Source organism: Equus asinus, chromosome 2 (assembly GCF_041296235.1).
Source record: "Equus asinus isolate D_3611 breed Donkey chromosome 2, EquAss-T2T_v2, whole genome shotgun sequence".
Lineage (NCBI taxonomy): Eukaryota > Metazoa > Chordata > Mammalia > Perissodactyla > Equidae > Equus > Equus asinus.
The window spans coordinates 68,480,861-68,620,344 of record NC_091791.1 but is presented as its reverse complement, the minus strand read 5'-3'; positions in this window follow the sequence as shown (position 1 = coordinate 68,620,344).

The window sequence follows — 139,484 nt, the reverse complement described above, 5'->3', positions numbered from 1 at the left end:
AGAGCCCAATGCAGAGCGAGTTGTTTCTTAGCTTCCCAAAGAGCTGGAAGCAAGATGCTTTGGGGACTATCTCTGTCTTTGGAAACAATTCAGCACTTTGTGCCTTGAAGCTCTAGGGCAATGTAGCACACCCACAGCAGAAGTTCTACTTCAGCCAGATCAGGCCTGCAAAGAAACTGCGTTTCACAGCCCTTTGTAAGGGATGTTCCCGGTAGGCTGTAAGAGCCCAATGCAGAACGAGTTGTTTCTTAGCTTCCCAAAGAGCTGGAAGCAAGATGCTTTGGGGACTATCTCTGTCTTTGGAAACAATTCAGCACTTTGTGCCTTGAAGCTCTAGGGCAATGTAGCACACCCACAGCAGAAGTTCTACTTCAGCCAGATCAGGCCTGCAAAGAAACTGCGTTTCACAGCCCTTTGTAAGGGATGTTCCCGGTAGGCTGTAAGAGCCCAATGCAGAGCGAGTTGTTTCTTAGCTTCCCAAAGAGCTGGAAGCAAGATGCTTTGGGGACTATCTCTGTCTTTGGAAACAATTCAGCACTTTGTGCCTTGAAGCTCTAGGGCAATGTAGCACACCCACAGCAGAAGTTCTACTTCAGCCAGATCAGGCCTGCAAAGAAACTGCGTTTCACAGCCCTTTGTAAGGGATGTTCCCGGTAGGCTGCGAGAGCCCAATGCAGAGCGAGTTGTTTCTTAGCTTCCCAAAGAGCTGGAAGCAAGATGCTTTGGGGACTATCTCTGTCTTTGGAAACAATTCAGCACTTTGTGCCTTGAAGCTCTAGGGCAATGTAGCACACCCACAGCAGAAGTTCTACTTCAGCCAGATCAGGCCTGCAAAGAAACTGCGTTTCACAGCCCTTTGTAAGGGATGTTCCCGGTAGGCTGTAAGAGCCCAATGCAGAGCGAGTTGTTTCTTAGCTTCCCAAAGAGCTGGAAGCAAGATGCTTTGGGGACTATCTCTGTCTTTGGAAACAATTCAGCACTTTGTGCCTTGAAGCTCTAGGGCAATGTAGCACACCCACAGCAGAAGTTCTACTTCAGCCAGATCAGGCCTGCAAAGAAACTGCGTTTCACAGCCCTTTGTAAGGGATGTTCCCGGTAGGCTGTAAGAGCCCAATGCAGAACGAGTTGTTTCTTAGCTTCCCAAAGAGCTGGAAGCAAGATGCTTTGGGGACTATCTCTGTCTTTGGAAACAATTCAGCACTTTGTGCCTTGAAGCTCTAGGGCAATGTAGCACACCCACAGCAGAAGTTCTACTTCAGCCAGATCAGGCCTGCAAAGAAACTGCGTTTCACAGCCCTTTGTAAGGGATGTTCCCGGTAGGCTGTAAGAGCCCAATGCAGAACGAGTTGTTTCTTAGCTTCCCAAAGAGCTGGAAGCAAGATGCTTTGGGGACTATCTCTGTCTTTGGAAACAATTCAGCACTTTGTGCCTTGAAGCTCTAGGGCAATGTAGCACACCCACAGCAGAAGTTCTACTTCAGCCAGATCAGGCCGGCAAAGAAACTGCGTTTCACAGCCCTTTGTAAGGGATGTTCCCGGTAGGCTGTAAGAGCCCAATGCAGAGCGAGTTGTTTCTTAGCTTCGCAAAGAGCTGGAAGCAAGATGCTTTGGGGACTATCTCTGTCTTTGGAAACAATTCAGCCCTTTGTGCCTTGAAGCTCTAGGGCAATGTAGCACACCCACAGCAGAAGTTCTACTTCAGCCAGATCAGGCCTGCAAAGAAACTGCGTTTCACAGCCCTTTGTAAGGGATGTTCCCGGTAGGCTGTAAGAGCCCAATGCAGAACGAGTTGTTTCTTAGCTTCCCAAAGAGCTGGAAGCAAGATGCTTTGGGGACTATCTCTGTCTTTGGAAACAATTCAGCACTTTGTGCCTTGAAGCTCTAGGGCAATGTAGCACACCCAGAGCAGAAGTTCTACTTCAGCCAGATCAGGCCTGCAAAGAAACTGCGTTTCACAGCCCTTTGTAAGGGATGTTCCCGGTAGGCTGTAAGAGCCCAATGCAGAACGAGTTGTTTCTTAGCTTCCCAAAGAGCTGGAAGCAAGATGCTTTGGGGACTATCTCTGTCTTTGGAAACAATTCAGCACTTTGTGCCTTGAAGCTCTAGGGCAATGTAGCACACCCACAGCAGAAGTTCTACTTCAGCCAGATCAGGCCGGCAAAGAAACTGCGTTTCACAGCCCTTTGTAAGGGATGTTCCCGGTAGGCTGTAAGAGCCCAATGCAGAACGAGTTGTTTCTTAGCTTCCCAAAGAGCTGGAAGCAAGATGCTTTGGGGACTATCTCTGTCTTTGGAAACAATTCAGCACTTTGTGCCTTGAAGCTCTAGGGCAATGTAGCACACCCAGAGCAGAAGTTCTACTTCAGCCAGATCAGGCCTGCAAAGAAACTGCGTTTCACAGCCCTTTGTAAGGGATGTTCCCGGTAGGCTGTAAGAGCCCAATGCAGAGCGAGTTGTTTCTTAGCTTCCCAAAGAGCTGGAAGCAAGATGCTTTGGGGACTATCTCTGTCTTTGGAAACAATTCAGCACTTTGTGCCTTGAAGCTCTAGGGCAATGTAGCACACCCACAGCAGAAGTTCTACTTCAGCCAGATCAGGCCTGCAAAGAAACTGCGTTTCACAGCCCTTTGTAAGGGATGTTCCCGGTAGGCTGTGAGAGCCCAATGCAGAGCGAGTTGTTTCTTAGCTTCCCAAAGAGCTGGAAGCAAGATGCTTTGGGGACTATCTCTGTCTTTGGAAACAATTCAGCACTTTGTGCCTTGAAGCTCTAGGGCAATGTAGCACACCCACAGCAGAAGTTCTACTTCAGCCAGATCAGGCCTGCAAAGAAACTGCGTTTCACAGCCCTTTGTAAGGGATGTTCCCGGTAGGCTGTAAGAGCCCAATGCAGAACGAGTTGTTTCTTAGCTTCCCAAAGAGCTGGAAGCAAGATGCTTTGGGGACTATCTCTGTCTTTGGAAACAATTCAGCACTTTGTGCCTTGAAGCTCTAGGGCAATGTAGCACACCCACAGCAGAAGTTCTACTTCAGCCAGATCAGGCCTGCAAAGAAACTGCGTTTCACAGCCCTTTGTAAGGGATGTTCCCGGTAGGCTGTAAGAGCCCAATGCAGAGCGAGTTGTTTCTTAGCTTCCCAAAGAGCTGGAAGCAAGATGCTTTGGGGACTATCTCTGTCTTTGGAAACAATTCAGCACTTTGTGCCTTGAAGCTCTAGGGCAATGTAGCACACCCACAGCAGAAGTTCTACTTCAGCCAGATCAGGCCTGCAAAGAAACTGCGTTTCACAGCCCTTTGTAAGGGATGTTCCCGGTAGGCTGTAAGAGCCCAATGCAGAACGAGTTGTTTCTTAGCTTCCCAAAGAGCTGGAAGCAAGATGCTTTGGGGACTATCTCTGTCTTTGGAAACAATTCAGCACTTTGTGCCTTGAAGCTCTAGGGCAATGTAGCACACCCACAGCAGAAGTTCTACTTCAGCCAGATCAGGCCTGCAAAGAAACTGCGTTTCACAGCCCTTTGTAAGGGATGTTCCCGGTAGGCTGTAAGAGCCCAATGCAGAACGAGTTGTTTCTTAGCTTCCCAAAGAGCTGGAAGCAAGATGCTTTGGGGACTATCTCTGTCTTTGGAAACAATTCAGCACTTTGTGCCTTGAAGCTCTAGGGCAATGTAGCACACCCACAGCAGAAGTTCTACTTCAGCCAGATCAGGCCGGCAAAGAAACTGCGTTTCACAGCCCTTTGTAAGGGATGTTCCCGGTAGGCTGTAAGAGCCCAATGCAGAGCGAGTTGTTTCTTAGCTTCGCAAAGAGCTGGAAGCAAGATGCTTTGGGGACTATCTCTGTCTTTGGAAACAATTCAGCCCTTTGTGCCTTGAAGCTCTAGGGCAATGTAGCACACCCACAGCAGAAGTTCTACTTCAGCCAGATCAGGCCTGCAAAGAAACTGCGTTTCACAGCCCTTTGTAAGGGATGTTCCCGGTAGGCTGTAAGAGCCCAATGCAGAACGAGTTGTTTCTTAGCTTCCCAAAGAGCTGGAAGCAAGATGCTTTGGGGACTATCTCTGTCTTTGGAAACAATTCAGCACTTTGTGCCTTGAAGCTCTAGGGCAATGTAGCACACCCAGAGCAGAAGTTCTACTTCAGCCAGATCAGGCCTGCAAAGAAACTGCGTTTCACAGCCCTTTGTAAGGGATGTTCCCGGTAGGCTGTAAGAGCCCAATGCAGAACGAGTTGTTTCTTAGCTTCCCAAAGAGCTGGAAGCAAGATGCTTTGGGGACTATCTCTGTCTTTGGAAACAATTCAGCACTTTGTGCCTTGAAGCTCTAGGGCAATGTAGCACACCCACAGCAGAAGTTCTACTTCAGCCAGATCAGGCCGGCAAAGAAACTGCGTTTCACAGCCCTTTGTAAGGGATGTTCCCGGTAGGCTGTAAGAGCCCAATGCAGAACGAGTTGTTTCTTAGCTTCCCAAAGAGCTGGAAGCAAGATGCTTTGGGGACTATCTCTGTCTTTGGAAACAATTCAGCACTTTGTGCCTTGAAGCTCTAGGGCAATGTAGCACACCCAGAGCAGAAGTTCTACTTCAGCCAGATCAGGCCTGCAAAGAAACTGCGTTTCACAGCCCTTTGTAAGGGATGTTCCCGGTAGGCTGTAAGAGCCCAATGCAGAACGAGTTGTTTCTTAGCTTCCCAAAGAGCTGGAAGCAAGATGCTTTGGGGACTATCTCTGTCTTTGGAAACAATTCAGCACTTTGTGCCTTGAAGCTCTAGGGCAATGTAGCACACCCACAGCAGAAGTTCTACTTCAGCCAGATCAGGCCGGCAAAGAAACTGCGTTTCACAGCCCTTTGTAAGGGATGTTCCCGGTAGGCTGTAAGAGCCCAATGCAGAACGAGTTGTTTCTTAGCTTCCCAAAGAGCTGGAAGCAAGATGCTTTGGGGACTATCTCTGTCTTTGGAAACAATTCAGCACTTTGTGCCTTGAAGCTCTAGGGCAATGTAGCACACCCACAGCAGAAGTTCTACTTCAGCCAGATCAGGCCTGCAAAGAAACTGCGTTTCACAGCCCTTTGTAAGGGATGTTCCCGGTAGGCTGTAAGAGCCCAATGCAGAGCGAGTTGTTTCTTAGCTTCCCAAAGAGCTGGAAGCAAGATGCTTTGGGGACTATCTCTGTCTTTGGAAACAATTCAGCACTTTGTGCCTTGAAGCTCTAGGGCAATGTAGCACACCCACAGCAGAAGTTCTACTTCAGCCAGATCAGGCCGGCAAAGAAACTGCGTTTCACAGCCCTTTGTAAGGGATGTTCCCGGTAGGCTGTAAGAGCCCAATGCAGAGCGAGTTGTTTCTTAGCTTCCCAAAGAGCTGGAAGCAAGATGCTTTGGGGACTATCTCTGTCTTTGGAAACAATTCAGCACTTTGTGCCTTGAAGCTCTAGGGCAATGTAGCACACCCACAGCAGAAGTTCTACTTCAGCCAGATCAGGCCTGCAAAGAAACTGCGTTTCACAGCCCTTTGTAAGGGATGTTCCCGGTAGGCTGTAAGAGCCCAATGCAGAGCGAGTTGTTTCTTAGCTTCCCAAAGAGCTGGAAGCAAGATGCTTTGGGGACTATCTCTGTCTTTGGAAACAATTCAGCACTTTGTGCCTTGAAGCTCTAGGGCAATGTAGCACACCCACAGCAGAAGTTCTACTTCAGCCAGATCAGGCCTGCAAAGAAACTGCGTTTCACAGCCCTTTGTAAGGGATGTTCCCGGTAGGCTGTAAGAGCCCAATGCAGAACGAGTTGTTTCTTAGCTTCCCAAAGAGCTGGAAGCAAGATGCTTTGGGGACTATCTCTGTCTTTGGAAACAATTCAGCACTTTGTGCCTTGAAGCTCTAGGGCAATGTAGCACACCCACAGCAGAAGTTCTACTTCAGCCAGATCAGGCCTGCAAAGAAACTGCGTTTCACAGCCCTTTGTAAGGGATGTTCCCGGTAGGCTGTAAGAGCCCAATGCAGAGCGAGTTGTTTCTTAGCTTCCCAAAGAGCTGGAAGCAAGATGCTTTGGGGACTATCTCTGTCTTTGGAAACAATTCAGCCCTTTGTGCCTTGAAGCTCTAGGGCAATGTAGCACACCCACAGCAGAAGTTCTACTTCAGCCAGATCAGGCCTGCAAAGAAACTGCGTTTCACAGCCCTTTGTAAGGGATGTTCCCGGTAGGCTGTAAGAGCCCAATGCAGAACGAGTTGTTTCTTAGCTTCCCAAAGAGCTGGAAGCAAGATGCTTTGGGGACTATCTCTGTCTTTGGAAACAATTCAGCACTTTGTGCCTTGAAGCTCTAGGGCAATGTAGCACACCCACAGCAGAAGTTCTACTTCAGCCAGATCAGGCCGGCAAAGAAACTGCGTTTCACAGCCCTTTGTAAGGGATGTTCCCGGTAGGCTGTAAGAGCCCAATGCAGAACGAGTTGTTTCTTAGCTTCCCAAAGAGCTGGAAGCAAGATGCTTTGGGGACTATCTCTGTCTTTGGAAACAATTCAGCACTTTGTGCCTTGAAGCTCTAGGGCAATGTAGCACACCCAGAGCAGAAGTTCTACTTCAGCCAGATCAGGCCTGCAAAGAAACTGCGTTTCACAGCCCTTTGTAAGGGATGTTCCCGGTAGGCTGTAAGAGCCCAATGCAGAACGAGTTGTTTCTTAGCTTCCCAAAGAGCTGGAAGCAAGATGCTTTGGGGACTATCTCTGTCTTTGGAAACAATTCAGCACTTTGTGCCTTGAAGCTCTAGGGCAATGTAGCACACCCACAGCAGAAGTTCTACTTCAGCCAGATCAGGCCGGCAAAGAAACTGCGTTTCACAGCCCTTTGTAAGGGATGTTCCCGGTAGGCTGTAAGAGCCCAATGCAGAACGAGTTGTTTCTTAGCTTCCCAAAGAGCTGGAAGCAAGATGCTTTGGGGACTATCTCTGTCTTTGGAAACAATTCAGCACTTTGTGCCTTGAAGCTCTAGGGCAATGTAGCACACCCACAGCAGAAGTTCTACTTCAGCCAGATCAGGCCTGCAAAGAAACTGCGTTTCACAGCCCTTTGTAAGGGATGTTCCCGGTAGGCTGTAAGAGCCCAATGCAGAGCGAGTTGTTTCTTAGCTTCCCAAAGAGCTGGAAGCAAGATGCTTTGGGGACTATCTCTGTCTTTGGAAACAATTCAGCACTTTGTGCCTTGAAGCTCTAGGGCAATGTAGCACACCCACAGCAGAAGTTCTACTTCAGCCAGATCAGGCCGGCAAAGAAACTGCGTTTCACAGCCCTTTGTAAGGGATGTTCCCGGTAGGCTGTAAGAGCCCAATGCAGAGCGAGTTGTTTCTTAGCTTCGCAAAGAGCTGGAAGCAAGATGCTTTGGGGACTATCTCTGTCTTTGGAAACAATTCAGCCCTTTGTGCCTTGAAGCTCTAGGGCAATGTAGCACACCCACAGCAGAAGTTCTACTTCAGCCAGATCAGGCCTGCAAAGAAACTGCGTTTCACAGCCCTTTGTAAGGGATGTTCCCGGTAGGCTGTAAGAGCCCAATGCAGAACGAGTTGTTTCTTAGCTTCCCAAAGAGCTGGAAGCAAGATGCTTTGGGGACTATCTCTGTCTTTGGAAACAATTCAGCACTTTGTGCCTTGAAGCTCTAGGGCAATGTAGCACACCCAGAGCAGAAGTTCTACTTCAGCCAGATCAGGCCTGCAAAGAAACTGCGTTTCACAGCCCTTTGTAAGGGATGTTCCCGGTAGGCTGTAAGAGCCCAATGCAGAACGAGTTGTTTCTTAGCTTCCCAAAGAGCTGGAAGCAAGATGCTTTGGGGACTATCTCTGTCTTTGGAAACAATTCAGCACTTTGTGCCTTGAAGCTCTAGGGCAATGTAGCACACCCACAGCAGAAGTTCTACTTCAGCCAGATCAGGCCGGCAAAGAAACTGCGTTTCACAGCCCTTTGTAAGGGATGTTCCCGGTAGGCTGTAAGAGCCCAATGCAGAACGAGTTGTTTCTTAGCTTCCCAAAGAGCTGGAAGCAAGATGCTTTGGGGACTATCTCTGTCTTTGGAAACAATTCAGCACTTTGTGCCTTGAAGCTCTAGGGCAATGTAGCACACCCAGAGCAGAAGTTCTACTTCAGCCAGATCAGGCCTGCAAAGAAACTGCGTTTCACAGCCCTTTGTAAGGGATGTTCCCGGTAGGCTGTAAGAGCCCAATGCAGAACGAGTTGTTTCTTAGCTTCCCAAAGAGCTGGAAGCAAGATGCTTTGGGGACTATCTCTGTCTTTGGAAACAATTCAGCACTTTGTGCCTTGAAGCTCTAGGGCAATGTAGCACACCCAGAGCAGAAGTTCTACTTCAGCCAGATCAGGCCGGCAAAGAAACTGCGTTTCACAGCCCTTTGTAAGGGATGTTCCCGGTAGGCTGTAAGAGCCCAATGCAGAACGAGTTGTTTCTTAGCTTCCCAAAGAGCTGGAAGCAAGATGCTTTGGGGACTATCTCTGTCTTTGGAAACAATTCAGCACTTTGTGCCTTGAAGCTCTAGGGCAATGTAGCACACCCAGAGCAGAAGTTCTACTTCAGCCAGATCAGGCCTGCAAAGAAACTGCGTTTCACAGCCCTTTGTAAGGGATGTTCCCGGTAGGCTGTAAGAGCCCAATGCAGAGCGAGTTGTTTCTTAGCTTCCCAAAGAGCTGGAAGCAAGATGCTTTGGGGACTATCTCTGTCTTTGGAAACAATTCAGCACTTTGTGCCTTGAAGCTCTAGGGCAATGTAGCACACCCACAGCAGAAGTTCTACTTCAGCCAGATCAGGCCGGCAAAGAAACTGCGTTTCACAGCCCTTTGTAAGGGATGTTCCCGGTAGGCTGTAAGAGCCCAATGCAGAGCGAGTTGTTTCTTAGCTTCCCAAAGAGCTGGAAGCAAGATGCTTTGGGGACTATCTCTGTCTTTGGAAACAATTCAGCACTTTGTGCCTTGAAGCTCTAGGGCAATGTAGCACACCCACAGCAGAAGTTCTACTTCAGCCAGATCAGGCCTGCAAAGAAACTGCGTTTCACAGCCCTTTGTAAGGGATGTTCCCGGTAGGCTGTAAGAGCCCAATGCAGAGCGAGTTGTTTCTTAGCTTCCCAAAGAGCTGGAAGCAAGATGCTTTGGGGACTATCTCTGTCTTTGGAAACAATTCAGCACTTTGTGCCTTGAAGCTCTAGGGCAATGTAGCACACCCACAGCAGAAGTTCTACTTCAGCCAGATCAGGCCTGCAAAGAAACTGCGTTTCACAGCCCTTTGTAAGGGATGTTCCCGGTAGGCTGTAAGAGCCCAATGCAGAACGAGTTGTTTCTTAGCTTCCCAAAGAGCTGGAAGCAAGATGCTTTGGGGACTATCTCTGTCTTTGGAAACAATTCAGCACTTTGTGCCTTGAAGCTCTAGGGCAATGTAGCACACCCACAGCAGAAGTTCTACTTCAGCCAGATCAGGCCTGCAAAGAAACTGCGTTTCACAGCCCTTTGTAAGGGATGTTCCCGGTAGGCTGTAAGAGCCCAATGCAGAGCGAGTTGTTTCTTAGCTTCCCAAAGAGCTGGAAGCAAGATGCTTTGGGGACTATCTCTGTCTTTGGAAACAATTCAGCCCTTTGTGCCTTGAAGCTCTAGGGCAATGTAGCACACCCACAGCAGAAGTTCTACTTCAGCCAGATCAGGCCTGCAAAGAAACTGCGTTTCACAGCCCTTTGTAAGGGATGTTCCCGGTAGGCTGTAAGAGCCCAATGCAGAACGAGTTGTTTCTTAGCTTCCCAAAGAGCTGGAAGCAAGATGCTTTGGGGACTATCTCTGTCTTTGGAAACAATTCAGCACTTTGTGCCTTGAAGCTCTAGGGCAATGTAGCACACCCACAGCAGAAGTTCTACTTCAGCCAGATCAGGCCGGCAAAGAAACTGCGTTTCACAGCCCTTTGTAAGGGATGTTCCCGGTAGGCTGTAAGAGCCCAATGCAGAACGAGTTGTTTCTTAGCTTCCCAAAGAGCTGGAAGCAAGATGCTTTGGGGACTATCTCTGTCTTTGGAAACAATTCAGCACTTTGTGCCTTGAAGCTCTAGGGCAATGTAGCACACCCAGAGCAGAAGTTCTACTTCAGCCAGATCAGGCCTGCAAAGAAACTGCGTTTCACAGCCCTTTGTAAGGGATGTTCCCGGTAGGCTGTAAGAGCCCAATGCAGAACGAGTTGTTTCTTAGCTTCCCAAAGAGCTGGAAGCAAGATGCTTTGGGGACTATCTCTGTCTTTGGAAACAATTCAGCACTTTGTGCCTTGAAGCTCTAGGGCAATGTAGCACACCCACAGCAGAAGTTCTACTTCAGCCAGATCAGGCCGGCAAAGAAACTGCGTTTCACAGCCCTTTGTAAGGGATGTTCCCGGTAGGCTGTAAGAGCCCAATGCAGAACGAGTTGTTTCTTAGCTTCCCAAAGAGCTGGAAGCAAGATGCTTTGGGGACTATCTCTGTCTTTGGAAACAATTCAGCACTTTGTGCCTTGAAGCTCTAGGGCAATGTAGCACACCCACAGCAGAAGTTCTACTTCAGCCAGATCAGGCCTGCAAAGAAACTGCGTTTCACAGCCCTTTGTAAGGGATGTTCCCGGTAGGCTGTAAGAGCCCAATGCAGAGCGAGTTGTTTCTTAGCTTCCCAAAGAGCTGGAAGCAAGATGCTTTGGGGACTATCTCTGTCTTTGGAAACAATTCAGCACTTTGTGCCTTGAAGCTCTAGGGCAATGTAGCACACCCACAGCAGAAGTTCTACTTCAGCCAGATCAGGCCGGCAAAGAAACTGCGTTTCACAGCCCTTTGTAAGGGATGTTCCCGGTAGGCTGTAAGAGCCCAATGCAGAGCGAGTTGTTTCTTAGCTTCCCAAAGAGCTGGAAGCAAGATGCTTTGGGGACTATCTCTGTCTTTGGAAACAATTCAGCACTTTGTGCCTTGAAGCTCTAGGGCAATGTAGCACACCCACAGCAGAAGTTCTACTTCAGCCAGATCAGGCCTGCAAAGAAACTGCGTTTCACAGCCCTTTGTAAGGGATGTTCCCGGTAGGCTGTAAGAGCCCAATGCAGAGCGAGTTGTTTCTTAGCTTCCCAAAGAGCTGGAAGCAAGATGCTTTGGGGACTATCTCTGTCTTTGGAAACAATTCAGCCCTTTGTGCCTTGAAGCTCTAGGGCAATGTAGCACACCCACAGCAGAAGTTCTACTTCAGCCAGATCAGGCCTGCAAAGAAACTGCGTTTCACAGCCCTTTGTAAGGGATGTTCCCGGTAGGCTGTAAGAGCCCAATGCAGAACGAGTTGTTTCTTAGCTTCCCAAAGAGCTGGAAGCAAGATGCTTTGGGGACTATCTCTGTCTTTGGAAACAATTCAGCACTTTGTGCCTTGAAGCTCTAGGGCAATGTAGCACACCCACAGCAGAAGTTCTACTTCAGCCAGATCAGGCCTGCAAAGAAACTGCGTTTCACAGCCCTTTGTAAGGGATGTTCCCGGTAGGCTGTAAGAGCCCAATGCAGAGCGAGTTGTTTCTTAGCTTCCCAAAGAGCTGGAAGCAAGATGCTTTGGGGACTATCTCTGTCTTTGGAAACAATTCAGCCCTTTGTGCCTTGAAGCTCTAGGGCAATGTAGCACACCCACAGCAGAAGTTCTACTTCAGCCAGATCAGGCCTGCAAAGAAACTGCGTTTCACAGCCCTTTGTAAGGGATGTTCCCGGTAGGCTGTAAGAGCCCAATGCAGAACGAGTTGTTTCTTAGCTTCCCAAAGAGCTGGAAGCAAGATGCTTTGGGGACTATCTCTGTCTTTGGAAACAATTCAGCACTTTGTGCCTTGAAGCTCTAGGGCAATGTAGCACACCCACAGCAGAAGTTCTACTTCAGCCAGATCAGGCCGGCAAAGAAACTGCGTTTCACAGCCCTTTGTAAGGGATGTTCCCGGTAGGCTGTAAGAACCCAATGCAGAACGAGTTGTTTCTTAGCTTCCCAAAGAGATGGAAGCAAGATGCTTTGGGGCCTATCTCTGTCTTTGGAAACAATTCAGCAGTTTGTGCCTTGAAGCTCTAGGGCAATGTAGCCCACCCACAGCAGAAGTTCTACTTCAGCCAGATCAGGCCTGCAAAGAAACTGCGTTTCACAGCCCTTTGTAAGGGATGTTCCCGGTAGGCTGTAAGAGCCCAATGCAGAACGAGTTGTTTCTTAGCTTCCCAAAGAGCTGGAAGCAAGATGCTTTGGGGACTATCTCTGTCTTTGGAAACAATTCAGCACTTTGTGCCTTGAAGCTCTGGGGCAATGTAGCACACCCACAGCAGAAGTTCTACTTCAGCCAGATCAGGCCGGCAAAGAAACTGCGTTTCACAGCCCTTTGTAAGGGATGTTCCCGGTAGGCTGTAAGAGCCCAATGCAGAACGAGTTGTTTCTTAGCTTCCCAAAGAGCTGGAAGCAAGATGCTTTGGGGACTATCTCTGTCTTTGGAAACAATTCAGCACTTTGTGCCTTGAAGCTCTAGGGCAATGTAGCACACCCACAGCAGAAGTTCTACTTCAGCCAGATCAGGCCTGCAAAGAAACTGCGTTTCACAGCCCTTTGTAAGGGATGTTCCCGGTAGGCTGTAAGAGCCCAATGCAGAGCGAGTTGTTTCTTAGCTTCCCAAAGAGCTGGAAGCAAGATGCTTTGGGGACTATCTCTGTCTTTGGAATCAATTCAGCACTTTGTGCCTTGAAGCTCTAGGGCAATGTAGCACACCCACAGCAGAAGTTCTACTTCAGCCAGATGAGGCCTGCAAAGAAACTGCGTTTCACAGCCCTTTGTAAGGGATGTTCCCGATAGGCTGTAAGAGCCCAATGCAGAACGAGTTGTTTCTTAGCTTCCCAAAGAGCTGGAAGCAAGATGCTTTGGGGACTATCTCTGTCTTTGGAAACAATTCAGCACTTTGTGCCTTGAAGCTCTAGGGCAATGTAGCACACCCAGAGCAGAAGTTCTACTTCAGCCAGATCAGGCCTGCAAAGAAACTGCGTTTCACAGCCCTTTGTAAGGGATGTTCCCGGTAGGCTGTAAGAGCCCAATGCAGAGCGAGTTGTTTCTTAGCTTCCCAAAGAGCTGGAAGCAAGATGCTTTGGGGACTATCTCTGTCTTTGGAAACAATTCAGCACTTTGTGCCTTGAAGCTCTAGGGCAATGTAGCACACCCACAGCAGAAGTTCTACTTCAGCCAGATCAGGCCTGCAAAGAAACTGCGTTTCACAGCCCTTTGTAAGGTTTGTTCCCGGTAGGCTGTAAGAGCCCAATGCAGAACGAGTTGTTTCTTAGCTTCCCAAAGAGCTGGAAGCAAGATGCTTTGGGGACTATCTCTGTCTTTGGAAACAATTCAGCACTTTGTGCCTTGAAGCTCTAGGGCAATGTAGCACACCCACAGCAGAAGTTCTACTTCAGCCAGATAAGGCCTGCAAAGAAACTGCGTTTCACAGCCCTTTGTAAGGGATGTTCCCGGTAGGCTGTAAGAGCCCAATGCAGAGCGAGTTGTTTCTTAGCTTCCCAAAGAGCTGGAAGCAAGATGCTTTGGGGACTATCTCTGTCTTTGGAAACAATTCAGCACTTTGTGCCTTGAAGCTCTAGGGCAATGTAGCACACCCACAGCAGAAGTTCTACTTCAGCCAGATCAGGCCGGCAAAGAAACTGCGTTTCACAGCCCTTTGTAAGGGATGTTCCCGGTAGGCTGTAAGAACCCAATGCAGAGCGAGTTGTTTCTTAGCTTCCCAAAGAGCTGGAAGCAAGATGCTTTGGGGACTATCTCTGTCTTTGGAAACAATTCAGCACTTTGTGCCTTGAAGCTCTAGGGCAATGTAGCACACCCACAGCAGAAGTTCTACTTCAGCCAGATCAGGTTGCAAAGAAACTACGTTTCACAGCCCTTTGTAAGGGATGTTCCCGGTAGGCTGTAAGAGCCCAATGCAGAGCGAGTTGTTTCTTAGCTTCCCAAAGAGCTGGAAGCAAGATGCTTTGGGGACTATCTCTGTCTTTGGAAACAATTCAGCACTTTGTGCCTTGAAGCTCTAGGGCAATGTAGCACACCCACAGCAGAAGTTCTACTTCAGCCAGATCAGGCCTGCAAAGAAACTGCGTTTCACAGCCCTTTGTAAGGGATGTTCCCGGTAGGCTGTAAGAGCCCAATGCAGAACGAGTTGTTTCTTAGCTTCCCAAAGAGCTGGAAGCAAGATGCTTTGGGGACTATCTCTGTCTTTGGAAACAATTCAGCACTTTGTGCCTTGAAGCTCTAGGGCAATGTAGCACACCCAGAGCAGAAGTTCTACTTCAGCCAGATCAGGCCTGCAAAGAAACTGCGTTTCACAGCCCTTTGTAAGGGATGTTCCCGGTAGGCTGTAAGAGCCCAATGCAGAGCGAGTTGTTTCTTAGCTTCCCAAAGAGCTGGAAGCAAGATGCTTTGGGGACTATCTCTGTCTTTGGAAACAATTCAGCACTTTGTGCCTTGAAGCTCTAGGGCAATGTAGCACACCCACAGCAGAAGTTCTACTTCAGCCAGATCAGGCCGGCAAAGAAACTGCGTTTCACAGCCCTTTGTAAGGGATGTTCCCGGTAGGCTGTAAGAACCCAATGCAGAACGAGTTGTTTCTTAGCTTCCCAAAGAGATGGAAGCAAGATGCTTTGGGGCCTATCTCTGTCTTTGGAAACAATTCAGCAGTTTGTGCCTTGAAGCTCTAGGGCAATGTAGCCCACCCACAGCAGAAGTTCTACTTCAGCCAGATCAGGCCTGCAAAGAAACTGCGTTTCACAGCCCTTTGTAAGGGATGTTCCCGGTAGGCTGTAAGAGCCCAATGCAGAACGAGTTGTTTCTTAGCTTCCCAAAGAGCTGGAAGCAAGATGCTTTGGGGACTATCTCTGTCTTTGGAAACAATTCAGCACTTTGTGCCTTGAAGCTCTAGGGCAATGTAGCACACCCACAGCAGAAGTTCTACTTCAGCCAGATCAGGCCTGCAAAGAAACTGCGTTTCACAGCCCTTTGTAAGGGATGTTCCCGGTAGGCTGTAAGAGCCCAATGCAGAACGAGTTGTTTCTTAGCTTCCCAAAGAGCTGGAAGCAAGATGCTTTGGGGACTATCTCTGTCTTTGGAAACAATTCAGCACTTTGTGCCTTGAAGCTCTAGGGCAATGTAGCACACCCACAGCAGAAGTTCTACTTCAGCCAGATCAGGCCTGCAAAGAAACTGCGTTTCACAGCCCTTTGTAAGGGATGTTCCCGGTAGGCTGTAAGAGCCCAATGCAGAGCGAGTTGTTTCTTAGCTTCCCAAAGAGCTGGAAGCAAGATGCTTTGGGGACTATCTCTGTCTTTGGAAACAATTCAGCACTTTGTGCCTTGAAGCTCTAGGGCAATGTAGCACACCCACAGCAGAAGTTCTACTTCAGCCAGATCAGGCCTGCAAAGAAACTGCGTTTCACAGCCCTTTGTAAGGGATGTTCCCGGTAGGCTGTAAGAGCCCAATGCAGAACGAGTTGTTTCTTAGCTTCCCAAAGAGCTGGAAGCAAGATGCTTTGGGGACTATCTCTGTCTTTGGAAACAATTCAGCACTTTGTGCCTTGAAGCTCTAGGGCAATGTAGCACACCCACAGCAGAAGTTCTACTTCAGCCAGATCAGGCCTGCAAAGAAACTGCGTTTCACAGCCCTTTGTAAGGGATGTTCCCGGTAGGCTGTAAGAGCCCAATGCAGAACGAGTTGTTTCTTAGCTTCCCAAAGAGCTGGAAGCAAGATGCTTTGGGGACTATCTCTGTCTTTGGAAACAATTCAGCACTTTGTGCCTTGAAGCTCTAGGGCAATGTAGCACACCCACAGCAGTTCTACTTCAGCCAGATCAGGCCTGCAAAGAAACTGCGTTTCACAGCCCTTTGTAAGGGATGTTCCCGGTAGGCTGTAAGAGCCCAATGCAGAGCGAGTTGTTTCTTAGCTTCCCAAAGAGCTGGAAGCAAGATGCTTTGGGGACTATCTCTGTCTTTGGAAACAATTCAGCCCTTTGTGCCTTGAAGCTCTAGGGCAATGTAGCACACCCACAGCAGAAGTTCTACTTCAGCCAGATCAGGCCTGCAAAGAAACTGCGTTTCACAGCCCTTTGTAAGGGATGTTCCCGGTAGGCTGTAAGAGCCCAATGCAGAACGAGTTGTTTCTTAGCTTCCCAAAGAGCTGGAAGCAAGATGCTTTGGGGACTATCTCTGTCTTTGGAAACAATTCAGCACTTTGTGCCTTGAAGCTCTAGGGCAATGTAGCACACCCAGAGCAGAAGTTCTACTTCAGCCAGATCAGGCCTGCAAAGAAACTGCGTTTCACAGCCCTTTGTAAGGGATGTTCCCGGTAGGCTGTAAGAGCCCAATGCAGAGCGAGTTGTTTCTTAGCTTCCCAAAGAGCTGGAAGCAAGATGCTTTGGGGACTATCTCTGTCTTTGGAAACAATTCAGCACTTTGTGCCTTGAAGCTCTAGGGCAATGTAGCACACCCACAGCAGAAGTTCTACTTCAGCCAGATCAGGCCTGCAAAGAAACTGCGTTTCACAGCCCTTTGTAAGGGATGTTCCCGGTAGGCTGTAAGAGCCCAATGCAGAGCGAGTTGTTTCTTAGCTTCCCAAAGAGCTGGAAGCAAGATGCTTTGGGGACTATCTCTGTCTTTGGAAACAATTCAGCACTTTGTGCCTTGAAGCTCTAGGGCAATGTAGCACACCCACAGCAGAAGTTCTGCTTCAGCCAGATCAGGCCTGCAAAGAAACTGCGTTTCACAGCCCTTTGTAAGGGATGTTCCCGGTAGGCTGTAAGAGCCCAATGCAGAACGAGTTGTTTCTTAGCTTCCCAAAGAGCTGGAAGCAAGATGCTTTGGGGACTATCTCTGTCTTTGGAAACAATTCAGCACTTTGTGCCTTGAAGCTCTAGGGCAATGTAGCACACCCAGAGCAGAAGTTCTACTTCAGCCAGATCAGGCCTGCAAAGAAACTGCGTTTCACAGCCCTTTGTAAGGGATGTTCCCGGTAGGCTGTAAGAGCCCAATGCAGAACGAGTTGTTTCTTAGCTTCCCAAAGAGCTGGAAGCAAGATGCTTTGGGGACTATCTCTGTTTTTGGAAACAATTCAGCACTTTGTGCCTTGAAGCTCTAGGGCAATGTAGCACACCCACAGCAGAAGTTCTACTTCAGCCAGATCAGGCCTGCAAAGAAACTGCGTTTCACAGCCCTTTGTAAGGGATGTTCCCGGTAGGCTGTAAGAGCCCAATGCAGAACGAGTTGTTTCTTAGCTTCCCAAAGAGCTGGAAGCAAGATGCTTTGGGGACTATCTCTGTCTTTGGAAACAATTCAGCACTTTGTGCCTTGAAGCTCTAGGGCAATGTAGCACACCCAGAGCAGAAGTTCTACTTCAGCCAGATCAGGCCTGCAAAGAAACTGCGTTTCACAGCCCTTTGTAAGGGATGTTCCCGGTAGGGTGTAAGAGCCCAATGCAGAACGAGTTGTTTCTTAGCTTCCCAAAGAGCTGGAAGCAAGATGCTTTGGGGACTATCTCTGTCTTTGGAAACAATTCAGCACTTTGTGCCTTGAAGCTCTAGGGCAATGTAGCACACCCAGAGCAGAAGTTCTACTTCAGCCAGATCAGGCCTGCAAAGAAACTGCGTTTCACAGCCCTTTGTAAGGGATGTTCCCGGTAGGCTGTAAGAGCCCAATGCAGAGCGAGTTGTTTCTTAGCTTCCCAAAGAGCTGGAAGCAAGATGCTTTGGGGACTATCTCTGTCTTTGGAAACAATTCAGCACTTTGTGCCTTGAAGCTCTAGGGCAATGTAGCACACCCACAGCAGAAGTTCTACTTCAGCCAGATCAGGCCTGCAAAGAAACTGCGTTTCACAGCCCTTTGTAAGGGATGTTCCCGGTAGGCTGTAAGAGCCCAATGCAGAACGAGTTGTTTCTTAGCTTCCCAAAGAGCTGGAAGCAAGATGCTTTGGGGACTATCTCTGTCTTTGGAAACAATTCAGCACTTTGTGCCTTGAAGCTCTAGGGCAATGTAGCACACCCACAGCAGAAGTTCTACTTCAGCCAGATCAGGCCTGCAAAGAAACTGCGTTTCACAGCCCTTTGTAAGGGATGTTCCCGGTAGGCTGTAAGAGCCCAATGCAGAACGAGTTGTTTCTTAGCTTCCCAAAGAGCTGGAAGCAAGATGCTTTGGGGACTATCTCTGTCTTTGGAAACAATTCAGCACTTTGTGCCTTGAAGCTCTAGGGCAATGTAGCACACCCACAGCAGAAGTTCTACTTCAGCCAGATCAGGCCGGCAAAGAAACTGCGTTTCACAGCCCTTTGTAAGGGATGTTCCCGGTAGGCTGTAAGAGCCCAATGCAGAACGAGTTGTTTCTTAGCTTCCCAAAGAGCTGGAAGCAAGATGCTTTGGGGACTATCTCTGTCTTTGGAAACAATTCAGCACTTTGTGCCTTGAAGCTCTAGGGCAATGTAGCACACCCAGAGCAGAAGTTCTACTTCAGCCAGATCAGGCCTGCAAAGAAACTGCGTTTCACAGCCCTTTGTAAGGGATGTTCCCGGTAGGCTGTAAGAGCCCAATGCAGAGCGAGTTGTTTCTTAGCTTCCCAAAGAGCTGGAAGCAAGATGCTTTGGGGACTATCTCTGTCTTTGGAAACAATTCAGCACTTTGTGCCTTGAAGCTCTAGGGCAATGTAGCACACCCACAGCAGAAGTTCTACTTCAGCCAGATCAGGCCTGCAAAGAAACTGCGTTTCACAGCCCTTTGTAAGGGATGTTCCCGGTAGGCTGTAAGAGCCCAATGCAGAACGAGTTGTTTCTTAGCTTCCCAAAGAGCTGGAAGCAAGATGCTTTGGGGACTATCTCTGTCTTTGGAAACAATTCAGCACTTTGTGCCTTGAAGCTCTAGGGCAATGTAGCACACCCACAGCAGAAGTTCTACTTCAGCCAGATCAGGCCTGCAAAGAAACTGCGTTTCACAGCCCTTTGTAAGGGATGTTCCCGGTAGGCTGTAAGAGCCCAATGCAGAACGAGTTGTTTCTTAGCTTCCCAAAGAGCTGGAAGCAAGATGCTTTGGGGACTATCTCTGTCTTTGGAAACAATTCAGCACTTTGTGCCTTGAAGCTCTAGGGCAATGTAGCACACCCACAGCAGAAGTTCTACTTCAGCCAGATCAGGTTGCAAAGAAACTACGTTTCACAGCCCTTTGTAAGGGATGTTCCCGGTAGGCTGTAAGAGCCCAATGCAGAACGAGTTGTTTCTTAGCTTCCCAAAGAGCTGGAAGCAAGATGCTTTGGGGACTATCTCTGTCTTTGGAAACAATTCAGCACTTTGTGCCTTGAAGCTCTAGGGCAATGTAGCACACCCAGAGCAGAAGTTCTACTTCAGCCAGATCAGGCCTGCAAAGAAACTGCGTTTCACAGCCCTTTGTAAGGGATGTTCCCGGTAGGCTGTAAGAGCCCAATGCAGAGCGAGTTGTTTCTTAGCTTCCCAAAGAGCTGGAAGCAAGATGCTTTGGGGACTATCTCTGTCTTTGGAAACAATTCAGCACTTTGTGCCTTGAAGCTCTAGGGCAATGTAGCACACCCACAGCAGAAGTTCTACTTCAGCCAGATCAGGCCGGCAAAGAAACTGCGTTTCACAGCCCTTTGTAAGGGATGTTCCCGGTAGGCTGTAAGAACCCAATGCAGAACGAGTTGTTTCTTAGCTTCCCAAAGAGATGGAAGCAAGATGCTTTGGGGCCTATCTCTGTCTTTGGAAACAATTCAGCAGTTTGTGCCTTGAAGCTCTAGGGCAATGTAGCCCACCCACAGCAGAAGTTCTACTTCAGCCAGATCAGGCCTGCAAAGAAACTGCGTTTCACAGCCCTTTGTAAGGGATGTTCCCGGTAGGCTGTAAGAGCCCAATGCAGAACGAGTTGTTTCTTAGCTTCCCAAAGAGCTGGAAGCAAGATGCTTTGGGGACTATCTCTGTCTTTGGAAACAATTCAGCACTTTGTGCCTTGAAGCTCTGGGGCAATGTAGCACACCCACAGCAGAAGTTCTACTTCAGCCAGATCAGGCCGGCAAAGAAACTGCGTTTCACAGCCCTTTGTAAGGGATGTTCCCGGTAGGCTGTAAGAGCCCAATGCAGAACGAGTTGTTTCTTAGCTTCCCAAAGAGCTGGAAGCAAGATGCTTTGGGGACTATCTCTGTCTTTGGAAACAATTCAGCACTTTGTGCCTTGAAGCTCTAGGGCAATGTAGCACACCCACAGCAGAAGTTCTACTTCAGCCAGATCAGGCCTGCAAAGAAACTGCGTTTCACAGCCCTTTGTAAGGGATGTTCCCGGTAGGCTGTAAGAGCCCAATGCAGAGCGAGTTGTTTCTTAGCTTCCCAAAGAGCTGGAAGCAAGATGCTTTGGGGACTATCTCTGTCTTTGGAATCAATTCAGCACTTTGTGCCTTGAAGCTCTAGGGCAATGTAGCACACCCACAGCAGAAGTTCTACTTCAGCCAGATGAGGCCTGCAAAGAAACTGCGTTTCACAGCCCTTTGTAAGGGATGTTCCCGATAGGCTGTAAGAGCCCAATGCAGAACGAGTTGTTTCTTAGCTTCCCAAAGAGCTGGAAGCAAGATGCTTTGGGGACTATCTCTGTCTTTGGAAACAATTCAGCACTTTGTGCCTTGAAGCTCTAGGGCAATGTAGCACACCCAGAGCAGAAGTTCTACTTCAGCCAGATCAGGCCTGCAAAGAAACTGCGTTTCACAGCCCTTTGTAAGGGATGTTCCCGGTAGGCTGTAAGAGCCCAATGCAGAGCGAGTTGTTTCTTAGCTTCCCAAAGAGCTGGAAGCAAGATGCTTTGGGGACTATCTCTGTCTTTGGAAACAATTCAGCACTTTGTGCCTTGAAGCTCTAGGGCAATGTAGCACACCCACAGCAGAAGTTCTACTTCAGCCAGATCAGGCCTGCAAAGAAACTGCGTTTCACAGCCCTTTGTAAGGTTTGTTCCCGGTAGGCTGTAAGAGCCCAATGCAGAACGAGTTGTTTCTTAGCTTCCCAAAGAGCTGGAAGCAAGATGCTTTGGGGACTATCTCTGTCTTTGGAAACAATTCAGCACTTTGTGCCTTGAAGCTCTAGGGCAATGTAGCACACCCACAGCAGAAGTTCTACTTCAGCCAGATAAGGCCTGCAAAGAAACTGCGTTTCACAGCCCTTTGTAAGGGATGTTCCCGGTAGGCTGTAAGAGCCCAATGCAGAGCGAGTTGTTTCTTAGCTTCCCAAAGAGCTGGAAGCAAGATGCTTTGGGGACTATCTCTGTCTTTGGAAACAATTCAGCACTTTGTGCCTTGAAGCTCTAGGGCAATGTAGCACACCCACAGCAGAAGTTCTACTTCAGCCAGATCAGGCCGGCAAAGAAACTGCGTTTCACAGCCCTTTGTAAGGGATGTTCCCGGTAGGCTGTAAGAACCCAATGCAGAGCGAGTTGTTTCTTAGCTTCCCAAAGAGCTGGAAGCAAGATGCTTTGGGGACTATCTCTGTCTTTGGAAACAATTCAGCACTTTGTGCCTTGAAGCTCTAGGGCAATGTAGCACACCCACAGCAGAAGTTCTACTTCAGCCAGATCAGGTTGCAAAGAAACTACGTTTCACAGCCCTTTGTAAGGGATGTTCCCGGTAGGCTGTAAGAGCCCAATGCAGAGCGAGTTGTTTCTTAGCTTCCCAAAGAGCTGGAAGCAAGATGCTTTGGGGACTATCTCTGTCTTTGGAAACAATTCAGCACTTTGTGCCTTGAAGCTCTAGGGCAATGTAGCACACCCACAGCAGAAGTTCTACTTCAGCCAGATCAGGCCTGCAAAGAAACTGCGTTTCACAGCCCTTTGTAAGGGATGTTCCCGGTAGGCTGTAAGAGCCCAATGCAGAACGAGTTGTTTCTTAGCTTCCCAAAGAGCTGGAAGCAAGATGCTTTGGGGACTATCTCTGTCTTTGGAAACAATTCAGCACTTTGTGCCTTGAAGCTCTAGGGCAATGTAGCACACCCAGAGCAGAAGTTCTACTTCAGCCAGATCAGGCCTGCAAAGAAACTGCGTTTCACAGCCCTTTGTAAGGGATGTTCCCGGTAGGCTGTAAGAGCCCAATGCAGAGCGAGTTGTTTCTTAGCTTCCCAAAGAGCTGGAAGCAAGATGCTTTGGGGACTATCTCTGTCTTTGGAAACAATTCAGCACTTTGTGCCTTGAAGCTCTAGGGCAATGTAGCACACCCACAGCAGAAGTTCTACTTCAGCCAGATCAGGCCGGCAAAGAAACTGCGTTTCACAGCCCTTTGTAAGGGATGTTCCCGGTAGGCTGTAAGAACCCAATGCAGAACGAGTTGTTTCTTAGCTTCCCAAAGAGATGGAAGCAAGATGCTTTGGGGCCTATCTCTGTCTTTGGAAACAATTCAGCAGTTTGTGCCTTGAAGCTCTAGGGCAATGTAGCCCACCCACAGCAGAAGTTCTACTTCAGCCAGATCAGGCCTGCAAAGAAACTGCGTTTCACAGCCCTTTGTAAGGGATGTTCCCGGTAGGCTGTAAGAGCCCAATGCAGAACGAGTTGTTTCTTAGCTTCCCAAAGAGCTGGAAGCAAGATGCTTTGGGGACTATCTCTGTCTTTGGAAACAATTCAGCACTTTGTGCCTTGAAGCTCTAGGGCAATGTAGCACACCCACAGCAGAAGTTCTACTTCAGCCAGATCAGGCCTGCAAAGAAACTGCGTTTCACAGCCCTTTGTAAGGGATGTTCCCGGTAGGCTGTAAGAGCCCAATGCAGAACGAGTTGTTTCTTAGCTTCCCAAAGAGCTGGAAGCAAGATGCTTTGGGGACTATCTCTGTCTTTGGAAACAATTCAGCACTTTGTGCCTTGAAGCTCTAGGGCAATGTAGCACACCCACAGCAGAAGTTCTACTTCAGCCAGATCAGGCCTGCAAAGAAACTGCGTTTCACAGCCCTTTGTAAGGGATGTTCCCGGTAGGCTGTAAGAGCCCAATGCAGAGCGAGTTGTTTCTTAGCTTCCCAAAGAGCTGGAAGCAAGATGCTTTGGGGACTATCTCTGTCTTTGGAATCAATTCAGCACTTTGTGCCTTGAAGCTCTAGGGCAATGTAGCACACCCACAGCAGAAGTTCTACTTCAGCCAGATGAGGCCTGCAAAGAAACTGCGTTTCACAGCCCTTTGTAAGGGATGTTCCCGGTAGGCTGTAAGAGCCCAATGCAGAACGAGTTGTTTCTTAGCTTCCCAAAGAGCTGGAAGCAAGATGCTTTGGGGACTATCTCTGTCTTTGGAAACAATTCAGCACTTTGTGCCTTGAAGCTCGAGGGCAATGTAGCACACCCACAGCAGAAGTTCTACTTCAGCCAGATCAGGCCTGCAAAGAAACTGCGTTTCACAGCCCTTTGTAAGGGATGTTCCCGGTAGGCTGTAAGAGCCCAATGCAGAGCGAGTTGTTTCTTAGCTTCCCAAAGAGCTGGAAGCAAGATGCTTTGGGGACTATCTCTGTCTTTGGAAACAATTCAGCACTTTGTGCCTTGAAGCTCTAGGGCAATGTAGCACACCCAGAGCAGAAGTTCTACTTCAGCCAGATCAGGCCTGCAAAGAAACTGCGTTTCACAGCCCTTTGTAAGGGATGTTCCCGGTAGGCTGTAAGAGCCCAATGCAGAACGAGTTGTTTCTAAGCTTCCCAAAGAGCTGGAAGCAAGATGCTTTGGGGACTATCTCTGTCTTTGGAAACAATTCAGCACTTTGTGCCTTGAAGCTCTAGGGCAATGTAGCACACCCAGAGCAGAAGTTCTACTTCAGCCAGATCAGGCCTGCAAAGAAACTGCGTTTCACAGCCCTTTGTAAGGGATGTTCCCGGTAGGCTGTAAGAGCCCAATGCAGAGCGAGTTGTTTCTTAGCTTCCCAAAGAGCTGGAAGCAAGATGCTTTGGGGACTATCTCTGTCTTTGGAAACAATTCAGCACTTTGTGCCTTGAAGCTCTAGGGCAATGTAGCACACCCACAGCAGAAGTTCTACTTCAGCCAGATCAGGCCGGCAAAGAAACTGCGTTTCACAGCCCTTTGTAAGGGATGTTCCCGGTAGGCTGTAAGAACCCAATGCAGAACGAGTTGTTTCTTAGCTTCCCAAAGAGATGGAAGCAAGATGCTTTGGGGCCTATCTCTGTCTTTGGAAACAATTCAGCAGTTTGTGCCTTGAAGCTCTAGGGCAATGTAGCACACCCACAGCAGAAGTTCTACTTCAGCCAGATCAGGCCTGCAAAGAAACTGCGTTTCACAGCCCTTTGTAAGGGATGTTCCCGGTAGGCTGTAAGAGCCCAATGCAGAACGAGTTGTTTCTTAGCTTCCCAAAGAGCTGGAAGCAAGATGCTTTGTGGACTATCTCTGTCTTTGGAAACAATTCAGCACTTTGTGCCTTGAAGCTCTAGGGCAATGTAGCACACCCACAGCAGAAGTTCTACTTCAGCCAGATCAGGCCTGCAAAGAAACTGCGTTTCACAGCCCTTTGTAAGGTTTGTTCCCGGTAGGCTGTAAGAGCCCAATGCAGAGCGAGTTGTTTCTTAGCTTCCCAAAGAGCTGGAAGCAAGATGCTTTGGGGACTATCTCTGTCTTTGGAAACAATTCAGCACTTTGTGCCTTGAAGCTCTAGGGCAATGTAGCACACCCACAGCAGAAGTTCTACTTCAGCCAGATCAGGCCTGCAAAGAAACTGCGTTTCACAGCCCTTTGTAAGGGATGTTCCCGGTAGGCTGTAAGACCCAATGCAGAGCGAGTTGTTTCTTAGCTTCCCAAAGAGCTGGAAGCAAGATGCTTTGGGGACTATCTCTGTCTTTGGAATCAATTCAGCACTTTGTGCCTTGAAGCTCTAGGGCAATGTAGCACACCCACAGCAGAAGTTCTACTTCAGCCAGATGAGGCCTGCAAAGAAACTGCGTTTCACAGCCCTTTGTAAGGGATGTTCCCGATAGGCTGTAAGAGCCCAATGCAGAACGAGTTGTTTCTTAGCTTCCCAAAGAGCTGGAAGCAAGATGCTTTGGGGACTATCTCTGTCTTTGGAAACAATTCAGCACTTTGTGCCTTGAAGCTCTAGGGCAATGTAGCACACCCAGAGCAGAAGTTCTACTTCAGCCAGATCAGGCCTGCAAAGAAACTGCGTTTCACAGCCCTTTGTAAGGGATGTTCCCGGTAGGCTGTAAGAGCCCAATGCAGAGCGAGTTGTTTCTTAGCTTCCCAAAGAGCTGGAAGCAAGATGCTTTGGGGACTATCTCTGTCTTTGGAAACAATTCAGCACTTTGTGCCTTGAAGCTCTAGGGCAATGTAGCACACCCACAGCAGAAGTTCTACTTCAGCCAGATCAGGCCTGCAAAGAAACTGCGTTTCACAGCCCTTTGTAAGGTTTGTTCCCGGTAGGCTGTAAGAGCCCAATGCAGAACGAGTTGTTTCTTAGCTTCCCAAAGAGCTGGAAGCAAGATGCTTTGGGGACTATCTCTGTCTTTGGAAACAATTCAGCACTTTGTGCCTTGAAGCTCTAGGGCAATGTAGCACACCCACAGCAGAAGTTCTACTTCAGCCAGATAAGGCCTGCAAAGAAACTGCGTTTCACAGCCCTTTGTAAGGGATGTTCCCGGTAGGCTGTAAGAGCCCAATGCAGAGCGAGTTGTTTCTTAGCTTCCCAAAGAGCTGGAAGCAAGATGCTTTGGGGACTATCTCTGTCTTTGGAAACAATTCAGCACTTTGTGCCTTGAAGCTCTAGGGCAATGTAGCACACCCACAGCAGAAGTTCTACTTCAGCCAGATCAGGCCTGCAAAGAAACTGCGTTTCACAGCCCTTTGTAAGGGATGTTCCCGGTAGGCTGTAAGAGCCCAATGCAGAACGAGTTGTTTCTTAGCTTCCCAAAGAGCTGGAAGCAAGATGCTTTGGGGACTATCTCTGTCTTTGGAAACAATTCAGCACTTTGTGCCTTGAAGCTCTAGGGCAATGTAGCACACCCACAGCAGAAGTTCTACTTCAGCCAGATCAGGCCTGCAAAGAAACTGCGTTTCACAGCCCTTTGTAAGGGATGTTCCCGGTAGGCTGTAAGAGCCCAATGCAGAGCGAGTTGTTTCTTAGCTTCCCAAAGAGCTGGAAGCAAGATGCTTTGGGGACTATCTCTGTCTTTGGAAACAATTCAGCACTTTGTGCCTTGAAGCTCTAGGGCAATGTAGCACACCCACAGCAGAAGTTCTACTTCAGCCAGATCAGGCCTGCAAAGAAACTGCGTTTCACAGCCCTTTGTAAGGGATGTTCCCGGTAGGCTGTAAGAGCCCAATGCAGAACGAGTTGTTTCTTAGCTTCCCAAAGAGCTGGAAGCAAGATGCTTTGGGGACTATCTCTGTCTTTGGAAACAATTCAGCACTTTGTGCCTTGAAGCTCTAGGGCAATGTAGCACACCCAGAGCAGAAGTTCTACTTCAGCCAGATCAGGCCTGCAAAGAAACTGCGTTTCACAGCCCTTTGTAAGGGATGTTCCCGGTAGGCTGTAAGAGCCCAATGCAGAGCGAGTTGTTTCTTAGCTTCCCAAAGAGCTGGAAGCAAGATGCTTTGGGGACTATCTCTGTCTTTGGAAACAATTCAGCCCTTTTTGCCTTGAAGCTCTAGGGCAATGTAGCACACCCACAGCAGAAGTTCTACTTCAGCCAGATCAGGCCTGCAAAGAAACTGCGTTTCACAGCCCTTTGTAAGGGATGTTCCCGGTAGGCTGTAAGAGCCCAATGCAGAACGAGTTGTTTCTTAGCTTCCCAAAGAGCTGGAAGCAAGATGCTTTGGGGACTATCTCTGTCTTTGGAAACAATTCAGCACTTTGTGCCTTGAAGCTCTAGGGCAATGTAGCACACCCACAGCAGAAGTTCTACTTCAGCCAGATCAGGCCTGCAAAGAAACTGCGTTTCACAGCCCTTTGTAAGGGATGTTCCCGGTAGGCTGTAAGAGCCCAATGCAGAGCGAGTTGTTTCTTAGCTTCCCAAAGAGCTGGAAGCAAGATGCTTTGGGGACTATCTCTGTCTTTGGAAACAATTCAGCACTTTGTGCCTTGAAGCTCTAGGGCAATGTAGCACACCCACAGCAGAAGTTCTACTTCAGCCAGATCAGGCCTGCAAAGAAACTGCGTTTCACAGCCCTTTGTAAGGGATGTTCCCGGTAGGCTGTAAGAGCCCAATGCAGAACGAGTTGTTTCTTAGCTTCCCAAAGAGCTGGAAGCAAGATGCTTTGGGGACTATCTCTGTCTTTGGAAACAATTCAGCACTTTGTGCCTTGAAGCTCTAGGGCAATGTAGCACACCCACAGCAGAAGTTCTACTTCAGCCAGATCAGGCCTGCAAAGAAACTGCGTTTCACAGCCCTTTGTAAGGGATGTTCCCGGTAGGCTGTAAGAGCCCAATGCAGAGCGAGTTGTTTCTTAGCTTCCCAAAGAGCTGGAAGCAAGATGCTTTGGGGACTATCTCTGTCTTTGGAAACAATTCAGCACTTTGTGCCTTGAAGCTCTAGGGCAATGTAGCACACCCACAGCAGAAGTTCTACTTCAGCCAGATCAGGCCTGCAAAGAAACTGCGTTTCACAGCCCTTTGTAAGGGATGTTCCCGGTAGGCTGTAAGAGCCCAATGCAGAACGAGTTGTTTCTTAGCTTCCCAAAGAGCTGGAAGCAAGATGCTTTGGGGACTATCTCTGTCTTTGGAAACAATTCAGCACTTTGTGCCTTGAAGCTCGAGGGCAATGTAGCACACCCACAGCAGAAGTTCTACTTCAGCCAGATCAGGCCTGCAAAGAAACTGCGTTTCACAGCCCTTTGTAAGGGATGTTCCCGGTAGGCTGTAAGAGCCCAATGCAGAGCGAGTTGTTTCTTAGCTTCCCAAAGAGCTGGAAGCAAGATGCTTTGGGGACTATCTCTGTCTTTGGAAACAATTCAGCACTTTGTGCCTTGAAGCTCTAGGGCAATGTAGCACACCCAGAGCAGAAGTTCTACTTCAGCCAGATCAGGCCTGCAAAGAAACTGCGTTTCACAGCCCTTTGTAAGGGATGTTCCCGGTAGGCTGTAAGAGCCCAATGCAGAACGAGTTGTTTCTAAGCTTCCCAAAGAGCTGGAAGCAAGATGCTTTGGGGACTATCTCTGTCTTTGGAAACAATTCAGCACTTTGTGCCTTGAAGCTCTAGGGCAATGTAGCACACCCACAGCAGAAGTTCTACTTCAGCCAGATCAGGCCTGCAAAGAAACTGCGTTTCACAGCCCTTTGTAAGGGATGTTCCCGGTAGGCTGTAAGAGCCCAATGCAGAGCGAGTTGTTTCTTAGCTTCCCAAAGAGCTGGAAGCAAGATGCTTTGGGGACTATCTCTGTCTTTGGAAACAATTCAGCACTTTGTGCCTTGAAGCTCTAGGGCAATGTAGCACACCCACAGCAGAAGTTCTACTTCAGCCAGATCAGGCCTGCAAAGAAACTGCGTTTCACAGCCCTTTGTAAGGGATGTTCCCGGTAGGCTGTAAGAGCCCAATGCAGAACGAGTTGTTTCTTAGCTTCCCAAAGAGCTGGAAGCAAGATGCTTTGGGGACTATCTCTGTCTTTGGAAACAATTCAGCACTTTGTGCCTTGAAGCTCTAGGGCAATGTAGCACACCCACAGCAGAAGTTCTACTTCAGCCAGATCAGGCCTGCAAAGAAACTGCGTTTCACAGCCCTTTGTAAGGGATGTTCCCGGTAGGCTGTAAGAGCCCAATGCAGAACGAGTTGTTTCTTAGCTTCCCAAAGAGCTGGAAGCAAGATGCTTTGGGGACTATCTCTGTCTTTGGAAACAATTCAGCACTTTGTGCCTTGAAGCTCTAGGGCAATGTAGCACACCCAGAGCAGAAGTTCTACTTCAGCCAGATCAGGCCTGCAAAGAAACTGCGTTTCACAGCCCTTTGTAAGGGATGTTCCCGGTAGGCTGTAAGAGCCCAATGCAGAGCGAGTTGTTTCTTAGCTTCCCAAAGAGCTGGAAGCAAGATGCTTTGGAGACTATCTCTGTCTTTGGAAACAATTCAGCACTTTGTGCCTTGAAGCTCTAGGGCAATGTAGCACACCCAGAGCAGAAGTTCTACTTCAGCCAGATCAGGCCTGCAAAGAAACTGCGTTTCACAGCCCTTTGTAAGGGATGTTCCCGGTAGGCTGTAAGAGCCCAATGCAGAACGAGTTGTTTCTTAGCTTCCCAAAGAGCTGGAAGCAAGATGCTTTGGGGACTATCTCTGTCTTTGGAAACAATTCAGCACTTTGTGCCTTGAAGCTCTAGGGCAATGTAGCACACCCAGAGCAGAAGTTCTACTTCAGCCAGATCAGGCCTGCAAAGAAACTGCGTTTCACAGCCCTTTGTAAGGGATGTTCCCGGTAGGCTGTAAGAGCCCAATGCAGAGCGAGTTGTTTCTTAGCTTCCCAAAGAGCTGGAAGCAAGATGCTTTGGGGACTATCTCTGTCTTTGGAATCAATTCAGCACTTTGTGCCTTGAAGCTCTAGGGCAATGTAGCACACCCACAGCAGAAGTTCTACTTCAGCCAGATGAGGCCTGCAAAGAAACTGCGTTTCACAGCCCTTTGTAAGGGATGTTCCCGGTAGGCTGTAAGAACCCAATGCAGAGCGAGTTGTTTCTTAGCTTCCCAAAGAGCTGGAAGCAAGATGCTTTGGGGACTATCTCTGTCTTTGGAAACAATTCAGCACTTTGTGCCTTGAAGCTCTAGGGCAATGTAGCACACCCACAGCAGAAGTTCTACTTCAGCCAGATCAGGTTGCAAAGAAACTACGTTTCACAGCCCTTTGTAAGGGATGTTCCCGGTAGGCTGTAAGAGCCCAATGCAGAGCGAGTTGTTTCTTAGCTTCCCAAAGAGCTGGAAGCAAGATGCTTTGGGGACTATCTCTGTCTTTGGAAACAATTCAGCACTTTGTGCCTTGAAGCTCTAGGGCAATGTAGCACACCCACAGCAGAAGTTCTACTTCAGCCAGATCAGGCCTGCAAAGAAACTGCGTTTCACAGCCCTTTGTAAGGTTTGTTCCCGGTAGGCTGTAAGAGCCCAATGCAGAACGAGTTGTTTCTTAGCTTCCCAAAGAGCTGGAAGCAAGATGCTTTGGGGACTATCTCTGTCTTTGGAAACAATTCAGCACTTTGTGCCTTGAAGCTCTAGGGCAATGTAGCACACCCAGAGCAGAAGTTCTACTTCAGCCAGATCAGGCCTGCAAAGAAACTGCGTTTCACAGCCCTTTGTAAGGGATGTTCCCGGTAGGCTGTAAGAGCCCAATGCAGAACGAGTTGTTTCTAAGCTTCCCAAAGAGCTGGAAGCAAGATGCTTTGGGGACTATCTCTGTCTTTGGAAACAATTCAGCACTTTGTGCCTTGAAGCTCTAGGGCAATGTAGCACACCCACAGCAGAAGTTCTACTTCAGCCAGATCAGGCCTGCAAAGAAACTGCGTTTCACAGCCCTTTGTAAGGGATGTTCCCGGTAGGCTGTAAGAGCCCAATGCAGAGCGAGTTGTTTCTTAGCTTCCCAAAGAGCTGGAAGCAAGATGCTTTGGGGACTATCTCTGTCTTTGGAAACAATTCAGCACTTTGTGCCTTGAAGCTCTAGGGCAATGTAGCACACCCACAGCAGAAGTTCTACTTCAGCCAGATCAGGCCTGCAAAGAAACTGCGTTTCACAGCCCTTTGTAAGGGATGTTCCCGGTAGGCTGTAAGAGCCCAATGCAGAACGAGTTGTTTCTTAGCTTCCCAAAGAGCTGGAAGCAAGATGCTTTGGGGACTATCTCTGTTTTTGGAAACAATTCAGCACTTTGTGCCTTGAAGCTCTAGGGCAATGTAGCACACCCAGAGCAGAAGTTCTACTTCAGCCAGATCAGGCCTGCAAAGAAACTGCGTTTCACAGCCCTTTGTAAGGGATGTTCCCGGTAGGCTGTAAGAGCCCAATGCAGAACGAGTTGTTTCTTAGCTTCCCAAAGAGCTGGAAGCAAGATGCTTTGGGGACTATCTCTGTTTTTGGAAACAATTCAGCACTTTGTGCCTTGAAGCTCTAGGGCAATGTAGCACACCCACAGCAGAAGTTCTACTTCAGCCAGATCAGGCCTGCAAAGAAACTGCGTTTCACAGCCCTTTGTAAGGGATGTTCCCGGTAGGCTGTAAGAGCCCAATGCAGAACGAGTTGTTTCTTAGCTTCCCAAAGAGCTGGAAGCAAGATGCTTTGGGGACTATCTCTGTCTTTGGAAACAATTCAGCACTTTGTGCCTTGAAGCTCTAGGGCAATGTAGCACACCCAGAGCAGAAGTTCTACTTCAGCCAGATCAGGCCTGCAAAGAAACTGCGTTTCACAGCCCTTTGTAAGGGATGTTCCCGGTAGGGTGTAAGAGCCCAATGCAGAACGAGTTGTTTCTTAGCTTCCCAAAGAGCTGGAAGCAAGATGCTTTGGGGACTATCTCTGTCTTTGGAAACAATTCAGCACTTTGTGCCTTGAAGCTCTAGGGCAATGTAGCACACCCAGAGCAGAAGTTCTACTTCAGCCAGATCAGGCCTGCAAAGAAACTGCGTTTCACAGCCCTTTGTAAGGGATGTTCCCGGTAGGCTGTAAGAGCCCAATGCAGAGCGAGTTGTTTCTTAGCTTCCCAAAGAGCTGGAAGCAAGATGCTTTGGGGACTATCTCTGTCTTTGGAAACAATTCAGCACTTTGTGCCTTGAAGCTCTAGGGCAATGTAGCACACCCACAGCAGAAGTTCTACTTCAGCCAGATCAGGCCTGCAAAGAAACTGCGTTTCACAGCCCTTTGTAAGGGATGTTCCCGGTAGGCTGTAAGAGCCCAATGCAGAACGAGTTGTTTCTTAGCTTCCCAAAGAGCTGGAAGCAAGATGCTTTGGGGACTATCTCTGTCTTTGGAAACAATTCAGCACTTTGTGCCTTGAAGCTCTAGGGCAATGTAGCACACCCACAGCAGAAGTTCTACTTCAGCCAGATCAGGCCTGCAAAGAAACTGCGTTTCACAGCCCTTTGTAAGGGATGTTCCCGGTAGGCTGTAAGAGCCCAATGCAGAACGAGTTGTTTCTTAGCTTCCCAAAGAGCTGGAAGCAAGATGCTTTGGGGACTATCTCTGTCTTTGGAAACAATTCAGCACTTTGTGCCTTGAAGCTCTAGGGCAATGTAGCACACCCAGAGCAGAAGTTCTACTTCAGCCAGATCAGGCCTGCAAAGAAACTGCGTTTCACAGCCCTTTGTAAGGGATGTTCCCGGTAGGCTGTAAGAGCCCAATGCAGAACGAGTTGTTTCTTAGCTTCCCAAAGAGCTGGAAGCAAGATGCTTTGGGGACTATCTCTGTTTTTGGAAACAATTCAGCACTTTGTGCCTTGAAGCTCTAGGGCAATGTAGCACACCCACAGCAGAAGTTCTACTTCAGCCAGATCAGGCCTGCAAAGAAACTGCGTTTCACAGCCCTTTGTAAGGGATGTTCCCGGTAGGCTGTAAGAGCCCAATGCAGAACGAGTTGTTTCTTAGCTTCCCAAAGAGCTGGAAGCAAGATGCTTTGGGGACTATCTCTGTCTTTGGAAACAATTCAGCACTTTGTGCCTTGAAGCTCTAGGGCAATGTAGCACACCCAGAGCAGAAGTTCTACTTCAGCCAGATCAGGCCTGCAAAGAAACTGCGTTTCACAGCCCTTTGTAAGGGATGTTCCCGGTAGGGTGTAAGAGCCCAATGCAGAACGAGTTGTTTCTTAGCTTCCCAAAGAGCTGGAAGCAAGATGCTTTGGGGACTATCTCTGTCTTTGGAAACAATTCAGCACTTTGTGCCTTGAAGCTCTAGGGCAATGTAGCACACCCAGAGCAGAAGTTCTACTTCAGCCAGATCAGGCCTGCAAAGAAACTGCGTTTCACAGCCCTTTGTAAGGGATGTTCCCGGTAGGCTGTAAGAGCCCAATGCAGAGCGAGTTGTTTCTTAGCTTCCCAAAGAGCTGGAAGCAAGATGCTTTGGGGACTATCTCTGTCTTTGGAAACAATTCAGCACTTTGTGCCTTGAAGCTCTAGGGCAATGTAGCACACCCACAGCAGAAGTTCTACTTCAGCCAGATCAGGCCTGCAAAGAAACTGCGTTTCACAGCCCTTTGTAAGGGATGTTCCCGGTAGGCTGTAAGAGCCCAATGCAGAACGAGTTGTTTCTTAGCTTCCCAAAGAGCTGGAAGCAAGATGCTTTGGGGACTATCTCTGTCTTTGGAAACAATTCAGCACTTTGTGCCTTGAAGCTCTAGGGCAATGTAGCACACCCACAGCAGAAGTTCTACTTCAGCCAGATCAGGCCTGCAAAGAAACTGCGTTTCACAGCCCTTTGTAAGGGATGTTCCCGGTAGGCTGTAAGAGCCCAATGCAGAACGAGTTGTTTCTTAGCTTCCCAAAGAGCTGGAAGCAAGATGCTTTGGGGACTATCTCTGTCTTTGGAAACAATTCAGCACTTTGTGCCTTGAAGCTCTAGGGCAATGTAGCACACCCACAGCAGAAGTTCTACTTCAGCCAGATCAGGCCGGCAAAGAAACTGCGTTTCACAGCCCTTTGTAAGGGATGTTCCCGGTAGGCTGTAAGAGCCCAATGCAGAACGAGTTGTTTCTTAGCTTCCCAAAGAGCTGGAAGCAAGATGCTTTGGGGACTATCTCTGTCTTTGGAAACAATTCAGCACTTTGTGCCTTGAAGCTCTAGGGCAATGTAGCACACCCACAGCAGAAGTTCTACTTCAGCCAGATCAGGCCTGCAAAGAAACTGCGTTTCACAGCCCTTTGTAAGGGATGTTCCCGGTAGGCTGTAAGAGCCCAATGCAGAGCGAGTTGTTTCTTAGCTTCCCAAAGAGCTGGAAGCAAGATGCTTTGGGGACTATCTCTGTCTTTGGAAACAATTCAGCACTTTGTGCCTTGAAGCTCTAGGGCAATGTAGCACACCCACAGCAGAAGTTCTACTTCAGCCAGATCAGGCCTGCAAAGAAACTGCGTTTCACAGCCCTTTGTAAGGGATGTTCCCGGTAGGCTGTAAGAGCCCAATGCAGAACGAGTTGTTTCTTAGCTTCCCAAAGAGCTGGAAGCAAGATGCTTTGGGGACTATCTCTGTCTTTGGAAACAATTCAGCACTTTGTGCCTTGAAGCTCTAGGGCAATGTAGCACACCCACAGCAGAAGTTCTACTTCAGCCAGATCAGGCCTGCAAAGAAACTGCGTTTCACAGCCCTTTGTAAGGGATGTTCCCGGTAGGCTGTAAGAGCCCAATGCAGAACGAGTTGTTTCTTAGCTTCCCAAAGAGCTGGAAGCAAGATGCTTTGGGGACTATCTCTGTCTTTGGAAACAATTCAGCACTTTGTGCCTTGAAGCTCTAGGGCAATGTAGCACACCCACAGCAGAAGTTCTACTTCAGCCAGATCAGGTTGCAAAGAAACTACGTTTCACAGCCCTTTGTAAGGGATGTTCCCGGTAGGCTGTAAGAGCCCAATGCAGAACGAGTTGTTTCTTAGCTTCCCAAAGAGCTGGAAGCAAGATGCTTTGGGGACTATCTCTGTCTTTGGAAACAATTCAGCACTTTGTGCCTTGAAGCTCTAGGGCAATGTAGCACACCCAGAGCAGAAGTTCTACTTCAGCCAGATCAGGCCTGCAAAGAAACTGCGTTTCACAGCCCTTTGTAAGGGATGTTCCCGGTAGGCTGTAAGAGCCCAATGCAGAGCGAGTTGTTTCTTAGCTTCCCAAAGAGCTGGAAGCAAGATGCTTTGGGGACTATCTCTGTCTTTGGAAACAATTCAGCACTTTGTGCCTTGAAGCTCTAGGGCAATGTAGCACACCCACAGCAGAAGTTCTACTTCAGCCAGATCAGGCCGGCAAAGAAACTGCGTTTCACAGCCCTTTGTAAGGGATGTTCCCGGTAGGCTGTAAGAACCCAATGCAGAACGAGTTGTTTCTTAGCTTCCCAAAGAGATGGAAGCAAGATGCTTTGGGGCCTATCTCTGTCTTTGGAAACAATTCAGCAGTTTGTGCCTTGAAGCTCTAGGGCAATGTAGCCCACCCACAGCAGAAGTTCTACTTCAGCCAGATCAGGCCTGCAAAGAAACTGCGTTTCACAGCCCTTTGTAAGGGATGTTCCCGGTAGGCTGTAAGAGCCCAATGCAGAACGAGTTGTTTCTTAGCTTCCCAAAGAGCTGGAAGCAAGATGCTTTGGGGACTATCTCTGTCTTTGGAAACAATTCAGCACTTTGTGCCTTGAAGCTCTGGGGCAATGTAGCACACCCACAGCAGAAGTTCTACTTCAGCCAGATCAGGCCGGCAAAGAAACTGCGTTTCACAGCCCTTTGTAAGGGATGTTCCCGGTAGGCTGTAAGAGCCCAATGCAGAGCGAGTTGTTTCTTAGCTTCCCAAAGAGCTGGAAGCAAGATGCTTTGGGGACTATCTCTGTCTTTGGAAACAATTCAGCACTTTGTGCCTTGAAGCTCTAGGGCAATGTAGCACACCCACAGCAGAAGTTCTACTTCAGCCAGATCAGGCCGGCAAAGAAACTGCGTTTCACAGCCCTTTGTAAGGGATGTTCCCGGTAGGCTGTAAGAACCCAATGCAGAACGAGTTGTTTCTTAGCTTCCCAAAGAGATGGAAGCAAGATGCTTTGGGGCCTATCTCTGTCTTTGGAAACAATTCAGCAGTTTGTGCCTTGAAGCTCTAGGGCAATGTAGCCCACCCACAGCAGAAGTTCTACTTCAGCCAGATCAGGCCTGCAAAGAAACTGCGTTTCACAGCCCTTTGTAAGGGATGTTCCCGGTAGGCTGTAAGAGCCCAATGCAGAACGAGTTGTTTCTTAGCTTCCCAAAGAGCTGGAAGCAAGATGCTTTGGGGACTATCTCTGTCTTTGGAAACAATTCAGCACTTTGTGCCTTGAAGCTCTAGGGCAATGTAGCACACCCACAGCAGAAGTTCTACTTCAGCCAGATCAGGCCTGCAAAGAAACTGCGTTTCACAGCCCTTTGTAAGGGATGTTCCCGGTAGGCTGTAAGAGCCCAATGCAGAACGAGTTGTTTCTTAGCTTCCCAAAGAGCTGGAAGCAAGATGCTTTGGGGACTATCTCTGTCTTTGGAAACAATTCAGCACTTTGTGCCTTGAAGCTCTAGGGCAATGTAGCACACCCACAGCAGAAGTTCTACTTCAGCCAGATCAGGCCTGCAAAGAAACTGCGTTTCACAGCCCTTTGTAAGGGATGTTCCCGGTAGGCTGTAAGAGCCCAATGCAGAGCGAGTTGTTTCTTAGCTTCCCAAAGAGCTGGAAGCAAGATGCTTTGGGGACTATCTCTGTCTTTGGAATCAATTCAGCACTTTGTGCCTTGAAGCTCTAGGGCAATGTAGCACACCCACAGCAGAAGTTCTACTTCAGCCAGTGAGGCCTGCAAAGAAACTGCGTTTCACAGCCCTTTGTAAGGGATGTTCCCGGTAGGCTGTAAGAGCCCAATGCAGAACGAGTTGTTTCTTAGCTTCCCAAAGAGCTGGAAGCAAGATGCTTTGGGGACTATCTCTGTCTTTGGAAACAATTCAGCACTTTGTGCCTTGAAGCTCGAGGGCAATGTAGCACACCCACAGCAGAAGTTCTACTTCAGCCAGATCAGGCCTGCAAAGAAACTGCGTTTCACAGCCCTTTGTAAGGGATGTTCCCGGTAGGCTGTAAGAGCCCAATGCAGAGCGAGTTGTTTCTTAGCTTCCCAAAGAGCTGGAAGCAAGATGCTTTGGGGACTATCTCTGTCTTTGGAAACAATTCAGCACTTTGTGCCTTGAAGCTCTAGGGCAATGTAGCACACCCAGAGCAGAAGTTCTACTTCAGCCAGATCAGGCCTGCAAAGAAACTGCGTTTCACAGCCCTTTGTAAGGGATGTTCCCGGTAGGCTGTAAGAGCCCAATGCAGAACGAGTTGTTTCTAAGCTTCCCAAAGAGCTGGAAGCAAGATGCTTTGGGGACTATCTCTGTCTTTGGAAACAATTCAGCACTTTGTGCCTTGAAGCTCTAGGGCAATGTAGCACACCCAGAGCAGAAGTTCTACTTCAGCCAGATCAGGCCTGCAAAGAAACTGCGTTTCACAGCCCTTTGTAAGGGATGTTCCCGGTAGGCTGTAAGAGCCCAATGCAGAGCGAGTTGTTTCTTAGCTTCCCAAAGAGCTGGAAGCAAGATGCTTTGGGGACTATCTCTGTCTTTGGAAACAATTCAGCACTTTGTGCCTTGAAGCTCTAGGGCAATGTAGCACACCCACAGCAGAAGTTCTACTTCAGCCAGATCAGGCCGGCAAAGAAACTGCGTTTCACAGCCCTTTGTAAGGGATGTTCCCGGTAGGCTGTAAGAACCCAATGCAGAACGAGTTGTTTCTTAGCTTCCCAAAGAGATGGAAGCAAGATGCTTTGGGGCCTATCTCTGTCTTTGGAAACAATTCAGCAGTTTGTGCCTTGAAGCTCTAGGGCAATGTAGCACACCCACAGCAGAAGTTCTACTTCAGCCAGATCAGGCCTGCAAAGAAACTGCGTTTCACAGCCCTTTGTAAGGGATGTTCCCGGTAGGCTGTAAGAGCCCAATGCAGAACGAGTTGTTTCTTAGCTTCCCAAAGAGCTGGAAGCAAGATGCTTTGTGGACTATCTCTGTCTTTGGAAACAATTCAGCACTTTGTGCCTTGAAGCTCTAGGGCAATGTAGCACACCCACAGCAGAAGTTCTACTTCAGCCAGATCAGGCCTGCAAAGAAACTGCGTTTCACAGCCCTTTGTAAGGTTTGTTCCCGGTAGGCTGTAAGAGCCCAATGCAGAGCGAGTTGTTTCTTAGCTTCCCAAAGAGCTGGAAGCAAGATGCTTTGGGGACTATCTCTGTCTTTGGAAACAATTCAGCACTTTGTGCCTTGAAGCTCTAGGGCAATGTAGCACACCCACAGCAGAAGTTCTACTTCAGCCAGATCAGGCCTGCAAAGAAACTGCGTTTCACAGCCCTTTGTAAGGGATGTTCCCGGTAGGCTGTAAGACCCAATGCAGAGCGAGTTGTTTCTTAGCTTCCCAAAGAGCTGGAAGCAAGATGCTTTGGGGACTATCTCTGTCTTTGGAATCAATTCAGCACTTTGTGCCTTGAAGCTCTAGGGCAATGTAGCACACCCACAGCAGAAGTTCTACTTCAGCCAGATGAGGCCTGCAAAGAAACTGCGTTTCACAGCCCTTTGTAAGGGATGTTCCCGATAGGCTGTAAGAGCCCAATGCAGAACGAGTTGTTTCTTAGCTTCCCAAAGAGCTGGAAGCAAGATGCTTTGGGGACTATCTCTGTCTTTGGAAACAATTCAGCACTTTGTGCCTTGAAGCTCTAGGGCAATGTAGCACACCCAGAGCAGAAGTTCTACTTCAGCCAGATCAGGCCTGCAAAGAAACTGCGTTTCACAGCCCTTTGTAAGGGATGTTCCCGGTAGGCTGTAAGAGCCCAATGCAGAGCGAGTTGTTTCTTAGCTTCCCAAAGAGCTGGAAGCAAGATGCTTTGGGGACTATCTCTGTCTTTGGAAACAATTCAGCACTTTGTGCCTTGAAGCTCTAGGGCAATGTAGCACACCCACAGCAGAAGTTCTACTTCAGCCAGATCAGGCCTGCAAAGAAACTGCGTTTCACAGCCCTTTGTAAGGTTTGTTCCCGGTAGGCTGTAAGAGCCCAATGCAGAACGAGTTGTTTCTTAGCTTCCCAAAGAGCTGGAAGCAAGATGCTTTGGGGACTATCTCTGTCTTTGGAAACAATTCAGCACTTTGTGCCTTGAAGCTCTAGGGCAATGTAGCACACCCACAGCAGAAGTTCTACTTCAGCCAGATAAGGCCTGCAAAGAAACTGCGTTTCACAGCCCTTTGTAAGGGATGTTCCCGGTAGGCTGTAAGAGCCCAATGCAGAGCGAGTTGTTTCTTAGCTTCCCAAAGAGCTGGAAGCAAGATGCTTTGGGGACTATCTCTGTCTTTGGAAACAATTCAGCACTTTGTGCCTTGAAGCTCTAGGGCAATGTAGCACACCCACAGCAGAAGTTCTACTTCAGCCAGATCAGGCCGGCAAAGAAACTGCGTTTCACAGCCCTTTGTAAGGGATGTTCCCGGTAGGCTGTAAGAACCCAATGCAGAGCGAGTTGTTTCTTAGCTTCCCAAAGAGCTGGAAGCAAGATGCTTTGGGGACTATCTCTGTCTTTGGAAACAATTCAGCACTTTGTGCCTTGAAGCTCTAGGGCAATGTAGCACACCCACAGCAGAAGTTCTACTTCAGCCAGATCAGGTTGCAAAGAAACTACGTTTCACAGCCCTTTGTAAGGGATGTTCCCGGTAGGCTGTAAGAGCCCAATGCAGAGCGAGTTGTTTCTTAGCTTCCCAAAGAGCTGGAAGCAAGATGCTTTGGGGACTATCTCTGTCTTTGGAAACAATTCAGCACTTTGTGCCTTGAAGCTCTAGGGCAATGTAGCACACCCACAGCAGAAGTTCTACTTCAGCCAGATCAGGCCTGCAAAGAAACTGCGTTTCACAGCCCTTTGTAAGGGATGTTCCCGGTAGGCTGTAAGAGCCCAATGCAGAACGAGTTGTTTCTTAGCTTCCCAAAGAGCTGGAAGCAAGATGCTTTGGGGACTATCTCTGTCTTTGGAAACAATTCAGCACTTTGTGCCTTGAAGCTCTAGGGCAATGTAGCACACCCAGAGCAGAAGTTCTACTTCAGCCAGATCAGGCCTGCAAAGAAACTGCGTTTCACAGCCCTTTGTAAGGGATGTTCCCGGTAGGCTGTAAGAGCCCAATGCAGAGCGAGTTGTTTCTTAGCTTCCCAAAGAGCTGGAAGCAAGATGCTTTGGGGACTATCTCTGTCTTTGGAAACAATTCAGCACTTTGTGCCTTGAAGCTCTAGGGCAATGTAGCACACCCACAGCAGAAGTTCTACTTCAGCCAGATCAGGCCTGCAAAGAAACTGCGTTTCACAGCCCTTTGTAAGGTTTGTTCCCGGTAGGCTGTAAGAGCCCAATGCAGAACGAGTTGTTTCTTAGCTTCCCAAAGAGCTGGAAGCAAGATGCTTTGGGGACTATCTCTGTCTTTGGAAACAATTCAGCACTTTGTGCCTTGAAGCTCTAGGGCAATGTAGCACACCCACAGCAGAAGTTCTACTTCAGCCAGATAAGGCCTGCAAAGAAACTGCGTTTCACAGCCCTTTGTAAGGGATGTTCCCGGTAGGCTGTAAGAGCCCAATGCAGAGCGAGTTGTTTCTTAGCTTCCCAAAGAGCTGGAAGCAAGATGCTTTGGGGACTATCTCTGTCTTTGGAAACAATTCAGCACTTTGTGCCTTGAAGCTCTAGGGCAATGTAGCACACCCACAGCAGAAGTTCTACTTCAGCCAGATCAGGCCGGCAAAGAAACTGCGTTTCACAGCCCTTTGTAAGGGATGTTCCCGGTAGGCTGTAAGAACCCAATGCAGAGCGAGTTGTTTCTTAGCTTCCCAAAGAGCTGGAAGCAAGATGCTTTGGGGACTATCTCTGTCTTTGGAAACAATTCAGCACTTTGTGCCTTGAAGCTCTAGGGCAATGTAGCACACCCACAGCAGAAGTTCTACTTCAGCCAGATCAGGTTGCAAAGAAACTACGTTTCACAGCCCTTTGTAAGGGATGTTCCCGGTAGGCTGTAAGAGCCCAATGCAGAGCGAGTTGTTTCTTAGCTTCCCAAAGAGCTGGAAGCAAGATGCTTTGGGGACTATCTCTGTCTTTGGAAACAATTCAGCACTTTGTGCCTTGAAGCTCTAGGGCAATGTAGCACACCCACAGCAGAAGTTCTACTTCAGCCAGATCAGGCCTGCAAAGAAACTGCGTTTCACAGCCCTTTGTAAGGGATGTTCCCGGTAGGCTGTAAGAGCCCAATGCAGAACGAGTTGTTTCTTAGCTTCCCAAAGAGCTGGAAGCAAGATGCTTTGGGGACTATCTCTGTCTTTGGAAACAATTCAGCACTTTGTGCCTTGAAGCTCTAGGGCAATGTAGCACACCCAGAGCAGAAGTTCTACTTCAGCCAGATCAGGCCTGCAAAGAAACTGCGTTTCACAGCCCTTTGTAAGGGATGTTCCCGGTAGGCTGTAAGAGCCCAATGCAGAGCGAGTTGTTTCTTAGCTTCCCAAAGAGCTGGAAGCAAGATGCTTTGGGGACTATCTCTGTCTTTGGAAACAATTCAGCACTTTGTGCCTTGAAGCTCTAGGGCAATGTAGCACACCCACAGCAGAAGTTCTACTTCAGCCAGATCAGGCCGGCAAAGAAACTGCGTTTCACAGCCCTTTGTAAGGGATGTTCCCGGTAGGCTGTAAGAACCCAATGCAGAACGAGTTGTTTCTTAGCTTCCCAAAGAGATGGAAGCAAGATGCTTTGGGGCCTATCTCTGTCTTTGGAAACAATTCAGCAGTTTGTGCCTTGAAGCTCTAGGGCAATGTAGCCCACCCACAGCAGAAGTTCTACTTCAGCCAGATCAGGCCTGCAAAGAAACTGCGTTTCACAGCCCTTTGTAAGGGATGTTCCCGGTAGGCTGTAAGAGCCCAATGCAGAACGAGTTGTTTCTTAGCTTCCCAAAGAGCTGGAAGCAAGATGCTTTGGGGACTATCTCTGTCTTTGGAAACAATTCAGCACTTTGTGCCTTGAAGCTCTGGGGCAATGTAGCACACCCACAGCAGAAGTTCTACTTCAGCCAGATCAGGCCGGCAAAGAAACTGCGTTTCACAGCCCTTTGTAAGGGATGTTCCCGGTAGGCTGTAAGAGCCCAATGCAGAACGAGTTGTTTCTTAGCTTCCCAAAGAGCTGGAAGCAAGATGCTTTGGGGACTATCTCTGTCTTTGGAAACAATTCAGCACTTTGTGCCTTGAAGCTCTAGGGCAATGTAGCACACCCACAGCAGAAGTTCTACTTCAGCCAGATCAGGCCTGCAAAGAAACTGCGTTTCACAGCCCTTTGTAAGGGATGTTCCCGGTAGGCTGTAAGAGCCCAATGCAGAGCGAGTTGTTTCTTAGCTTCCCAAAGAGCTGGAAGCAAGATGCTTTGGGGACTATCTCTGTCTTTGGAATCAATTCAGCACTTTGTGCCTTGAAGCTCTAGGGCAATGTAGCACACCCACAGCAGAAGTTCTACTTCAGCCAGATGAGGCCTGCAAAGAAACTGCGTTTCACAGCCCTTTGTAAGGGATGTTCCCGATAGGCTGTAAGAGCCCAATGCAGAACGAGTTGTTTCTTAGCTTCCCAAAGAGCTGGAAGCAAGATGCTTTGGGGACTATCTCTGTCTTTGGAAACAATTCAGCACTTTGTGCCTTGAAGCTCTAGGGCAATGTAGCACACCCAGAGCAGAAGTTCTACTTCAGCCAGATCAGGCCTGCAAAGAAACTGCGTTTCACAGCCCTTTGTAAGGGATGTTCCCGGTAGGCTGTAAGAGCCCAATGCAGAGCGAGTTGTTTCTTAGCTTCCCAAAGAGCTGGAAGCAAGATGCTTTGGGGACTATCTCTGTCTTTGGAAACAATTCAGCACTTTGTGCCTTGAAGCTCTAGGGCAATGTAGCACACCCACAGCAGAAGTTCTACTTCAGCCAGATCAGGCCTGCAAAGAAACTGCGTTTCACAGCCCTTTGTAAGGTTTGTTCCCGGTAGGCTGTAAGAGCCCAATGCAGAACGAGTTGTTTCTTAGCTTCCCAAAGAGCTGGAAGCAAGATGCTTTGGGGACTATCTCTGTCTTTGGAAACAATTCAGCACTTTGTGCCTTGAAGCTCTAGGGCAATGTAGCACACCCACAGCAGAAGTTCTACTTCAGCCAGATAAGGCCTGCAAAGAAACTGCGTTTCACAGCCCTTTGTAAGGGATGTTCCCGGTAGGCTGTAAGAGCCCAATGCAGAGCGAGTTGTTTCTTAGCTTCCCAAAGAGCTGGAAGCAAGATGCTTTGGGGACTATCTCTGTCTTTGGAAACAATTCAGCACTTTGTGCCTTGAAGCTCTAGGGCAATGTAGCACACCCACAGCAGAAGTTCTACTTCAGCCAGATCAGGCCGGCAAAGAAACTGCGTTTCACAGCCCTTTGTAAGGGATGTTCCCGGTAGGCTGTAAGAACCCAATGCAGAGCGAGTTGTTTCTTAGCTTCCCAAAGAGCTGGAAGCAAGATGCTTTGGGGACTATCTCTGTCTTTGGAAACAATTCAGCACTTTGTGCCTTGAAGCTCTAGGGCAATGTAGCACACCCACAGCAGAAGTTCTACTTCAGCCAGATCAGGTTGCAAAGAAACTACGTTTCACAGCCCTTTGTAAGGGATGTTCCCGGTAGGCTGTAAGAGCCCAATGCAGAGCGAGTTGTTTCTTAGCTTCCCAAAGAGCTGGAAGCAAGATGCTTTGGGGACTATCTCTGTCTTTGGAAACAATTCAGCACTTTGTGCCTTGAAGCTCTAGGGCAATGTAGCACACCCACAGCAGAAGTTCTACTTCAGCCAGATCAGGCCTGCAAAGAAACTGCGTTTCACAGCCCTTTGTAAGGGATGTTCCCGGTAGGCTGTAAGAGCCCAATGCAGAACGAGTTGTTTCTTAGCTTCCCAAAGAGCTGGAAGCAAGATGCTTTGGGGACTATCTCTGTCTTTGGAAACAATTCAGCACTTTGTGCCTTGAAGCTCTAGGGCAATGTAGCACACCCAGAGCAGAAGTTCTACTTCAGCCAGATCAGGCCTGCAAAGAAACTGCGTTTCACAGCCCTTTGTAAGGGATGTTCCCGGTAGGCTGTAAGAGCCCAATGCAGAGCGAGTTGTTTCTTAGCTTCCCAAAGAGCTGGAAGCAAGATGCTTTGGGGACTATCTCTGTCTTTGGAAACAATTCAGCACTTTGTGCCTTGAAGCTCTAGGGCAATGTAGCACACCCACAGCAGAAGTTCTACTTCAGCCAGATCAGGCCGGCAAAGAAACTGCGTTTCACAGCCCTTTGTAAGGGATGTTCCCGGTAGGCTGTAAGAACCCAATGCAGAACGAGTTGTTTCTTAGCTTCCCAAAGAGATGGAAGCAAGATGCTTTGGGGCCTATCTCTGTCTTTGGAAACAATTCAGCAGTTTGTGCCTTGAAGCTCTAGGGCAATGTAGCCCACCCACAGCAGAAGTTCTACTTCAGCCAGATCAGGCCTGCAAAGAAACTGCGTTTCACAGCCCTTTGTAAGGGATGTTCCCGGTAGGCTGTAAGAGCCCAATGCAGAACGAGTTGTTTCTTAGCTTCCCAAAGAGCTGGAAGCAAGATGCTTTGGGGACTATCTCTGTCTTTGGAAACAATTCAGCACTTTGTGCCTTGAAGCTCTAGGGCAATGTAGCACACCCACAGCAGAAGTTCTACTTCAGCCAGATCAGGCCTGCAAAGAAACTGCGTTTCACAGCCCTTTGTAAGGGATGTTCCCGGTAGGCTGTAAGAGCCCAATGCAGAACGAGTTGTTTCTTAGCTTCCCAAAGAGCTGGAAGCAAGATGCTTTGGGGACTATCTCTGTCTTTGGAAACAATTCAGCACTTTGTGCCTTGAAGCTCTAGGGCAATGTAGCACACCCACAGCAGAAGTTCTACTTCAGCCAGATCAGGCCTGCAAAGAAACTGCGTTTCACAGCCCTTTGTAAGGGATGTTCCCGGTAGGCTGTAAGAGCCCAATGCAGAGCGAGTTGTTTCTTAGCTTCCCAAAGAGCTGGAAGCAAGATGCTTTGGGGACTATCTCTGTCTTTGGAATCAATTCAGCACTTTGTGCCTTGAAGCTCTAGGGCAATGTAGCACACCCACAGCAGAAGTTCTACTTCAGCCAGATGAGGCCTGCAAAGAAACTGCGTTTCACAGCCCTTTGTAAGGGATGTTCCCGGTAGGCTGTAAGAGCCCAATGCAGAACGAGTTGTTTCTTAGCTTCCCAAAGAGCTGGAAGCAAGATGCTTTGGGGACTATCTCTGTCTTTGGAAACAATTCAGCACTTTGTGCCTTGAAGCTCGAGGGCAATGTAGCACACCCACAGCAGAAGTTCTACTTCAGCCAGATCAGGCCTGCAAAGAAACTGCGTTTCACAGCCCTTTGTAAGGGATGTTCCCGGTAGGCTGTAAGAGCCCAATGCAGAGCGAGTTGTTTCTTAGCTTCCCAAAGAGCTGGAAGCAAGATGCTTTGGGGACTATCTCTGTCTTTGGAAACAATTCAGCACTTTGTGCCTTGAAGCTCTAGGGCAATGTAGCACACCCAGAGCAGAAGTTCTACTTCAGCCAGATCAGGCCTGCAAAGAAACTGCGTTTCACAGCCCTTTGTAAGGGATGTTCCCGGTAGGCTGTAAGAGCCCAATGCAGAACGAGTTGTTTCTAAGCTTCCCAAAGAGCTGGAAGCAAGATGCTTTGGGGACTATCTCTGTCTTTGGAAACAATTCAGCACTTTGTGCCTTGAAGCTCTAGGGCAATGTAGCACACCCAGAGCAGAAGTTCTACTTCAGCCAGATCAGGCCTGCAAAGAAACTGCGTTTCACAGCCCTTTGTAAGGGATGTTCCCGGTAGGCTGTAAGAGCCCAATGCAGAGCGAGTTGTTTCTTAGCTTCCCAAAGAGCTGGAAGCAAGATGCTTTGGGGACTATCTCTGTCTTTGGAAACAATTCAGCACTTTGTGCCTTGAAGCTCTAGGGCAATGTAGCACACCCACAGCAGAAGTTCTACTTCAGCCAGATCAGGCCGGCAAAGAAACTGCGTTTCACAGCCCTTTGTAAGGGATGTTCCCGGTAGGCTGTAAGAACCCAATGCAGAACGAGTTGTTTCTTAGCTTCCCAAAGAGATGGAAGCAAGATGCTTTGGGGCCTATCTCTGTCTTTGGAAACAATTCAGCAGTTTGTGCCTTGAAGCTCTAGGGCAATGTAGCACACCCACAGCAGAAGTTCTACTTCAGCCAGATCAGGCCTGCAAAGAAACTGCGTTTCACAGCCCTTTGTAAGGGATGTTCCCGGTAGGCTGTAAGAGCCCAATGCAGAACGAGTTGTTTCTTAGCTTCCCAAAGAGCTGGAAGCAAGATGCTTTGTGGACTATCTCTGTCTTTGGAAACAATTCAGCACTTTGTGCCTTGAAGCTCTAGGGCAATGTAGCACACCCACAGCAGAAGTTCTACTTCAGCCAGATCAGGCCTGCAAAGAAACTGCGTTTCACAGCCCTTTGTAAGGTTTGTTCCCGGTAGGCTGTAAGAGCCCAATGCAGAGCGAGTTGTTTCTTAGCTTCCCAAAGAGCTGGAAGCAAGATGCTTTGGGGACTATCTCTGTCTTTGGAAACAATTCAGCACTTTGTGCCTTGAAGCTCTAGGGCAATGTAGCACACCCACAGCAGAAGTTCTACTTCAGCCAGATCAGGCCTGCAAAGAAACTGCGTTTCACAGCCCTTTGTAAGGGATGTTCCCGGTAGGCTGTAAGACCCAATGCAGAGCGAGTTGTTTCTTAGCTTCCCAAAGAGCTGGAAGCAAGATGCTTTGGGGACTATCTCTGTCTTTGGAATCAATTCAGCACTTTGTGCCTTGAAGCTCTAGGGCAATGTAGCACACCCACAGCAGAAGTTCTACTTCAGCCAGATGAGGCCTGCAAAGAAACTGCGTTTCACAGCCCTTTGTAAGGGATGTTCCCGATAGGCTGTAAGAGCCCAATGCAGAACGAGTTGTTTCTTAGCTTCCCAAAGAGCTGGAAGCAAGATGCTTTGGGGACTATCTCTGTCTTTGGAAACAATTCAGCACTTTGTGCCTTGAAGCTCTAGGGCAATGTAGCACACCCAGAGCAGAAGTTCTACTTCAGCCAGATCAGGCCTGCAAAGAAACTGCGTTTCACAGCCCTTTGTAAGGGATGTTCCCGGTAGGCTGTAAGAGCCCAATGCAGAGCGAGTTGTTTCTTAGCTTCCCAAAGAGCTGGAAGCAAGATGCTTTGGGGACTATCTCTGTCTTTGGAAACAATTCAGCACTTTGTGCCTTGAAGCTCTAGGGCAATGTAGCACACCCACAGCAGAAGTTCTACTTCAGCCAGATCAGGCCTGCAAAGAAACTGCGTTTCACAGCCCTTTGTAAGGTTTGTTCCCGGTAGGCTGTAAGAGCCCAATGCAGAACGAGTTGTTTCTTAGCTTCCCAAAGAGCTGGAAGCAAGATGCTTTGGGGACTATCTCTGTCTTTGGAAACAATTCAGCACTTTGTGCCTTGAAGCTCTAGGGCAATGTAGCACACCCACAGCAGAAGTTCTACTTCAGCCAGATAAGGCCTGCAAAGAAACTGCGTTTCACAGCCCTTTGTAAGGGATGTTCCCGGTAGGCTGTAAGAGCCCAATGCAGAGCGAGTTGTTTCTTAGCTTCCCAAAGAGCTGGAAGCAAGATGCTTTGGGGACTATCTCTGTCTTTGGAAACAATTCAGCACTTTGTGCCTTGAAGCTCTAGGGCAATGTAGCACACCCACAGCAGAAGTTCTACTTCAGCCAGATCAGGCCTGCAAAGAAACTGCGTTTCACAGCCCTTTGTAAGGGATGTTCCCGGTAGGCTGTAAGAGCCCAATGCAGAACGAGTTGTTTCTTAGCTTCCCAAAGAGCTGGAAGCAAGATGCTTTGGGGACTATCTCTGTCTTTGGAAACAATTCAGCACTTTGTGCCTTGAAGCTCTAGGGCAATGTAGCACACCCACAGCAGAAGTTCTACTTCAGCCAGATCAGGCCTGCAAAGAAACTGCGTTTCACAGCCCTTTGTAAGGGATGTTCCCGGTAGGCTGTAAGAGCCCAATGCAGAGCGAGTTGTTTCTTAGCTTCCCAAAGAGCTGGAAGCAAGATGCTTTGGGGACTATCTCTGTCTTTGGAAACAATTCAGCACTTTGTGCCTTGAAGCTCTAGGGCAATGTAGCACACCCACAGCAGAAGTTCTACTTCAGCCAGATCAGGCCTGCAAAGAAACTGCGTTTCACAGCCCTTTGTAAGGGATGTTCCCGGTAGGCTGTAAGAGCCCAATGCAGAACGAGTTGTTTCTTAGCTTCCCAAAGAGCTGGAAGCAAGATGCTTTGGGGACTATCTCTGTCTTTGGAAACAATTCAGCACTTTGTGCCTTGAAGCTCTAGGGCAATGTAGCACACCCAGAGCAGAAGTTCTACTTCAGCCAGATCAGGCCTGCAAAGAAACTGCGTTTCACAGCCCTTTGTAAGGGATGTTCCCGGTAGGCTGTAAGAGCCCAATGCAGAGCGAGTTGTTTCTTAGCTTCCCAAAGAGCTGGAAGCAAGATGCTTTGGGGACTATCTCTGTCTTTGGAAACAATTCAGCCCTTTTTGCCTTGAAGCTCTAGGGCAATGTAGCACACCCACAGCAGAAGTTCTACTTCAGCCAGATCAGGCCTGCAAAGAAACTGCGTTTCACAGCCCTTTGTAAGGGATGTTCCCGGTAGGCTGTAAGAGCCCAATGCAGAACGAGTTGTTTCTTAGCTTCCCAAAGAGCTGGAAGCAAGATGCTTTGGGGACTATCTCTGTCTTTGGAAACAATTCAGCACTTTGTGCCTTGAAGCTCTAGGGCAATGTAGCACACCCACAGCAGAAGTTCTACTTCAGCCAGATCAGGCCTGCAAAGAAACTGCGTTTCACAGCCCTTTGTAAGGGATGTTCCCGGTAGGCTGTAAGAGCCCAATGCAGAGCGAGTTGTTTCTTAGCTTCCCAAAGAGCTGGAAGCAAGATGCTTTGGGGACTATCTCTGTCTTTGGAAACAATTCAGCACTTTGTGCCTTGAAGCTCTAGGGCAATGTAGCACACCCACAGCAGAAGTTCTACTTCAGCCAGATCAGGCCTGCAAAGAAACTGCGTTTCACAGCCCTTTGTAAGGGATGTTCCCGGTAGGCTGTAAGAGCCCAATGCAGAACGAGTTGTTTCTTAGCTTCCCAAAGAGCTGGAAGCAAGATGCTTTGGGGACTATCTCTGTCTTTGGAAACAATTCAGCACTTTGTGCCTTGAAGCTCTAGGGCAATGTAGCACACCCACAGCAGAAGTTCTACTTCAGCCAGATCAGGCCTGCAAAGAAACTGCGTTTCACAGCCCTTTGTAAGGGATGTTCCCGGTAGGCTGTAAGAGCCCAATGCAGAGCGAGTTGTTTCTTAGCTTCCCAAAGAGCTGGAAGCAAGATGCTTTGGGGACTATCTCTGTCTTTGGAAACAATTCAGCACTTTGTGCCTTGAAGCTCTAGGGCAATGTAGCACACCCACAGCAGAAGTTCTACTTCAGCCAGATCAGGCCTGCAAAGAAACTGCGTTTCACAGCCCTTTGTAAGGGATGTTCCCGGTAGGCTGTAAGAGCCCAATGCAGAACGAGTTGTTTCTTAGCTTCCCAAAGAGCTGGAAGCAAGATGCTTTGGGGACTATCTCTGTCTTTGGAAACAATTCAGCACTTTGTGCCTTGAAGCTCGAGGGCAATGTAGCACACCCACAGCAGAAGTTCTACTTCAGCCAGATCAGGCCTGCAAAGAAACTGCGTTTCACAGCCCTTTGTAAGGGATGTTCCCGGTAGGCTGTAAGAGCCCAATGCAGAGCGAGTTGTTTCTTAGCTTCCCAAAGAGCTGGAAGCAAGATGCTTTGGGGACTATCTCTGTCTTTGGAAACAATTCAGCACTTTGTGCCTTGAAGCTCTAGGGCAATGTAGCACACCCAGAGCAGAAGTTCTACTTCAGCCAGATCAGGCCTGCAAAGAAACTGCGTTTCACAGCCCTTTGTAAGGGATGTTCCCGGTAGGCTGTAAGAGCCCAATGCAGAACGAGTTGTTTCTAAGCTTCCCAAAGAGCTGGAAGCAAGATGCTTTGGGGACTATCTCTGTCTTTGGAAACAATTCAGCACTTTGTGCCTTGAAGCTCTAGGGCAATGTAGCACACCCACAGCAGAAGTTCTACTTCAGCCAGATCAGGCCTGCAAAGAAACTGCGTTTCACAGCCCTTTGTAAGGGATGTTCCCGGTAGGCTGTAAGAGCCCAATGCAGAGCGAGTTGTTTCTTAGCTTCCCAAAGAGCTGGAAGCAAGATGCTTTGGGGACTATCTCTGTCTTTGGAAACAATTCAGCACTTTGTGCCTTGAAGCTCTAGGGCAATGTAGCACACCCACAGCAGAAGTTCTACTTCAGCCAGATCAGGCCTGCAAAGAAACTGCGTTTCACAGCCCTTTGTAAGGGATGTTCCCGGTAGGCTGTAAGAGCCCAATGCAGAACGAGTTGTTTCTTAGCTTCCCAAAGAGCTGGAAGCAAGATGCTTTGGGGACTATCTCTGTCTTTGGAAACAATTCAGCACTTTGTGCCTTGAAGCTCTAGGGCAATGTAGCACACCCACAGCAGAAGTTCTACTTCAGCCAGATCAGGCCTGCAAAGAAACTGCGTTTCACAGCCCTTTGTAAGGGATGTTCCCGGTAGGCTGTAAGAGCCCAATGCAGAACGAGTTGTTTCTTAGCTTCCCAAAGAGCTGGAAGCAAGATGCTTTGGGGACTATCTCTGTCTTTGGAAACAATTCAGCACTTTGTGCCTTGAAGCTCTAGGGCAATGTAGCACACCCAGAGCAGAAGTTCTACTTCAGCCAGATCAGGCCTGCAAAGAAACTGCGTTTCACAGCCCTTTGTAAGGGATGTTCCCGGTAGGCTGTAAGAGCCCAATGCAGAGCGAGTTGTTTCTTAGCTTCCCAAAGAGCTGGAAGCAAGATGCTTTGGAGACTATCTCTGTCTTTGGAAACAATTCAGCACTTTGTGCCTTGAAGCTCTAGGGCAATGTAGCACACCCAGAGCAGAAGTTCTACTTCAGCCAGATCAGGCCTGCAAAGAAACTGCGTTTCACAGCCCTTTGTAAGGGATGTTCCCGGTAGGCTGTAAGAGCCCAATGCAGAACGAGTTGTTTCTTAGCTTCCCAAAGAGCTGGAAGCAAGATGCTTTGGGGACTATCTCTGTCTTTGGAAACAATTCAGCACTTTGTGCCTTGAAGCTCTAGGGCAATGTAGCACACCCAGAGCAGAAGTTCTACTTCAGCCAGATCAGGCCTGCAAAGAAACTGCGTTTCACAGCCCTTTGTAAGGGATGTTCCCGGTAGGCTGTAAGAGCCCAATGCAGAGCGAGTTGTTTCTTAGCTTCCCAAAGAGCTGGAAGCAAGATGCTTTGGGGACTATCTCTGTCTTTGGAATCAATTCAGCACTTTGTGCCTTGAAGCTCTAGGGCAATGTAGCACACCCACAGCAGAAGTTCTACTTCAGCCAGATGAGGCCTGCAAAGAAACTGCGTTTCACAGCCCTTTGTAAGGGATGTTCCCGGTAGGCTGTAAGAACCCAATGCAGAGCGAGTTGTTTCTTAGCTTCCCAAAGAGCTGGAAGCAAGATGCTTTGGGGACTATCTCTGTCTTTGGAAACAATTCAGCACTTTGTGCCTTGAAGCTCTAGGGCAATGTAGCACACCCACAGCAGAAGTTCTACTTCAGCCAGATCAGGTTGCAAAGAAACTACGTTTCACAGCCCTTTGTAAGGGATGTTCCCGGTAGGCTGTAAGAGCCCAATGCAGAGCGAGTTGTTTCTTAGCTTCCCAAAGAGCTGGAAGCAAGATGCTTTGGGGACTATCTCTGTCTTTGGAAACAATTCAGCACTTTGTGCCTTGAAGCTCTAGGGCAATGTAGCACACCCACAGCAGAAGTTCTACTTCAGCCAGATCAGGCCTGCAAAGAAACTGCGTTTCACAGCCCTTTGTAAGGTTTGTTCCCGGTAGGCTGTAAGAGCCCAATGCAGAACGAGTTGTTTCTTAGCTTCCCAAAGAGCTGGAAGCAAGATGCTTTGGGGACTATCTCTGTCTTTGGAAACAATTCAGCACTTTGTGCCTTGAAGCTCTAGGGCAATGTAGCACACCCAGAGCAGAAGTTCTACTTCAGCCAGATCAGGCCTGCAAAGAAACTGCGTTTCACAGCCCTTTGTAAGGGATGTTCCCGGTAGGCTGTAAGAGCCCAATGCAGAACGAGTTGTTTCTAAGCTTCCCAAAGAGCTGGAAGCAAGATGCTTTGGGGACTATCTCTGTCTTTGGAAACAATTCAGCACTTTGTGCCTTGAAGCTCTAGGGCAATGTAGCACACCCACAGCAGAAGTTCTACTTCAGCCAGATCAGGCCTGCAAAGAAACTGCGTTTCACAGCCCTTTGTAAGGGATGTTCCCGGTAGGCTGTAAGAGCCCAATGCAGAGCGAGTTGTTTCTTAGCTTCCCAAAGAGCTGGAAGCAAGATGCTTTGGGGACTATCTCTGTCTTTGGAAACAATTCAGCACTTTGTGCCTTGAAGCTCTAGGGCAATGTAGCACACCCACAGCAGAAGTTCTACTTCAGCCAGATCAGGCCTGCAAAGAAACTGCGTTTCACAGCCCTTTGTAAGGGATGTTCCCGGTAGGCTGTAAGAGCCCAATGCAGAACGAGTTGTTTCTTAGCTTCCCAAAGAGCTGGAAGCAAGATGCTTTGGGGACTATCTCTGTTTTTGGAAACAATTCAGCACTTTGTGCCTTGAAGCTCTAGGGCAATGTAGCACACCCAGAGCAGAAGTTCTACTTCAGCCAGATCAGGCCTGCAAAGAAACTGCGTTTCACAGCCCTTTGTAAGGGATGTTCCCGGTAGGCTGTAAGAGCCCAATGCAGAACGAGTTGTTTCTTAGCTTCCCAAAGAGCTGGAAGCAAGATGCTTTGGGGACTATCTCTGTTTTTGGAAACAATTCAGCACTTTGTGCCTTGAAGCTCTAGGGCAATGTAGCACACCCACAGCAGAAGTTCTACTTCAGCCAGATCAGGCCTGCAAAGAAACTGCGTTTCACAGCCCTTTGTAAGGGATGTTCCCGGTAGGCTGTAAGAGCCCAATGCAGAACGAGTTGTTTCTTAGCTTCCCAAAGAGCTGGAAGCAAGATGCTTTGGGGACTATCTCTGTCTTTGGAAACAATTCAGCACTTTGTGCCTTGAAGCTCTAGGGCAATGTAGCACACCCAGAGCAGAAGTTCTACTTCAGCCAGATCAGGCCTGCAAAGAAACTGCGTTTCACAGCCCTTTGTAAGGGATGTTCCCGGTAGGGTGTAAGAGCCCAATGCAGAACGAGTTGTTTCTTAGCTTCCCAAAGAGCTGGAAGCAAGATGCTTTGGGGACTATCTCTGTCTTTGGAAACAATTCAGCACTTTGTGCCTTGAAGCTCTAGGGCAATGTAGCACACCCAGAGCAGAAGTTCTACTTCAGCCAGATCAGGCCTGCAAAGAAACTGCGTTTCACAGCCCTTTGTAAGGGATGTTCCCGGTAGGCTGTAAGAGCCCAATGCAGAGCGAGTTGTTTCTTAGCTTCCCAAAGAGCTGGAAGCAAGATGCTTTGGGGACTATCTCTGTCTTTGGAAACAATTCAGCACTTTGTGCCTTGAAGCTCTAGGGCAATGTAGCACACCCACAGCAGAAGTTCTACTTCAGCCAGATCAGGCCTGCAAAGAAACTGCGTTTCACAGCCCTTTGTAAGGGATGTTCCCGGTAGGCTGTAAGAGCCCAATGCAGAACGAGTTGTTTCTTAGCTTCCCAAAGAGCTGGAAGCAAGATGCTTTGGGGACTATCTCTGTCTTTGGAAACAATTCAGCACTTTGTGCCTTGAAGCTCTAGGGCAATGTAGCACACCCACAGCAGAAGTTCTACTTCAGCCAGATCAGGCCTGCAAAGAAACTGCGTTTCACAGCCCTTTGTAAGGGATGTTCCCGGTAGGCTGTAAGAGCCCAATGCAGAACGAGTTGTTTCTTAGCTTCCCAAAGAGCTGGAAGCAAGATGCTTTGGGGACTATCTCTGTCTTTGGAAACAATTCAGCACTTTGTGCCTTGAAGCTCTAGGGCAATGTAGCACACCCAGAGCAGAAGTTCTACTTCAGCCAGATCAGGCCTGCAAAGAAACTGCGTTTCACAGCCCTTTGTAAGGGATGTTCCCGGTAGGCTGTAAGAGCCCAATGCAGAACGAGTTGTTTCTTAGCTTCCCAAAGAGCTGGAAGCAAGATGCTTTGGGGACTATCTCTGTTTTTGGAAACAATTCAGCACTTTGTGCCTTGAAGCTCTAGGGCAATGTAGCACACCCACAGCAGAAGTTCTACTTCAGCCAGATCAGGCCTGCAAAGAAACTGCGTTTCACAGCCCTTTGTAAGGGATGTTCCCGGTAGGCTGTAAGAGCCCAATGCAGAACGAGTTGTTTCTTAGCTTCCCAAAGAGCTGGAAGCAAGATGCTTTGGGGACTATCTCTGTCTTTGGAAACAATTCAGCACTTTGTGCCTTGAAGCTCTAGGGCAATGTAGCACACCCAGAGCAGAAGTTCTACTTCAGCCAGATCAGGCCTGCAAAGAAACTGCGTTTCACAGCCCTTTGTAAGGGATGTTCCCGGTAGGGTGTAAGAGCCCAATGCAGAACGAGTTGTTTCTTAGCTTCCCAAAGAGCTGGAAGCAAGATGCTTTGGGGACTATCTCTGTCTTTGGAAACAATTCAGCACTTTGTGCCTTGAAGCTCTAGGGCAATGTAGCACACCCAGAGCAGAAGTTCTACTTCAGCCAGATCAGGCCTGCAAAGAAACTGCGTTTCACAGCCCTTTGTAAGGGATGTTCCCGGTAGGCTGTAAGAGCCCAATGCAGAGCGAGTTGTTTCTTAGCTTCCCAAAGAGCTGGAAGCAAGATGCTTTGGGGACTATCTCTGTCTTTGGAAACAATTCAGCACTTTGTGCCTTGAAGCTCTAGGGCAATGTAGCACACCCACAGCAGAAGTTCTACTTCAGCCAGATCAGGCCTGCAAAGAAACTGCGTTTCACAGCCCTTTGTAAGGGATGTTCCCGGTAGGCTGTAAGAGCCCAATGCAGAACGAGTTGTTTCTTAGCTTCCCAAAGAGCTGGAAGCAAGATGCTTTGGGGACTATCTCTGTCTTTGGAAACAATTCAGCACTTTGTGCCTTGAAGCTCTAGGGCAATGTAGCACACCCACAGCAGAAGTTCTACTTCAGCCAGATCAGGCCTGCAAAGAAACTGCGTTTCACAGCCCTTTGTAAGGGATGTTCCCGGTAGGCTGTAAGAGCCCAATGCAGAACGAGTTGTTTCTTAGCTTCCCAAAGAGCTGGAAGCAAGATGCTTTGGGGACTATCTCTGTCTTTGGAAACAATTCAGCACTTTGTGCCTTGAAGCTCTAGGGCAATGTAGCACACCCACAGCAGAAGTTCTACTTCAGCCAGATCAGGCCGGCAAAGAAACTGCGTTTCACAGCCCTTTGTAAGGGATGTTCCCGGTAGGCTGTAAGAGCCCAATGCAGAACGAGTTGTTTCTTAGCTTCCCAAAGAGCTGGAAGCAAGATGCTTTGGGGACTATCTCTGTCTTTGGAAACAATTCAGCACTTTGTGCCTTGAAGCTCTAGGGCAATGTAGCACACCCACAGCAGAAGTTCTACTTCAGCCAGATCAGGCCTGCAAAGAAACTGCGTTTCACAGCCCTTTGTAAGGGATGTTCCCGGTAGGCTGTAAGAGCCCAATGCAGAGCGAGTTGTTTCTTAGCTTCCCAAAGAGCTGGAAGCAAGATGCTTTGGGGACTATCTCTGTCTTTGGAAACAATTCAGCACTTTGTGCCTTGAAGCTCTAGGGCAATGTAGCACACCCACAGCAGAAGTTCTACTTCAGCCAGATCAGGCCTGCAAAGAAACTGCGTTTCACAGCCCTTTGTAAGGGATGTTCCCGGTAGGCTGTAAGAGCCCAATGCAGAACGAGTTGTTTCTTAGCTTCCCAAAGAGCTGGAAGCAAGATGCTTTGGGGACTATCTCTGTCTTTGGAAACAATTCAGCACTTTGTGCCTTGAAGCTCTAGGGCAATGTAGCACACCCACAGCAGAAGTTCTACTTCAGCCAGATCAGGCCTGCAAAGAAACTGCGTTTCACAGCCCTTTGTAAGGGATGTTCCCGGTAGGCTGTAAGAGCCCAATGCAGAACGAGTTGTTTCTTAGCTTCCCAAAGAGCTGGAAGCAAGATGCTTTGGGGACTATCTCTGTCTTTGGAAACAATTCAGCACTTTGTGCCTTGAAGCTCTAGGGCAATGTAGCACACCCACAGCAGAAGTTCTACTTCAGCCAGATCAGGTTGCAAAGAAACTACGTTTCACAGCCCTTTGTAAGGGATGTTCCCGGTAGGCTGTAAGAGCCCAATGCAGAACGAGTTGTTTCTTAGCTTCCCAAAGAGCTGGAAGCAAGATGCTTTGGGGACTATCTCTGTCTTTGGAAACAATTCAGCACTTTGTGCCTTGAAGCTCTAGGGCAATGTAGCACACCCAGAGCAGAAGTTCTACTTCAGCCAGATCAGGCCTGCAAAGAAACTGCGTTTCACAGCCCTTTGTAAGGGATGTTCCCGGTAGGCTGTAAGAGCCCAATGCAGAGCGAGTTGTTTCTTAGCTTCCCAAAGAGCTGGAAGCAAGATGCTTTGGGGACTATCTCTGTCTTTGGAAACAATTCAGCACTTTGTGCCTTGAAGCTCTAGGGCAATGTAGCACACCCACAGCAGAAGTTCTACTTCAGCCAGATCAGGCCGGCAAAGAAACTGCGTTTCACAGCCCTTTGTAAGGGATGTTCCCGGTAGGCTGTAAGAACCCAATGCAGAACGAGTTGTTTCTTAGCTTCCCAAAGAGATGGAAGCAAGATGCTTTGGGGCCTATCTCTGTCTTTGGAAACAATTCAGCAGTTTGTGCCTTGAAGCTCTAGGGCAATGTAGCCCACCCACAGCAGAAGTTCTACTTCAGCCAGATCAGGCCTGCAAAGAAACTGCGTTTCACAGCCCTTTGTAAGGGATGTTCCCGGTAGGCTGTAAGAGCCCAATGCAGAACGAGTTGTTTCTTAGCTTCCCAAAGAGCTGGAAGCAAGATGCTTTGGGGACTATCTCTGTCTTTGGAAACAATTCAGCACTTTGTGCCTTGAAGCTCTGGGGCAATGTAGCACACCCACAGCAGAAGTTCTACTTCAGCCAGATCAGGCCGGCAAAGAAACTGCGTTTCACAGCCCTTTGTAAGGGATTTTCCCGGTAGGCTGTAAGAGCCCAATGCAGAGCGAGTTGTTTCTTAGCTTCCCAAAGAGCTGGAAGCAAGATGCTTTGGGGACTATCTCTGTCTTTGGAAACAATTCAGCACTTTGTGCCTTGAAGCTCTAGGGCAATGTAGCACACCCACAGCAGAAGTTCTACTTCAGCCAGATCAGGCCGGCAAAGAAACTGCGTTTCACAGCCCTTTGTAAGGGATGTTCCCGGTAGGCTGTAAGAACCCAATGCAGAACGAGTTGTTTCTTAGCTTCCCAAAGAGATGGAAGCAAGATGCTTTGGGGCCTATCTCTGTCTTTGGAAACAATTCAGCAGTTTGTGCCTTGAAGCTCTAGGGCAATGTAGCCCACCCACAGCAGAAGTTCTACTTCAGCCAGATCAGGCCTGCAAAGAAACTGCGTTTCACAGCCCTTTGTAAGGGATGTTCCCGGTAGGCTGTAAGAGCCCAATGCAGAACGAGTTGTTTCTTAGCTTCCCAAAGAGCTGGAAGCAAGATGCTTTGGGGACTATCTCTGTCTTTGGAAACAATTCAGCACTTTGTGCCTTGAAGCTCTAGGGCAATGTAGCACACCCACAGCAGAAGTTCTACTTCAGCCAGATCAGGCCTGCAAAGAAACTGCGTTTCACAGCCCTTTGTAAGGGATGTTCCCGGTAGGCTGTAAGAGCCCAATGCAGAACGAGTTGTTTCTTAGCTTCCCAAAGAGCTGGAAGCAAGATGCTTTGGGGACTATCTCTGTCTTTGGAAACAATTCAGCACTTTGTGCCTTGAAGCTCTAGGGCAATGTAGCACACCCACAGCAGAAGTTCTACTTCAGCCAGATCAGGCCTGCAAAGAAACTGCGTTTCACAGCCCTTTGTAAGGGATGTTCCCGGTAGGCTGTAAGAGCCCAATGCAGAGCGAGTTGTTTCTTAGCTTCCCAAAGAGCTGGAAGCAAGATGCTTTGGGGACTATCTCTGTCTTTGGAATCAATTCAGCACTTTGTGCCTTGAAGCTCTAGGGCAATGTAGCACACCCACAGCAGAAGTTCTACTTCAGCCAGATGAGGCCTGCAAAGAAACTGCGTTTCACAGCCCTTTGTAAGGGATGTTCCCGGTAGGCTGTAAGAGCCCAATGCAGAACGAGTTGTTTCTTAGCTTCCCAAAGAGCTGGAAGCAAGATGCTTTGGGGACTATCTCTGTCTTTGGAAACAATTCAGCACTTTGTGCCTTGAAGCTCGAGGGCAATGTAGCACACCCACAGCAGAAGTTCTACTTCAGCCAGATCAGGCCTGCAAAGAAACTGCGTTTCACAGCCCTTTGTAAGGGATGTTCCCGGTAGGCTGTAAGAGCCCAATGCAGAGCGAGTTGTTTCTTAGCTTCCCAAAGAGCTGGAAGCAAGATGCTTTGGGGACTATCTCTGTCTTTGGAAACAATTCAGCACTTTGTGCCTTGAAGCTCTAGGGCAATGTAGCACACCCAGAGCAGAAGTTCTACTTCAGCCAGATCAGGCCTGCAAAGAAACTGCGTTTCACAGCCCTTTGTAAGGGATGTTCCCGGTAGGCTGTAAGAGCCCAATGCAGAACGAGTTGTTTCTAAGCTTCCCAAAGAGCTGGAAGCAAGATGCTTTGGGGACTATCTCTGTCTTTGGAAACAATTCAGCACTTTGTGCCTTGAAGCTCTAGGGCAATGTAGCACACCCAGAGCAGAAGTTCTACTTCAGCCAGATCAGGCCTGCAAAGAAACTGCGTTTCACAGCCCTTTGTAAGGGATGTTCCCGGTAGGCTGTAAGAGCCCAATGCAGAGCGAGTTGTTTCTTAGCTTCCCAAAGAGCTGGAAGCAAGATGCTTTGGGGACTATCTCTGTCTTTGGAAACAATTCAGCACTTTGTGCCTTGAAGCTCTAGGGCAATGTAGCACACCCACAGCAGAAGTTCTACTTCAGCCAGATCAGGCCGGCAAAGAAACTGCGTTTCACAGCCCTTTGTAAGGGATGTTCCCGGTAGGCTGTAAGAACCCAATGCAGAACGAGTTGTTTCTTAGCTTCCCAAAGAGATGGAAGCAAGATGCTTTGGGGCCTATCTCTGTCTTTGGAAACAATTCAGCAGTTTGTGCCTTGAAGCTCTAGGGCAATGTAGCACACCCACAGCAGAAGTTCTACTTCAGCCAGATCAGGCCTGCAAAGAAACTGCGTTTCACAGCCCTTTGTAAGGGATGTTCCCGGTAGGCTGTAAGAGCCCAATGCAGAACGAGTTGTTTCTTAGCTTCCCAAAGAGCTGGAAGCAAGATGCTTTGTGGACTATCTCTGTCTTTGGAAACAATTCAGCACTTTGTGCCTTGAAGCTCTAGGGCAATGTAGCACACCCACAGCAGAAGTTCTACTTCAGCCAGATCAGGCCTGCAAAGAAACTGCGTTTCACAGCCCTTTGTAAGGTTTGTTCCCGGTAGGCTGTAAGAGCCCAATGCAGAGCGAGTTGTTTCTTAGCTTCCCAAAGAGCTGGAAGCAAGATGCTTTGGGGACTATCTCTGTCTTTGGAAACAATTCAGCACTTTGTGCCTTGAAGCTCTAGGGCAATGTAGCACACCCACAGCAGAAGTTCTACTTCAGCCAGATCAGGCCTGCAAAGAAACTGCGTTTCACAGCCCTTTGTAAGGGATGTTCCCGGTAGGCTGTAAGACCCAATGCAGAGCGAGTTGTTTCTTAGCTTCCCAAAGAGCTGGAAGCAAGATGCTTTGGGGACTATCTCTGTCTTTGGAATCAATTCAGCACTTTGTGCCTTGAAGCTCTAGGGCAATGTAGCACACCCACAGCAGAAGTTCTACTTCAGCCAGATGAGGCCTGCAAAGAAACTGCGTTTCACAGCCCTTTGTAAGGGATGTTCCCGATAGGCTGTAAGAGCCCAATGCAGAACGAGTTGTTTCTTAGCTTCCCAAAGAGCTGGAAGCAAGATGCTTTGGGGACTATCTCTGTCTTTGGAAACAATTCAGCACTTTGTGCCTTGAAGCTCTAGGGCAATGTAGCACACCCAGAGCAGAAGTTCTACTTCAGCCAGATCAGGCCTGCAAAGAAACTGCGTTTCACAGCCCTTTGTAAGGGATGTTCCCGGTAGGCTGTAAGAGCCCAATGCAGAGCGAGTTGTTTCTTAGCTTCCCAAAGAGCTGGAAGCAAGATGCTTTGGGGACTATCTCTGTCTTTGGAAACAATTCAGCACTTTGTGCCTTGAAGCTCTAGGGCAATGTAGCACACCCACAGCAGAAGTTCTACTTCAGCCAGATCAGGCCTGCAAAGAAACTGCGTTTCACAGCCCTTTGTAAGGTTTGTTCCCGGTAGGCTGTAAGAGCCCAATGCAGAACGAGTTGTTTCTTAGCTTCCCAAAGAGCTGGAAGCAAGATGCTTTGGGGACTATCTCTGTCTTTGGAAACAATTCAGCACTTTGTGCCTTGAAGCTCTAGGGCAATGTAGCACACCCACAGCAGAAGTTCTACTTCAGCCAGATAAGGCCTGCAAAGAAACTGCGTTTCACAGCCCTTTGTAAGGGATGTTCCCGGTAGGCTGTAAGAGCCCAATGCAGAGCGAGTTGTTTCTTAGCTTCCCAAAGAGCTGGAAGCAAGATGCTTTGGGGACTATCTCTGTCTTTGGAAACAATTCAGCACTTTGTGCCTTGAAGCTCTAGGGCAATGTAGCACACCCACAGCAGAAGTTCTACTTCAGCCAGATCAGGCCGGCAAAGAAACTGCGTTTCACAGCCCTTTGTAAGGGATGTTCCCGGTAGGCTGTAAGAACCCAATGCAGAGCGAGTTGTTTCTTAGCTTCCCAAAGAGCTGGAAGCAAGATGCTTTGGGGACTATCTCTGTCTTTGGAAACAATTCAGCACTTTGTGCCTTGAAGCTCTAGGGCAATGTAGCACACCCACAGCAGAAGTTCTACTTCAGCCAGATCAGGTTGCAAAGAAACTACGTTTCACAGCCCTTTGTAAGGGATGTTCCCGGTAGGCTGTAAGAGCCCAATGCAGAGCGAGTTGTTTCTTAGCTTCCCAAAGAGCTGGAAGCAAGATGCTTTGGGGACTATCTCTGTCTTTGGAAACAATTCAGCACTTTGTGCCTTGAAGCTCTAGGGCAATGTAGCACACCCACAGCAGAAGTTCTACTTCAGCCAGATCAGGCCTGCAAAGAAACTGCGTTTCACAGCCCTTTGTAAGGGATGTTCCCGGTAGGCTGTAAGAGCCCAATGCAGAACGAGTTGTTTCTTAGCTTCCCAAAGAGCTGGAAGCAAGATGCTTTGGGGACTATCTCTGTCTTTGGAAACAATTCAGCACTTTGTGCCTTGAAGCTCTAGGGCAATGTAGCACACCCAGAGCAGAAGTTCTACTTCAGCCAGATCAGGCCTGCAAAGAAACTGCGTTTCACAGCCCTTTGTAAGGGATGTTCCCGGTAGGCTGTAAGAGCCCAATGCAGAGCGAGTTGTTTCTTAGCTTCCCAAAGAGCTGGAAGCAAGATGCTTTGGGGACTATCTCTGTCTTTGGAAACAATTCAGCACTTTGTGCCTTGAAGCTCTAGGGCAATGTAGCACACCCACAGCAGAAGTTCTACTTCAGCCAGATCAGGCCGGCAAAGAAACTGCGTTTCACAGCCCTTTGTAAGGGATGTTCCCGGTAGGCTGTAAGAACCCAATGCAGAACGAGTTGTTTCTTAGCTTCCCAAAGAGATGGAAGCAAGATGCTTTGGGGCCTATCTCTGTCTTTGGAAACAATTCAGCAGTTTGTGCCTTGAAGCTCTAGGGCAATGTAGCCCACCCACAGCAGAAGTTCTACTTCAGCCAGATCAGGCCTGCAAAGAAACTGCGTTTCACAGCCCTTTGTAAGGGATGTTCCCGGTAGGCTGTAAGAGCCCAATGCAGAACGAGTTGTTTCTTAGCTTCCCAAAGAGCTGGAAGCAAGATGCTTTGGGGACTATCTCTGTCTTTGGAAACAATTCAGCACTTTGTGCCTTGAAGCTCTAGGGCAATGTAGCACACCCACAGCAGAAGTTCTACTTCAGCCAGATCAGGCCTGCAAAGAAACTGCGTTTCACAGCCCTTTGTAAGGGATGTTCCCGGTAGGCTGTAAGAGCCCAATGCAGAACGAGTTGTTTCTTAGCTTCCCAAAGAGCTGGAAGCAAGATGCTTTGGGGACTATCTCTGTCTTTGGAAACAATTCAGCACTTTGTGCCTTGAAGCTCTAGGGCAATGTAGCACACCCACAGCAGAAGTTCTACTTCAGCCAGATCAGGCCTGCAAAGAAACTGCGTTTCACAGCCCTTTGTAAGGGATGTTCCCGGTAGGCTGTAAGAGCCCAATGCAGAGCGAGTTGTTTCTTAGCTTCCCAAAGAGCTGGAAGCAAGATGCTTTGGGGACTATCTCTGTCTTTGGAAACAATTCAGCACTTTGTGCCTTGAAGCTCTAGGGCAATGTAGCACACCCACAGCAGAAGTTCTACTTCAGCCAGATCAGGCCTGCAAAGAAACTGCGTTTCACAGCCCTTTGTAAGGGATGTTCCCGGTAGGCTGTAAGAGCCCAATGCAGAACGAGTTGTTTCTTAGCTTCCCAAAGAGCTGGAAGCAAGATGCTTTGGGGACTATCTCTGTCTTTGGAAACAATTCAGCACTTTGTGCCTTGAAGCTCTAGGGCAATGTAGCACACCCACAGCAGAAGTTCTACTTCAGCCAGATCAGGCCTGCAAAGAAACTGCGTTTCACAGCCCTTTGTAAGGGATGTTCCCGGTAGGCTGTAAGAGCCCAATGCAGAACGAGTTGTTTCTTAGCTTCCCAAAGAGCTGGAAGCAAGATGCTTTGGGGACTATCTCTGTCTTTGGAAACAATTCAGCACTTTGTGCCTTGAAGCTCTAGGGCAATGTAGCACACCCACAGCAGTTCTACTTCAGCCAGATCAGGCCTGCAAAGAAACTGCGTTTCACAGCCCTTTGTAAGGGATGTTCCCGGTAGGCTGTAAGAGCCCAATGCAGAGCGAGTTGTTTCTTAGCTTCCCAAAGAGCTGGAAGCAAGATGCTTTGGGGACTATCTCTGTCTTTGGAAACAATTCAGCCCTTTGTGCCTTGAAGCTCTAGGGCAATGTAGCACACCCACAGCAGAAGTTCTACTTCAGCCAGATCAGGCCTGCAAAGAAACTGCGTTTCACAGCCCTTTGTAAGGGATGTTCCCGGTAGGCTGTAAGAGCCCAATGCAGAACGAGTTGTTTCTTAGCTTCCCAAAGAGCTGGAAGCAAGATGCTTTGGGGACTATCTCTGTCTTTGGAAACAATTCAGCACTTTGTGCCTTGAAGCTCTAGGGCAATGTAGCACACCCAGAGCAGAAGTTCTACTTCAGCCAGATCAGGCCTGCAAAGAAACTGCGTTTCACAGCCCTTTGTAAGGGATGTTCCCGGTAGGCTGTAAGAGCCCAATGCAGAGCGAGTTGTTTCTTAGCTTCCCAAAGAGCTGGAAGCAAGATGCTTTGGGGACTATCTCTGTCTTTGGAAACAATTCAGCACTTTGTGCCTTGAAGCTCTAGGGCAATGTAGCACACCCACAGCAGAAGTTCTACTTCAGCCAGATCAGGCCTGCAAAGAAACTGCGTTTCACAGCCCTTTGTAAGGGATGTTCCCGGTAGGCTGTAAGAGCCCAATGCAGAGCGAGTTGTTTCTTAGCTTCCCAAAGAGCTGGAAGCAAGATGCTTTGGGGACTATCTCTGTCTTTGGAAACAATTCAGCACTTTGTGCCTTGAAGCTCTAGGGCAATGTAGCACACCCACAGCAGAAGTTCTGCTTCAGCCAGATCAGGCCTGCAAAGAAACTGCGTTTCACAGCCCTTTGTAAGGGATGTTCCCGGTAGGCTGTAAGAGCCCAATGCAGAACGAGTTGTTTCTTAGCTTCCCAAAGAGCTGGAAGCAAGATGCTTTGGGGACTATCTCTGTCTTTGGAAACAATTCAGCACTTTGTGCCTTGAAGCTCTAGGGCAATGTAGCACACCCAGAGCAGAAGTTCTACTTCAGCCAGATCAGGCCTGCAAAGAAACTGCGTTTCACAGCCCTTTGTAAGGGATGTTCCCGGTAGGCTGTAAGAGCCCAATGCAGAACGAGTTGTTTCTTAGCTTCCCAAAGAGCTGGAAGCAAGATGCTTTGGGGACTATCTCTGTTTTTGGAAACAATTCAGCACTTTGTGCCTTGAAGCTCTAGGGCAATGTAGCACACCCACAGCAGAAGTTCTACTTCAGCCAGATCAGGCCTGCAAAGAAACTGCGTTTCACAGCCCTTTGTAAGGGATGTTCCCGGTAGGCTGTAAGAGCCCAATGCAGAACGAGTTGTTTCTTAGCTTCCCAAAGAGCTGGAAGCAAGATGCTTTGGGGACTATCTCTGTCTTTGGAAACAATTCAGCACTTTGTGCCTTGAAGCTCTAGGGCAATGTAGCACACCCAGAGCAGAAGTTCTACTTCAGCCAGATCAGGCCTGCAAAGAAACTGCGTTTCACAGCCCTTTGTAAGGGATGTTCCCGGTAGGGTGTAAGAGCCCAATGCAGAACGAGTTGTTTCTTAGCTTCCCAAAGAGCTGGAAGCAAGATGCTTTGGGGACTATCTCTGTCTTTGGAAACAATTCAGCACTTTGTGCCTTGAAGCTCTAGGGCAATGTAGCACACCCAGAGCAGAAGTTCTACTTCAGCCAGATCAGGCCTGCAAAGAAACTGCGTTTCACAGCCCTTTGTAAGGGATGTTCCCGGTAGGCTGTAAGAGCCCAATGCAGAGCGAGTTGTTTCTTAGCTTCCCAAAGAGCTGGAAGCAAGATGCTTTGGGGACTATCTCTGTCTTTGGAAACAATTCAGCACTTTGTGCCTTGAAGCTCTAGGGCAATGTAGCACACCCACAGCAGAAGTTCTACTTCAGCCAGATCAGGCCTGCAAAGAAACTGCGTTTCACAGCCCTTTGTAAGGGATGTTCCCGGTAGGCTGTAAGAGCCCAATGCAGAACGAGTTGTTTCTTAGCTTCCCAAAGAGCTGGAAGCAAGATGCTTTGGGGACTATCTCTGTCTTTGGAAACAATTCAGCACTTTGTGCCTTGAAGCTCTAGGGCAATGTAGCACACCCACAGCAGAAGTTCTACTTCAGCCAGATCAGGCCTGCAAAGAAACTGCGTTTCACAGCCCTTTGTAAGGGATGTTCCCGGTAGGCTGTAAGAGCCCAATGCAGAACGAGTTGTTTCTTAGCTTCCCAAAGAGCTGGAAGCAAGATGCTTTGGGGACTATCTCTGTCTTTGGAAACAATTCAGCACTTTGTGCCTTGAAGCTCTAGGGCAATGTAGCACACCCACAGCAGAAGTTCTACTTCAGCCAGATCAGGCCGGCAAAGAAACTGCGTTTCACAGCCCTTTGTAAGGGATGTTCCCGGTAGGCTGTAAGAGCCCAATGCAGAACGAGTTGTTTCTTAGCTTCCCAAAGAGCTGGAAGCAAGATGCTTTGGGGACTATCTCTGTCTTTGGAAACAATTCAGCACTTTGTGCCTTGAAGCTCTAGGGCAATGTAGCACACCCACAGCAGAAGTTCTACTTCAGCCAGATCAGGCCTGCAAAGAAACTGCGTTTCACAGCCCTTTGTAAGGGATGTTCCCGGTAGGCTGTAAGAGCCCAATGCAGAGCGAGTTGTTTCTTAGCTTCCCAAAGAGCTGGAAGCAAGATGCTTTGGGGACTATCTCTGTCTTTGGAAACAATTCAGCACTTTGTGCCTTGAAGCTCTAGGGCAATGTAGCACACCCACAGCAGAAGTTCTACTTCAGCCAGATCAGGCCTGCAAAGAAACTGCGTTTCACAGCCCTTTGTAAGGGATGTTCCCGGTAGGCTGTAAGAGCCCAATGCAGAACGAGTTGTTTCTTAGCTTCCCAAAGAGCTGGAAGCAAGATGCTTTGGGGACTATCTCTGTCTTTGGAAACAATTCAGCACTTTGTGCCTTGAAGCTCTAGGGCAATGTAGCACACCCACAGCAGAAGTTCTACTTCAGCCAGATCAGGCCTGCAAAGAAACTGCGTTTCACAGCCCTTTGTAAGGGATGTTCCCGGTAGGCTGTAAGAGCCCAATGCAGAACGAGTTGTTTCTTAGCTTCCCAAAGAGCTGGAAGCAAGATGCTTTGGGGACTATCTCTGTCTTTGGAAACAATTCAGCACTTTGTGCCTTGAAGCTCTAGGGCAATGTAGCACACCCACAGCAGAAGTTCTACTTCAGCCAGATCAGGTTGCAAAGAAACTACGTTTCACAGCCCTTTGTAAGGGATGTTCCCGGTAGGCTGTAAGAGCCCAATGCAGAACGAGTTGTTTCTTAGCTTCCCAAAGAGCTGGAAGCAAGATGCTTTGGGGACTATCTCTGTCTTTGGAAACAATTCAGCACTTTGTGCCTTGAAGCTCTAGGGCAATGTAGCACACCCAGAGCAGAAGTTCTACTTCAGCCAGATCAGGCCTGCAAAGAAACTGCGTTTCACAGCCCTTTGTAAGGGATGTTCCCGGTAGGCTGTAAGAGCCCAATGCAGAGCGAGTTGTTTCTTAGCTTCCCAAAGAGCTGGAAGCAAGATGCTTTGGGGACTATCTCTGTCTTTGGAAACAATTCAGCACTTTGTGCCTTGAAGCTCTAGGGCAATGTAGCACACCCACAGCAGAAGTTCTACTTCAGCCAGATCAGGCCGGCAAAGAAACTGCGTTTCACAGCCCTTTGTAAGGGATGTTCCCGGTAGGCTGTAAGAACCCAATGCAGAACGAGTTGTTTCTTAGCTTCCCAAAGAGATGGAAGCAAGATGCTTTGGGGCCTATCTCTGTCTTTGGAAACAATTCAGCAGTTTGTGCCTTGAAGCTCTAGGGCAATGTAGCCCACCCACAGCAGAAGTTCTACTTCAGCCAGATCAGGCCTGCAAAGAAACTGCGTTTCACAGCCCTTTGTAAGGGATGTTCCCGGTAGGCTGTAAGAGCCCAATGCAGAACGAGTTGTTTCTTAGCTTCCCAAAGAGCTGGAAGCAAGATGCTTTGGGGACTATCTCTGTCTTTGGAAACAATTCAGCACTTTGTGCCTTGAAGCTCTGGGGCAATGTAGCACACCCACAGCAGAAGTTCTACTTCAGCCAGATCAGGCCGGCAAAGAAACTGCGTTTCACAGCCCTTTGTAAGGGATGTTCCCGGTAGGCTGTAAGAGCCCAATGCAGAACGAGTTGTTTCTTAGCTTCCCAAAGAGCTGGAAGCAAGATGCTTTGGGGACTATCTCTGTCTTTGGAAACAATTCAGCACTTTGTGCCTTGAAGCTCTAGGGCAATGTAGCACACCCACAGCAGAAGTTCTACTTCAGCCAGATCAGGCCTGCAAAGAAACTGCGTTTCACAGCCCTTTGTAAGGGATGTTCCCGGTAGGCTGTAAGAGCCCAATGCAGAGCGAGTTGTTTCTTAGCTTCCCAAAGAGCTGGAAGCAAGATGCTTTGGGGACTATCTCTGTCTTTGGAATCAATTCAGCACTTTGTGCCTTGAAGCTCTAGGGCAATGTAGCACACCCACAGCAGAAGTTCTACTTCAGCCAGATGAGGCCTGCAAAGAAACTGCGTTTCACAGCCCTTTGTAAGGGATGTTCCCGATAGGCTGTAAGAGCCCAATGCAGAACGAGTTGTTTCTTAGCTTCCCAAAGAGCTGGAAGCAAGATGCTTTGGGGACTATCTCTGTCTTTGGAAACAATTCAGCACTTTGTGCCTTGAAGCTCTAGGGCAATGTAGCACACCCAGAGCAGAAGTTCTACTTCAGCCAGATCAGGCCTGCAAAGAAACTGCGTTTCACAGCCCTTTGTAAGGGATGTTCCCGGTAGGCTGTAAGAGCCCAATGCAGAGCGAGTTGTTTCTTAGCTTCCCAAAGAGCTGGAAGCAAGATGCTTTGGGGACTATCTCTGTCTTTGGAAACAATTCAGCACTTTGTGCCTTGAAGCTCTAGGGCAATGTAGCACACCCACAGCAGAAGTTCTACTTCAGCCAGATCAGGCCTGCAAAGAAACTGCGTTTCACAGCCCTTTGTAAGGTTTGTTCCCGGTAGGCTGTAAGAGCCCAATGCAGAACGAGTTGTTTCTTAGCTTCCCAAAGAGCTGGAAGCAAGATGCTTTGGGGACTATCTCTGTCTTTGGAAACAATTCAGCACTTTGTGCCTTGAAGCTCTAGGGCAATGTAGCACACCCACAGCAGAAGTTCTACTTCAGCCAGATAAGGCCTGCAAAGAAACTGCGTTTCACAGCCCTTTGTAAGGGATGTTCCCGGTAGGCTGTAAGAGCCCAATGCAGAGCGAGTTGTTTCTTAGCTTCCCAAAGAGCTGGAAGCAAGATGCTTTGGGGACTATCTCTGTCTTTGGAAACAATTCAGCACTTTGTGCCTTGAAGCTCTAGGGCAATGTAGCACACCCACAGCAGAAGTTCTACTTCAGCCAGATCAGGCCGGCAAAGAAACTGCGTTTCACAGCCCTTTGTAAGGGATGTTCCCGGTAGGCTGTAAGAACCCAATGCAGAGCGAGTTGTTTCTTAGCTTCCCAAAGAGCTGGAAGCAAGATGCTTTGGGGACTATCTCTGTCTTTGGAAACAATTCAGCACTTTGTGCCTTGAAGCTCTAGGGCAATGTAGCACACCCACAGCAGAAGTTCTACTTCAGCCAGATCAGGTTGCAAAGAAACTACGTTTCACAGCCCTTTGTAAGGGATGTTCCCGGTAGGCTGTAAGAGCCCAATGCAGAGCGAGTTGTTTCTTAGCTTCCCAAAGAGCTGGAAGCAAGATGCTTTGGGGACTATCTCTGTCTTTGGAAACAATTCAGCACTTTGTGCCTTGAAGCTCTAGGGCAATGTAGCACACCCACAGCAGAAGTTCTACTTCAGCCAGATCAGGCCTGCAAAGAAACTGCGTTTCACAGCCCTTTGTAAGGGATGTTCCCGGTAGGCTGTAAGAGCCCAATGCAGAACGAGTTGTTTCTTAGCTTCCCAAAGAGCTGGAAGCAAGATGCTTTGGGGACTATCTCTGTCTTTGGAAACAATTCAGCACTTTGTGCCTTGAAGCTCTAGGGCAATGTAGCACACCCAGAGCAGAAGTTCTACTTCAGCCAGATCAGGCCTGCAAAGAAACTGCGTTTCACAGCCCTTTGTAAGGGATGTTCCCGGTAGGCTGTAAGAGCCCAATGCAGAGCGAGTTGTTTCTTAGCTTCCCAAAGAGCTGGAAGCAAGATGCTTTGGGGACTATCTCTGTCTTTGGAAACAATTCAGCACTTTGTGCCTTGAAGCTCTAGGGCAATGTAGCACACCCACAGCAGAAGTTCTACTTCAGCCAGATCAGGCCGGCAAAGAAACTGCGTTTCACAGCCCTTTGTAAGGGATGTTCCCGGTAGGCTGTAAGAACCCAATGCAGAACGAGTTGTTTCTTAGCTTCCCAAAGAGATGGAAGCAAGATGCTTTGGGGCCTATCTCTGTCTTTGGAAACAATTCAGCAGTTTGTGCCTTGAAGCTCTAGGGCAATGTAGCCCACCCACAGCAGAAGTTCTACTTCAGCCAGATCAGGCCTGCAAAGAAACTGCGTTTCACAGCCCTTTGTAAGGGATGTTCCCGGTAGGCTGTAAGAGCCCAATGCAGAACGAGTTGTTTCTTAGCTTCCCAAAGAGCTGGAAGCAAGATGCTTTGGGGACTATCTCTGTCTTTGGAAACAATTCAGCACTTTGTGCCTTGAAGCTCTAGGGCAATGTAGCACACCCACAGCAGAAGTTCTACTTCAGCCAGATCAGGCCTGCAAAGAAACTGCGTTTCACAGCCCTTTGTAAGGGATGTTCCCGGTAGGCTGTAAGAGCCCAATGCAGAACGAGTTGTTTCTTAGCTTCCCAAAGAGCTGGAAGCAAGATGCTTTGGGGACTATCTCTGTCTTTGGAAACAATTCAGCACTTTGTGCCTTGAAGCTCTAGGGCAATGTAGCACACCCACAGCAGAAGTTCTACTTCAGCCAGATCAGGCCTGCAAAGAAACTGCGTTTCACAGCCCTTTGTAAGGGATGTTCCCGGTAGGCTGTAAGAGCCCAATGCAGAGCGAGTTGTTTCTTAGCTTCCCAAAGAGCTGGAAGCAAGATGCTTTGGGGACTATCTCTGTCTTTGGAATCAATTCAGCACTTTGTGCCTTGAAGCTCTAGGGCAATGTAGCACACCCACAGCAGAAGTTCTACTTCAGCCAGATGAGGCCTGCAAAGAAACTGCGTTTCACAGCCCTTTGTAAGGGATGTTCCCGGTAGGCTGTAAGAGCCCAATGCAGAACGAGTTGTTTCTTAGCTTCCCAAAGAGCTGGAAGCAAGATGCTTTGGGGACTATCTCTGTCTTTGGAAACAATTCAGCACTTTGTGCCTTGAAGCTCGAGGGCAATGTAGCACACCCACAGCAGAAGTTCTACTTCAGCCAGATCAGGCCTGCAAAGAAACTGCGTTTCACAGCCCTTTGTAAGGGATGTTCCCGGTAGGCTGTAAGAGCCCAATGCAGAGCGAGTTGTTTCTTAGCTTCCCAAAGAGCTGGAAGCAAGATGCTTTGGGGACTATCTCTGTCTTTGGAAACAATTCAGCACTTTGTGCCTTGAAGCTCTAGGGCAATGTAGCACACCCAGAGCAGAAGTTCTACTTCAGCCAGATCAGGCCTGCAAAGAAACTGCGTTTCACAGCCCTTTGTAAGGGATGTTCCCGGTAGGCTGTAAGAGCCCAATGCAGAACGAGTTGTTTCTAAGCTTCCCAAAGAGCTGGAAGCAAGATGCTTTGGGGACTATCTCTGTCTTTGGAAACAATTCAGCACTTTGTGCCTTGAAGCTCTAGGGCAATGTAGCACACCCACAGCAGAAGTTCTACTTCAGCCAGATCAGGCCTGCAAAGAAACTGCGTTTCACAGCCCTTTGTAAGGGATGTTCCCGGTAGGCTGTAAGAGCCCAATGCAGAACGAGTTGTTTCTTAGCTTCCCAAAGAGCTGGAAGCAAGATGCTTTGGGGACTATCTCTGTCTTTGGAAACAATTCAGCACTTTGTGCCTTGAAGCTCTAGGGCAATGTAGCACACCCACAGCAGAAGTTCTACTTCAGCCAGATCAGGCCTGCAAAGAAACTGCGTTTCACAGCCCTTTGTAAGGGATGTTCCCGGTAGGCTGTAAGAGCCCAATGCAGAGCGAGTTGTTTCTTAGCTTCCCAAAGAGCTGGAAGCAAGATGCTTTGGGGACTATCTCTGTCTTTGGAATCAATTCAGCACTTTGTGCCTTGAAGCTCTAGGGCAATGTAGCACACCCACAGCAGAAGTTCTACTTCAGCCAGATGAGGCCTGCAAAGAAACTGCGTTTCACAGCCCTTTGTAAGGGATGTTCCCGATAGGCTGTAAGAGCCCAATGCAGAACGAGTTGTTTCTTAGCTTCCCAAAGAGCTGGAAGCAAGATGCTTTGGGGACTATCTCTGTCTTTGGAAACAATTCAGCACTTTGTGCCTTGAAGCTCTAGGGCAATGTAGCACACCCAGAGCAGAAGTTCTACTTCAGCCAGATCAGGCCTGCAAAGAAACTGCGTTTCACAGCCCTTTGTAAGGGATGTTCCCGGTAGGCTGTAAGAGCCCAATGCAGAACGAGTTGTTTCTTAGCTTCCCAAAGAGCTGGAAGCAAGATGCTTTGGGGACTATCTCTGTCTTTGGAAACAATTCAGCACTTTGTGCCTTGAAGCTCTAGGGCAATGTAGCACACCCAGAGCAGAAGTTCTACTTCAGCCAGATCAGGCCTGCAAAGAAACTGCGTTTCACAGCCCTTTGTAAGGGATGTTCCCGGTAGGCTGTAAGAGCCCAATGCAGAGCGAGTTGTTTCTTAGCTTCCCAAAGAGCTGGAAGCAAGATGCTTTGGGGACTATCTCTGTCTTTGGAAACAATTCAGCCCTTTTTGCCTTGAAGCTCTAGGGCAATGTAGCACACCCACAGCAGAAGTTCTACTTCAGCCAGATCAGGCCTGCAAAGAAACTGCGTTTCACAGCCCTTTGTAAGGGATGTTCCCGGTAGGCTGTAAGAGCCCAATGCAGAACGAGTTGTTTCTTAGCTTCCCAAAGAGCTGGAAGCAAGATGCTTTGGGGACTATCTCTGTCTTTGGAAACAATTCAGCACTTTGTGCCTTGAAGCTCTAGGGCAATGTAGCACACCCACAGCAGAAGTTCTACTTCAGCCAGATCAGGCCTGCAAAGAAACTGCGTTTCACAGCCCTTTGTAAGGGATGTTCCCGGTAGGCTGTAAGAGCCCAATGCAGAGCGAGTTGTTTCTTAGCTTCCCAAAGAGCTGGAAGCAAGATGCTTTGGGGACTATCTCTGTCTTTGGAAACAATTCAGCACTTTGTGCCTTGAAGCTCTAGGGCAATGTAGCACACCCACAGCAGAAGTTCTACTTCAGCCAGATCAGGCCTGCAAAGAAACTGCGTTTCACAGCCCTTTGTAAGGGATGTTCCCGGTAGGCTGTAAGAGCCCAATGCAGAACGAGTTGTTTCTTAGCTTCCCAAAGAGCTGGAAGCAAGATGCTTTGGGGACTATCTCTGTCTTTGGAAACAATTCAGCACTTTGTGCCTTGAAGCTCTAGGGCAATGTAGCACACCCACAGCAGAAGTTCTACTTCAGCCAGATCAGGCCTGCAAAGAAACTGCGTTTCACAGCCCTTTGTAAGGGATGTTCCCGGTAGGCTGTAAGAGCCCAATGCAGAGCGAGTTGTTTCTTAGCTTCCCAAAGAGCTGGAAGCAAGATGCTTTGGGGACTATCTCTGTCTTTGGAAACAATTCAGCACTTTGTGCCTTGAAGCTCTAGGGCAATGTAGCACACCCACAGCAGAAGTTCTACTTCAGCCAGATCAGGCCTGCAAAGAAACTGCGTTTCACAGCCCTTTGTAAGGGATGTTCCCGGTAGGCTGTAAGAGCCCAATGCAGAACGAGTTGTTTCTTAGCTTCCCAAAGAGCTGGAAGCAAGATGCTTTGGGGACTATCTCTGTCTTTGGAAACAATTCAGCACTTTGTGCCTTGAAGCTCTAGGGCAATGTAGCACACCCACAGCAGAAGTTCTACTTCAGCCAGATCAGGCCTGCAAAGAAACTGCGTTTCACAGCCCTTTGTAAGGGATGTTCCCGGTAGGCTGTAAGAGCCCAATGCAGAACGAGTTGTTTCTTAGCTTCCCAAAGAGCTGGAAGCAAGATGCTTTGGGGACTATCTCTGTCTTTGGAAACAATTCAGCCCTTTGTGCCTTGAAGCTCTAAGGCAATGTAGCACACCCACAGCAGAAGTTCTACTTCAGCCAGATCAGGCCTGCAAAGAAACTGCGTTTCACAGCCCTTTGTAAGGGATGTTCCCGGTAGGCTGTAAGAGCCCAATGCAGAACGAGTTGTTTCTTAGCTTCCCAAAGAGCTGGAAGCAAGATGCTTTGGGGACTATCTCTGTCTTTGGAAACAATTCAGCACTTTGTGCCTTGAAGCTCTAGGGCAATGTAGCACACCCACAGCAGAAGTTCTACTTCAGCCAGATCAGGCCTGCAAAGAAACTGCGTTTCACAGCCCTTTGTAAGGGATGTTCCCGGTAGGCTGTAAGAGCCCAATGCAGAGCGAGTTGTTTCTTAGCTTCCCAAAGAGCTGGAAGCAAGATGCTTTGGGGACTATCTCTGTCTTTGGAAACAATTCAGCACTTTGTGCCTTGAAGCTCTAGGGCAATGTAGCACACCCACAGCAGAAGTTCTACTTCAGCCAGATCAGGCCTGCAAAGAAACTGCGTTTCACAGCCCTTTGTAAGGGATGTTCCCGGTAGGCTGTAAGAGCCCAATGCAGAACGAGTTGTTTCTTAGCTTCCCAAAGAGCTGGAAGCAAGATGCTTTGGGGACTATCTCTGTCTTTGGAAACAATTCAGCACTTTGTGCCTTGAAGCTCTAGGGCAATGTAGCACACCCAGAGCAGAAGTTCTACTTCAGCCAGATCAGGCCTGCAAAGAAACTGCGTTTCACAGCCCTTTGTAAGGGATGTTCCCGGTAGGCTGTAAGAGCCCAATGCAGAGCGAGTTGTTTCTTAGCTTCCCAAAGAGCTGGAAGCAAGATGCTTTGGGGACTATCTCTGTCTTTGGAAACAATTCAGCCCTTTGTGCCTTGAAGCTCTAGGGCAATGTAGCACACCCACAGCAGAAGTTCTACTTCAGCCAGATCAGGCCTGCAAAGAAACTGCGTTTCACAGCCCTTTGTAAGGGATGTTCCCGGTAGGCTGTAAGAGCCCAATGCAGAACGAGTTGTTTCTTAGCTTCCCAAAGAGCTGGAAGCAAGATGCTTTGGGGACTATCTCTGTCTTTGGAAACAATTCAGCACTTTGTGCCTTGAAGCTCTAGGGCAATGTAGCACACCCAGAGCAGAAGTTCTACTTCAGCCACATCAGGCCTGCAAAGAAACTGCGTTTCACAGCCCTTTGTAAGGGATGTTCCCGGTAGGCTGTAAGAGCCCAATGCAGAGCGAGTTGTTTCTTAGCTTCCCAAAGAGCTGGAAGCAAGATGCTTTGGGGACTATCTCTGTCTTTGGAAACAATTCAGCACTTTGTGCCTTGAAGCTCTAGGGCAATGTAGCACACCCAGAGCAGAAGTTCTACTTCAGCCAGATCAGGCCTGCAAAGAAACTGCGTTTCACAGCCCTTTGTAAGGGATGTTCCCGGTAGGCTGTAAGAGCCCAATGCAGAGCGAGTTGTTTCTTAGCTTCCCAAAGAGCTGGAAGCAAGATGCTTTGGGGACTATCTCTGTCTTTGGAAACAATTCAGCCCTTTGTGCCTTGAAGCTCTAGGGCAATGTAGCACACCCACAGCAGAAGTTCTACTTCAGCCAGATCAGGCCTGCAAAGAAACTGCGTTTCACAGCCCTTTGTAAGGGATGTTCCCGGTAGGCTGTAAGAGCCCAATGCAGAACGAGTTGTTTCTTAGCTTCCCAAAGAGCTGGAAGCAAGATGCTTTGGGGACTATCTCTGTCTTTGGAAACAATTCAGCACTTTGTGCCTTGAAGCTCTAGGGCAATGTAGCACACCCAGAGCAGAAGTTCTACTTCAGCCACATCAGGCCTGCAAAGAAACTGCGTTTCACAGCCCTTTGTAAGGGATGTTCCCGGTAGGCTGTAAGAGCCCAATGCAGAGCGAGTTGTTTCTTAGCTTCCCAAAGAGCTGGAAGCAAGATGCTTTGGGGACTATCTCTGTCTTTGGAAACAATTCAGCACTTTGTGCCTTGAAGCTCTAGGGCAATGTAGCACACCCAGAGCAGAAGTTCTACTTCAGCCAGATCAGGCCTGCAAAGAAACTGCGTTTCACAGCCCTTTGTAAGGGATGTTCCCGGTAGGCTGTAAGAGCCCAATGCAGAGCGAGTTGTTTCTTAGCTTCCCAAAGAGCTGGAAGCAAGATGCTTTGGAGACTATCTCTGTCTTTGGAAACAATTCAGCACTTTGTGCCTTGAAGCTCTAGGGCAATGTAGCACACCCACAGCAGAAGTTCTACTTCAGCCAGATCAGGCCTGCAAAGAAACTGCGTTTCACAGCCCTTTGTAAGGGATGTTCCCGGTAGGCTGTAAGAGCCCAATGCAGAACGAGTTGTTTCTTAGCTTCCCAAAGAGCTGGAAGCAAGATGCTTTGGGGACTATCTCTGTCTTTGGAAACAATTCAGCACTTTGTGCCTTGAAGCTCTAGGGCAATGTAGCACACCCACAGCAGAAGTTCTACTTCAGCCAGATCAGGCCTGCAAAGAAACTGCGTTTCACAGCCCTTTGTAAGGGATGTTCCCGGTAGGCTGTAAGAGCCCAATGCAGAACGAGTTGTTTCTTAGCTTCCCAAAGAGCTGGAAGCAAGATGCTTTGGGGACTATCTCTGTCTTTGGAAACAATTCAGCACTTTGTGCCTTGAAGCTCTAGGGCAATGTAGCACACCCACAGCAGAAGTTCTACTTCAGCCAGATCAGGCCTGCAAAGAAACTGCGTTTCACAGCCCTTTGTAAGGGATGTTCCCGGTAGGCTGTAAGAGCCCAATGCAGAACGAGTTGTTTCTTAGCTTCCCAAAGAGCTGGAAGCAAGATGCTTTGGGGACTATCTCTGTCTTTGGAAACAATTCAGCACTTTGTGCCTTGAAGCTCTAGGGCAATGTAGCACACCCAGAGCAGAAGTTCTACTTCAGCCAGATCAGGCCTGCAAAGAAACTGCGTTTCACAGCCCTTTGTAAGGGATGTTCCCGGTAGGCTGTAAGAGCCCAATGCAGAGCGAGTTGTTTCTTAGCTTCCCAAAGAGCTGGAAGCAAGATGCTTTGGGGACTATCTCTGTCTTTGGAAACAATTCAGCCCTTTGTGCCTTGAAGCTCTAGGGCAATGTAGCACACCCACAGCAGAAGTTCTACTTCAGCCAGATCAGGCCTGCAAAGAAACTGCGTTTCACAGCCCTTTGTAAGGGATGTTCCCGGTAGGCTGTAAGAGCCCAATGCAGAACGAGTTGTTTCTTAGCTTCCCAAAGAGCTGGAAGCAAGATGCTTTGGGGACTATCTCTGTCTTTGGAAACAATTCAGCACTTTGTGCCTTGAAGCTCTAGGGCAATGTAGCACACCCAGAGCAGAAGTTCTACTTCAGCCACATCAGGCCTGCAAAGAAACTGCGTTTCACAGCCCTTTGTAAGGGATGTTCCCGGTAGGCTGTAAGAGCCCAATGCAGAGCGAGTTGTTTCTTAGCTTCCCAAAGAGCTGGAAGCAAGATGCTTTGGGGACTATCTCTGTCTTTGGAAACAATTCAGCACTTTGTGCCTTGAAGCTCTAGGGCAATGTAGCACACCCAGAGCAGAAGTTCTACTTCAGCCAGATCAGGCCTGCAAAGAAACTGCGTTTCACAGCCCTTTGTAAGGGATGTTCCCGGTAGGCTGTAAGAGCCCAATGCAGAGCGAGTTGTTTCTTAGCTTCCCAAAGAGCTGGAAGCAAGATGCTTTGGGGACTATCTCTGTCTTTGGAAACAATTCAGCCCTTTGTGCCTTGAAGCTCTAGGGCAATGTAGCACACCCACAGCAGAAGTTCTACTTCAGCCAGATCAGGCCTGCAAAGAAACTGCGTTTCACAGCCCTTTGTAAGGGATGTTCCCGGTAGGCTGTAAGAGCCCAATGCAGAACGAGTTGTTTCTTAGCTTCCCAAAGAGCTGGAAGCAAGATGCTTTGGGGACTATCTCTGTCTTTGGAAACAATTCAGCACTTTGTGCCTTGAAGCTCTAGGGCAATGTAGCACACCCAGAGCAGAAGTTCTACTTCAGCCACATCAGGCCTGCAAAGAAACTGCGTTTCACAGCCCTTTGTAAGGGATGTTCCCGGTAGGCTGTAAGAGCCCAATGCAGAGCGAGTTGTTTCTTAGCTTCCCAAAGAGCTGGAAGCAAGATGCTTTGGGGACTATCTCTGTCTTTGGAAACAATTCAGCACTTTGTGCCTTGAAGCTCTAGGGCAATGTAGCACACCCAGAGCAGAAGTTCTACTTCAGCCAGATCAGGCCTGCAAAGAAACTGCGTTTCACAGCCCTTTGTAAGGGATGTTCCCGGTAGGCTGTAAGAGCCCAATGCAGAGCGAGTTGTTTCTTAGCTTCCCAAAGAGCTGGAAGCAAGATGCTTTGGAGACTATCTCTGTCTTTGGAAACAATTCAGCACTTTGTGCCTTGAAGCTCTAGGGCAATGTAGCACACCCACAGCAGAAGTTCTACTTCAGCCAGATCAGGCCTGCAAAGAAACTGCGTTTCACAGCCCTTTGTAAGGGATGTTCCCGGTAGGCTGTAAGAGCCCAATGCAGAACGAGTTGTTTCTTAGCTTCCCAAAGAGCTGGAAGCAAGATGCTTTGGGGACTATCTCTGTCTTTGGAAACAATTCAGCACTTTGTGCCTTGAAGCTCTAGGGCAATGTAGCACACCCACAGCAGAAGTTCTACTTCAGCCAGATCAGGCCTGCAAAGAAACTGCGTTTCACAGCCCTTTGTAAGGGATGTTCCCGGTAGGCTGTAAGAGCCCAATGCAGAACGAGTTGTTTCTTAGCTTCCCAAAGAGCTGGAAGCAAGATGCTTTGGGGACTATCTCTGTCTTTGGAAACAATTCAGCACTTTGTGCCTTGAAGCTCTAGGGCAATGTAGCACACCCACAGCAGAAGTTCTACTTCAGCCAGATCAGGCCTGCAAAGAAACTGCGTTTCACAGCCCTTTGTAAGGGATGTTCCCGGTAGGCTGTAAGAGCCCAATGCAGAACGAGTTGTTTCTTAGCTTCCCAAAGAGCTGGAAGCAAGATGCTTTGGGGACTATCTCTGTCTTTGGAAACAATTCAGCACTTTGTGCCTTGAAGCTCTAGGGCAATGTAGCACACCCACAGCAGAAGTTCTACTTCAGCCAGATCAGGCCTGCAAAGAAACTGCGTTTCACAGCCCTTTGTAAGGGATGTTCCCGGTAGGCTGTAAGAGCCCAATGCAGAGCGAGTTGTTTCTTAGCTTCCCAAAGAGCTGGAAGCAAGATGCTTTGGGGACTATCTCTGTCTTTGGAAACAATTCAGCCCTTTGTGCCTTGAAGCTCTAGGGCAATGTAGCACACCCACAGCAGAAGTTCTACTTCAGCCAGATCAGGCCTGCAAAGAAACTGCGTTTCACAGCCCTTTGTAAGGGATGTTCCCGGTAGGCTGTAAGAGCCCAATGCAGAACGAGTTGTTTCTTAGCTTCCCAAAGAGCTGGAAGCAAGATGCTTTGGGGACTATCTCTGTCTTTGGAAACAATTCAGCACTTTGTGCCTTGAAGCTCTAGGGCAATGTAGCACACCCACAGCAGAAGTTCTACTTCAGCCAGATCAGGCCTGCAAAGAAACTGCGTTTCACAGCCCTTTGTAAGGGATGTTCCCGGTAGGCTGTAAGAGCCCAATGCAGAGCGAGTTGTTTCTTAGCTTCCCAAAGAGCTGGAAGCAAGATGCTTTGGGGACTATCTCTGTCTTTGGAAACAATTCAGCACTTTGTGCCTTGAAGCTCTAGGGCAATGTAGCACACCCACAGCAGAAGTTCTACTTCAGCCAGATCAGGCCTGCAAAGAAACTGCGTTTCACAGCCCTTTGTAAGGGATGTTCCCGGTAGGCTGTAAGAGCCCAATGCAGAACGAGTTGTTTCTTAGCTTCCCAAAGAGCTGGAAGCAAGATGCTTTGGGGACTATCTCTGTCTTTGGAAACAATTCAGCACTTTGTGCCTTGAAGCTCTAGGGCAATGTAGCACACCCACAGCAGAAGTTCTACTTCAGCCAGATCAGGCCGGCAAAGAAACTGCGTTTCACAGCCCTTTGTAAGGGATGTTCCCGGTAGGCTGTAAGAGCCCAATGCAGAGCGAGTTGTTTCTTAGCTTCCCAAAGAGCTGGAAGCAAGATGCTTTGGGGACTATCTCTGTCTTTGGAAACAATTCAGCACTTTGTGCCTTGAAGCTCTAGGGCAATGTAGCACACCCACAGCAGAAGTTCTAATTCAGCCAGATCAGGCCTGCAAAGAAACTGCGTTTCACAGCCCTTTGTAAGGGATGTTCCCGGTAGGCTGTAAGAGCCCAATGCAGAGCGAGTTGTTTCTTAGCTTCCCAAAGAGCTGGAAGCAAGATGCTTTGGGGACTATCTCTGTCTTTGGAAACAATTCAGCACTTTGTGCCTTGAAGCTCTAGGGCAATGTAGCACACCCACAGCAGAAGTTCTACTTCAGCCAGATCAGGCCGGCAAAGAAACTGCGTTTCACAGCCCTTTGTAAGGGATGTTCCCGGTAGGCTGTAAGAGCCCAATGCAGAACGAGTTGTTTCTTAGCTTCCCAAAGAGCTGGAAGCAAGATGCTTTGGGGACTATCTCTGTCTTTGGAAACAATTCAGCACTTTGTGCCTTGAAGCTCTAGGGCAATGTAGCACACCCACAGCAGAAGTTCTACTTCAGCCAGATCAGGCCTGCAAAGAGACTGCGTTTCACAGCCCTTTGTAAGGGATGTTCCCGGTAGGCTGTAAGAGCCCAATGCAGAGCGAGTTGTTTCTTAGCTTCCCAAAGAGCTGGAAGCAAGATGCTTTGGGGACTATCTCTGTCTTTGGAAACAATTCAGCACTTTGTGCCTTGAAGCTCTAGGGCAATGTAGCACACCCACAGCAGAAGTTCTACTTCAGCCAGATCAGGCCTGCAAAGAAACTGCGTTTCACAGCCCTTTGTAAGGGATGTTCCCGGTAGGCTGTAAGAGCCCAATGCAGAACGAGTTGTTTCTTAGCTTCCCAAAGAGCTGGAAGCAAGATGCTTTGGGGACTATCTCTGTCTTTGGAAACAATTCAGCACTTTGTGCCTTGAAGCTCTAGGGCAATGTAGCACACCCACAGCAGAAGTTCTACTTCAGCCAGATCAGGCCTGCAAAGAAACTGCGTTTCACAGCCCTTTGTAAGGGATGTTCCCGGTAGGCTGTAAGAGCCCAATGCAGAGCGAGTTGTTTCTTAGCTTCCCAAAGAGCTGGAAGCAAGATGCTTTGGGGACTATCTCTGTCTTTGGAAACAATTCAGCACTTTGTGCCTTGAAGCTCTAGGGCAATGTAGCACACCCACAGCAGAAGTTCTACTTCAGCCAGATCAGGCCGGCAAAGAAACTGCGTTTCACAGCCCTTTGTAAGGGATGTTCCCGGTAGGCTGTAAGAGCCCAATGCAGAACGAGTTGTTTCTTAGCTTCCCAAAGAGCTGGAAGCAAGATGCTTTGGGGACTATCTCTGTCTTTGGAAACAATTCAGCACTTTGTGCCTTGAAGCTCTAGGGCAATGTAGCACACCCAGAGCAGAAGTTCTACTTCAGCCAGATCAGGCCTGCAAAGAAACTGCGTTTCACAGCCCTTTGTAAGGGATGTTCCCGGTAGGCTGTAAGAGCCCAATGCAGAGCGAGTTGTTTCTTAGCTTCCCAAAGAGCTGGAAGCAAGATGCTTTGGGGACTATCTCTGTCTTTGGAAACAATTCAGCACTTTGTGCCTTGAAGCTCTAGGGCAATGTAGCACACCCAGAGCAGAAGTTCTACTTCAGCCAGATCAGGCCTGCAAAGAAACTGCGTTTCACAGCCCTTTGTAAGGGATGTTCCCGGTAGGCTGTAAGAGCCCAATGCAGAACGAGTTGTTTCTTAGCTTCCCAAAGAGCTGGAAGCAAGATGCTTTGGGGACTATCTCTGTCTTTGGAAACAATTCAGCACTTTGTGCCTTGAAGCTCTAGGGCAATGTAGCACACCCACAGCAGAAGTTCTACTTCAGCCAGATCAGGTTGCAAAGAAACTGCGTTTCACAGCCCTTTGTACGGGATGTTCCCGGTAGGCTGTAAGAGCCCAATGCAGAGCGAGTTGTTTCTTAGCTTCCCAAAGAGCTGGAAGCAAGATGCTTTGGGGACTATCTCTGTCTTTGGAAACAATTCAGCACTTTGTGCCTTGAAGCTCTAGGGCAATGTAGCACACCCACAGCAGAAGTTCTACTTCAGCCAGATCAGGCCTGCAAAGAAACTGCGTTTCACAGCCCTTTGTAAGGGATGTTCCCGGTAGGCTGTAAGAGCCCAATGCAGAACGAGTTGTTTCTTAGCTTCCCAAAGAGCTGGAAGCAAGATGCTTTGGGGACTATCTCTGTCTTTGGAAACAATTCAGCACTTTGTGCCTTGAAGCTCTAGGGCAATGTAGCACACCCAGAGCAGAAGTTCTACTTCAGCCAGATCAGGCCTGCAAAGAAACTGCGTTTCACAGCCCTTTGTAAGGGATGTTCCCGGTAGGCTGTAAGAGCCCAATGCAGAACGAGTTGTTTCTAAGCTTCCCAAAGAGCTGGAAGCAAGATGCTTTGGGGACTATCTCTGTCTTTGGAAACAATTCAGCACTTTGTGCCTTGAAGCTCTAGGGCAATGTAGCACACCCACAGCAGAAGTTCTACTTCAGCCAGATCAGGCCTGCAAAGAAACTGCGTTTCACAGCCCTTTGTAAGGGATGTTCCCGGTAGGCTGTAAGAGCCCAATGCAGAACGAGTTGTTTCTTAGCTTCCCAAAGAGCTGGAAGCAAGATGCTTTGGGGACTATCTCTGTCTTTGGAAACAATTCAGCACTTTGTGCCTTGAAGCTCTAGGGCAATGTAGCACACCCACAGCAGAAGTTCTACTTCAGCCAGATCAGGCCTGCAAAGAAACTGCGTTTCACAGCCCTTTGTAAGGGATGTTCCCGGTAGGCTGTAAGAGCCCAATGCAGAGCGAGTTGTTTCTTAGCTTCCCAAAGAGCTGGAAGCAAGATGCTTTGGGGACTATCTCTGTCTTTGGAATCAATTCAGCACTTTGTGCCTTGAAGCTCTAGGGCAATGTAGCACACCCACAGCAGAAGTTCTACTTCAGCCAGATGAGGCCTGCAAAGAAACTGCGTTTCACAGCCCTTTGTAAGGGATGTTCCCGATAGGCTGTAAGAGCCCAATGCAGAACGAGTTGTTTCTTAGCTTCCCAAAGAGCTGGAAGCAAGATGCTTTGGGGACTATCTCTGTCTTTGGAAACAATTCAGCACTTTGTGCCTTGAAGCTCTAGGGCAATGTAGCACACCCAGAGCAGAAGTTCTACTTCAGCCAGATCAGGCCTGCAAAGAAACTGCGTTTCACAGCCCTTTGTAAGGGATGTTCCCGGTAGGCTGTAAGAGCCCAATGCAGAGCGAGTTGTTTCTTAGCTTCCCAAAGAGCTGGAAGCAAGATGCTTTGGGGACTATCTCTGTCTTTGGAAACAATTCAGCACTTTGTGCCTTGAAGCTCTAGGGCAATGTAGCACACCCACAGCAGAAGTTCTACTTCAGCCAGATCAGGCCTGCAAAGAAACTGCGTTTCACAGCCCTTTGTAAGGTTTGTTCCCGGTAGGCTGTAAGAGCCCAATGCAGAACGAGTTGTTTCTTAGCTTCCCAAAGAGCTGGAAGCAAGATGCTTTGGGGACTATCTCTGTCTTTGGAAACAATTCAGCACTTTGTGCCTTGAAGCTCTAGGGCAATGTAGCACACCCACAGCAGAAGTTCTACTTCAGCCAGATAAGGCCTGCAAAGAAACTGCGTTTCACAGCCCTTTGTAAGGGATGTTCCCGGTAGGCTGTAAGAGCCCAATGCAGAGCGAGTTGTTTCTTAGCTTCCCAAAGAGCTGGAAGCAAGATGCTTTGGGGACTATCTCTGTCTTTGGAAACAATTCAGCACTTTGTGCCTTGAAGCTCTAGGGCAATGTAGCACACCCACAGCAGAAGTTCTACTTCAGCCAGATCAGGCCGGCAAAGAAACTGCGTTTCACAGCCCTTTGTAAGGGATGTTCCCGGTAGGCTGTAAGAACCCAATGCAGAGCGAGTTGTTTCTTAGCTTCCCAAAGAGCTGGAAGCAAGATGCTTTGGGGACTATCTCTGTCTTTGGAAACAATTCAGCACTTTGTGCCTTGAAGCTCTAGGGCAATGTAGCACACCCACAGCAGAAGTTCTACTTCAGCCAGATCAGGTTGCAAAGAAACTACGTTTCACAGCCCTTTGTAAGGGATGTTCCCGGTAGGCTGTAAGAGCCCAATGCAGAGCGAGTTGTTTCTTAGCTTCCCAAAGAGCTGGAAGCAAGATGCTTTGGGGACTATCTCTGTCTTTGGAAACAATTCAGCACTTTGTGCCTTGAAGCTCTAGGGCAATGTAGCACACCCACAGCAGAAGTTCTACTTCAGCCAGATCAGGCCTGCAAAGAAACTGCGTTTCACAGCCCTTTGTAAGGGATGTTCCCGGTAGGCTGTAAGAGCCCAATGCAGAACGAGTTGTTTCTTAGCTTCCCAAAGAGCTGGAAGCAAGATGCTTTGGGGACTATCTCTGTCTTTGGAAACAATTCAGCACTTTGTGCCTTGAAGCTCTAGGGCAATGTAGCACACCCAGAGCAGAAGTTCTACTTCAGCCAGATCAGGCCTGCAAAGAAACTGCGTTTCACAGCCCTTTGTAAGGGATGTTCCCGGTAGGCTGTAAGAGCCCAATGCAGAGCGAGTTGTTTCTTAGCTTCCCAAAGAGCTGGAAGCAAGATGCTTTGGGGACTATCTCTGTCTTTGGAAACAATTCAGCACTTTGTGCCTTGAAGCTCTAGGGCAATGTAGCACACCCACAGCAGAAGTTCTACTTCAGCCAGATCAGGCCGGCAAAGAAACTGCGTTTCACAGCCCTTTGTAAGGGATGTTCCCGGTAGGCTGTAAGAACCCAATGCAGAACGAGTTGTTTCTTAGCTTCCCAAAGAGATGGAAGCAAGATGCTTTGGGGCCTATCTCTGTCTTTGGAAACAATTCAGCAGTTTGTGCCTTGAAGCTCTAGGGCAATGTAGCCCACCCACAGCAGAAGTTCTACTTCAGCCAGATCAGGCCTGCAAAGAAACTGCGTTTCACAGCCCTTTGTAAGGGATGTTCCCGGTAGGCTGTAAGAGCCCAATGCAGAACGAGTTGTTTCTTAGCTTCCCAAAGAGCTGGAAGCAAGATGCTTTGGGGACTATCTCTGTCTTTGGAAACAATTCAGCACTTTGTGCCTTGAAGCTCTAGGGCAATGTAGCACACCCACAGCAGAAGTTCTACTTCAGCCAGATCAGGCCTGCAAAGAAACTGCGTTTCACAGCCCTTTGTAAGGGATGTTCCCGGTAGGCTGTAAGAGCCCAATGCAGAACGAGTTGTTTCTTAGCTTCCCAAAGAGCTGGAAGCAAGATGCTTTGGGGACTATCTCTGTCTTTGGAAACAATTCAGCACTTTGTGCCTTGAAGCTCTAGGGCAATGTAGCACACCCACAGCAGAAGTTCTACTTCAGCCAGATCAGGCCTGCAAAGAAACTGCGTTTCACAGCCCTTTGTAAGGGATGTTCCCGGTAGGCTGTAAGAGCCCAATGCAGAGCGAGTTGTTTCTTAGCTTCCCAAAGAGCTGGAAGCAAGATGCTTTGGGGACTATCTCTGTCTTTGGAATCAATTCAGCACTTTGTGCCTTGAAGCTCTAGGGCAATGTAGCACACCCACAGCAGAAGTTCTACTTCAGCCAGATGAGGCCTGCAAAGAAACTGCGTTTCACAGCCCTTTGTAAGGGATGTTCCCGGTAGGCTGTAAGAGCCCAATGCAGAACGAGTTGTTTCTTAGCTTCCCAAAGAGCTGGAAGCAAGATGCTTTGGGGACTATCTCTGTCTTTGGAAACAATTCAGCACTTTGTGCCTTGAAGCTCGAGGGCAATGTAGCACACCCACAGCAGAAGTTCTACTTCAGCCAGATCAGGCCTGCAAAGAAACTGCGTTTCACAGCCCTTTGTAAGGGATGTTCCCGGTAGGCTGTAAGAGCCCAATGCAGAGCGAGTTGTTTCTTAGCTTCCCAAAGAGCTGGAAGCAAGATGCTTTGGGGACTATCTCTGTCTTTGGAAACAATTCAGCACTTTGTGCCTTGAAGCTCTAGGGCAATGTAGCACACCCAGAGCAGAAGTTCTACTTCAGCCAGATCAGGCCTGCAAAGAAACTGCGTTTCACAGCCCTTTGTAAGGGATGTTCCCGGTAGGCTGTAAGAGCCCAATGCAGAACGAGTTGTTTCTAAGCTTCCCAAAGAGCTGGAAGCAAGATGCTTTGGGGACTATCTCTGTCTTTGGAAACAATTCAGCACTTTGTGCCTTGAAGCTCTAGGGCAATGTAGCACACCCACAGCAGAAGTTCTACTTCAGCCAGATCAGGCCTGCAAAGAAACTGCGTTTCACAGCCCTTTGTAAGGGATGTTCCCGGTAGGCTGTAAGAGCCCAATGCAGAACGAGTTGTTTCTTAGCTTCCCAAAGAGCTGGAAGCAAGATGCTTTGGGGACTATCTCTGTCTTTGGAAACAATTCAGCACTTTGTGCCTTGAAGCTCTAGGGCAATGTAGCACACCCACAGCAGAAGTTCTACTTCAGCCAGATCAGGCCTGCAAAGAAACTGCGTTTCACAGCCCTTTGTAAGGGATGTTCCCGGTAGGCTGTAAGAGCCCAATGCAGAGCGAGTTGTTTCTTAGCTTCCCAAAGAGCTGGAAGCAAGATGCTTTGGGGACTATCTCTGTCTTTGGAATCAATTCAGCACTTTGTGCCTTGAAGCTCTAGGGCAATGTAGCACACCCACAGCAGAAGTTCTACTTCAGCCAGATGAGGCCTGCAAAGAAACTGCGTTTCACAGCCCTTTGTAAGGGATGTTCCCGATAGGCTGTAAGAGCCCAATGCAGAACGAGTTGTTTCTTAGCTTCCCAAAGAGCTGGAAGCAAGATGCTTTGGGGACTATCTCTGTCTTTGGAAACAATTCAGCACTTTGTGCCTTGAAGCTCTAGGGCAATGTAGCACACCCAGAGCAGAAGTTCTACTTCAGCCAGATCAGGCCTGCAAAGAAACTGCGTTTCACAGCCCTTTGTAAGGGATGTTCCCGGTAGGCTGTAAGAGCCCAATGCAGAGCGAGTTGTTTCTTAGCTTCCCAAAGAGCTGGAAGCAAGATGCTTTGGGGACTATCTCTGTCTTTGGAAACAATTCAGCACTTTGTGCCTTGAAGCTCTAGGGCAATGTAGCACACCCACAGCAGAAGTTCTACTTCAGCCAGATCAGGCCTGCAAAGAAACTGCGTTTCACAGCCCTTTGTAAGGTTTGTTCCCGGTAGGCTGTAAGAGCCCAATGCAGAACGAGTTGTTTCTTAGCTTCCCAAAGAGCTGGAAGCAAGATGCTTTGGGGACTATCTCTGTCTTTGGAAACAATTCAGCACTTTGTGCCTTGAAGCTCTAGGGCAATGTAGCACACCCACAGCAGAAGTTCTACTTCAGCCAGATAAGGCCTGCAAAGAAACTGCGTTTCACAGCCCTTTGTAAGGGATGTTCCCGGTAGGCTGTAAGAGCCCAATGCAGAGCGAGTTGTTTCTTAGCTTCCCAAAGAGCTGGAAGCAAGATGCTTTGGGGACTATCTCTGTCTTTGGAAACAATTCAGCACTTTGTGCCTTGAAGCTCTAGGGCAATGTAGCACACCCACAGCAGAAGTTCTACTTCAGCCAGATCAGGCCGGCAAAGAAACTGCGTTTCACAGCCCTTTGTAAGGGATGTTCCCGGTAGGCTGTAAGAACCCAATGCAGAGCGAGTTGTTTCTTAGCTTCCCAAAGAGCTGGAAGCAAGATGCTTTGGGGACTATCTCTGTCTTTGGAAACAATTCAGCACTTTGTGCCTTGAAGCTCTAGGGCAATGTAGCACACCCACAGCAGAAGTTCTACTTCAGCCAGATCAGGTTGCAAAGAAACTACGTTTCACAGCCCTTTGTAAGGGATGTTCCCGGTAGGCTGTAAGAGCCCAATGCAGAGCGAGTTGTTTCTTAGCTTCCCAAAGAGCTGGAAGCAAGATGCTTTGGGGACTATCTCTGTCTTTGGAAACAATTCAGCACTTTGTGCCTTGAAGCTCTAGGGCAATGTAGCACACCCACAGAAGAAGTTCTACTTCAGCCAGATCAGGCCTGCAAAGAAACTGCGTTTCACAGCCCTTTGTAAGGGATGTTCCCGGTAGGCTGTAAGAGCCCAATGCAGAACGAGTTGTTTCTTAGCTTCCCAAAGAGCTGGAAGCAAGATGCTTTGGGGACTATCTCTGTCTTTGGAAACAATTCAGCACTTTGTGCCTTGAAGCTCTAGGGCAATGTAGCCCACCCAGAGCAGAAGTTCTACTTCAGCCAGATCAGGCCTGCAAAGAAACTGCGTTTCACAGCCCTTTGTAAGGGATGTTCCCGGTAGGCTGTAAGAGCCCAATGCAGAGCGAGTTGTTTCTTAGCTTCCCAAAGAGCTGGAAGCAAGATGCTTTGGGGACTATCTCTGTCTTTGGAAACAATTCAGCCCTTTGTGCCTTGAAGCTCTAGGGCAATGTAGCACACCCACAGCAGAAGTTCTACTTCAGCCAGATCAGGCCGGCAAAGAAACTGCGTTTCACAGCCCTTTGTAAGGGATGTTCCCGGTAGGCTGTAAGAACCCAATGCAGAACGAGTTGTTTCTTAGCTTCCCAAAGAGATGGAAGCAAGATGCTTTGGGGCCTATCTCTGTCTTTGGAAACAATTCAGCAGTTTGTGCCTTGAAGCTCTAGGGCAATGTAGCCCACCCACAGCAGAAGTTCTACTTCAGCCAGATCAGGCCTGCAAAGAAACTGCGTTTCACAGCCCTTTGTAAGGGATGTTCCCGGTAGGCTGTAAGAGCCCAATGCAGAACGAGTTGTTTCTTAGCTTCCCAAAGAGCTGGAAGCAAGATGCTTTGGGGACTATCTCTGTCTTTGGAAACAATTCAGCACTTTGTGCCTTGAAGCTCTAGGGCAATGTAGCACACCCAGAGCAGAAGTTCTACTTCAGCCAGATCAGGCCTGCAAAGAAACTGCGTTTCACAGCCCTTTGTAAGGTTTGTTCCCGGTAGGCTGTAAGAGCCCAATGCAGAACGAGTTGTTTCTTAGCTTCACAAAGAGCTGGAAGCAAGATGCTTTGGGGACTATCTCTGTCTTTGGAAACAATTCAGCACTTTGTGCCTTGAAGCTCTAGGGCAATGTAGCACACCCACAGCAGAAGTTCTACTTCAGCCAGATCAGGCCTGCAAAGAAACTGCGTTTCACAGCCCTTTGTAAGGGATGTTCCCGGTAGGCTGTAAGAGCCCAATGCAGAGCGAGTTGTTTCTTAGCTTCCCAAAGAGCTGGAAGCAAGATGCTTTGGGGACTATCTCTGTCTTTGGAAACAATTCAGCACTTTGTGCCTTGAAGCTCTAGGGCAATGTAGCACACCCACAGCAGAAGTTCTACTTCAGCCAGATCAGGCCGGCAAAGAAACTGCGTTTCACAGCCCTTTGTAAGGGATGTTCCCGGTAGGCTGTAAGAGCCCAATGCAGAGCGAGTTGTTTCTTAGCTTCCCAAAGAGCTGGAAGCAAGATGCTTTGGGGACTATCTCTGTCTTTGGAAACAATTCAGCACTTTGTGCCTTGAAGCTCTAGGGCAATGTAGCACACCCACAGCAGAAGTTCTACTTCAGCCAGATGAGGCCTGCAAAGAAACTGCGTTTCACAGCCCTTTGTAAGGGATGTTCCCGATAGGCTGTAAGAGCCCAATGCAGAACGAGTTGTTTCTTAGCTTCCCAAAGAGCTGGAAGCAAGATGCTTTGGGGACTATCTCTGTCTTTGGAAACAATTCAGCACTTTGTGCCTTGAAGCTCTAGGGCAATGTAGCACACCCAGAGCAGAAGTTCTACTTCAGCCAGATCAGGCCTGCAAAGAAACTGCGTTTCACAGCCCTTTGTAAGGGATGTTCCCGGTAGGCTGTAAGAGCCCAATGCAGAGCGAGTTGTTTCTTAGCTTCCCAAAGAGCTGGAAGCAAGATGCTTTGGGGACTATCTCTGTCTTTGGAAACAATTCAGCACTTTGTGCCTTGAAGCTCTAGGGCAATGTAGCACACCCACAGCAGAAGTTCTACTTCAGCCAGATCAGGCCTGCAAAGAAACTGCGTTTCACAGCCCTTTGTAAGGTTTGTTCCCGGTAGGCTGTAAGAGCCCAATGCAGAACGAGTTGTTTCTTAGCTTCCCAAAGAGCTGGAAGCAAGATGCTTTGGGGACTATCTCTGTCTTTGGAAACAATTCAGCACTTTGTGCCTTGAAGCTCTAGGGCAATGTAGCACACCCACAGCAGAAGTTCTACTTCAGCCAGATAAGGCCTGCAAAGAAACTGCGTTTCACAGCCCTTTGTAAGGGATGTTCCCGGTAGGCTGTAAGAGCCCAATGCAGAGCGAGTTGTTTCTTAGCTTCCCAAAGAGCTGGAAGCAAGATGCTTTGGGGACTATCTCTGTCTTTGGAAACAATTCAGCACTTTGTGCCTTGAAGCTCTAGGGCAATGTAGCACACCCACAGCAGAAGTTCTACTTCAGCCAGATCAGGCCGGCAAAGAAACTGCGTTTCACAGCCCTTTGTAAGGGATGTTCCCGGTAGGCTGTAAGAACCCAATGCAGAGCGAGTTGTTTCTTAGCTTCCCAAAGAGCTGGAAGCAAGATGCTTTGGGGACTATCTCTGTCTTTGGAAACAATTCAGCACTTTGTGCCTTGAAGCTCTAGGGCAATGTAGCACACCCACAGCAGAAGTTCTACTTCAGCCAGATCAGGTTGCAAAGAAACTACGTTTCACAGCCCTTTGTAAGGGATGTTCCCGGTAGGCTGTAAGAGCCCAATGCAGAGCGAGTTGTTTCTTAGCTTCCCAAAGAGCTGGAAGCAAGATGCTTTGGGGACTATCTCTGTCTTTGGAAACAATTCAGCACTTTGTGCCTTGAAGCTCTAGGGCAATGTAGCACACCCACAGCAGAAGTTCTACTTCAGCCAGATCAGGCCTGCAAAGAAACTGCGTTTCACAGCCCTTTGTAAGGGATGTTCCCGGTAGGCTGTAAGAGCCCAATGCAGAACGAGTTGTTTCTTAGCTTCCCAAAGAGCTGGAAGCAAGATGCTTTGGGGACTATCTCTGTCTTTGGAAACAATTCAGCACTTTGTGCCTTGAAGCTCTAGGGCAATGTAGCACACCCAGAGCAGAAGTTCTACTTCAGCCAGATCAGGCCTGCAAAGAAACTGCGTTTCACAGCCCTTTGTAAGGGATGTTCCCGGTAGGCTGTAAGAGCCCAATGCAGAGCGAGTTGTTTCTTAGCTTCCCAAAGAGCTGGAAGCAAGATGCTTTGGGGACTATCTCTGTCTTTGGAAACAATTCAGCACTTTGTGCCTTGAAGCTCTAGGGCAATGTAGCACACCCACAGCAGAAGTTCTACTTCAGCCAGATCAGGCCGGCAAAGAAACTGCGTTTCACAGCCCTTTGTAAGGGATGTTCCCGGTAGGCTGTAAGAACCCAATGCAGAACGAGTTGTTTCTTAGCTTCCCAAAGAGATGGAAGCAAGATGCTTTGGGGCCTATCTCTGTCTTTGGAAACAATTCAGCAGTTTGTGCCTTGAAGCTCTAGGGCAATGTAGCCCACCCACAGCAGAAGTTCTACTTCAGCCAGATCAGGCCTGCAAAGAAACTGCGTTTCACAGCCCTTTGTAAGGGATGTTCCCGGTAGGCTGTAAGAGCCCAATGCAGAACGAGTTGTTTCTTAGCTTCCCAAAGAGCTGGAAGCAAGATGCTTTGGGGACTATCTCTGTCTTTGGAAACAATTCAGCACTTTGTGCCTTGAAGCTCTAGGGCAATGTAGCACACCCACAGCAGAAGTTCTACTTCAGCCAGATCAGGCCTGCAAAGAAACTGCGTTTCACAGCCCTTTGTAAGGTTTGTTCCCGGTAGGCTGTAAGAGCCCAATGCAGAACGAGTTGTTTCTTAGCTTCACAAAGAGCTGGAAGCAAGATGCTTTGGGGACTATCTCTGTCTTTGGAAACAATTCAGCACTTTGTGCCTTGAAGCTCTAGGGCAATGTAGCACACCCACAGCAGAAGTTCTACTTCAGCCAGATAAGGCCTGCAAAGAAACTGCGTTTCACAGCCCTTTGTAAGGGATGTTCCCGGTAGGCTGTAAGAGCCCAATGCAGAGCGAGTTGTTTCTTAGCTTCCCAAAGAGCTGGAAGCAAGATGCTTTGGGGACTATCTCTGTCTTTGGAAACAATTCAGCACTTTGTGCCTTGAAGCTCTAGGGCAATGTAGCACACCCACAGCAGAAGTTCTACTTCAGCCAGATCAGGCCGGCAAAGAAACTGCGTTTCACAGCCCTTTGTAAGGGATGTTCCCGGTAGGCTGTAAGAGCCCAATGCAGAACGAGTTGTTTCTTAGCTTCCCAAAGAGCTGGAAGCAAGATGCTTTGGGGACTATCTCTGTCTTTGGAAACAATTCAGCACTTTGTGCCTTGAAGCTCTAGGGCAATGTAGCACACCCAGAGCAGAAGTTCTACTTCAGCCAGATCAGGCCTGCAAAGAAACTGCGTTTCACAGCCCTTTGTAAGGGATGTTCCCGGTAGGCTGTAAGAGCCCAATGCAGAGCGAGTTGTTTCTTAGCTTCCCAAAGAGCTGGAAGCAAGATGCTTTGGGGACTATCTCTGTCTTTGGAAACAATTCAGCACTTTGTGCCTTGAAGCTCTAGGGCAATGTAGCACACCCACAGCAGAAGTTCTACTTCAGCCAGATCAGGCCTGCAAAGAAACTGCGTTTCACAGCCCTTTGTAAGGGATGTTCCCGGTAGGCTGTAAGAGCCCAATGCAGAACGAGTTGTTTCTTAGCTTCCCAAAGAGCTGGAAGCAAGATGCTTTGGGGACTATCTCTGTCTTTGGAAACAATTCAGCACTTTGTGCCTTGAAGCTCTAGGGCAATGTAGCACACCCACAGCAGAAGTTCTACTTCAGCCAGATCAGGCCTGCAAAGAAACTGCGTTTCACAGCCCTTTGTAAGGGATGTTCCCGGTAGGCTGTAAGAGCCCAATGCAGAACGAGTTGTTTCTTAGCTTCCCAAAGAGCTGGAAGCAAGATGCTTTGGGGACTATCTCTGTCTTTGGAAACAATTCAGCACTTTGTGCCTTGAAGCTCTAGGGCAATGTAGCACACCCAGAGCAGAAGTTCTACTTCAGCCAGATCAGGCCTGCAAAGAAACTGCGTTTCACAGCCCTTTGTAAGGGATGTTCCCGGTAGGCTGTAAGAGCCCAATGCAGAGCGAGTTGTTTCTTAGCTTCCCAAAGAGCTGGAAGCAAGATGCTTTGGAGACTATCTCTGTCTTTGGAAACAATTCAGCACTTTGTGCCTTGAAGCTCTAGGGCAATGTAGCACACCCACAGCAGAAGTTCTACTTCAGCCAGATCAGGCCTGCAAAGAAACTGCGTTTCACAGCCCTTTGTAAGGGATGTTCCCGGTAGGCTGTAAGAGCCCAATGCAGAACGAGTTGTTTCTTAGCTTCCCAAAGAGCTGGAAGCAAGATGCTTTGGGGACTATCTCTGTCTTTGGAAACAATTCAGCACTTTGTGCCTTGAAGCTCTAGGGCAATGTAGCACACCCAGAGCAGAAGTTCTACTTCAGCCAGATCAGGCCTGCAAAGAAACTGCGTTTCACAGCCCTTTGTAAGGGATGTTCCCGGTAGGCTGTAAGAGCCCAATGCAGAGCGAGTTGTTTCTTAGCTTCCCAAAGAGCTGGAAGCAAGATGCTTTGGGGACTATCTCTGTCTTTGGAAACAATTCAGCCCTTTTTGCCTTGAAGCTCTAGGGCAATGTAGCACACCCACAGCAGAAGTTCTACTTCAGCCAGATCAGGCCTGCAAAGAAACTGCGTTTCACAGCCCTTTGTAAGGGATGTTCCCGGTAGGCTGTAAGAGCCCAATGCAGAGCGAGTTGTTTCTTAGCTTCCCAAAGAGCTGGAAGCAAGATGCTTTGGGGACTATCTCTGTCTTTGGAAACAATTCAGCACTTTGTGCCTTGAAGCTCTAGGGCAATGTAGCACACCCAGAGCAGAAGTTCTACTTCAGCCAGATCAGGCCTGCAAAGAAACTGCGTTTCACAGCCCTTTGTAAGGGATGTTCCCGGTAGGCTGTAAGAGCCCAATGCAGAGCGAGTTGTTTCTTAGCTTCCCAAAGAGCTGGAAGCAAGATGCTTTGGGGACTATCTCTGTCTTTGGAAACAATTCAGCACTTTGTGCCTTGAAGCTCTAGGGCAATGTAGCACACCCACAGCAGAAGTTCTACTTCAGCCAGATCAGGCCTGCAAAGAAACTGCGTTTCACAGCCCTTTGTAAGGGATGTTCCCGGTAGGCTGTAAGAGCCCAATGCAGAACGAGTTGTTTCTTAGCTTCCCAAAGAGCTGGAAGCAAGATGCTTTGGGGACTATCTCTGTCTTTGGAAACAATTCAGCACTTTGTGCCTTGAAGCTCTAGGGCAATGTAGCACACCCACAGCAGAAGTTCTACTTCAGCCAGATCAGGCCTGCAAAGAAACTGCGTTTCACAGCCCTTTGTAAGGGATGTTCCCGGTAGGCTGTAAGAGCCCAATGCAGAGCGAGTTGTTTCTTAGCTTCCCAAAGAGCTGGAAGCAAGATGCTTTGGGGACTATCTCTGTCTTTGGAAACAATTCAGCACTTTGTGCCTTGAAGCTCTAGGGCAATGTAGCACACCCACAGCAGAAGTTCTACTTCAGCCAGATCAGGCCTGCAAAGAAACTGCGTTTCACAGCCCTTTGTAAGGGATGTTCCCGGTAGGCTGTAAGAGCCCAATGCAGAACGAGTTGTTTCTTAGCTTCCCAAAGAGCTGGAAGCAAGATGCTTTGGGGACTATCTCTGTCTTTGGAAACAATTCAGCACTTTGTGCCTTGAAGCTCTAGGGCAATGTAGCACACCCACAGCAGAAGTTCTACTTCAGCCAGATCAGGCCTGCAAAGAAACTGCGTTTCACAGCCCTTTGTAAGGGATGTTCCCGGTAGGCTGTAAGAGCCCAATGCAGAACGAGTTGTTTCTTAGCTTCCCAAAGAGCTGGAAGCAAGATGCTTTGGGGACTATCTCTGTCTTTGGAAACAATTCAGCCCTTTGTGCCTTGAAGCTCTAAGGCAATGTAGCACACCCACAGCAGAAGTTCTACTTCAGCCAGATCAGGCCTGCAAAGAAACTGCGTTTCACAGCCCTTTGTAAGGGATGTTCCCGGTAGGCTGTAAGAGCCCAATGCAGAACGAGTTGTTTCTTAGCTTCCCAAAGAGCTGGAAGCAAGATGCTTTGGGGACTATCTCTGTCTTTGGAAACAATTCAGCACTTTGTGCCTTGAAGCTCTAGGGCAATGTAGCACACCCACAGCAGAAGTTCTACTTCAGCCAGATCAGGCCTGCAAAGAAACTGCGTTTCACAGCCCTTTGTAAGGGATGTTCCCGGTAGGCTGTAAGAGCCCAATGCAGAGCGAGTTGTTTCTTAGCTTCCCAAAGAGCTGGAAGCAAGATGCTTTGGGGACTATCTCTGTCTTTGGAAACAATTCAGCACTTTGTGCCTTGAAGCTCTAGGGCAATGTAGCACACCCACAGCAGAAGTTCTACTTCAGCCAGATCAGGCCTGCAAAGAAACTGCGTTTCACAGCCCTTTGTAAGGGATGTTCCCGGTAGGCTGTAAGAGCCCAATGCAGAACGAGTTGTTTCTTAGCTTCCCAAAGAGCTGGAAGCAAGATGCTTTGGGGACTATCTCTGTCTTTGGAAACAATTCAGCACTTTGTGCCTTGAAGCTCTAGGGCAATGTAGCACACCCAGAGCAGAAGTTCTACTTCAGCCAGATCAGGCCTGCAAAGAAACTGCGTTTCACAGCCCTTTGTAAGGGATGTTCCCGGTAGGCTGTAAGAGCCCAATGCAGAGCGAGTTGTTTCTTAGCTTCCCAAAGAGCTGGAAGCAAGATGCTTTGGGGACTATCTCTGTCTTTGGAAACAATTCAGCCCTTTGTGCCTTGAAGCTCTAGGGCAATGTAGCACACCCACAGCAGAAGTTCTACTTCAGCCAGATCAGGCCTGCAAAGAAACTGCGTTTCACAGCCCTTTGTAAGGGATGTTCCCGGTAGGCTGTAAGAGCCCAATGCAGAACGAGTTGTTTCTTAGCTTCCCAAAGAGCTGGAAGCAAGATGCTTTGGGGACTATCTCTGTCTTTGGAAACAATTCAGCACTTTGTGCCTTGAAGCTCTAGGGCAATGTAGCACACCCAGAGCAGAAGTTCTACTTCAGCCACATCAGGCCTGCAAAGAAACTGCGTTTCACAGCCCTTTGTAAGGGATGTTCCCGGTAGGCTGTAAGAGCCCAATGCAGAGCGAGTTGTTTCTTAGCTTCCCAAAGAGCTGGAAGCAAGATGCTTTGGGGACTATCTCTGTCTTTGGAAACAATTCAGCACTTTGTGCCTTGAAGCTCTAGGGCAATGTAGCACACCCAGAGCAGAAGTTCTACTTCAGCCAGATCAGGCCTGCAAAGAAACTGCGTTTCACAGCCCTTTGTAAGGGATGTTCCCGGTAGGCTGTAAGAGCCCAATGCAGAGCGAGTTGTTTCTTAGCTTCCCAAAGAGCTGGAAGCAAGATGCTTTGGGGACTATCTCTGTCTTTGGAAACAATTCAGCCCTTTGTGCCTTGAAGCTCTAGGGCAATGTAGCACACCCACAGCAGAAGTTCTACTTCAGCCAGATCAGGCCTGCAAAGAAACTGCGTTTCACAGCCCTTTGTAAGGGATGTTCCCGGTAGGCTGTAAGAGCCCAATGCAGAACGAGTTGTTTCTTAGCTTCCCAAAGAGCTGGAAGCAAGATGCTTTGGGGACTATCTCTGTCTTTGGAAACAATTCAGCACTTTGTGCCTTGAAGCTCTAGGGCAATGTAGCACACCCAGAGCAGAAGTTCTACTTCAGCCACATCAGGCCTGCAAAGAAACTGCGTTTCACAGCCCTTTGTAAGGGATGTTCCCGGTAGGCTGTAAGAGCCCAATGCAGAGCGAGTTGTTTCTTAGCTTCCCAAAGAGCTGGAAGCAAGATGCTTTGGGGACTATCTCTGTCTTTGGAAACAATTCAGCACTTTGTGCCTTGAAGCTCTAGGGCAATGTAGCACACCCAGAGCAGAAGTTCTACTTCAGCCAGATCAGGCCTGCAAAGAAACTGCGTTTCACAGCCCTTTGTAAGGGATGTTCCCGGTAGGCTGTAAGAGCCCAATGCAGAGCGAGTTGTTTCTTAGCTTCCCAAAGAGCTGGAAGCAAGATGCTTTGGAGACTATCTCTGTCTTTGGAAACAATTCAGCACTTTGTGCCTTGAAGCTCTAGGGCAATGTAGCACACCCACAGCAGAAGTTCTACTTCAGCCAGATCAGGCCTGCAAAGAAACTGCGTTTCACAGCCCTTTGTAAGGGATGTTCCCGGTAGGCTGTAAGAGCCCAATGCAGAACGAGTTGTTTCTTAGCTTCCCAAAGAGCTGGAAGCAAGATGCTTTGGGGACTATCTCTGTCTTTGGAAACAATTCAGCACTTTGTGCCTTGAAGCTCTAGGGCAATGTAGCACACCCACAGCAGAAGTTCTACTTCAGCCAGATCAGGCCTGCAAAGAAACTGCGTTTCACAGCCCTTTGTAAGGGATGTTCCCGGTAGGCTGTAAGAGCCCAATGCAGAACGAGTTGTTTCTTAGCTTCCCAAAGAGCTGGAAGCAAGATGCTTTGGGGACTATCTCTGTCTTTGGAAACAATTCAGCACTTTGTGCCTTGAAGCTCTAGGGCAATGTAGCACACCCACAGCAGAAGTTCTACTTCAGCCAGATCAGGCCTGCAAAGAAACTGCGTTTCACAGCCCTTTGTAAGGGATGTTCCCGGTAGGCTGTAAGAGCCCAATGCAGAGCGAGTTGTTTCTTAGCTTCCCAAAGAGCTGGAAGCAAGATGCTTTGGGGACTATCTCTGTCTTTGGAAACAATTCAGCACTTTGTGCCTTGAAGCTCTAGGGCAATGTAGCACACCCACAGCAGAAGTTCTACTTCAGCCAGATCAGGCCTGCAAAGAAACTGCGTTTCACAGCCCTTTGTAAGGGATGTTCCCGGTAGGCTGTAAGAGCCCAATGCAGAGCGAGTTGTTTCTTAGCTTCCCAAAGAGCTGGAAGCAAGATGCTTTGGGGACTATCTCTGTCTTTGGAAACAATTCAGCCCTTTGTGCCTTGAAGCTCTAGGGCAATGTAGCACACCCACAGCAGAAGTTCTACTTCAGCCAGATCAGGCCTGCAAAGAAACTGCGTTTCACAGCCCTTTGTAAGGGATGTTCCCGGTAGGCTGTAAGAGCCCAATGCAGAACGAGTTGTTTCTTAGCTTCCCAAAGAGCTGGAAGCAAGATGCTTTGGGGACTATCTCTGTCTTTGGAAACAATTCAGCACTTTGTGCCTTGAAGCTCTAGGGCAATGTAGCACACCCACAGCAGAAGTTCTACTTCAGCCAGATCAGGCCTGCAAAGAAACTGCGTTTCACAGCCCTTTGTAAGGGATGTTCCCGGTAGGCTGTAAGAGCCCAATGCAGAGCGAGTTGTTTCTTAGCTTCCCAAAGAGCTGGAAGCAAGATGCTTTGGGGACTATCTCTGTCTTTGGAAACAATTCAGCACTTTGTGCCTTGAAGCTCTAGGGCAATGTAGCACACCCACAGCAGAAGTTCTACTTCAGCCAGATCAGGCCTGCAAAGAAACTGCGTTTCACAGCCCTTTGTAAGGGATGTTCCCGGTAGGCTGTAAGAGCCCAATGCAGAACGAGTTGTTTCTTAGCTTCCCAAAGAGCTGGAAGCAAGATGCTTTGGGGACTATCTCTGTCTTTGGAAACAATTCAGCACTTTGTGCCTTGAAGCTCTAGGGCAATGTAGCACACCCACAGCAGAAGTTCTACTTCAGCCAGATCAGGCCGGCAAAGAAACTGCGTTTCACAGCCCTTTGTAAGGGATGTTCCCGGTAGGCTGTAAGAGCCCAATGCAGAGCGAGTTGTTTCTTAGCTTCCCAAAGAGCTGGAAGCAAGATGCTTTGGGGACTATCTCTGTCTTTGGAAACAATTCAGCACTTTGTGCCTTGAAGCTCTAGGGCAATGTAGCACACCCACAGCAGAAGTTCTAATTCAGCCAGATCAGGCCTGCAAAGAAACTGCGTTTCACAGCCCTTTGTAAGGGATGTTCCCGGTAGGCTGTAAGAGCCCAATGCAGAGCGAGTTGTTTCTTAGCTTCCCAAAGAGCTGGAAGCAAGATGCTTTGGGGACTATCTCTGTCTTTGGAAACAATTCAGCACTTTGTGCCTTGAAGCTCTAGGGCAATGTAGCACACCCACAGCAGAAGTTCTACTTCAGCCAGATCAGGCCGGCAAAGAAACTGCGTTTCACAGCCCTTTGTAAGGGATGTTCCCGGTAGGCTGTAAGAGCCCAATGCAGAACGAGTTGTTTCTTAGCTTCCCAAAGAGCTGGAAGCAAGATGCTTTGGGGACTATCTCTGTCTTTGGAAACAATTCAGCACTTTGTGCCTTGAAGCTCTAGGGCAATGTAGCACACCCACAGCAGAAGTTCTACTTCAGCCAGATCAGGCCTGCAAAGAGACTGCGTTTCACAGCCCTTTGTAAGGGATGTTCCCGGTAGGCTGTAAGAGCCCAATGCAGAGCGAGTTGTTTCTTAGCTTCCCAAAGAGCTGGAAGCAAGATGCTTTGGGGACTATCTCTGTCTTTGGAAACAATTCAGCACTTTGTGCCTTGAAGCTCTAGGGCAATGTAGCACACCCACAGCAGAAGTTCTACTTCAGCCAGATCAGGCCTGCAAAGAAACTGCGTTTCACAGCCCTTTGTAAGGGATGTTCCCGGTAGGCTGTAAGAGCCCAATGCAGAACGAGTTGTTTCTTAGCTTCCCAAAGAGCTGGAAGCAAGATGCTTTGGGGACTATCTCTGTCTTTGGAAACAATTCAGCACTTTGTGCCTTGAAGCTCTAGGGCAATGTAGCACACCCACAGCAGAAGTTCTACTTCAGCCAGATCAGGCCTGCAAAGAAACTGCGTTTCACAGCCCTTTGTAAGGGATGTTCCCGGTAGGCTGTAAGAGCCCAATGCAGAGCGAGTTGTTTCTTAGCTTCCCAAAGAGCTGGAAGCAAGATGCTTTGGGGACTATCTCTGTCTTTGGAAACAATTCAGCACTTTGTGCCTTGAAGCTCTAGGGCAATGTAGCACACCCACAGCAGAAGTTCTACTTCAGCCAGATCAGGCCGGCAAAGAAACTGCGTTTCACAGCCCTTTGTAAGGGATGTTCCCGGTAGGCTGTAAGAGCCCAATGCAGAACGAGTTGTTTCTTAGCTTCCCAAAGAGCTGGAAGCAAGATGCTTTGGGGACTATCTCTGTCTTTGGAAACAATTCAGCACTTTGTGCCTTGAAGCTCTAGGGCAATGTAGCACACCCAGAGCAGAAGTTCTACTTCAGCCAGATCAGGCCTGCAAAGAAACTGCGTTTCACAGCCCTTTGTAAGGGATGTTCCCGGTAGGCTGTAAGAGCCCAATGCAGAGCGAGTTGTTTCTTAGCTTCCCAAAGAGCTGGAAGCAAGATGCTTTGGGGACTATCTCTGTCTTTGGAAACAATTCAGCACTTTGTGCCTTGAAGCTCTAGGGCAATGTAGCACACCCAGAGCAGAAGTTCTACTTCAGCCAGATCAGGCCTGCAAAGAAACTGCGTTTCACAGCCCTTTGTAAGGGATGTTCCCGGTAGGCTGTAAGAGCCCAATGCAGAACGAGTTGTTTCTTAGCTTCCCAAAGAGCTGGAAGCAAGATGCTTTGGGGACTATCTCTGTCTTTGGAAACAATTCAGCACTTTGTGCCTTGAAGCTCTAGGGCAATGTAGCACACCCACAGCAGAAGTTCTACTTCAGCCAGATCAGGTTGCAAAGAAACTGCGTTTCACAGCCCTTTGTACGGGATGTTCCCGGTAGGCTGTAAGAGCCCAATGCAGAGCGAGTTGTTTCTTAGCTTCCCAAAGAGCTGGAAGCAAGATGCTTTGGGGACTATCTCTGTCTTTGGAAACAATTCAGCACTTTGTGCCTTGAAGCTCTAGGGCAATGTAGCACACCCACAGCAGAAGTTCTACTTCAGCCAGATCAGGCCTGCAAAGAAACTGCGTTTCACAGCCCTTTGTAAGGGATGTTCCCGGTAGGCTGTAAGAGCCCAATGCAGAACGAGTTGTTTCTTAGCTTCCCAAAGAGCTGGAAGCAAGATGCTTTGGGGACTATCTCTGTCTTTGGAAACAATTCAGCACTTTGTGCCTTGAAGCTCTAGGGCAATGTAGCACACCCACAGCAGAAGTTCTACTTCAGCCAGATCAGGCCTGCAAAGAAACTGCGTTTCACAGCCCTTTGTAAGGGATGTTCCCGGTAGGCTGTAAGAGCCCAATGCAGAGCGAGTTGTTTCTTAGCTTCCCAAAGAGCTGGAAGCAAGATGCTTTGGGGACTATCTCTGTCTTTGGAAACAATTCAGCACTTTGTGCCTTGAAGCTCTAGGGCAATGTAGCACACCCACAGCAGAAGTTCTACTTCAGCCAGATCAGGCCGGCAAAGAAACTGCGTTTCACAGCCCTTTGTAAGGGATGTTCCCGGTAGGCTGTAAGAGCCCAATGCAGAACGAGTTGTTTCTTAGCTTCCCAAAGAGCTGGAAGCAAGATGCTTTGGGGACTATCTCTGTCTTTGGAAACAATTCAGCACTTTGTGCCTTGAAGCTCTAGGGCAATGTAGCACACCCAGAGCAGAAGTTCTACTTCAGCCAGATCAGGCCTGCAAAGAAACTGCGTTTCACAGCCCTTTGTAAGGGATGTTCCCGGTAGGCTGTAAGAGCCCAATGCAGAGCGAGTTGTTTCTTAGCTTCCCAAAGAGCTGGAAGCAAGATGCTTTGGGGACTATCTCTGTCTTTGGAAACAATTCAGCACTTTGTGCCTTGAAGCTCTAGGGCAATGTAGCACACCCAGAGCAGAAGTTCTACTTCAGCCAGATCAGGCCTGCAAAGAAACTGCGTTTCACAGCCCTTTGTAAGGGATGTTCCCGGTAGGCTGTAAGAGCCCAATGCAGAACGAGTTGTTTCTTAGCTTCCCAAAGAGCTGGAAGCAAGATGCTTTGGGGACTATCTCTGTCTTTGGAAACAATTCAGCACTTTGTGCCTTGAAGCTCTAGGGCAATGTAGCACACCCACAGCAGAAGTTCTACTTCAGCCAGATCAGGTTGCAAAGAAACTGCGTTTCACAGCCCTTTGTACGGGATGTTCCCGGTAGGCTGTAAGAGCCCAATGCAGAGCGAGTTGTTTCTTAGCTTCCCAAAGAGCTGGAAGCAAGATGCTTTGGGGACTATCTCTGTCTTTGGAAACAATTCAGCACTTTGTGCCTTGAAGCTCTAGGGCAATGTAGCACACCCACAGCAGAAGTTCTACTTCAGCCAGATCAGGCCTGCAAAGAAACTGCGTTTCACAGCCCTTTGTAAGGGATGTTCCCGGTAGGCTGTAAGAGCCCAATGCAGAACGAGTTGTTTCTTAGCTTCCCAAAGAGCTGGAAGCAAGATGCTTTGGGGACTATCTCTGTCTTTGGAAACAATTCAGCACTTTGTGCCTTGAAGCTCTAGGGCAATGTAGCACACCCACAGCAGAAGTTCTACGTCAGCCAGATCAGGCCTGCAAAGAAACTGCGTTTCACAGCCCTTTGTAAGGGATGTTCCCGGTAGGCTGTAAGAGCCCAATGCAGAACGAGTTGTTTCTTAGCTTCCCAAAGAGCTGGAAGCAAGATGCTTTGGGGACTATCTCTGTCTTTGGAAACAATTCAGCACTTTGTGCCTTGAAGCTCTAGGGCAATGTAGCACACCCACAGCAGAAGTTCTACTTCAGCCAGATCAGGCCTGCAAAGAAACTGCGTTTCACAGCCCTTTGTAAGGGATGTTCCCGGTAGGCTGTAAGAGCCCAATGCAGAGCGAGTTGTTTCTTAGCTTCCCAAAGAGCTGGAAGCAAGATGCTTTGGGGACTATCTCTGTCTTTGGAAACAATTCAGCACTTTGTGCCTTGAAGCTCTAGGGCAATGTAGCACACCCACAGCAGAAGTTCTACTTCAGCCAGATCAGGCCTGCAAAGAAACTGCGTTTCACAGCCCTTTGTAAGGGATGTTCCCGGTAGGCTGTAAGAGCCCAATGCAGAACGAGTTGTTTCTTAGCTTCCCAAAGAGCTGGAAGCAAGATGCTTTGGGGACTATCTCTGTCTTTGGAAACAATTCAGCACTTTGTGCCTTGAAGCTCTAGGGCAATGTAGCACACCCACAGCAGAAGTTCTACTTCAGCCAGATCAGGCCTGCAAAGAAACTGCGTTTCACAGCCCTTTGTAAGGGATGTTCCCGGTAGGCTGTAAGAGCCCAATGCAGAGCGAGTTGTTTCTTAGCTTCCCAAAGAGCTGGAAGCAAGATGCTTTGGGGACTATCTCTGTCTTTGGAAACAATTCAGCACTTTGTGCCTTGAAGCTCTAGGGCAATGTAGCACACCCAGAGCAGAAGTTCTACTTCAGCCAGATCAGGCCTGCAAAGAAACTGCGTTTCACAGCCCTTTGTAAGGGATGTTCCCGGTAGGCTGTAAGAGCCCAATGCAGAACGAGTTGTTTCTTAGCTTCCCAAAGAGCTGGAAGCAAGATGCTTTGGGGACTATCTCTGTCTTTGGAAACAATTCAGCACTTTGTGCCTTGAAGCTCTAGGGCAATGTAGCACACCCACAGCAGAAGTTCTACTTCAGCCAGATCAGGCCTGCAAAGAGACTGCGTTTCACAGCCCTTTGTAAGGGATGTTCCCGGTAGGCTGTAAGAGCCCAATGCAGAGCGAGTTGTTTCTTAGCTTCCCAAAGAGCTGGAAGCAAGATGCTTTGGGGACTATCTCTGTCTTTGGAAACAATTCAGCACTTTGTGCCTTGAAGCTCTAGGGCAATGTAGCACACCCACAGCAGAAGTTCTACTTCAGCCAGATCAGGCCTGCAAAGAAACTGCGTTTCACAGCCCTTTGTAAGGGATGTTCCCGGTAGGCTGTAAGAGCCCAATGCAGAACGAGTTGTTTCTTAGCTTCCCAAAGAGCTGGAAGCAAGATGCTTTGGGGACTATCTCTGTCTTTGGAAACAATTCAGCACTTTGTGCCTTGAAGCTCTAGGGCAATGTAGCACACCCAGAGCAGAAGTTCTACTTCAGCCAGATCAGGCCTGCAAAGAAACTGCGTTTCACAGCCCTTTGTAAGGGATGTTCCCGGTAGGCTGTAAGAGCCCAATGCAGAGCGAGTTGTTTCTTAGCTTCCCAAAGAGCTGGAAGCAAGATGCTTTGGGAACTATCTCTGTCTTTGGAAACAATTCAGCACTTTGTGCCTTGAAGCTCTAGGGCAATGTAGCACACCCACAGCAGAAGTTCTACTTCAGCCAGATCAGGCCGGCAAAGAAACTGCGTTTCACAGCCCTTTGTAAGGGATGTTCCCGGTAGGCTGTAAGAGCCCAATGCAGAACGAGTTGTTTCTTAGCTTCCCAAAGAGCTGGAAGCAAGATGCTTTGGGGACTATCTCTGTCTTTGGAAACAATTCAGCACTTTGTGCCTTGAAGCTCTAGGGCAATGTAGCACACCCACAGCAGAAGTTCTAATTCAGCCAGATCAGGCCTGCAAAGAAACTGCGTTTCACAGCCCTTTGTAAGGGATGTTCCCGGTAGGCTGTAAGAGCCCAATGCAGAGCGAGTTGTTTCTTAGCTTCCCAAAGAGCTGGAAGCAAGATGCTTTGGGGACTATCTCTGTCTTTGGAAACAATTCAGCACTTTGTGCCTTGAAGCTCTAGGGCAATGTAGCACACCCACAGCAGAAGTTCTACTTCAGCCAGATCAGGCCGGCAAAGAAACTGCGTTTCACAGCCCTTTGTAAGGGATGTTCCCGGTAGGCTGTAAGAGCCCAATGCAGAACGAGTTGTTTCTTAGCTTCCCAAAGAGCTGGAAGCAAGATGCTTTGGGGACTATCTCTGTCTTTGGAAACAATTCAGCACTTTGTGCCTTGAAGCTCTAGGGCAATGTAGCACACCCACAGCAGAAGTTCTACTTCAGCCAGATCAGGCCTGCAAAGAGACTGCGTTTCACAGCCCTTTGTAAGGGATGTTCCCGGTAGGCTGTAAGAGCCCAATGCAGAGCGAGTTGTTTCTTAGCTTCCCAAAGAGCTGGAAGCAAGATGCTTTGGGGACTATCTCTGTCTTTGGAAACAATTCAGCACTTTGTGCCTTGAAGCTCTAGGGCAATGTAGCACACCCACAGCAGAAGTTCTACTTCAGCCAGATCAGGCCTGCAAAGAAACTGCGTTTCACAGCCCTTTGTAAGGGATGTTCCCGGTAGGCTGTAAGAGCCCAATGCAGAACGAGTTGTTTCTTAGCTTCCCAAAGAGCTGGAAGCAAGATGCTTTGGGGACTATCTCTGTCTTTGGAAACAATTCAGCACTTTGTGCCTTGAAGCTCTAGGGCAATGTAGCACACCCAGAGCAGAAGTTCTACTTCAGCCAGATCAGGCCTGCAAAGAAACTGCGTTTCACAGCCCTTTGTAAGGGATGTTCCCGGTAGGCTGTAAGAGCCCAATGCAGAGCGAGTTGTTTCTTAGCTTCCCAAAGAGCTGGAAGCAAGATGCTTTGGGGACTATCTCTGTCTTTGGAAACAATTCAGCACTTTGTGCCTTGAAGCTCTAGGGCAATGTAGCACACCCAGAGCAGAAGTTCTACTTCAGCCAGATCAGGCCTGCAAAGAAACTGCGTTTCACAGCCCTTTGTAAGGGATGTTCCCGGTAGGCTGTAAGAGCCCAATGCAGAGCGAGTTGTTTCTTAGCTTCCCAAAGAGCTGGAAGCAAGATGCTTTGGGGACTATCTCTGTCTTTGGAAACAATTCAGCACTTTGTGCCTTGAAGCTCTAGGGCAATGTAGCACACCCACAGCAGAAGTTCTACTTCAGCCAGATCAGGCCTGCAAAGAAACTGCGTTTCACAGCCCTTTGTAAGGGATGTTCCCGGTAGGCTGTAAGAGCCCAATGCAGAACGAGTTGTTTCTTAGCTTCCCAAAGAGCTGGAAGCAAGATGCTTTGGGGACTATCTCTGTCTTTGGAAACAATTCAGCACTTTGTGCCTTGAAGCTCTAGGGCAATGTAGCACACCCAGAGCAGAAGTTCTACTTCAGCCAGATCAGGCCTGCAAAGAAACTGCGTTTCACAGCCCTTTGTAAGGGATGTTCCCGGTAGGCTGTAAGAGCCCAATGCAGAGCGAGTTGTTTCTTAGCTTCCCAAAGAGCTGGAAGCAAGATGCTTTGGGGACTATCTCTGTCTTTGGAAACAATTCAGCACTTTGTGCCTTGAAGCTCTAGGGCAATGTAGCACACCCACAGCAGAAGTTCTACTTCAGCCAGATCAGGCCTGCAAAGAAACTGCGTTTCACAGCCCTTTGTAAGGGATGTTCCCGGTAGGCTGTAAGAGCCCAATGCAGAACGAGTTGTTTCTTAGCTTCCCAAATAGCTGGAAGCAAGATGCTTTGGGGACTATCTCTGTCTTTGGAAACAATTCAGCACTTTGTGCCTTGAAGCTCTAGGGCAATGTAGCACACCCACAGCAGAAGTTCTACGTCAGCCAGATCAGGCCTGCAAAGAAACTGCGTTTCACAGCCCTTTGTAAGGGATGTTCCCGGTAGGCTGTAAGAGCCCAATGCAGAACGAGTTGTTTCTTAGCTTCCCAAAGAGCTGGAAGCAAGATGCTTTGGGGACTATCTCTGTCTTTGGAAACAATTCAGCACTTTGTGCCTTGAAGCTCTAGGGCAATGTAGCACACCCACAGCAGAAGTTCTACTTCAGCCAGATCAGGCCTGCAAAGAAACTGCGTTTCACAGCCCTTTGTAAGGGATGTTCCCGGTAGGCTGTAAGAGCCCAATGCAGAGCGAGTTGTTTCTTAGCTTCCCAAAGAGCTGGAAGCAAGATGCTTTGGGGACTATCTCTGTCTTTGGAAACAATTCAGCACTTTGTGCCTTGAAGCTCTAGGGCAATGTAGCACACCCACAGCAGAAGTTCTACTTCAGCCAGATCAGGCCTGCAAAGAAACTGCGTTTCACAGCCCTTTGTAAGGGATGTTCCCGGTAGGCTGTAAGAGCCCAATGCAGAACGAGTTGTTTCTTAGCTTCCCAAAGAGCTGGAAGCAAGATGCTTTGGGGACTATCTCTGTCTTTGGAAACAATTCAGCACTTTGTGCCTTGAAGCTCTAGGGCAATGTAGCACACCCACAGCAGAAGTTCTACTTCAGCCAGATCAGGCCTGCAAAGAAACTGCGTTTCACAGCCCTTTGTAAGGGATGTTCCCGGTAGGCTGTAAGAGCCCAATGCAGAGCGAGTTGTTTCTTAGCTTCCCAAAGAGCTGGAAGCAAGATGCTTTGGGGACTATCTCTGTCTTTGGAAACAATTCAGCACTTTGTGCCTTGAAGCTCTAGGGCAATGTAGCACACCCACAGCAGAAGTTCTACTTCAGCCAGATCAGGCCGGCAAAGAAACTGCGTTTCACAGCCCTTTGTAAGGGATGTTCCCGGTAGGCTGTAAGAGCCCAATGCAGAACGAGTTGTTTCTTAGCTTCCCAAAGAGCTGGAAGCAAGATGCTTTGGGGACTATCTCTGTCTTTGGAAACAATTCAGCACTTTGTGCCTTGAAGCTCTAGGGCAATGTAGCACACCCACAGCAGAAGTTCTACTTCAGCCAGATCAGGCCTGCAAAGAGACTGCGTTTCACAGCCCTTTGTAAGGGATGTTCCCGGTAGGCTGTAAGAGCCCAATGCAGAGCGAGTTGTTTCTTAGCTTCCCAAAGAGCTGGAAGCAAGATGCTTTGGGGACTATCTCTGTCTTTGGAAACAATTCAGCACTTTGTGCCTTGAAGCTCTAGGGCAATGTAGCACACCCACAGCAGAAGTTCTACTTCAGCCAGATCAGGCCTGCAAAGAAACTGCGTTTCACAGCCCTTTGTAAGGGATGTTCCCGGTAGGCTGTAAGAGCCCAATGCAGAACGAGTTGTTTCTTAGCTTCCCAAAGAGCTGGAAGCAAGATGCTTTGGGGACTATCTCTGTCTTTGGAAACAATTCAGCACTTTGTGCCTTGAAGCTCTAGGGCAATGTAGCACACCCACAGCAGAAGTTCTACTTCAGCCAGATCAGGCCTGCAAAGAAACTGCGTTTCACAGCCCTTTGTAAGGGATGTTCCCGGTAGGCTGTAAGAGCCCAATGCAGAGCGAGTTGTTTCTTAGCTTCCCAAAGAGCTGGAAGCAAGATGCTTTGGGGACTATCTCTGTCTTTGGAAACAATTCAGCACTTTGTGCCTTGAAGCTCTAGGGCAATGTAGCACACCCACAGCAGAAGTTCTACTTCAGCCAGATCAGGCCGGCAAAGAAACTGCGTTTCACAGCCCTTTGTAAGGGATGTTCCCGGTAGGCTGTAAGAGCCCAATGCAGAACGAGTTGTTTCTTAGCTTCCCAAAGAGCTGGAAGCAAGATGCTTTGGGGACTATCTCTGTCTTTGGAAACAATTCAGCACTTTGTGCCTTGAAGCTCTAGGGCAATGTAGCACACCCACAGCAGAAGTTCTAATTCAGCCAGATCACGCCTGCAAAGAAACTGCGTTTCACAGCCCTTTGTAAGGGATGTTCCCGGTAGGCTGTAAGAGCCCAATGCAGAGCGAGTTGTTTCTTAGCTTCCCAAAGAGCTGGAAGCAAGATGCTTTGGGGACTATCTCTGTCTTTGGAAACAATTCAGCACTTTGTGCCTTGAAGCTCTAGGGCAATGTAGCACACCCACAGCAGAAGTTCTACTTCAGCCAGATCAGGCCGGCAAAGAAACTGCGTTTCACAGCCCTTTGTAAGGGATGTTCCCGGTAGGCTGTAAGAGCCCAATGCAGAACGAGTTGTTTCTTAGCTTCCCAAAGAGCTGGAAGCAAGATGCTTTGGGGACTATCTCTGTCTTTGGAAACAATTCAGCACTTTGTGCCTTGAAGCTCTAGGGCAATGTAGCACACCCACAGCAGAAGTTCTACTTCAGCCAGATCAGGCCTGCAAAGAGACTGCGTTTCACAGCCCTTTGTAAGGGATGTTCCCGGTAGGCTGTAAGAGCCCAATGCAGAGCGAGTTGTTTCTTAGCTTCCCAAAGAGCTGGAAGCAAGATGCTTTGGGGACTATCTCTGTCTTTGGAAACAATTCAGCACTTTGTGCCTTGAAGCTCTAGGGCAATGTAGCACACCCACAGCAGAAGTTCTACTTCAGCCAGATCAGGCCTGCAAAGAAACTGCGTTTCACAGCCCTTTGTAAGGGATGTTCCCGGTAGGCTGTAAGAGCCCAATGCAGAACGAGTTGTTTCTTAGCTTCCCAAAGAGCTGGAAGCAAGATGCTTTGGGGACTATCTCTGTCTTTGGAAACAATTCAGCACTTTGTGCCTTGAAGCTCTAGGGCAATGTAGCACACCCACAGCAGAAGTTCTACTTCAGCCAGATCAGGCCTGCAAAGAAACTGCGTTTCACAGCCCTTTGTAAGGGATGTTCCCGGTAGGCTGTAAGAGCCCAATGCAGAGCGAGTTGTTTCTTAGCTTCCCAAAGAGCTGGAAGCAAGATGCTTTGGGGACTATCTCTGTCTTTGGAAACAATTCAGCCCTTTGTGCCTTGAAGCTCTAGGGCAATGTAGCACACCCACAGCAGAAGTTCTACTTCAGCCAGATCAGGCCGGCAAAGAAACTGCGTTTCACAGCCCTTTGTAAGGGATGTTCCCGGTAGGCTGTAAGAGCCCAATGCAGAACGAGTTGTTTCTTAGCTTCCCAAAGAGCTGGAAGCAAGATGCTTTGGGGACTATCTCTGTCTTTGGAAACAATTCAGCACTTTGTGCCTTGAAGCTCTAGGGCAATGTAGCACACCCACAGCAGAAGTTCTACTTCAGCCAGATCAGGCCTGCAAAGAGACTGCGTTTCACAGCCCTTTGTAAGGGATGTTCCCGGTAGGCTGTAAGAGCCCAATGCAGAGCGAGTTGTTTCTTAGCTTCCCAAAGAGCTGGAAGCAAGATGCTTTGGGGACTATCTCTGTCTTTGGAAACAATTCAGCACTTTGTGCCTTGAAGCTCTAGGGCAATGTAGCACACCCACAGCAGAAGTTCTACTTCAGCCAGATCAGGCCTGCAAAGAAACTGCGTTTCACAGCCCTTTGTAAGGGATGTTCCCGGTAGGCTGTAAGAGCCCAATGCAGAACGAGTTGTTTCTTAGCTTCCCAAAGAGCTGGAAGCAAGATGCTTTGGGGACTATCTCTGTCTTTGGAAACAATTCAGCACTTTGTGCCTTGAAGCTCTAGGGCAATGTAGCACACCCACAGCAGAAGTTCTACTTCAGCCAGATCAGGCCTGCAAAGAAACTGCGTTTCACAGCCCTTTGTAAGGGATGTTCCCGGTAGGCTGTAAGAGCCCAATGCAGAACGAGTTGTTTCTTAGCTTCCCAAAGAGCTGGAAGCAAGATGCTTTGGGGACTATCTCTGTCTTTGGAAACAATTCAGCACTTTGTGCCTTGAAGCTCTAGGGCAATGTAGCACACCCAGAGCAGAAGTTCTACTTCAGCCAGATCAGGCCTGCAAAGAAACTGCGTTTCACAGCCCTTTGTAAGGGATGTTCCCGGTAGGCTGTAAGAGCCCAATGCAGAGCGAGTTGTTTCTTAGCTTCCCAAAGAGCTGGAAGAGAGATGCTTTGGAGACTATCTCTGTCTTTGGAAACAATTCAGCACTTTGTGCCTTGAAGCTCTAGGGCAATGTAGCACACCCACAGCAGAAGTTCTACTTCAGCCAGATCAGGCCTGCAAAGAAACTGCGTTTCACAGCCCTTTGTAAGGGATGTTCCCGGTAGGCTGTAAGAGCCCAATGCAGAACGAGTTGTTTCTTAGCTTCCCAAAGAGCTGGAAGCAAGATGCTTTGGGGACTATCTCTGTCTTTGGAAACAATTCAGCACTTTGTGCCTTGAAGCTCTAGGGCAATGTAGCACACCCACAGCAGAAGTTCTACTTCAGCCAGATCAGGCCTGCAAAGAAACTGCGTTTCACAGCCCTTTGTAAGGGATGTTCCCGGTAGGCTGTAAGAGCCCAATGCAGAACGAGTTGTTTCTTAGCTTCCCAAAGAGCTGGAAGCAAGATGCTTTGGGGACTATCTCTGTCTTTGGAAACAATTCAGCACTTTGTGCCTTGAAGCTCTAGGGCAATGTAGCACACCCACAGCAGAAGTTCTACTTCAGCCAGATCAGGCCTGCAAAGAAACTGCGTTTCACAGCCCTTTGTAAGGGATGTTCCCGGTAGGCTGTAAGAGCCCAATGCAGAGCGAGTTGTTTCTTAGCTTCCCAAAGAGCTGGAAGCAAGATGCTTTGGGGACTATCTCTGTCTTTGGAAACAATTCAGCACTTTGTGCCTTGAAGCTCTAGGGCAATGTAGCACACCCACAGCAGAAGTTCTACTTCAGCCAGATCAGGCCTGCAAAGAAACTGCGTTTCACAGCCCTTTGTAAGGGATGTTCCCGGTAGGCTGTAAGAGCCCAATGCAGAACGAGTTGTTTCTTAGCTTCCCAAAGAGCTGGAAGCAAGATGCTTTGGGGACTATCTCTGTCTTTGGAAACAATTCAGCACTTTGTGCCTTGAAGCTCTAGGGCAATGTAGCACACCCACAGCAGAAGTTCTACTTCAGCCAGATCAGGCCTGCAAAGAAACTGCGTTTCACAGCCCTTTGTAAGGGATGTTCCCGGTAGGCTGTAAGAGCCCAATGCAGAACGAGTTGTTTCTTAGCTTCCCAAAGAGCTGGAAGCAAGATGCTTTGGGGACTATCTCTGTCTTTGGAAACAATTCAGCACTTTGTGCCTTGAAGCTCTAGGGCAATGTAGCACACCCACAGCAGAAGTTCTACTTCAGCCAGATCAGGCCTGCAAAGAAACTGCGTTTCACAGCCCTTTGTAAGGGATGTTCCCGGTAGGCTGTAAGAGCCCAATGCAGAGCGAGTTGTTTCTTAGCTTCCCAAAGAGCTGGAAGCAAGATGCTTTGGGGACTATCTCTGTCTTTGGAAACAATTCAGCACTTTGTGCCTTGAAGCTCTAGGGCAATGTAGCACACCCAGAGCAGAAGTTCTACTTCAGCCAGATCAGGCCTGCAAAGAAACTGCGTTTCACAGCCCTTTGTAAGGGATGTTCCCGGTAGGCTGTAAGAGCCCAATGCAGAGCGAGTTGTTTCTTAGCTTCCCAAAGAGCTGGAAGCAAGATGCTTTGGGGACTATCTCTGTCTTTGGAAACAATTCAGCACTTTGTGCCTTGAAGCTCTAGGGCAATGTAGCACACCCACAGCAGAAGTTCTACTTCAGCCAGATCAGGCCTGCAAAGAAACTGCGTTTCACAGCCCTTTGTAAGGGATGTTCCCGGTAGGCTGTAAGAACCCAATGCAGAGCGAGTTGTTTCTTAGCTTCCCAAAGAGCTGGAAGCAAGATGCTTTGGGGACTATCTCTGTCTTTGGAAACAATTCAGCACTTTGTGCCTTGAAGCTCTAGGGCAATGTAGCACACCCACAGCAGAAGTTCTACTTCAGCCAGATCAGGTTGCAAAGAAACTACGTTTCACAGCCCTTTGTAAGGGATGTTCCCGGTAGGCTGTAAGAGCCCAATGCAGAGCGAGTTGTTTCTTAGCTTCCCAAAGAGCTGGAAGCAAGATGCTTTGGGGACTATCTCTGTCTTTGGAAACAATTCAGCACTTTGTGCCTTGAAGCTCTAGGGCAATGTAGCACACCCACAGCAGAAGTTCTACTTCAGCCAGATCAGGCCTGCAAAGAAACTGCGTTTCACAGCCCTTTGTAAGGGATGTTCCCGGTAGGCTGTAAGAGCCCAATGCAGAACGAGTTGTTTCTTAGCTTCCCAAAGAGCTGGAAGGAAGATGCTTTGGGGACTATCTGTGTCTTTGGAAACAATTCAGCACTTTGTGCCTTGAAGCTCTAGGGCAATGTAGCACACCCAGAGCAGAAGTTCTACTTCAGCCAGATCAGGCCTGCAAAGAAACTGCGTTTCACAGCCCTTTGTAAGGGATGTTCCCGGTAGGCTGTAAGAGCCCAATGCAGAGCGAGTTGTTTCTTAGCTTCCCAAAGAGCTGGAAGCAAGATGCTTTGGGGACTATCTCTGTCTTTGGAAACAATTCAGCACTTTGTGCCTTGAAGCTCTAGGGCAATGTAGCACACCCACAGCAGAAGTTCTACTTCAGCCAGATCAGGCCTGCAAAGAAACTGCGTTTCACAGCCCTTTGTAAGGGATGTTCCCGGTAGGCTGTAAGAACCCAATGCAGAGCGAGTTGTTTCTTAGCTTCCCAAAGAGCTGGAAGCAAGATGCTTTGGGGACTATCTCTGTCTTTGGAAACAATTCAGCACTTTGTGCCTTGAAGCTCTAGGGCAATGTAGCACACCCACAGCAGAAGTTCTACTTCAGCCAGATCAGGTTGCAAAGAAACTACGTTTCACAGCCCTTTGTAAGGGATGTTCCCGGTAGGCTGTAAGAGCCCAATGCAGAGCGAGTTGTTTCTTAGCTTCCCAAAGAGCTGGAAGCAAGATGCTTTGGGGACTATCTCTGTCTTTGGAAACAATTCAGTACTTTGTGCCTTGAAGCTCTAGGGCAATGTAGCACACCCACAGCAGAAGTTCTACTTCAGCCAGATCAGGCCTGCAAAGAAACTGCGTTTCACAGCCCTTTGTAAGGGATGTTCCCGGTAGGCTGTAAGAGCCCAATGCAGAACGAGTTGTTTCTTAGCTTCCCAAAGAGCTGGAAGGAAGATGCTTTGGGGACTATCTGTGTCTTTGGAAACAATTCAGCACTTTGTGCCTTGAAGCTCTAGGGCAATGTAGCACACCCAGAGCAGAAGTTCTACTTCAGCCAGATCAGGCCTGCAAAGAAACTGCGTTTCACAGCCCTTTGTAAGGGATGTTCCCGGTAGGCTGTAAGAGCCCAATGCAGAGCGAGTTGTTTCTTAGCTTCCCAAAGAGCTGGAAGCAAGATGCTTTGGGGACTATCTCTGTCTTTGGAAACAATTCAGCACTTTGTGCCTTGAAGCTCTAGGGCAATGTAGCACACCCACAGCAGAAGTTCTACTTCAGCCAGATCAGGCCTGCAACGAAACTGCGTTTCACAGCCCTTTGTAAGGGATGTTCCCGGTAGGCTGTAAGAGCCCAATGCAGAACGAGTTGTTTCTTAGCTTCCCAAAGAGCTGGAAGGAAGATGCTTTGGGGACTATCTGTGTCTTTGGAAACAATTCAGCACTTTGTGCCTTGAAGCTCTAGGGCAATGTAGCACACCCAGAGCAGAAGTTCTACTTCAGCCAGATCAGGCCTGCAAAGAAACTGCGTTTCACAGCCCTTTGTAAGGGATGTTCCCGGTAGGCTGTAAGAGCCCAATGCAGAGCGAGTTGTTTCTTAGCTTCCCAAAGAGCTGGAAGCAAGATGCTTTGGGGACTATCTCTGTCTTTGGAAACAATTCAGCACTTTGTGCCTTGAAGCTCTAGGGCAATGTAGCACACCCACAGCAGAAGTTCTACTTCAGCCAGATCAGGCCTGCAAAGAAACTGCGTTTCACAGCCCTTTGTAAGGGATGTTCCCGGTAGGCTGTAAGAGCCCAATGCAGAACGAGTTGTTTCTTAGCTTCCCAAAGAGCTGGAAGCAAGATGCTTTGGGGACTATCTCTGTCTTTGGAAACAATTCAGCACTTTGTGCCTTGAAGCTCTAGGGCAATGTAGCACACCCACAGCAGAAGTTCTACTTCAGCCAGATCAGGCCTGCAAAGAAACTGCGTTTCACAGCCCTTTGTAAGGGATGTTCCCGGTAGGCTGTAAGAGCCCAATGCAGAACGAGTTGTTTCTTAGCTTCCCAAAGAGCTGGAAGGAAGATGCTTTGGGGATTATCTGTGTCTTTGGAAACAATTCAGCACTTTGTGCCTTGAAGCTCTAGGGCAATGTAGCACACCCAGAGCAGAAGTTCTACTTCAGCCAGATCAGGCCTGCAAAGAAACTGCGTTTCACAGCCCTTTGTAAGGGATGTTCCCGGTAGGCTGTAAGAGCCCAATGCAGAGCGAGTTGTTTCTTAGCTTCCCAAAGAGCTGGAAGCAAGATGCTTTGGGGACTATCTCTGTCTTTGGAAACAATTCAGCACTTTGTGCCTTGAAGCTCTAGGGCAATGTAGCACACCCACAGCAGAAGTTCTACTTCAGCCAGATCAGGCCTGCAAAGAAACTGCGTTTCACAGCCCTTTGTAAGGGATGTTCCCGGTAGGCTGTAAGAGCCCAATGCAGAACGAGTTGTTTCTTAGCTTCCCAAAGAGCTGGAAGCAAGATGCTTTGGGGACTATCTCTGTCTTTGGAAACAATTCAGCACTTTGTGCCTTGAAGCTCTAGGGCAATGTAGCACACCCACAGCAGAAGTTCTACTTCAGCCAGATCAGGCCTGCAAAGAAACTGCGTTTCACAGCCCTTTGTAAGGGATGTTCCCGGTAGGCTGTAAGAGCCCAATGCAGAACGAGTTGTTTCTTAGCTTCCCAAAGAGCTGGAAGCAAGATGCTTTGGGGACTATCTCTGTCTTTGGAAACAATTCAGCACTTTGTGCCTTGAAGCTCTAGGGCAATGTAGCACACCCAGAGCAGAAGTTCTACTTCAGCCAGATCAGGCCTGCAAAGAAACTGCGTTTCACAGCCCTTTGTAAGGGATGTTCCCGGTAGGCTGTAAGAGCCCAATGCAGAGCGAGTTGTTTCTTAGCTTCCCAAAGAGCTGGAAGCAAGATGCTTTGGGGCCTATCTCTGTCTTTGGAAACAATTCAGCACTTTGTGCCTTGAAGCTCTAGGGCAATGTAGCACACCCACAGCAGAAGTTCTACTTCAGCCAGATCAGGCCTGCAAAGAAACTGCGTTTCACAGCCCTTTGTAAGGGATGTTCCCGGTAGGCTGTAAGAGCCCAATGCAGAACGAGTTGTTTCTTAGCTTCCCAAAGAGCTGGAAGGAAGATGCTTTGGGGACTATCTGTGTCTTTGGAAACAATTCAGCACTTTGTGCCTTGAAGCTCTAGGGCAATGTAGCACACCCAGAGCAGAAGTTCTACTTCAGCCAGATCAGGCCTGCAAAGAAACTGCGTTTCACAGCCCTTTGTAAGGGATGTTCCCGGTAGGCTGTAAGAGCCCAATGCAGAGCGAGTTGTTTCTTAGCTTCCCAAAGAGCTGGAAGCAAGATGCTTTGGGGACTATCTCTGTCTTTGGAAACAATTCAGCACTTTGTGCCTTGAAGCTCTAGGGCAATGTAGCACACCCACAGCAGAAGTTCTACTTCAGCCAGATCAGGCCTGCAAAGAAACTGCGTTTCACAGCCCTTTGTAAGGGATGTTCCCGGTAGGCTGTAAGAGCCCAATGCAGAACGAGTTGTTTCTTAGCTTCCCAAAGAGCTGGAAGGAAGATGCTTTGGGGACTATCTGTGTCTTTGGAAACAATTCAGCACTTTGTGCCTTGAAGCTCTAGGGCAATGTAGCACACCCAGAGCAGAAGTTCTACTTCAGCCAGATCAGGCCTGCAAAGAGACTGCGTTTCACAGCCCTTTGTAAGGGATGTTCCCGGTAGGCTGTAAGAGCCCAATGCAGAGCGAGTTGTTTCTTAGCTTCCCAAAGAGCTGGAAGCAAGATGCTTTGGGGACTATCTCTGTCTTTGGAAACAATTCAGCACTTTGTGCCTTGAAGCTCTAGGGCAATGTAGCACACCCACAGCAGAAGTTCTACTTCAGCCAGATCAGGCCTGCAAAGAAACTGCGTTTCACAGCCCTTTGTAAGGGATGTTCCCGGTAGGCTGTAAGAGCCCAATGCAGAACGAGTTGTTTCTTAGCTTCCCAAAGAGCTGGAAGCAAGATGCTTTGGGGACTATCTCTGTCTTTGGAAACAATTCAGCACTTTGTGCCTTGAAGCTCTAGGGCAATGTAGCACACCCACAGCAGAAGTTCTACTTCAGCCAGATCAGGCCTGCAAAGAAACTGCGTTTCACAGCCCTTTGTAAGGGATGTTCCCGGTAGGCTGTAAGAGCCCAATGCAGAACGAGTTGTTTCTTAGCTTCCCAAAGAGCTGGAAGCAAGATGCTTTGGGGACTATCTCTGTCTTTGGAAACAATTCAGCACTTTGTGCCTTGAAGCTCTAGGGCAATGTAGCACACCCACAGCAGAAGTTCTACTTCAGCCAGATAAGGCCTGCAAAGAAACTGCGTTTCACAGCCCTTTGTAAGGGATGTTCCCGGTAGGCTGTAAGAGCCCAATGCAGAGCGAGTTGTTTCTTAGCTTCCCAAAGAGCTGGAAGCAAGATGCTTTGGGGACTATCTCTGTCTTTGGAAACAATTCAGCACTTTGTGCCTTGAAGCTCTAGGGCAATGTAGCACACCCACAGCAGAAGTTCTACTTCAGCCAGATCAGGCCTGCAAAGAAACTGCGTTTCACAGCCCTTTGTAAGGGATGTTCCCGGTAGGCTGTAAGAGCCCAATGCAGAACGAGTTGTTTCTTAGCTTCCCAAAGAGCTGGAAGGAAGATGCTTTGGGGACTATCTGTGTCTTTGGAAACAATTCAGCACTTTGTGCCTTGAAGCTCTAGGGCAATGTAGCACACCCAGAGCAGAAGTTCTACTTCAGCCAGATCAGGCCTGCAAAGAAACTGCGTTTCACAGCCCTTTGTAAGGGATGTTCCCGGTAGGCTGTAAGAGCCCAATGCAGAGCGAGTTGTTTCTTAGCTTCCCAAAGAGCTGGAAGCAAGATGCTTTGGGGACTATCTCTGTCTTTGGAAACAATTCAGCACTTTGTGCCTTGAAGCTCTAGGGCAATGTAGCACACCCACAGCAGAAGTTCTACTTCAGCCAGATCAGGCCTGCAAAGAGACTGCGTTTCACAGCCCTTTGTAAGGGATGTTCCCGGTAGGCTGTAAGAGCCCAATGCAGAACGAGTTGTTTCTTAGCTTCCCAAAGAGCTGGAAGCAAGATGCTTTGGGGACTATCTCTGTCTTTGGAAACAATTCAGCACTTTGTGCCTTGAAGCTCTAGGGCAATGTAGCACACCCACAGCAGAAGTTCTACTTCAGCCAGATCAGGCCTGCAAAGAAACTGCGTTTCACAGCCCTTTGTAAGGGATGTTCCCGGTAGGCTGTAAGAGCCCAATGCAGAACGAGTTGTTTCTTAGCTTCCCAAAGAGCTGGAAGCAAGATGCTTTGGGGACTATCTCTGTCTTTGGAAACAATTCAGCACTTTGTGCCTTGAAGCTCTAGGGCAATGTAGCACACCCAGAGCAGAAGTTCTACTTCAGCCAGATCAGGCCTGCAAAGAAACTGCGTTTCACAGCCCTTTGTAAGGGATGTTCCCGGTAGGCTGTAAGAGCCCAATGCAGAGCGAGTTGTTTCTTAGCTTCCCAAAGAGCTGGAAGCAAGATGCTTTGGAGACTATCTCTGTCTTTGGAAACAATTCAGCACTTTGTGCCTTGAAGCTCTAGGGCAATGTAGCACACCCACAGCAGAAGTTCTACTTCAGCCAGATCAGGCCTGCAAAGAAACTGCGTTTCACAGCCCTTTGTAAGGGATGTTCCCGGTAGGCTGTAAGAGCCCAATGCAGAACGAGTTGTTTCTTAGCTTCCCAAAGAGCTGGAAGCAAGATGCTTTGGGGACTATCTCTGTCTTTGGAAACAATTCAGCACTTTGTGCCTTGAAGCTCTAGGGCAATGTAGCACACCCAGAGCAGAAGTTCTACTTCAGCCAGATCAGGCCTGCAAAGAAACTGCGTTTCACAGCCCTTTGTAAGGGATGTTCCCGGTAGGCTGTAAGAGCCCAATGCAGAACGAGTTGTTTCTTAGCTTCCCAAAGAGCTGGAAGCAAGATGCTTTGGGGACTATCTCTGTCTTTGGAAACAATTCAGCACTTTGTGCCTTGAAGCTCTAGGGCAATGTAGCACACCCACAGCAGAAGTTCTACTTCAGCCAGATCAGGCCTGCAAAGAAACTGCGTTTCACAGCCCTTTGTAAGGGATGTTCCCGGTAGGCTGTAAGAGCCCAATGCAGAGCGAGTTGTTTCTTAGCTTCCCAAAGAGCTGGAAGCAAGATGCTTTGGGGACTATCTCTGTCTTTGGAAACAATTCAGCACTTTGTGCCTTGAAGCTCTAGGGCAATGTAGCACACCCACAGCAGAAGTTCTACTTCAGCCAGATCAGGCCTGCAAAGAAACTGCGTTTCACAGCCCTTTGTAAGGGATGTTCCCGGTAGGCTGTAAGAGCCCAATGCAGAACGAGTTGTTTCTTAGCTTCCCAAAGAGCTGGAAGCAAGATGCTTTGGGGACTATCTCTGTCTTTGGAAACAATTCAGCACTTTGTGCCTTGAAGCTCTAGGGCAATGTAGCACACCCACAGCAGAAGTTCTACTTCAGCCAGATCAGGCCTGCAAAGAAACTGCGTTTCACAGCCCTTTGTAAGGGATGTTCCCGGTAGGCTGTAAGAGCCCAATGCAGAGCGAGTTGTTTCTTAGCTTCCCAAAGAGCTGGAAGCAAGATGCTTTGGGGACTATCTCTGTCTTTGGAAACAATTCAGCACTTTGTGCCTTGAAGCTCTAGGGCAATGTAGCACACCCAGAGCAGAAGTTCTACTTCAGCCAGATCAGGCCTGCAAAGAAACTGCGTTTCACAGCCCTTTGTAAGGGATGTTCCCGGTAGGCTGTAAGAGCCCAATGCAGAGCGAGTTGTTTCTTAGCTTCCCAAAGAGCTGGAAGCAAGATGCTTTGGGGACTATCTCTGTCTTTGGAAACAATTCAGCACTTTGTGCCTTGAAGCTCTAGGGCAATGTAGCACACCCACAGCAGAAGTTCTACTTCAGCCAGATCAGGCCTGCAAAGAGACTGCGTTTCACAGCCCTTTGTAAGGGATGTTCCCGGTAGGCTGTAAGAGCCCAATGCAGAGCGAGTTGTTTCTTAGCTTCCCAAAGAGCTGGAAGCAAGATGCTTTGGGGACTATCTCTGTCTTTGGAAACAATTCAGCACTTTGTGCCTTGAAGCTCTAGGGCAATGTAGCACACCCACAGCAGAAGTTCTACTTCAGCCAGATCAGGCCTGCAAAGAAACTGCGTTTCACAGCCCTTTGTAAGGGATGTTCCCGGTAGGCTGTAAGAGCCCAATGCAGAACGAGTTGTTTCTTAGCTTCCCAAAGAGCTGGAAGCAAGATGCTTTGGGGACTATCTCTGTCTTTGGAAACAATTCAGCACTTTGTGCCTTGAAGCTCTAGGGCAATGTAGCACACCCAGAGCAGAAGTTCTACTTCAGCCAGATCAGGCCTGCAAAGAAACTGCGTTTCACAGCCCTTTGTAAGGGATGTTCCCGGTAGGCTGTAAGAGCCCAATGCAGAGCGAGTTGTTTCTTAGCTTCCCAAAGAGCTGGAAGCAAGATGCTTTGGGAACTATCTCTGTCTTTGGAAACAATTCAGCACTTTGTGCCTTGAAGCTCTAGGGCAATGTAGCACACCCACAGCAGAAGTTCTACTTCAGCCAGATCAGGCCGGCAAAGAAACTGCGTTTCACAGCCCTTTGTAAGGGATGTTCCCGGTAGGCTGTAAGAGCCCAATGCAGAACGAGTTGTTTCTTAGCTTCCCAAAGAGCTGGAAGCAAGATGCTTTGGGGACTATCTCTGTCTTTGGAAACAATTCAGCACTTTGTGCCTTGAAGCTCTAGGGCAATGTAGCACACCCACAGCAGAAGTTCTAATTCAGCCAGATCAGGCCTGCAAAGAAACTGCGTTTCACAGCCCTTTGTAAGGGATGTTCCCGGTAGGCTGTAAGAGCCCAATGCAGAGCGAGTTGTTTCTTAGCTTCCCAAAGAGCTGGAAGCAAGATGCTTTGGGGACTATCTCTGTCTTTGGAAACAATTCAGCACTTTGTGCCTTGAAGCTCTAGGGCAATGTAGCACACCCACAGCAGAAGTTCTACTTCAGCCAGATCAGGCCGGCAAAGAAACTGCGTTTCACAGCCCTTTGTAAGGGATGTTCCCGGTAGGCTGTAAGAGCCCAATGCAGAACGAGTTGTTTCTTAGCTTCCCAAAGAGCTGGAAGCAAGATGCTTTGGGGACTATCTCTGTCTTTGGAAACAATTCAGCACTTTGTGCCTTGAAGCTCTAGGGCAATGTAGCACACCCACAGCAGAAGTTCTACTTCAGCCAGATCAGGCCTGCAAAGAGACTGCGTTTCACAGCCCTTTGTAAGGGATGTTCCCGGTAGGCTGTAAGAGCCCAATGCAGAGCGAGTTGTTTCTTAGCTTCCCAAAGAGCTGGAAGCAAGATGCTTTGGGGCCTATCTCTGTCTTAGGAAACAATTCAGCACTTTGTGCCTTGAAGCTCTAGGGCAATGTAGCACACCCACAGCAGAAGTTCTACTTCAGCCAGATCAGGCCTGCAAAGAAACTGCGTTTCACAGCCCTTTGTAAGGGATGTTCCCGGTAGGCTGTAAGAGCCCAATGCAGAACGAGTTGTTTCTTAGCTTCCCAAAGAGCTGGAAGCAAGATGCTTTGGGGACTATCTCTGTCTTTGGAAACAATTCAGCACTTTGTGCCTTGAAGCTCTAGGGCAATGTAGCACACCCACAGCAGAAGTTCTACTTCAGCCAGATCAGGCCTGCAAAGAAACTGCGTTTCACAGCCCTTTGTAAGGGATGTTCCCGGTAGGCTGTAAGAGCCCAATGCAGAGCGAGTTGTTTCTTAGCTTCCCAAAGAGCTGGAAGCAAGATGCTTTGGGGACTATCTCTGTCTTTGGAAACAATTCAGCACTTTGTGCCTTGAAGCTCTAGGGCAATGTAGCACACCCACAGCAGAAGTTCTACTTCAGCCAGATCAGGCCTGCAAAGAAACTGCGTTTCACAGCCCTTTGTAAGGGATGTTCCCGGTAGGCTGTAAGAGCCCAATGCAGAACGAGTTGTTTCTTAGCTTCCCAAAGAGCTGGAAGCAAGATGCTTTGGGGACTATCTCTGTCTTTGGAAACAATTCAGCACTTTGTGCCTTGAAGCTCTAGGGCAATGTAGCACACCCAGAGCAGAAGTTCTACTTCAGCCAGATCAGGCCTGCAAAGAAACTGCGTTTCACAGCCCTTTGTAAGGGATGTTCCCGGTAGGCTGTAAGAGCCCAATGCAGAGCGAGTTGTTTCTTAGCTTCCCAAAGAGCTGGAAGCAAGATGCTTTGGGGACTATCTCTGTCTTTGGAAACAATTCAGCACTTTGTGCCTTGAAGCTCTAGGGCAATGTAGCACACCCACAGCAGAAGTTCTACTTCAGCCAGATCAGGCCTGCAAAGAGACTGCGTTTCACAGCCCTTTGTAAGGGATGTTCCCGGTAGGCTGTAAGAGCCCAATGCAGAGCGAGTTGTTTCTTAGCTTCCCAAAGAGCTGGAAGCAAGATGCTTTGGGGCCTATCTCTGTCTTAGGAAACAATTCAGCACTTTGTGCCTTGAAGCTCTAGGGCAATGTAGCACACCCACAGCAGAAGTTCTACTTCAGCCAGATCAGGCCTGCAAAGAAACTGCGTTTCACAGCCCTTTGTAAGGGATGTTCCCGGTAGGCTGTAAGAGCCCAATGCAGAACGAGTTGTTTCTTAGCTTCCCAAAGAGCTGGAAGCAAGATGCTTTGGGGACTATCTCTGTCTTTGGAAACAATTCAGCACTTTGTGCCTTGAAGCTCTAGGGCAATGTAGCACACCCACAGCAGAAGTTCTACTTCAGCCAGATCAGGCCTGCAAAGAAACTGCGTTTCACAGCCCTTTGTAAGGGATGTTCCCGGTAGGCTGTAAGAGCCCAATGCAGAGCGAGTTGTTTCTTAGCTTCCCAAAGAGCTGGAAGCAAGATGCTTTGGGGACTATCTCTGTCTTTGGAAACAATTCAGCACTTTGTGCCTTGAAGCTCTAGGGCAATGTAGCACACCCACAGCAGAAGTTCTACTTCAGCCAGATCAGGCCTGCAAAGAAACTGCGTTTCACAGCCCTTTGTAAGGGATGTTCCCGGTAGGCTGTAAGAGCCCAATGCAGAACGAGTTGTTTCTTAGCTTCCCAAAGAGCTGGAAGCAAGATGCTTTGGGGACTATCTCTGTCTTTGGAAACAATTCAGCACTTTGTGCCTTGAAGCTCTAGGGCAATGTAGCACACCCAGAGCAGAAGTTCTACTTCAGCCAGATCAGGCCTGCAAAGAAACTGCGTTTCACAGCCCTTTGTAAGGGATGTTCCCGGTAGGCTGTAAGAGCCCAATGCAGAGCGAGTTGTTTCTTAGCTTCCCAAAGAGCTGGAAGCAAGATGCTTTGGGGACTATCTCTGTCTTTGGAAACAATTCAGCACTTTGTGCCTTGAAGCTCTAGGGCAATGTAGCACACCCACAGCAGAAGTTCTACTTCAGCCAGATCAGGCCGGCAAAGAAACTGCGTTTCACAGCCCTTTGTAAGGGATGTTCCCGGTAGGCTGTAAGAGCCCAATGCAGAACGAGTTGTTTCTTAGCTTCCCAAAGAGCTGGAAGCAAGATGCTTTGGGGACTATCTCTGTCTTTGGAAACAATTCAGCACTTTGTGCCTTGAAGCTCTAGGGCAATGTAGCACACCCAGAGCAGAAGTTCTACTTCAGCCAGATCAGGCCTGCAAAGAAACTGCGTTTCACAGCCCTTTGTAAGGGATGTTCCCGGTAGGCTGTAAGAGCCCAATGCAGAGCGAGTTGTTTCTTAGCTTCCCAAAGAGCTGGAAGCAAGATGCTTTGGGGACTATCTCTGTCTTTGGAAACAATTCAGCACTTTGTGCCTTGAAGCTCTAGGGCAATGTAGCACACCCACAGCAGAAGTTCTACTTCAGCCAGATCAGGCCTGCAAAGAAACTGCGTTTCACAGCCCTTTGTAAGGGATGTTCCCGGTAGGCTGTAAGAGCCCAATGCAGAGCGAGTTGTTTCTTAGCTTCCCAAAGAGCTGGAAGCAAGATGCTTTGGGGACTATCTCTGTCTTTGGAAACAATTCAGCACTTTGTGCCTTGAAGCTCTAGGGCAATGTAGCACACCCACAGCAGAAGTTCTACGTCAGCCAGATCAGGCCTGCAAAGAAACTGCGTTTCACAGCCCTTTGTAAGGGATGTTCCCGGTAGGCTGTAAGAGCCCAATGCAGAACGAGTTGTTTCTTAGCTTCCCAAAGAGCTGGAAGCAAGATGCTTTGGGGACTATCTCTGTCTTTGGAAACAATTCAGCACTTTGTGCCTTGAAGCTCTAGGGCAATGTAGCACACCCACAGCAGAAGTTCTACTTCAGCCAGATCAGGCCTGCAAAGAAACTGCGTTTCACAGCCCTTTGTAAGGGATGTTCCCGGTAGGCTGTAAGAGCCCAATGCAGAGCGAGTTGTTTCTTAGCTTCCCAAAGAGCTGGAAGCAAGATGCTTTGGGGACTATCTCTGTCTTTGGAAACAATTCAGCACTTTGTGCCTTGAAGCTCTAGGGCAATGTAGCACACCCACAGCAGAAGTTCTACTTCAGCCAGATCAGGCCTGCAAAGAAACTGCGTTTCACAGCCCTTTGTAAGGGATGTTCCCGGTAGGCTGTAAGAGCCCAATGCAGAACGAGTTGTTTCTTAGCTTCCCAAAGAGCTGGAAGCAAGATGCTTTGGGGACTATCTCTGTCTTTGGAAACAATTCAGCACTTTGTGCCTTGAAGCTCTAGGGCAATGTAGCACACCCAGAGCAGAAGTTCTACTTCAGCCAGATCAGGCCTGCAAAGAAACTGCGTTTCACAGCCCTTTGTAAGGGATGTTCCCGGTAGGCTGTAAGAGCCCAATGCAGAGCGAGTTGTTTCTTAGCTTCCCAAAGAGCTGGAAGCAAGATGCTTTGGGGACTATCTCTGTCTTTGGAAACAATTCAGCACTTTGTGCCTTGAAGCTCTAGGGCAATGTAGCACACCCACAGCAGAAGTTCTACTTCAGCCAGATCAGGCCGGCAAAGAAACTGCGTTTCACAGCCCTTTGTAAGGGATGTTCCCGGTAGGCTGTAAGAGCCCAATGCAGAACGAGTTGTTTCTTAGCTTCCCAAAGAGCTGGAAGCAAGATGCTTTGGGGACTATCTCTGTCTTTGGAAACAATTCAGCACTTTGTGCCTTGAAGCTCTAGGGCAATGTAGCACACCCACAGCAGAAGTTCTACTTCAGCCAGATCAGGCCTGCAAAGAGACTGCGTTTCACAGCCCTTTGTAAGGGATGTTCCCGGTAGGCTGTAAGAGCCCAATGCAGAGCGAGTTGTTTCTTAGCTTCCCAAAGAGCTGGAAGCAAGATGCTTTGGGGACTATCTCTGTCTTTGGAAACAATTCAGCACTTTGTGCCTTGAAGCTCTAGGGCAATGTAGCACACCCACAGCAGAAGTTCTACTTCAGCCAGATCAGGCCGGCAAAGAAACTGCGTTTCACAGCCCTTTGTAAGGGATGTTCCCGGTAGGCTGTAAGAGCCCAATGCAGAACGAGTTGTTTCTTAGCTTCCCAAAGAGCTGGAAGCAAGATGCTTTGGGGACTATCTCTGTCTTTGGAAACAATTCAGCACTTTGTGCCTTGAAGCTCTAGGGCAATGTAGCACACCCACAGCAGAAGTTCTACTTCAGCCAGATCAGGCCTGCAAAGAAACTGCGTTTCACAGCCCTTTGTAAGGGATGTTCCCGGTAGGCTGTAAGAGCCCAATGCAGAGCGAGTTGTTTCTTAGCTTCCCAAAGAGCTGGAAGCAAGATGCTTTGGGGACTATCTCTGTCTTTGGAAACAATTCAGCACTTTGTGCCTTGAAGCTCTAGGGCAATGTAGCACACCCACAGCAGAAGTTCTACTTCAGCCAGATCAGGCCGGCAAAGAAACTGCGTTTCACAGCCCTTTGTAAGGGATGTTCCCGGTAGGCTGTAAGAGCCCAATGCAGAACGAGTTGTTTCTTAGCTTCCCAAAGAGCTGGAAGCAAGATGCTTTGGGGACTATCTCTGTCTTTGGAAACAATTCAGCACTTTGTGCCTTGAAGCTCTAGGGCAATGTAGCACACCCACAGCAGAAGTTCTAATTCAGCCAGATCAGGCCTGCAAAGAAACTGCGTTTCACAGCCCTTTGTAAGGGATGTTCCCGGTAGGCTGTAAGAGCCCAATGCAGAGCGAGTTGTTTCTTAGCTTCCCAAAGAGCTGGAAGCAAGATGCTTTGGGGACTATCTCTGTCTTTGGAAACAATTCAGCACTTTGTGCCTTGAAGCTCTAGGGCAATGTAGCACACCCACAGCAGAAGTTCTACTTCAGCCAGATCAGGCCGGCAAAGAAACTGCGTTTCACAGCCCTTTGTAAGGGATGTTCCCGGTAGGCTGTAAGAGCCCAATGCAGAACGAGTTGTTTCTTAGCTTCCCAAAGAGCTGGAAGCAAGATGCTTTGGGGACTATCTCTGTCTTTGGAAACAATTCAGCACTTTGTGCCTTGAAGCTCTAGGGCAATGTAGCACACCCACAGCAGAAGTTCTACTTCAGCCAGATCAGGCCTGCAAAGAGACTGCGTTTCACAGCCCTTTGTAAGGGATGTTCCCGGTAGGCTGTAAGAGCCCAATGCAGAGCGAGTTGTTTCTTAGCTTCCCAAAGAGCTGGAAGCAAGATGCTTTGGGGACTATCTCTGTCTTTGGAAACAATTCAGCACTTTGTGCCTTGAAGCTCTAGGGCAATGTAGCACACCCACAGCAGAAGTTCTACTTCAGCCAGATCAGGCCTGCAAAGAAACTGCGTTTCACAGCCCTTTGTAAGGGATGTTCCCGGTAGGCTGTAAGAGCCCAATGCAGAACGAGTTGTTTCTTAGCTTCCCAAAGAGCTGGAAGCAAGATGCTTTGGGGACTATCTCTGTCTTTGGAAACAATTCAGCACTTTGTGCCTTGAAGCTCTAGGGCAATGTAGCACACCCAGAGCAGAAGTTCTACTTCAGCCAGATCAGGCCTGCAAAGAAACTGCGTTTCACAGCCCTTTGTAAGGGATGTTCCCGGTAGGCTGTAAGAGCCCAATGCAGAGCGAGTTGTTTCTTAGCTTCCCAAAGAGCTGGAAGCAAGATGCTTTGGGGACTATCTCTGTCTTTGGAAACAATTCAGCACTTTGTGCCTTGAAGCTCTAGGGCAATGTAGCACACCCACAGCAGAAGTTCTACTTCAGCCAGATCAGGCCGGCAAAGAAACTGCGTTTCACAGCCCTTTGTAAGGGATGTTCCCGGTAGGCTGTAAGAGCCCAATGCAGAACGAGTTGTTTCTTAGCTTCCCAAAGAGCTGGAAGCAAGATGCTTTGGGGACTATCTCTGTCTTTGGAAACAATTCAGCACTTTGTGCCTTGAAGCTCTAGGGCAATGTAGCACACCCAGAGCAGAAGTTCTACTTCAGCCAGATCAGGCCTGCAAAGAAACTGCGTTTCACAGCCCTTTGTAAGGGATGTTCCCGGTAGGCTGTAAGAGCCCAATGCAGAGCGAGTTGTTTCTTAGCTTCCCAAAGAGCTGGAAGCAAGATGCTTTGGGGACTATCTCTGTCTTTGGAAACAATTCAGCACTTTGTGCCTTGAAGCTCTAGGGCAATGTAGCACACCCACAGCAGAAGTTCTACTTCAGCCAGATCAGGCCTGCAAAGAAACTGCGTTTCACAGCCCTTTGTAAGGGATGTTCCCGGTAGGCTGTAAGAGCCCAATGCAGAGCGAGTTGTTTCTTAGCTTCCCAAAGAGCTGGAAGCAAGATGCTTTGGGGACTATCTCTGTCTTTGGAAACAATTCAGCACTTTGTGCCTTGAAGCTCTAGGGCAATGTAGCACACCCACAGCAGAAGTTCTACTTCAGCCAGATCAGGCCTGCAAAGAAACTGCGTTTCACAGCCCTTTGTAAGGGATGTTCCCGGTAGGCTGTAAGAGCCCAATGCAGAACGAGTTGTTTCTTAGCTTCCCAAAGAGCTGGAAGCAAGATGCTTTGGGGACTATCTCTGTCTTTGGAAACAATTCAGCACTTTGTGCCTTGAAGCTCTAGGGCAATGTAGCACACCCACAGCAGAAGTTCTACTTCAGCCAGATCAGGCCTGCAAAGAAACTGCGTTTCACAGCCCTTTGTAAGGGATGTTCCCGGTAGGCTGTAAGAGCCCAATGCAGAGCGAGTTGTTTCTTAGCTTCCCAAAGAGCTGGAAGCAAGATGCTTTGGGGACTATCTCTGTCTTTGGAAACAATTCAGCACTTTGTGCCTTGAAGCTCTAGGGCAATGTAGCACACCCACAGCAGAAGTTCTACTTCAGCCAGATCAGGCCGGCAAAGAAACTGCGTTTCACAGCCCTTTGTAAGGGATGTTCCCGGTAGGCTGTAAGAGCCCAATGCAGAACGAGTTGTTTCTTAGCTTCCCAAAGAGCTGGAAGCAAGATGCTTTGGGGACTATCTCTGTCTTTGGAAACAATTCAGCACTTTGTGCCTTGAAGCTCTAGGGCAATGTAGCACACCCACAGCAGAAGTTCTACTTCAGCCAGATCAGGCCTGCAAAGAGACTGCGTTTCACAGCCCTTTGTAAGGGATGTTCCCGGTAGGCTGTAAGAGCCCAATGCAGAGCGAGTTGTTTCTTAGCTTCCCAAAGAGCTGGAAGCAAGATGCTTTGGGGACTATCTCTGTCTTTGGAAACAATTCAGCACTTTGTGCCTTGAAGCTCTAGGGCAATGTAGCACACCCACAGCAGAAGTTCTACTTCAGCCAGATCAGGCCTGCAAAGAAACTGCGTTTCACAGCCCTTTGTAAGGGATGTTCCCGGTAGGCTGTAAGAGCCCAATGCAGAACGAGTTGTTTCTTAGCTTCCCAAAGAGCTGGAAGCAAGATGCTTTGGGGACTATCTCTGTCTTTGGAAACAATTCAGCACTTTGTGCCTTGAAGCTCTAGGGCAATGTAGCACACCCACAGCAGAAGTTCTACTTCAGCCAGATCAGGCCTGCAAAGAAACTGCGTTTCACAGCCCTTTGTAAGGGATGTTCCCGGTAGGCTGTAAGAGCCCAATGCAGAGCGAGTTGTTTCTTAGCTTCCCAAAGAGCTGGAAGCAAGATGCTTTGGGGACTATCTCTGTCTTTGGAAACAATTCAGCACTTTGTGCCTTGAAGCTCTAGGGCAATGTAGCACACCCACAGCAGAAGTTCTACTTCAGCCAGATCAGGCCGGCAAAGAAACTGCGTTTCACAGCCCTTTGTAAGGGATGTTCCCGGTAGGCTGTAAGAGCCCAATGCAGAACGAGTTGTTTCTTAGCTTCCCAAAGAGCTGGAAGCAAGATGCTTTGGGGACTATCTCTGTCTTTGGAAACAATTCAGCACTTTGTGCCTTGAAGCTCTAGGGCAATGTAGCACACCCACAGCAGAAGTTCTACTTCAGCCAGATCAGGCCTGCAAAGAAACTGCGTTTCACAGCCCTTTGTAAGGGATGTTCCCGGTAGGCTGTAAGAGCCCAATGCAGAGCGAGTTGTTTCTTAGCTTCCCAAAGAGCTGGAAGCAAGATGCTTTGGGGACTATCTCTGTCTTTGGAAACAATTCAGCACTTTGTGCCTTGAAGCTCTAGGGCAATGTAGCACACCCACAGCAGAAGTTCTACTTCAGCCAGATCAGGCCGGCAAAGAAACTGCGTTTCACAGCCCTTTGTAAGGGATGTTCCCGGTAGGCTGTAAGAGCCCAATGCAGAACGAGTTGTTTCTTAGCTTCCCAAAGAGCTGGAAGCAAGATGCTTTGGGGACTATCTCTGTCTTTGGAAACAATTCAGCACTTTGTGCCTTGAAGCTCTAGGGCAATGTAGCACACCCACAGCAGAAGTTCTACTTCAGCCAGATCAGGCCTGCAAAGAGACTGCGTTTCACAGCCCTTTGTAAGGGATGTTCCCGGTAGGCTGTAAGAGCCCAATGCAGAGCGAGTTGTTTCTTAGCTTCCCAAAGAGCTGGAAGCAAGATGCTTTGGGGACTATCTCTGTCTTTGGAAACAATTCAGCACTTTGTGCCTTGAAGCTCTAGGGCAATGTAGCACACCCACAGCAGAAGTTCTACTTCAGCCAGATCAGGCCTGCAAAGAAACTGCGTTTCACAGCCCTTTGTAAGGGATGTTCCCGGTAGGCTGTAAGAGCCCAATGCAGAACGAGTTGTTTCTTAGCTTCCCAAAGAGCTGGAAGCAAGATGCTTTGGGGACTATCTCTGTCTTTGGAAACAATTCAGCACTTTGTGCCTTGAAGCTCTAGGGCAATGTAGCACACCCACAGCAGAAGTTCTACTTCAGCCAGATCAGGCCTGCAAAGAAACTGCGTTTCACAGCCCTTTGTAAGGGATGTTCCCGGTAGGCTGTAAGAGCCCAATGCAGAGCGAGTTGTTTCTTAGCTTCCCAAAGAGCTGGAAGCAAGATGCTTTGGGGACTATCTCTGTCTTTGGAAACAATTCAGCACTTTGTGCCTTGAAGCTCTAGGGCAATGTAGCACACCCACAGCAGAAGTTCTACTTCAGCCAGATCAGGCCGGCAAAGAAACTGCGTTTCACAGCCCTTTGTAAGGGATGTTCCCGGTAGGCTGTAAGAGCCCAATGCAGAACGAGTTGTTTCTTAGCTTCCCAAAGAGCTGGAAGCAAGATGCTTTGGGGACTATCTCTGTCTTTGGAAACAATTCAGCACTTTGTGCCTTGAAGCTCTAGGGCAATGTAGCACACCCAGAGCAGAAGTTCTACTTCAGCCAGATCAGGCCTGCAAAGAAACTGCGTTTCACAGCCCTTTGTAAGGGATGTTCCCGGTAGGCTGTAAGAGCCCAATGCAGAGCGAGTTGTTTCTTAGCTTCCCAAAGAGCTGGAAGCAAGATGCTTTGGGGACTATCTCTGTCTTTGGAAACAATTCAGCACTTTGTGCCTTGAAGCTCTAGGGCAATGTAGCACACCCAGAGCAGAAGTTCTACTTCAGCCAGATCAGGCCTGCAAAGAAACTGCGTTTCACAGCCCTTTGTAAGGGATGTTCCCGGTAGGCTGTAAGAGCCCAATGCAGAGCGAGTTGTTTCTTAGCTTCCCAAAGAGCTGGAAGCAAGATGCTTTGGGGACTATCTCTGTCTTTGGAAACAATTCAGCACTTTGTGCCTTGAAGCTCTAGGGCAATGTAGCACACCCACAGCAGAAGTTCTACTTCAGCCAGATCAGGCCTGCAAAGAAACTGCGTTTCACAGCCCTTTGTAAGGGATGTTCCCGGTAGGCTGTAAGAGCCCAATGCAGAACGAGTTGTTTCTTAGCTTCCCAAAGAGCTGGAAGCAAGATGCTTTGGGGACTATCTCTGTCTTTGGAAACAATTCAGCACTTTGTGCCTTGAAGCTCTAGGGCAATGTAGCACACCCAGAGCAGAAGTTCTACTTCAGCCAGATCAGGCCTGCAAAGAAACTGCGTTTCACAGCCCTTTGTAAGGGATGTTCCCGGTAGGCTGTAAGAGCCCAATGCAGAGCGAGTTGTTTCTTAGCTTCCCAAAGAGCTGGAAGCAAGATGCTTTGGGGACTATCTCTGTCTTTGGAAACAATTCAGCACTTTGTGCCTTGAAGCTCTAGGGCAATGTAGCACACCCAGAGCAGAAGTTCTACTTCAGCCAGATCAGGCCTGCAAAGAAACTGCGTTTCACAGCCCTTTGTAAGGGATGTTCCCGGTAGGCTGTAAGAGCCCAATGCAGAGCGAGTTGTTTCTTAGCTTCCCAAAGAGCTGGAAGCAAGATGCTTTGGGGACTATCTCTGTCTTTGGAAACAATTCAGCACTTTGTGCCTTGAAGCTCTAGGGCAATGTAGCACACCCACAGCAGAAGTTCTACTTCAGCCAGATCAGGCCTGCAAAGAAACTGCGTTTCACAGCCCTTTGTAAGGGATGTTCCCGGTAGGCTGTAAGAGCCCAATGCAGAACGAGTTGTTTCTTAGCTTCCCAAAGAGCTGGAAGCAAGATGCTTTGGGGACTATCTCTGTCTTTGGAAACAATTCAGCACTTTGTGCCTTGAAGCTCTAGGGCAATGTAGCACACCCAGAGCAGAAGTTCTACTTCAGCCACATCAGGCCTGCAAAGAAACTGCGTTTCACAGCCCTTTGTAAGGGATGTTCCCGGTAGGCTGTAAGAGCCCAATGCAGAACGAGTTGTTTCTTAGCTTCCCAAAGAGCTGGAAGCAAGATGCTTTGGGGACTATCTCTGTCTTTGGAAACAATTCAGCACTTTGTGCCTTGAAGCTCTAGGGCAATGTAGCACACCCAGAGCAGAAGTTCTACTTCAGCCAGATCAGGCCTGCAAAGAGACTGCGTTTCACAGCCCTTTGTAAGGGATGTTCCCGGTAGGCTGTAAGAGCCCAATGCAGAGCGAGTTGTTTCTTAGCTTCCCAAAGAGCTGGAAGCAAGATGCTTTGGGGACTATCTCTGTCTTTGGAAACAATTCAGCACTTTGTGCCTTGAAGCTCTAGGGCAATGTAGCACACCCACAGCAGAAGTTCTACTTCAGCCAGATCAGGCCTGCAAAGAAACTGCGTTTCACAGCCCTTTGTAAGGGATGTTCCCGGTAGGCTGTAAGAGCCCAATGCAGAACGAGTTGTTTCTTAGCTTCCCAAAGAGCTGGAAGCAAGATGCTTTGGGGACTATCTCTGTCTTTGGAAACAATTCAGCACTTTGTGCCTTGAAGCTCTAGGGCAATGTAGCACACCCAGAGCAGAAGTTCTACTTCAGCCAGATCAGGCCTGCAAAGAAACTGCGTTTCACAGCCCTTTGTAAGGGATGTTCCCGGTAGGCTGTAAGAGCCCAATGCAGAGCGAGTTGTTTCTTAGCTTCCCAAAGAGCTGGAAGCAAGATGCTTTGGGGACTATCTCTGTCTTTGGAAACAATTCAGCACTTTGTGCCTTGAAGCTCTAGGGCAATGTAGCACACCCACAGCAGAAGTTCTACTTCAGCCAGATCAGGCCGGCAAAGAAACTGCGTTTCACAGCCCTTTGTAAGGGATGTTCCCGGTAGGCTGTAAGAGCCCAATGCAGAACGAGTTGTTTCTTAGCTTCCCAAAGAGCTGGAAGCAAGATGCTTTGGGGACTATCTCTGTCTTTGGAAACAATTCAGCACTTTGTGCCTTGAAGCTCTAGGGCAATGTAGCACACCCAGAGCAGAAGTTCTACTTCAGCCAGATCAGGCCTGCAAAGAAACTGCGTTTCACAGCCCTTTGTAAGGGATGTTCCCGGTAGGCTGTAAGAGCCCAATGCAGAGCGAGTTGTTTCTTAGCTTCCCAAAGAGCTGGAAGCAAGATGCTTTGGGGACTATCTCTGTCTTTGGAAACAATTCAGCACTTTGTGCCTTGAAGCTCTAGGGCAATGTAGCACACCCACAGCAGAAGTTCTACTTCAGCCAGATCAGGCCTGCAAAGAAACTGCGTTTCACAGCCCTTTGTAAGGGATGTTCCCGGTAGGCTGTAAGAGCCCAATGCAGAGCGAGTTGTTTCTTAGCTTCCCAAATAGCTGGAAGCAAGATGCTTTGGGGACTATCTCTGTCTTTGGAAACAATTCAGCACTTTGTGCCTTGAAGCTCTAGGGCAATGTAGCACACCCACAGCAGAAGTTCTACGTCAGCCAGATCAGGCCTGCAAAGAAACTGCGTTTCACAGCCCTTTGTAAGGGATGTTCCCGGTAGGCTGTAAGAGCCCAATGCAGAACGAGTTGTTTCTTAGCTTCCCAAAGAGCTGGAAGCAAGATGCTTTGGGGACTATCTCTGTCTTTGGAAACAATTCAGCACTTTGTGCCTTGAAGCTCTAGGGCAATGTAGCACACCCACAGCAGAAGTTCTACTTCAGCCAGATCAGGCCTGCAAAGAAACTGCGTTTCACAGCCCTTTGTAAGGGATGTTCCCGGTAGGCTGTAAGAGCCCAATGCAGAGCGAGTTGTTTCTTAGCTTCCCAAAGAGCTGGAAGCAAGATGCTTTGGGGACTATCTCTGTCTTTGGAAACAATTCAGCACTTTGTGCCTTGAAGCTCTAGGGCAATGTAGCACACCCACAGCAGAAGTTCTACTTCAGCCAGATCAGGCCTGCAAAGAAACTGCGTTTCACAGCCCTTTGTAAGGGATGTTCCCGGTAGGCTGTAAGAGCCCAATGCAGAACGAGTTGTTTCTTAGCTTCCCAAAGAGCTGGAAGCAAGATGCTTTGGGGACTATCTCTGTCTTTGGAAACAATTCAGCACTTTGTGCCTTGAAGCTCTAGGGCAATGTAGCACACCCACAGCAGAAGTTCTACTTCAGCCAGATCAGGCCTGCAAAGAAACTGCGTTTCACAGCCCTTTGTAAGGGATGTTCCCGGTAGGCTGTAAGAGCCCAATGCAGAGCGAGTTGTTTCTTAGCTTCCCAAAGAGCTGGAAGCAAGATGCTTTGGGGACTATCTCTGTCTTTGGAAACAATTCAGCACTTTGTGCCTTGAAGCTCTAGGGCAATGTAGCACACCCACAGCAGAAGTTCTACTTCAGCCAGATCAGGCCGGCAAAGAAACTGCGTTTCACAGCCCTTTGTAAGGGATGTTCCCGGTAGGCTGTAAGAGCCCAATGCAGAGCGAGTTGTTTCTTAGCTTCCCAAAGAGCTGGAAGCAAGATGCTTTGGGGACTATCTCTGTCTTTGGAAACAATTCAGCACTTTGTGCCTTGAAGCTCTAGGGCAATGTAGCACACCCACAGCAGAAGTTCTACTTCAGCCAGATCAGGCCTGCAAAGAGACTGCGTTTCACAGCCCTTTGTAAGGGATGTTCCCGGTAGGCTGTAAGAGCCCAATGCAGAGCGAGTTGTTTCTTAGCTTCCCAAAGAGCTGGAAGCAAGATGCTTTGGGGACTATCTCTGTCTTTGGAAACAATTCAGCACTTTGTGCCTTGAAGCTCTAGGGCAATGTAGCACACCCACAGCAGAAGTTCTACTTCAGCCAGATCAGGCCTGCAAAGAAACTGCGTTTCACAGCCCTTTGTAAGGGATGTTCCCGGTAGGCTGTAAGAGCCCAATGCAGAACGAGTTGTTTCTTAGCTTCCCAAAGAGCTGGAAGCAAGATGCTTTGGGGACTATCTCTGTCTTTGGAAACAATTCAGCACTTTGTGCCTTGAAGCTCTAGGGCAATGTAGCACACCCACAGCAGAAGTTCTACTTCAGCCAGATCAGGCCTGCAAAGAAACTGCGTTTCACAGCCCTTTGTAAGGGATGTTCCCGGTAGGCTGTAAGAGCCCAATGCAGAGCGAGTTGTTTCTTAGCTTCCCAAAGAGCTGGAAGCAAGATGCTTTGGGGACTATCTCTGTCTTTGGAAACAATTCAGCACTTTGTGCCTTGAAGCTCTAGGGCAATGTAGCACACCCACAGCAGAAGTTCTACTTCAGCCAGATCAGGCCGGCAAAGAAACTGCGTTTCACAGCCCTTTGTAAGGGATGTTCCCGGTAGGCTGTAAGAGCCCAATGCAGAACGAGTTGTTTCTTAGCTTCCCAAAGAGCTGGAAGCAAGATGCTTTGGGGACTATCTCTGTCTTTGGAAACAATTCAGCACTTTGTGCCTTGAAGCTCTAGGGCAATGTAGCACACCCACAGCAGAAGTTCTAATTCAGCCAGATCAGGCCTGCAAAGAGACTGCGTTTCACAGCCCTTTGTAAGGGATGTTCCCGGTAGGCTGTAAGAGCCCAATGCAGAGCGAGTTGTTTCTTAGCTTCCCAAAGAGCTGGAAGCAAGATGCTTTGGGGACTATCTCTGTCTTTGGAAACAATTCAGCACTTTGTGCCTTGAAGCTCTAGGGCAATGTAGCACACCCACAGCAGAAGTTCTACTTCAGCCAGATCAGGCCGGCAAAGAAACTGCGTTTCACAGCCCTTTGTAAGGGATGTTCCCGGTAGGCTGTAAGAGCCCAATGCAGAACGAGTTGTTTCTTAGCTTCCCAAAGAGCTGGAAGCAAGATGCTTTGGGGACTATCTCTGTCTTTGGAAACAATTCAGCACTTTGTGCCTTGAAGCTCTAGGGCAATGTAGCACACCCAGAGCAGAAGTTCTACTTCAGCCAGATCAGGCCTGCAAAGAGACTGCGTTTCACAGCCCTTTGTAAGGGATGTTCCCGGTAGGCTGTAAGAGCCCAATGCAGAGCGAGTTGTTTCTTAGCTTCCCAAAGAGCTGGAAGCAAGATGCTTTGGGGACTATCTCTGTCTTTGGAAACAATTCAGCACTTTGTGCCTTGAAGCTCTAGGGCAATGTAGCACACCCACAGCAGAAGTTCTACTTCAGCCAGATCAGGCCTGCAAAGAAACTGCGTTTCACAGCCCTTTGTAAGGGATGTTCCCGGTAGGCTGTAAGAGCCCAATGCAGAACGAGTTGTTTCTTAGCTTCCCAAAGAGCTGGAAGCAAGATGCTTTGGGGACTATCTCTGTCTTTGGAAACAATTCAGCACTTTGTGCCTTGAAGCTCTAGGGCAATGTAGCACACCCACAGCAGAAGTTCTACTTCAGCCAGATCAGGCCTGCAAAGAAACTGCGTTTCACAGCCCTTTGTAAGGGATGTTCCCGGTAGGCTGTAAGAGCCCAATGCAGAGCGAGTTGTTTCTTAGCTTCCCAAAGAGCTGGAAGCAAGATGCTTTGGGGACTATCTCTGTCTTTGGAAACAATTCAGCACTTTGTGCCTTGAAGCTCTAGGGCAATGTAGCACACCCACAGCAGAAGTTCTACTTCAGCCAGATCAGGCCGGCAAAGAAACTGCGTTTCACAGCCCTTTGTAAGGGATGTTCCCGGTAGGCTGTAAGAGCCCAATGCAGAACGAGTTGTTTCTTAGCTTCCCAAAGAGCTGGAAGCAAGATGCTTTGGGGACTATCTCTGTCTTTGGAAACAATTCAGCACTTTGTGCCTTGAAGCTCTAGGGCAATGTAGCACACCCACAGCAGAAGTTCTACGTCAGCCAGATCAGGCCTGCAAAGAAACTGCGTTTCACAGCCCTTTGTAAGGGATGTTCCCGGTAGGCTGTAAGAGCCCAATGCAGAACGAGTTGTTTCTTAGCTTCCCAAAGAGCTGGAAGCAAGATGCTTTGGGGACTATCTCTGTCTTTGGAAACAATTCAGCACTTTGTGCCTTGAAGCTCTAGGGCAATGTAGCACACCCACAGCAGAAGTTCTACTTCAGCCAGATCAGGCCTGCAAAGAAACTGCGTTTCACAGCCCTTTGTAAGGGATGTTCCCGGTAGGCTGTAAGAGCCCAATGCAGAGCGAGTTGTTTCTTAGCTTCCCAAAGAGCTGGAAGCAAGATGCTTTGGGGACTATCTCTGTCTTTGGAAACAATTCAGCACTTTGTGCCTTGAAGCTCTAGGGCAATGTAGCACACCCACAGCAGAAGTTCTACTTCAGCCAGATCAGGCCTGCAAAGAAACTGCGTTTCACAGCCCTTTGTAAGGGATGTTCCCGGTAGGCTGTAAGAGCCCAATGCAGAACGAGTTGTTTCTTAGCTTCCCAAAGAGCTGGAAGCAAGATGCTTTGGGGACTATCTCTGTCTTTGGAAACAATTCAGCACTTTGTGCCTTGAAGCTCTAGGGCAATGTAGCACACCCACAGCAGAAGTTCTACTTCAGCCAGATCAGGCCTGCAAAGAAACTGCGTTTCACAGCCCTTTGTAAGGGATGTTCCCGGTAGGCTGTAAGAGCCCAATGCAGAGCGAGTTGTTTCTTAGCTTCCCAAAGAGCTGGAAGCAAGATGCTTTGGGGACTATCTCTGTCTTTGGAAACAATTCAGCACTTTGTGCCTTGAAGCTCTAGGGCAATGTAGCACACCCACAGCAGAAGTTCTACTTCAGCCAGATCAGGCCGGCAAAGAAACTGCGTTTCACAGCCCTTTGTAAGGGATGTTCCCGGTAGGCTGTAAGAGCCCAATGCAGAACGAGTTGTTTCTTAGCTTCCCAAAGAGCTGGAAGCAAGATGCTTTGGGGACTATCTCTGTCTTTGGAAACAATTCAGCACTTTGTGCCTTGAAGCTCTAGGGCAATGTAGCACACCCACAGCAGAAGTTCTACTTCAGCCAGATCAGGCCTGCAAAGAGACTGCGTTTCACAGCCCTTTGTAAGGGATGTTCCCGGTAGGCTGTAAGAGCCCAATGCAGAGCGAGTTGTTTCTTAGCTTCCCAAAGAGCTGGAAGCAAGATGCTTTGGGGACTATCTCTGTCTTTGGAAACAATTCAGCACTTTGTGCCTTGAAGCTCTAGGGCAATGTAGCACACCCACAGCAGAAGTTCTACTTCAGCCAGATCAGGCCTGCAAAGAAACTGCGTTTCACAGCCCTTTGTAAGGGATGTTCCCGGTAGGCTGTAAGAGCCCAATGCAGAACGAGTTGTTTCTTAGCTTCCCAAAGAGCTGGAAGCAAGATGCTTTGGGGACTATCTCTGTCTTTGGAAACAATTCAGCACTTTGTGCCTTGAAGCTCTAGGGCAATGTAGCACACCCACAGCAGAAGTTCTACTTCAGCCAGATCAGGCCTGCAAAGAAACTGCGTTTCACAGCCCTTTGTAAGGGATGTTCCCGGTAGGCTGTAAGAGCCCAATGCAGAGCGAGTTGTTTCTTAGCTTCCCAAAGAGCTGGAAGCAAGATGCTTTGGGGACTATCTCTGTCTTTGGAAACAATTCAGCACTTTGTGCCTTGAAGCTCTAGGGCAATGTAGCACACCCACAGCAGAAGTTCTACTTCAGCCAGATCAGGCCGGCAAAGAAACTGCGTTTCACAGCCCTTTGTAAGGGATGTTCCCGGTAGGCTGTAAGAGCCCAATGCAGAACGAGTTGTTTCTTAGCTTCCCAAAGAGCTGGAAGCAAGATGCTTTGGGGACTATCTCTGTCTTTGGAAACAATTCAGCACTTTGTGCCTTGAAGCTCTAGGGCAATGTAGCACACCCACAGCAGAAGTTCTAATTCAGCCAGATCAGGCCTGCAAAGAAACTGCGTTTCACAGCCCTTTGTAAGGGATGTTCCCGGTAGGCTGTAAGAGCCCAATGCAGAGCGAGTTGTTTCTTAGCTTCCCAAAGAGCTGGAAGCAAGATGCTTTGGGGACTATCTCTGTCTTTGGAAACAATTCAGCACTTTGTGCCTTGAAGCTCTAGGGCAATGTAGCACACCCACAGCAGAAGTTCTACTTCAGCCAGATCAGGCCGGCAAAGAAACTGCGTTTCACAGCCCTTTGTAAGGGATGTTCCCGGTAGGCTGTAAGAGCCCAATGCAGAACGAGTTGTTTCTTAGCTTCCCAAAGAGCTGGAAGCAAGATGCTTTGGGGACTATCTCTGTCTTTGGAAACAATTCAGCACTTTGTGCCTTGAAGCTCTAGGGCAATGTAGCACACCCACAGCAGAAGTTCTACTTCAGCCAGATCAGGCCTGCAAAGAGACTGCGTTTCACAGCCCTTTGTAAGGGATGTTCCCGGTAGGCTGTAAGAGCCCAATGCAGAGCGAGTTGTTTCTTAGCTTCCCAAAGAGCTGGAAGCAAGATGCTTTGGGGACTATCTCTGTCTTTGGAAACAATTCAGCACTTTGTGCCTTGAAGCTCTAGGGCAATGTAGCACACCCACAGCAGAAGTTCTACTTCAGCCAGATCAGGCCTGCAAAGAAACTGCGTTTCACAGCCCTTTGTAAGGGATGTTCCCGGTAGGCTGTAAGAGCCCAATGCAGAACGAGTTGTTTCTTAGCTTCCCAAAGAGCTGGAAGCAAGATGCTTTGGGGACTATCTCTGTCTTTGGAAACAATTCAGCACTTTGTGCCTTGAAGCTCTAGGGCAATGTAGCACACCCACAGCAGAAGTTCTACTTCAGCCAGATCAGGCCTGCAAAGAAACTGCGTTTCACAGCCCTTTGTAAGGGATGTTCCCGGTAGGCTGTAAGAGCCCAATGCAGAGCGAGTTGTTTCTTAGCTTCCCAAAGAGCTGGAAGCAAGATGCTTTGGGGACTATCTCTGTCTTTGGAAACAATTCAGCACTTTGTGCCTTGAAGCTCTAGGGCAATGTAGCACACCCACAGCAGAAGTTCTACTTCAGCCAGATCAGGCCGGCAAAGAAACTGCGTTTCACAGCCCTTTGTAAGGGATGTTCCCGGTAGGCTGTAAGAGCCCAATGCAGAACGAGTTGTTTCTTAGCTTCCCAAAGAGCTGGAAGCAAGATGCTTTGGGG